The 144,179-nt window shown below is 40.5% G+C and overlaps 5 protein-coding genes across 10 annotated transcripts in view; 3 read left to right on the forward strand and 2 right to left on the reverse strand.

The window, feature by feature from the left end:
* Positions 1 to 799: 799 nt before the first annotated feature.
* lpar1 (lysophosphatidic acid receptor 1) lies at positions 800 to 44,910 on the forward strand. 2 transcript variants are annotated; one of them, XM_080476928.1, is made up of 3 exons: positions 800 to 1,179; positions 21,592 to 22,359; positions 40,424 to 44,910. In XM_080476928.1, the coding sequence occupies exons 2-3, from the start codon at positions 21,609 to 21,611 to the stop codon at positions 40,744 to 40,746; spliced, it is 1,074 nt and encodes a 357-aa protein (XP_080333054.1). In that variant the 5' UTR covers positions 800 to 1,179; positions 21,592 to 21,608; the 3' UTR covers positions 40,747 to 44,910. The 2 variants fall into 2 exon arrangements, with proteins under 2 accessions (XP_080333054.1, XP_080333053.1); XM_080476927.1 differs by having other exon boundaries at positions 857 to 1,183.
* A 4,368-nt stretch (positions 44,911 to 49,278) lies between these two features.
* On the reverse strand, positions 49,279 to 85,709 carry musk (muscle, skeletal, receptor tyrosine kinase). Its single transcript, XM_080476387.1, has 17 exons — positions 85,534 to 85,709; positions 77,118 to 77,244; positions 76,200 to 76,351; positions 75,937 to 76,064; positions 75,695 to 75,836; positions 75,437 to 75,561; positions 71,413 to 71,572; positions 70,955 to 70,961; positions 66,471 to 66,734; positions 66,177 to 66,370; positions 65,044 to 65,067; positions 64,857 to 64,945; positions 60,090 to 60,264; positions 59,810 to 59,996; positions 59,531 to 59,722; positions 56,520 to 56,668; positions 49,279 to 51,063 (listed from the first exon to the last, which is right to left on the reverse strand). The coding sequence occupies exons 1-17, from the start codon at positions 85,601 to 85,603 to the stop codon at positions 50,363 to 50,365; spliced, it is 2,886 nt and encodes a 961-aa protein (XP_080332513.1). The 5' UTR covers positions 85,604 to 85,709; the 3' UTR covers positions 49,279 to 50,362.
* Positions 85,710 to 90,151: 4,442 nt separating this feature from the next.
* rassf6 (Ras association domain family member 6) lies at positions 90,152 to 98,390 on the forward strand. 4 transcript variants are annotated; one of them, XM_080477246.1, is made up of 11 exons: positions 90,152 to 90,454; positions 93,017 to 93,088; positions 93,206 to 93,284; positions 94,398 to 94,558; positions 95,370 to 95,464; positions 95,598 to 95,797; positions 95,881 to 95,982; positions 96,070 to 96,127; positions 96,361 to 96,479; positions 97,191 to 97,288; positions 97,990 to 98,390. In XM_080477246.1, the coding sequence occupies exons 2-11, from the start codon at positions 93,030 to 93,032 to the stop codon at positions 98,063 to 98,065; spliced, it is 1,047 nt and encodes a 348-aa protein (XP_080333372.1). In that variant the 5' UTR covers positions 90,152 to 90,454; positions 93,017 to 93,029; the 3' UTR covers positions 98,066 to 98,390. The 4 variants fall into 4 exon arrangements, with proteins under 4 accessions (XP_080333372.1, XP_080333373.1, XP_080333374.1 ...); XM_080477247.1 differs by having other exon boundaries at positions 90,155 to 90,454; positions 96,070 to 96,121; XM_080477248.1 differs by lacking the exon at positions 90,152 to 90,454 and adding an exon at positions 92,617 to 92,842 and having other exon boundaries at positions 96,070 to 96,121.
* Positions 98,391 to 101,170: 2,780 nt separating this feature from the next.
* On the reverse strand, positions 101,171 to 105,744 carry LOC308117993 (cystatin-C). Its single transcript, XM_080477154.1, has 5 exons — positions 105,620 to 105,744; positions 105,330 to 105,453; positions 102,892 to 103,043; positions 102,696 to 102,797; positions 101,171 to 101,327 (listed from the first exon to the last, which is right to left on the reverse strand). Exons 2-5 carry the CDS (start codon positions 105,415 to 105,417, stop codon positions 101,232 to 101,234), a joined length of 438 nt encoding a protein of 145 aa, XP_080333280.1. The 5' UTR covers positions 105,418 to 105,453; positions 105,620 to 105,744; the 3' UTR covers positions 101,171 to 101,231.
* Positions 105,745 to 114,987: 9,243 nt separating this feature from the next.
* The window catches only part of il11ra (interleukin 11 receptor subunit alpha), a 46,519-nt gene continuing 17,327 nt past the window's right edge, over positions 114,988 to 144,179 (forward strand). The window contains exon 1 of one of the 2 annotated variants that reach the window (XM_080476859.1): positions 114,988 to 115,143. The gene's annotated coding sequence lies outside the window, so the exon portion shown is untranslated. The remainder of the gene's footprint in view (positions 115,144 to 144,179) is intronic. The other variant, XM_080476860.1, reaches the window with a different exon arrangement.

Raw genomic sequence — 144,179 nt, forward strand, 5'->3', positions numbered from 1 at the left:
GCTGGACGGCTTCACTGCAAACACCTCAGTAAGTGTTTGCAGATGGTGTGAAGCCGACAGACCTGGAGCGTCCCATCCAAACACTTTCTCACAACCCAAGGAGCTTCACAGGAGGAGGAGGTTCCAGCTCCACTTGGACTCCAGCGCAGGCAGACAGGAGGAAATAGTTCTAATATATTATGTGGAGGGTTAATTGGAAAGGAATACAATATGTCTTTGAGTCCTTCAGTGTCAGTCCCACTCTCCCCCCCCCCCCCCCCCCCCCCTCCCTGCTTCACTCCACCCCTCTCTCCCTTCCCCTCTCTCTCTCTCTCTTAGCAAGTTGCAGAAGAGAAAAAAAACGTGTTTCCAATTAGGCTCCGAGGAAGAAAGAACAACTCTCAATGCCAAGCACTACCAGAAATTTCACAAGAAATCCATTGTCATTCTCCGTCATCTTATCTTACCGCTTAGAGAAAATAATTTGGGGTGGGGGGCAATTAATGCACTTGTTACAGATAATAGTTAAAAAAAAAACCTTTTTTGTCCCACCTCCTGCAAACACGTTCTTACCAGTAATATAACGCATTAAGATTAAAATGAGGCAATTCTGGCGTGCGCGCGCACGGGACGTCGTGATTAGACAAAGGTCCCGTCCCGTGCAGCGTGTGAGTGGAGAGAGAGAGAGAGAGAGAGAGAGAGAGAGAGAGAGAGAGAGAGAGAGAGAGAGAGAGAGAGAGAGAGAGAGAGAGAGAGAGAGAGGAGAGAGAGAGAGAGAGAGAGAGAGAGAGAGAGAGAGAGAGAGAGAGAGAGAGAGAGAGAGAGAGAGAGAGAGAGAGAGCCGAGCCAGCACAGAGAGGCACGGAGACAGAGCGGAGCAGCATCAGGGCTTCAACATCTGGGGAAGAAATTAAAAGCATTTCACCAAACATAGAGCGAGAATAGGAAAAAGACATTGCTGGTGGTGGGATTGTTGCTTTTTTTTTCACACGGACATAAAATGAAAGGGTTACCTGACTGTACTCTGGATTTGGACTCACCGCTGCGACTTTGACACGAGAGTTGCGCAGAGTCTCTATGAGTTTTCTGTCGGGGGACATTCACGCACATCAAAATCAAACTCCGAGCGGGACATCCAGGCACCAGTCTGGGACTAAGCTAAACCACCTACACACCGCTCTCCCTGGAAAGTAATACAACGTGAGTATGTACGATTCTGCTCTTTTTTTCACCTTTTCTAACCGGTTCATTTCTCTCAAACTCCCACTTGATCCATTGGGAAAGAGGGAGATGAATTATTCATATATTTCCAACTACTAAGTCCTTTTTACGCACGCATCATCTGGGCATCTTTTACATAATCCAAAGTGTACCTGCCACGTAGACGTGGCGTGTATAGAGGTTTCGGTCCAGATAAAGGCTTTGATGGCTGAAGCAGATGCGTAAAAGACTGTGCGCGCCGTTGTTTCAGCGTGAGACGCGCAGTTGTGCGTATTCACAGGGTGAGAACAGGGATGAAGGGACTTGTTGCGCCAGAGCTGGCTCCTTATCAAACTCAGGGGCTTGTAGGAGGGAGTGGACTGGAAAAATAGAATGGGCGTTGGGTGTTGGAGTAAAAAGAATAATAAAAAAAACAAATAACAAACTTGACATCTGTCTTGATTCTCCACGCTGATTTGCACTTGCAGAATGTGGGTTGGAGCTTTCCTCCTTTGAATCTAATTCTATCTGTCTCCCAAATGTTTCCCCACTCCAAATGCTCTTTACAACAACTTGTCAGCCATCAATTATCACACTTGAGTTGTCAGCTCTAGCAACTGCTCAAACCCGAGGAGCAACACTGCTGGATGGTCCTCAGACATTACTTGTGGTGTTGGAATCTACCCAAAGTAAAAGCCTTGATGATGTGTACTGCTGGCAGGAGTTAATCTGCAGCTCCGGACCGGGTCCTTCAACTAACTTCTTACTAAAGTCTGTGAGATATTCGACACTGGAAAAACTGATGATGTAGTTAAAGATATGAAGAGTTGCTGATGGATGACTTCAACTCACCTGAAACCTCGAGGAAGAATAATGGCTGGAAACTGTGAAATTGGACAAGATGGTTCATCTTGAAATACTGTATAATGTTAGGACATGATGGCTATTTGCACCTAAACATGGATGGGTCTTCATCCAGATTAGAGATGTGTGGGCTGAGGATGAGGACAGGATACACAATGGACAGGTCAACAGTTCATCACAGGGTAAATACACACACATATATTCACACCTGAGGGTCATTGAAGTTACCGATTAATCGAGAACACATGTTTTTTTCTGAATCTGAATGACAAACAAGTTGCTTTAACTCAGCATATTGTTGGATCTGTTTGTGTTTTAAAGGAACCAGCTGTTTATTATCTCAAAACAGTTCTAATGGTTTATTTGAGGGGCATTTCACAAAAGTTCTCTTTTCGTTTTTGTGGGCCGTTGACATATTTGACAGTTACTTTGCTGCTGTCAAACTATCTCAGGGGACAATTTCTAGCCTCCCTTGAGACCTCTAACATTTCACTTAACTCTCAGACTAAATATCCATTTGAACATAAACCATCTCACATCTCCAGAGGAGAGATGGCAATTCAGGTTGACATACTTCTCTGTAGAGACCAAGGGATGGATTTATGTCACTTTAGGGACGGCCATAGGCTTTCTGGCTTGCTGCATTAAGGTTTTTTACTGATTCATTTGGGTGCACACAAAACAAAGCTTAATGCTGAATCATTTTGTACAGAAGACAGTTTTCTTAACTCTTTTATTAAAGATTCCATAAAATCCAGCCTATTGTATTGTCTAATATTATAGCTTTTCTATTTACTTAAACCCCCAGATACATGATAGCACAGGGGTTGTGCTCCGCCAAAGTGGTTCTTAACTGATTCCAAGGGTCCGCAGTAAAAGCAACCATATGCTTGCTACATGCTGTCATTGCTCTTTTGATGTTGGCCTAATTAACACTCATCTGGGTCTCAAATGGTTTGTGTGTGTGTGTGTGTGTGTGTGTGTGTGTGTGTGTGTGTGTGTGTGTGTGTGTGTGTGTGTGTGTGTGTGTGTGTGTGTGTGTGTGTGTGCGTGTGTGCGTGCGTGCGTGCGTGCGTGTGTGTGTAGGCTGAGGGAGAATGATGTTTACCTACCACCTACTGCCACAGACCTCGGGGGCTCTTTGATGCTATAGAGGGAGTATGGGGACATTTTACACCCCTGCTGATAGAATAGGTCAATAGTGGCTTTAAGCAGTGTGTTTTTTGTTTAATTAAGCAGTTGACAGACTCAAAATAAGGATTTCTGTTTTTGATTTCTTCCCAACCAAATTTTAAGATCTTTTAATGAGTCACATTTGTTGACTGTTGTCTGCAGCTCACATTGTTTTTTCCAGGCTGTTTGATGTACTGCAGACTCACATGGGTATTACTTGAAATGAGATGAAAACAAGAGATTAGCAGATATAAAACATCTTCACATCCTGATAATATAACCTTGGAGACTCTAATGTCCACACGTTCAAAATGTCCAAGGTTTCCATATATGTCGTTGCAGATTAAAGAATAAATAAATAAATAAATGAATAAATAGGTGCTTGGGCAACACACGACATCTTCGAAACTACTGTATTTACTGTATGCTTGGATCAGTGGTTTATTTGGTAAATACCTAGTATTAGATTCACCCATCCGCCATATTCAGAGTGGTACATCAGCTTTTTTGAGTCAGCAGTTATGATGTGTGACAATGGATAGTACAAACTCAATATGTCCAATTAACCTGTTTTCAGTTTTAATGCATGGGGATTATCTGAAATCTGTAATTCAAATGCAAAATGTCTCAAACACAGTGTTGTCTCGACCTGTTGTTAAAGTTAAGTTAAGTTAAGTTAAATCACCAATATGTGACCAAAAACGAGAAAGAAATACTGTCTTAATGGTGGAAAATCCATATCCGAGTATTTGTTTTTGTTACTGTTGGGTGTTTTGCATAGAGGAAAGCCGAATAATTGGACATGACAAGAACAGACTGCTCTTCTGTCTGGAAGAGATGGTAAACGACTTGAGACCCTTTTCAAATGCCTTGCATGCAAAGCAAGAGATAAGCTGATAAATATTAACGTCCCTCTTGAGCCGTGTTTGACTTCAAGTACTGAAAGGACTCCTCCAAACAATGTCACAACTGATTTGTAAGTCTCCGGTCTTCAGAATCTGTCTGAGTTTTCTCTGTGGTTTCTCGGTCATAAAATCGTATTATGTCACCATGGCTATGAGGCCTCAACAGTCCGTGGACAGGGGCTCACAGGGGCTCTTGGTTTCTCCAGCAACCATGGAGGCAGTGCAGGCTATTAGTTTTTTTTAAAGTTCCCACTGACAGGCTGCAAAAACACCCTCGGATGAAAGTTATTCCACAACTTGAGGGATGCTGAAGAGCCGCAACACGGTTTGAGGGGCGAAGTTGACACTTCTGACTTCTGACCTTCTTGATCAAACTAAACAGAACTCCCACTGCAAAGACTTAGTGTCTCCCCCGAAGATGGCTGTTTTATGTTTCCCCACATGAGCTCGGACATCCGTCAAGAGAAAGGGTCCTTGAAACATCTGTGTTGTGATTACTGAAAGCATGATCTCTCCTCCCCCTTGTCTAAGAACCCACATTCCACCCATTCTTATGCCAAAGTTTCAAGATTGCTTCCACATTCAGGCAGGTAAAAAATGTATTCAATGACTATGTGGGCATTATTGTAGCTAAACTATTTGTCAGTGCATATAGAGAATTGTCTGTATTTCTGCCCTGTCTCATAATTTGTCTGTCTGTAATTAAGTTTTTAAATGTGTAAGAAATCGCTCATCTGCATTAGAATTTATTTGTACATGTATTAAGATTTGTCAATGCATACAAATATATTTGTAGTTGAGAAGGCTGTTTTCACTTAGATGTGGAGTTGCGATTTTTCACCCAGACTGTTAAACAAGCCGGGTCCTCTCAGGACAGACACGATTATTCTCTATCTTATCTTGTGGGTTTTTTAGTTTTTTTCTAAATATGCTTTTTTGTTGTAGTTCCTCTTTCAGTTTACTGTAGGTTATTGGTAAAAACCACTTCCTGTTTTTCAACTACTTATCTTTAACATCAGATTAGAAGGTCACATTTCTGGGTTTTTTGGTGAGACACCTTGTTCAGTCACACATAGAAGTCATTTAATTCTTCCAAAAATGCAGCGGTTAGAGAAACCTAGTTTACTCTTCCGTGAGTAAACAAGTACGTCAACAATCTGCAGTGTTGCATGATGGTAAAGGTGCGCACAACTAAGAATGTAATGGCATAGTTTGTTTTGAAAGGTGGATGGTGGAGTTTCAGCATAATGCAATAAAAACACATTCAAAAACCAATGTATCATTCTGATTGTATTGACATCAGCAAAGTATTCACTGAAAAAGTATTCCTTTTTAAAAAAAACAACAGATGCAAACCTTTACTTGAGATGATCTGTAGACGTCCGTGTTGGAGAACTAACAAGAACAAGTCACATTATATTGTTATCCAGGGGAGTCAAACACAGTTTAGTTCAGCGGCCACATACAGCCCAATTTCATCTTGAGTGAGCTGAAGTGGTAAAATAGTAGCATAAGAGCCTTTACATTTTTAATTTGAAGCTTTTCTGTGTTGCGCCACAGTTTGTACATGATGAAAATGTTGATATTTCTGCAAAACCAAATAATTACTACTGAAAATGACTACAGTCGTAATCCATTGGTTTCCATGGCGACAAATGTGGCGTTGGCGAAGCTATGTGCTTTACTGAGTGCCTGTCCTGGTTAATTTAATTTAATTTTTCCGATTTCCAAGCCGTTATAAGACCTCAAAAAAGTCTGGTATGTTAGCTAAAAAGAGAAAAGAAGTGTCCAAGCATGGATGGATGGACGGATAGGTTAGGCAGAGGTGCGGAAACTCAACCAATCATGTGACATAATGAACATGTTTATTTTCCCGCTTGTGACTAGAATATAGCTGTCACTTTTACTCTTCACTATTCAATTAGATGTAATGATGAGATGGAACTTTCCTGAAGATACAAACTTCAATATCTTGTTTCGAGGATGAGTGGAAATCATTTTTGATTGATATTGACATTGCCCAAGTTTGATGGCAACTTTTTTACTTTCTTTTTCTTCAACCAGAAATAGTTTTGTTTTTTTTGGGGGGAGGGGGCTCATAGAACTTGTTAGAGAGAGCCCAGGTGATGCCACTCAAGTTAAATAATGTCCATCTCTTTCTCAGACCATCCTGCTTGCCAGCTTGCGAAGACAAGGGCCGAAATATAAGTGAAAAGCTCTGTTGTCTTTGAAATTCCCCGCAGGAACCACATGTCACATCCTTGCAGTGTATTTAAGGTATCCAGATGGCTCAGAGAAGTGCAGACAGACTCTAAGAAAATAGAGACGATAATGAGAAAGAAGCACATCAGAGAGACAGGAAGACTGGAAAAAGCCCAGATATGCAGACAGATCCAGATGTACATAAGTTTGGCATTTGGATACTTGGTATACCTTTATTCTGCAGACTGTGACCGATCACTTACAGTTACCCGTGTGTAGATCTGACCGGCCTTCAAGGAGTCAGTGAGAAATTGTGACTGGAATGAAAAGCATTTTTCATGTTGCATGCGATACAACTGAAGTTTTTCCAAAGTTGCTTCGTGGTGTAAATTTACCCATCATGACTTTATTAAAACAATTACAATTTGAATCATTGCTAGCAGAGATACAAGAACTTTACTGAAGCAGAAATAGGACAATGGCCTATCAATGCTATGTAACTTTACAAAGAGAGGTATATTCAGGTTCAGAAGAACTGAAATACACATTTGGTTTGACCTTTCACTGTAGTCTTAGATTCTAATGTGGCACCCCACTGATCTCGGAACTGTCTGTCTTCTGACTTATTTGTGAACAATGACAGATTATAATATTCATACTCCACATCACTGCAGTTGTCTGGTATGAGCTTACAACTTTTTAAGTCTTGCTTTAGGCATTTTTTCAGTCCGCTTTCATTTTAAGCATTTAATCAGTGTCGACGCAGTACCGCAGGTGGAATCATTACAAAAGTTACTCATTGTGAAGATTACACACCAGATTTCAATGCAGAAAACTTAATCTACTGAGATAAAATTGCATCACGGCTATACGGGGTGGAATTTTGTCAGATTCCAAGAACAAATCAGAGTTGACAGCAGCGGTGCATTTGCTCTATAAAATTGTGTCGAGTCATTCTTGAGAGGCTGCCGAAGAAACATCAAGAGAGCAGAGAAATGTTGGTCAGAGTGACCAGAAGCTCTAATCAGGTGCTGGTCACACAGGCCACGAGTCAGGCATCAGGGCGACTGCCCGGCCACAGTCTGGCCACATTGGAGCAGAATCAGTCTCGTGCTGGCTGACACAGGACCGCTGGGCTAAGAAAAAAAACAAAACCATGCACATTACAGCGATATAGTTTAAAATGATCTGGACTGACTTCCTAAGTCCCAAAATAGAAAGAGGAACCAAAATCTGCAAGAATATGGAAATCATTTTGAAAGTAAAATCCATTGCTGAGTACTGTATATTAATATGCTTTGATTGCCTTTTTAAATTGAGGTGAAGTGGCACCAATGAGATTCGGGGGTTTAAGTTGATGACATGCACGAATCGTACAAATATGGTCAAATGCCACACGAGTGCAATCGAAATTGTATTAATTATTGATTCAGTTACTAATTTTCTGACCTGATTATTGTTAAAACCCAACGAGTCGACATGTTTCTACAAGAGTAAGCAGCCGTCAGACTCTCTGTTGAACATTGTGGCTGCACACATTCTGGTCAAATGCTTCTCAAAAGGTTCTGATTGTGCGCAGCAGAGACGTTTCACCTTTCAATGTGGCACATACCTGGTGCATAGAGTCACGACAAAGCCTGAATGCTTCATGTTTTGGCCCAGCCTGGGCTGGTTCTTGAACCACTGAGGAGCCTTTGTGGGGAAACCCTCAGGAGGCAGCTCACAGTGAACTGCGTTCGAGTGAATTTTAAAAGGATCTTTCGAAGCTTAGAGACTCTTCTAAAGCTTAAGGCAGCAAATGTTGAGCATGGGGCTTCTGAAAAGTACCGAAAAAAAAAAAGAAATCCTTGTGTAATCCTGATGTAAGTTCTTATTGTTAATACCTTATTGGAACTTAAAATGCTTTTTTACTTTGGTAGAAAAGAAGTAAAACAGCACAACCTAGAATACTTTCACTCGTCAGAAACTATCTTCTAATGCTCCCGTTTTTTTTTTTTTCTCTCTTCTAAAGCACTTGGTTTCTGCTGTTTAAATGCAAAATAAATAAAAATGGTCCTGCTTTCCGCACTAAAGCAGTGAAGAGTGAAACAAGCTCAGTTGGACTGAGGTCAAACTCCTCAACTACATTCCTCTGCCTGGTCGTAAAAGCTCCCCGGTTGTCTCGTCTGTGCCAAAAAAGTACTGTCCCTCTGGATTGTTCTAATATTGAGATGAGGGGGCTCTGTGGAAAGAAATGGGACACCAAGTCGTGATATACTGGTTACACAATATTGACTTCAAAGCTGCGAAATAACTGGAGAAAACAGAAAATGTCTTAAATAAGGATTTAGGAATGCTTAAGTGTAGCACTGTTCTTTTGTTGATTGTAATTTCAGTGTAGCTTATGCTCACATGCAACCACTTGTTTCTCTTCATTTCGCAGTATTAGTAATAGTGACAGGCCCCGGCATTAAAATGATGAATTTGAAGAACTCTTTTGAGTGGAGATCTGAAACTTCTGCGGGGCCGCGCTGACGCAATGCTCATATTGCAGCGCTCCTATTGCAACGGGGCTCTCTGGTGATGCAATCTGTGGAATCTGTCTCTAATAAGAGTGATTTCATGAGAGGACGGCCAAACACACCCCAAAAAATGAGCTGCTGACAAAGCTGACACACATGGTGGAAACTGTTCGTCTGGAGCCAGTCGTTGTTAATTAGTGGGAGAAGTTTGGTTAACCTCATCAAGCCACTTCTTTCAATAGTTACTACACAAGTTTGAGTGCAGTCGAAGCCCCCCTCCTGAAACTTAAGCTTTTCATCGCGTTAACATTTCCACATGGTGCTTTTCATGAGGTAAAAGACATGTTGCAGGTACATATTTATATGCGTGGTCCTGCATGGATCGGAGGTGATTCAAATATGATATATGGTTTTAGTTGGTAGAGAAAATCACACGTTCAAGGTAAAGAACATCCAATGTAGTGAGGCTGAAAGCTCCTGTTACGTTATGGCACGTTTCCAATATTCTAAAGAGCAGTGCCTGAAGTTTATTATCATTCTGATCCTTCAATCTGGTAAACAGGTGGCGTTGCTTAAAAGTATTGGAGGGAAACACTTCAGTAAAATACTTTTGGGTCTTTACTCTACGGTAATTCTCAAAAGAAAAACTCTTAAAGGGGTCATATAATGCAAAATTCACTTTCTAATGGTTTTCCAACAGTAACATGCCTGGGAATGATGCCCCAGAATCTCTTTTTTAAAAAGTGTCTTGCTCCAATGAGCCAATCAGAAATCAAACACTTTATACCGTCATTGGGGGCTTAGCCAATCCCAATGAATATAGGTCCTCCCTTTGACCCTCCCACAATTAGGCAGCTCTGCTCTGGCACATGGCACCACGAGAGGAAGTACTTCCTCCTCTTCCCAAGATGGGCATGTGTGGGCGGAGCCAGTCCAGCTCACACAGACACAGCAGATTCTGAATGCAGCTCCTATGATCCAGTATTTAAATGGAGGACAATCAAGGAAAAGCTGGATTTGGGGTCATAAACTTTGGATACAACGTTTTTAGACCAATGAGACCCATGATAAATTGTTGAAAAACTGTATAATATGACCCCTTTAACAAACTTTTACATTTTGTGAATCCCCCCAACTGTATATGTATATGCATATATATATTTTGCTGTTGTTGGGCAAATTTTTAAGAAGCATGAACTTGCCCAAGTGCTTTTTCTCAGTTCTTTTGGTTTAAGGTTTTCTTTCTTTATAGACTGTTTGCAGCATGTATGAAGGCAAGACATATAAACTCCAAGTAGTGCCTGCTACCAGACACGCCTACTTGTTAGAGTTGTTATCTCTCTGCAGCTATCAAAGGATTTAATGAGTAAACACACACACACACACACACACACACACACTCACACACACACACACACACACACACACACACACACACACACACACACACACACACACACACACACACACACACACACACACACATACACACACACACGCACACACACGGTGCAATGTCCACATGGATTTTTGATTCACAAGTATGCAGCTGCTTTCTAAACAACCACTGTGAATATTCAGTGACAAAATTTTGAAACTTTTGTCACTGTTATAAGAATCTGCTCTCATGATAACACCACATAACAGCTCTGCCTTCATCACATTTTGCATTTGTGTGTTATGTGCTTGAATAATATTTCTTTTCTCTAAACACACAAGTGCTTCTGTTTTTTTTTTGTTTTTTTTCAATCAACTGATATCAGGTTCCTTCTGAGCCGCCTGTTCACTCCCATACACCTGATTCAAATGAATAGGCTGTTAGCGGGCCTCTGCAGGGCTTCGTGACCCTCTCATATGAATCAGGTGCGTGGGAGCAAAGAGATGGCTCAGACCTCCAAATACTGGGTAGGATTAGGAAACTATTTTGCCCTTAAGTTTTTGAAATGCAATGGCGAAAAGACAGTTTTGTACTGGATTGCAGGTCACCTTCTGAAAACATGTACATCAGTCACAACGTGACTCCCTGTGAGCTTTTCTCAGGCTCACTGTATGTGGGTCCATGTCGCCCCAAGTGGTAGTAAATCTCACGATGCAAATAAAAGTGGGAAGGCTGTCGTGAAACCACTGCTTTGTGCCTCTGATAGCTGTCGGAAACTGCACAAATGCCACGAAGGTTAACATTTCTAAAGGCCTTCTTGAGGATTAATTTCAGGGTTACGCTTTCTTTTTCTCGGCTTTACCCGGCTTTACCTAAACATGTGGAACAGATCACAGCAGAAAGAATGGAAAGCTTATTAGTAGTACGTTCAGCAAATGAAAGGGTGCATTATGTGCCGCATCGGAGATAACAAGCTGGTTTTCAGTTGTCATTCAGCTTTCAAATCTAAAGAGTAAACATATTAAATGGCTTTAACATGTTTGTTTTGGTTTTGATATGGTGATCTACTCTTCAGCAATATATTCACCGTATTTAACACCTTTCTCTTTCTGGGCTGTCACGGTGCGGTGCCCGGGGGGGCTGTTGGGGGTCAAGGGTCATGCTCAGGGATTCATGATTTCTCTAACCCCAAGGCCACCACGGCACTGTTTATCATGCTGTTCATCACTGAGTAATAACATTTGTTTCAGGGACTTTTTAACGAAACAGAAGCAGCTGAAGCAGTCTCTGTGTAATTTGGCAGCAGTGAGTTAACTCCTTCTCCCCGGGGGGGTAATGCATTATTTAGTCCTCCAAGAGCAGTTGCTGTCAAAGTGCTTCTGTCCATCATGTGAGGATTTGCTTTTGCTTAAATGCTCTGCACTGTGCTTTCTAAATATTTCTGCAGTCAACATCTGACTTTTTAGTTCATAATCACTTCAGTGTTCTCAGATATTCTCAAAGAATCTACAGCATTCCCTAAATACCTCATTTTATTCCACTCTGTTCAAATACTGTCCTTTTTTTATTGTTAAGGCTGTGCTCTCTATATTCACGGTGACCGATGGATTTGATGATATTTGAGGTTTTTGTGTGCTGGGATGGAAGTCCTGAAGTGGTTTCAAGGGTATCACCCACTGACGAGCTGTGAATCAGCCCGACACGGCTGCAGTCACACATGAGTCAACGCCAACTCTCAATCCAGGCCTTGTCCCCGCCACTCGGTCGGTACGCAGCAACTGTTTGAGAGTATGTGCGAGTGTGAGGGTGTGTGTGTTTGGTGGTGGTGGTGGTGGTGGTGGGATGGGGTTTGTGTGCACTCGTCTGTGATGTTGGAGAGAAAGTGAAGAGAATGAGAGTCTATGTGTATGAGTGTTTGCGTGCACTCTGGATCGCAGAAGTCCTGTTTCTCTGCTTTCTAGGGTGGGAGTCTGGGAACAATGGGCACATTGTGCGGGGAGTTGGCAAAGTCAGGGGGGCGGGAGGTAGCAGTGGTGGACGAGAAGCAGCAGCAGGAGGAGGAGGTGGAGGAGGAGGCAGCAGGGGAGAGCTGAGGGGAAGAGGGATGACTGAAGATGAGTGCACAGGAGAAAAAACAGAGTTTAAGTGATGCTGGAAAGAAGATGCGGAAAGGAATGGAGTCGTAGAGGATTAAGTGAATAAAGCATTGCAATCTAGGCAAAAAGATTTCTTTATGGTCATTTGTTGAATATAGGTACAAAATAAACTAAATGGTGGATCAAGAAACACAAAGAAAACCCCAGTGCAGGATAGGTTCAATAAAAGATTGCTTGCCAGTCTCGGGTCGTATGTCAGGATTTGTCAGGATTTGTCAGGAGGTGTTTTCTAACTGGCTGTAATATTGTCTGTTGGAGTGGGAGGGTCACCGTTTCTTTGTAAAGAAGCAAAGAACATTTGTCATATTTTTGATATCCACAATAATAAGTCACCAAAAAATTACATTTCCTACTTTACCTGTTCTCCACTACTCAGTCTGTAGGTCATATGTTTGTATATGACACAGTCTGACGCCCTCCAAGCAAATCAGTGGCCATGATCCAGGACTCTGAAGATCTTGAGAGGCCTTTCAAAAAGCTTGGCGATTTCAAGCACTTGATAGTTGTTAGTGCAATAATATGTATTTATTTTTATTCACAAAACAAGCAAAAACAACTGTGAGAATCTTCCCTGTGGGGACAGTCTGCAAGATTTTAGTTGAATGTTTCCCTTAAGCCCTCTACTTTTAGTTTGTGGTGTGGTTCATTGTTACAACGCCTCAGCCATTGTTTTATGTACCGTTGCATCTGTCGGGGAATTTGCTAATCTAAAACTGAATCGCTCACCAGACCATCTGTTGGTGCAAAGTGGTATTACAGGACTAGAAGCCCTGATTAAGTGGGTTTAGCTTCACTTCATTAAATGTTCCTGCAATCCTACCCATACTTCTAACCTCTCTACCGTATCTACCTAAATGTTTAACTTTGGTCACTGGAGCAAATCCCAGCTGTCAACAGGTAAAGGCAGGGATCATTTAGGATGAATCACATAGACTTAAATTCACACATAACGGCCATTTCGAAAGTCCCCCATTAGCCTCAGACATGTGTTTTAAGGAAGAAACATGTGTAACACAAGAAAACATGTGCACGCATAAGGAGATTTTTTTTTTTTTAAACTATGAAAAGAAAAGCCCAAAGCCTGGACTTGAACCGGGGATCTTCTAACCATTAGGGCGCTAATTTGCAACCCAATATGCAACCGTTTTCGTTGACATTTGTTTTTGTTTTTCGCCTCAGTTTGTTGACTATTTTTACAAGTTTCATCTGAACAAAAGAAAAAAACCTGTCTGAACAAAGTTGAATGGTTTTATTGCTCAAATTGTTGCCCAAGTTTTATTGGAAGGTGTTCAACAGTGGAGGTTGAGCACCTTGTATGGCAGCTGCTGGTGTGGATCCGTGCTCTTGAATGGGTAAAAAGAACGACAAGAAATGTGCTTTGAGACTGCTGAAGCATTGAAAAATGTGAGTCCATATATCATATCTTGATAGCAGATACTGTTAACCTCAGGTATGAGAAACTCATAATTGCTCATCAATTCTTTAGAGAGTAACTAATATAAACACCAGACTACTGTGAAACAAAACAAAAAAAAACAGCTGCAGCACAATTTGCAAGCATTCAGAGAAGCAACTTTCTATCACTTCCACATGTTCCCTCTGTCTCTCATAACTCCTGCACATCAAAGGCCGCCTTGAAAAATGCCCCATTTTAATGCTGCAATTCATTTGAAAAACCAGGAACAGTTTCACATTTTTAGAAAGCAGATGTTGACTCTGCTGCATATTAAGACAATCCTTTTCTCCCCCCAGTAATGTATGCATTACTGAAATTACTCTCACCTGCTTTATTTAAAAAAAAAGAAAAAAAAGAAGCAATTTTATAATTCTTTCAATGTTCAAAAACCTCAAACTCAGAGTTTACACGGAGTTATCCATGCTGATGAATTGTGGTGACCATTATTTGAGCAATAAAACGTCAGCATTTTTGAGTGAGCTGCAGATGAACTATTAAGTTCTTAAAAGAGAAACTTCATTGTAACTCCCTGTAAAAATGTGCATCGGTCTTGACCTCACTTAGAAGATAATGGCTTTGCAGACATAAGTCATACATCTATACAGACTATTAGGAACAAATGAGCTGTAGATCAGATTGCAACAGATGGAATATGACGGGAAGATTGTGCAGGCTGGAGTAAATTGTCCATCTCCACCTTTACAGCTCAGCATAGAATCTCAGCTCGACTGAATTTAACTCTGTGGAAAGATAATATGCCATTTAGTGCGGTGATTCAAATAAAACTTCACTCCTTTCAGGACTGTTTTAAAAATGGCACCCATTGAGCTCTATGGGGTGATAAATTGTTGGGAGTCAAGGAAGAGGCTTAAGGTTACTCACTATGGAGTTTAGCCAGTCGAAACTGGCTCTGCTCGGAGTGGATAAATCTCACTGGATGCAAGAACAGATTTAGGAACTGATATAAAGACATGCTTCTGTTACAAGGGGGAAAATATACAGTATGTACAGTATATACTGAAAGAGAGGTATCTCTACTTCGCTGAAGGAGGCCAACAAGAAACTAACTTTAACAGACATTTGGTTTTCATCTTCACCACTTTACTGGTTGTGATGAAATATATATGTGTTCTTCAAGAAATTACACAAGAAAATCTGATTTTTCTTTTCAGATTTGTTCTTTTATTTATGGTCATTTTTATTTGGTCGTGGTGTTATATTATACCAATCTAGAGTAAAATTGTATTTGTTTTAAAATTGTTACAAATCTACTTTTCAATTGGATTACACTGTCATAGAAGCAGAATTACATTTGGCCAAAAATATGACTATGATTAATATTAAAGTGCTATAAGGCTGGAGTAGTGGTTACTATAATTGAAGCCCACAACAAGAATATACAGCATTCATGTCAAGGCTTGAGGGTCTTCCTGTGCAGAGTTTGCACGTTTGCAATATTTGTGAATGTGTTTTTTTTTTTTTTCTCTCAGTCCAAAATAAAAAATTTAAGGTGAAGTAGTGACTCTATATTATATATACATTTGAATGTGACTGGATGGTTTCTTGTCCCGTTTTGTTTGCCTTTGATGATTGGTAACCTGTCCACGGTGTATCCTGAGCTACATTATTTATGTCCCTCTTCTTGAATACAGATCATGGAAAAAGCATCACATCAGAATATATATATCTTCACTGGGGGCAATAATCATTCAGTGTCAGGGTCAGGGTCACTGTAGTAACTTTTATTTGTATAACCCCACTTAAAAAACATTGCCCTCTGGTAACAATTGAAACAAGGCTATTGTTCTCCTCTTATGAGATGTTTTGAAAGCCCCTCAATTCACCCTGACCTGCTGGGAAAATGGTCATTTCCTCATTTGCCTCTGTCAGGATACTGCTCCCACAAAGCGTGTCATTGAAGGCTCTTGCATTTCATTTGGGCATCCAGTCTTCCAAGTTTTTCAAACAGCTCCCATTAATTTCATGAAATATGTTGATGGACTGCAGTGATGTGAAACCTTTATCTGTGCTGTGGCTCACAGTTGGTCAAGTGCTTGTTTTATCCCCCGTCTTGCACTATTCATGGCTTATTGTCGTGTAAACGGGGCCTTAAAGTATCCACGGGAAAGACCAAAGCCCAACTTGCTCCCAATGGTATGTAAACACAATGCCCTGCAGCCATCATTACGTATGTGTTAGAGTAAGTAGATGAGTGAATGCAACACTCAACACAAGCCAGTCCTTGCATATTCATTGATACCTCGAGGTGTTTGCTCAGGTGAACAGAGGTGTGTAAGAGTCAAAATCTGTGGGAGTGTGAGAGTGAACAGTTGTAGTGTGACTAAGAGTGAATTAGACACATGAATGCATGGACGCCGTCTTGCTGCTGACGCTTGACTTACAACTTCACATTTCACATGTATGGATTCCAGGGTGGTCCTTTTCATAGCCTGTCAGAAACTTGCACCTACCCTAACACACACACACACACACACACACACACACACACACACACGGTCACTCTTGGTCTATAAACACAGTAAGACTTTCTCATTCTCTGCTAACAACCAAGAAGAGAGTGTGTCGACACACACACTTATGCCTCACTCGGTTGTATACTTCATATAAACACACACACTCCCCCACATTCCTCTCCCACTCCTGCACACAAGTTATTTTAAATAAAGATTTCAAATTTGCCATTAAAATGTGCAGCATTAATATACATATCCAGGTGCAGGGCAGAGACAGGGGAAGGGAAAATCCCCTCTTTCGGAGTCATCTCTGTCACTCAATGTTTAACTTCTACAAGACCCAGCCACACACACGCACACACACGCACACACACGCACACACACACACACACACACACACACACACACACACACACACACACACACACACACACACACACACACACACACACACACACACACACACACACACATACGATCTCAGTCTTTGAGGGGTCCGAGGAAAGTGTTGGGAATGTGCACAGAGAGGCCACTGACACTTCCTGCACTTTCTAGTGCTGACGACTGGCCTCAGGCATCTAATGCCCCGCTGACTGCTCCCAGCAGACGTTTAATGGCCAGAAACCGCAGATGACAATCCGAATAGATGGAGCTTTCATCTGCTGTGGTGCTTGTCATCGGAGCTCCGTCGCTCCGGGTTTATCCTGTATTAGTGCCGCGGCTGTCTTTCAGCTGTCTGGTGTGATGCTCCTAATGGATGAGACGTTGCTTTATTGGTAACAAAAGCTTATAAGAGGAAATTATGAAAGCTACAATTTTAAAGTAATTTCACCACAGACACCAGGGGTAGAGCTAAAACTGGTCATTTATGAGACGATGAGGTTTTCTGTCCATCATCTTACTTAATGTTGATTTTTGATAAGAATGCAATTATCGCAATGGGACTTTTTGCAGATGCGGTGCATTTGCTTGTCGAGTGATATCACAGGATGCAAAATTACATAACTTCCTTAAATGACATAAATCTTTTCTACTTTTTTCTCATATCTACTCAAATTGCCTACTGAATGATCCACTACAACTGCAGCAGATGCGAGCTTCCCACATAGTTAAGATGATAAATGTTACAGTGTTGAACCGGGAGGGAGTGAGAGCACTCAAACTAAAATAAAAACCCAAATAATTGTGAAAAGCAATATCTCACTTCTGTTTTATATGTTATACATCAGTGATTCCAGGCCTGTTTATGGCTTCACGCCCCGCTCCATTAAACACCATGCCAGCTCACTATGAAACAGTTATTGGCATGATATTATTTAACCTGGTTGAGTCGTGCTGGTGTGTCGACGATACTGAAGGTTGTATGAGTGGATGGTGTAATATGCAGCAAAAGACTGGGGAGATAAAATCCTGTGCAGTGGACTTAGAGCGACTCCACCAACAGATCATACAATAATTATCTGAAGACTGCAGTAAAGCATGGCTGCCACCTCTCACACATATAATATAATGTAATTTATCTCATGATGAGTTGTAATTTGTTTATCTGAATGTTAGACTACCACTATCGTCACAATGAATTAATCATATCAACTTGACATTCTGCTCTTATTAAAATGTATAAACTATAGTCTTTCCCTTTTTTATCATGATTTCTTTCCAAAAGCGACAACAGGCGAGTCCACGGCATGCTGGGAAAATGCCCATCCTGAATGGATAGAAAATCTGGAATGTATTTTTTTGTGAACCCTGTCATGGATTGATGACCTGTCCAGGCGGCCTCTGGGCTTTGGTCCAGTGTTGGCTGAGAGGCTCCAGCAGGTGGAGATCAACTTCATTCCAATAGATATCCAATAGGCCGCATGGTGACGCAGTGATTAGCGCTCTCACCATAAATGGCCTTAAATTGTGTCAATGTGTGAGTGTGTGTGGTTGTCTGTGTCTCTGTGTTTGCTCAGTGATGGACTGGCAACCTGTCCAGAGTGTATCCTGAGTATAGAAGATGGATGGATGCATGGATGCATGGATGCATGGATGCATGGATGGACTGGTCATTAATCAGATGCAAACACAGCGAATCGTGCAGTGAAAGAAAATGTTGCTCTCACATTTGTTTTTCAATATGTCCTTGTAAAAGCAAATGTGCAAAAATTGAGCAGAATCATCCAGCTTGTTGGTCTGCTGCAATAATTTAATACAGCTAATAGAGTGTATGGTGCTTTTTTATCGAATGAAATAACATTTAACCGCCACTCCCAAGCAAATATTGCCACAGACGGAGGTCCTTATCAGTCCGCCTAAGGTAATTAGAGGTATAAACTAAATCCAGAAGACCGTTTATTTAATTGATTAGGACTTCCTCCATACTGCCATGGGTGTTCTGCCACGCGTAATATGTGCCTGTTCTGGATCAAGAAGTCGCCAATATTTTGAAGTGGTCCAGTGTGTTCTTGATGCTTGGGTTACGAGAAATCAAAAAAATGCTCCAAATGTAGATCTTATAGTACTATGAAGCACAAATGCATTGACAGGATTTTCTTTTATTTCACCACCTGCACAGCGATTCCCCAGCATTATCAGCATTATGTAACTTATTTTCGATATTACAGCCTCAAGCCAGTTTATGACCAATGAGACGTGTAACCGAGGTGCAGTGGTTTAAATGTATTTTGGAAAACTTAAGCTTTCATAGCTTTCAACACTGCCTCATTACCCCGGAGTATCCCATACTTCTCCTGTGAGTGTTGGAGAGGTGAAGGCTGGGGTAGGTTTTCTAACATTTCAAATTAGTCCATTAATGGAAAAGAGGAAAAAAAAAAGCTTTCATCATGGGGTGGATTTTTATTTTTTTTGCGGCATCAGTGCAGAGAGAAAAGAAGGTTTGGGGGATTTAGATGATCGCTGGAGAAGGGAAATTAACAGAAGTGGATTTCCACAAGAACTCTGACCTTTGACCCGGAACTTCTAATACTTACTCTCCTGCTCTAGTTGCTTCTTTCCCTCTTCTCTTTTCCCCTGTCTCACGCACGCACGCACATACACACACATCCACGTACGCACACTACTCGAGCCCTGAGGTCCTGTTTCCGGTCTGGGGTGCATGAAAGAGACTAACCAGCATCTGTGTGGGACGAGCGCTTATTGCACAAGGACACACATGTTTCTGTGAGCATTGTGTGTGTGTGTGTGTGTGTGTGTGTGTGTGTGTGTGTGTGTGTGTGTGTGTGTGTGTGTGTGTGTGTGTGTGTGTGTGTGTGTGTGTGTGTGTGTGTGTGTGTGTGTGTGTGTGTGTGTGTGTGAGCTTTTCCTCAGCATAATGCTGCTGCTGTTTCTGCTTCGTTTTCTCAACAAAAAAAAAAAATTATAAATTGCAAGTGAATAAACACTCTGTAAACGTTGACCAGATGGAAACAAATGTACTTTTTTTAGTGTCATATCACACTAAAGTTTATTCACACAGGTACACAACCACACACACACGTCAAACACGCCTGCATACAAAGAAACACACAGCACCCTTGTCCAGTTTTGCTCGAATCGACGACTTGGAGACAGAGCAAATCACGTTTCTAACAATCCAATTTAACTTTTTTCTGATTTTCCAAAGCTCCTGTGCCTGACGTAACAATGGTTTTCTTTTCCACGTATATGAAACTCTGCTGGCGCACACACACACACACATGCGCACATAAATCACTACCGGTTAGGTTGAGACTCATTCCAATGGAGGCAGGGATTTTAAGGTCTTTCCATGTTTCAGGAGCTGGCTCCAGTCGATGCATTTCCCTAAAGCTCTTCTTTGTATTGAATGTTATGAAAGAGGAATATAAGCATTTTCCTGAAGCAGAGATTAACTCATTCTCGACTGAAAGGCTGAAAAGAGCTCAGGAAACTGAACACAGAGGCCATTCTGTTTAGTACAGGCTGATTTTGTTTGGGTAATTCCATGTAAACGGATAGTAGGAAATACAATAAAGACCACTTTGACAAAGATTACTAATTCTGAATGAATGTGATCACATACACAAAGCAGCTCTACAATTACGTATCATTTTATTCAATAATAAATAAGTCAGCCCAGATCCTTTCATCAGGACAATATCTGTACTAGAAGATGTTTTTCCTTATATTGGAGATAGTTGATAGTGTTTATATACATTTCCTAAAGAAAACGGCTTTATTTACAGAGCTAAGCAAAATATTTGTGTCCATCAGATACTTAAAAAGGTATAAGTATAGAGTTATTCCATGAAAGACTTATAGTAACTTTCATACTGTTATAAGCTTGCAGTGTTTACACATTATTGTACAGTTGCTTAGTTGAAGAGCACAATAAAGTCCCAACAGCTATAATCTGAGGATGAAATATAGTGCATTTTATGTCTGTATGTTTTGAGGTCTCTTTCAGAACAGTACTTTATTGTTTTCCTAAATGTAAACTGGGACATGAAAATGAGGGTTGTCCGTGCTTTTTTCAGCCCATGAGCCATTTCTGCCTCGGTGAAAATAATCTACCTACGTTCACATTCGTTTCATTCTGAGACTATGTGTATATTTGACCATTGTGTTGAGTTGATTTCTGGCTATATTGTTTTGTTTTGTCTGTACAAGTGAAAAAGGTGTCGTTTTTGTGTTCGTGTGGTGGGGGGGGGGGGGGGGGTACAGAAAGGTTTACGTTTGCATGCCAACATTTTGAAAAGATGTCTGTATACATGGAAATGGCAAAAAAAATGGCAAAACCAACGTAGTTTTCTTGTGGAGCAACTACTGGCTGCTGTTGTTTTGTTTTTGTAATGAAACCACAGACACGTTATGCTATAAACATACAAAATGGCGAGTACACCGACATTCGTATGGACAGATGATGAAGTTGGATCGCTATTACGGACGACTCGGCTATAAAAAAGTCCCAGGAGAATCCGGAGTGGAAATCGTGCCGCTCTGGATGCTGCTATTGTTGTTATTGTCCATCTTCAATAACAAATCTAGTTTTTATTGTATTGGTGGTATGTTTTTCTTTTCTTACAGCCTTTTTGTCAAAGCGCTTTGGAGCTCCAGACATATGAAGAGAGTGGATAAAGTTTAGGCAGCAAAACTACTGAGATCACACAAAAAATGCTTCTTTACAGCACACAATTAGCTTTCACTGAGACTCAAACATTCTGTAGCATCCATCTCATCTCACTCTGCCACTATTCAGAAAAACAAATGGTTGACATTTAACAAACATTGTCATGGGGTGAGAGCGTCTCCATGTTTATACAAACAGACCACTGATAGTGTTTTCTCTTTTCTCTTTGCAGTGAGCAACACTACCACCATGGACGAACACTGGACAAGCGAACAGTGTTACTACAATGAGACCATTGCCTTTTTCTACAACCGCAGTGGCAAGAACCTTGCTACTGACTGGAACACTGTCAGCAGGCTAGTGATGGGCCTGGGCATCACCGTGTGCATCTTCATCATGCTCGCCAACCTCTTGGTGATGATCGCCATCTACGTCAACAGGAGGTTCCACTTCCCTATCTACTACCTGATGGCTAACCTGGCAGCTGCTGATTTTTTCGCTGGACTGGCTTATTTCTACTTGATGTTCAACACGGGGCCGAACACGAGGCGCCTGACCGTCTCCACGTGGCTGCTGCGTCAGGGCCTGATCGACACCAGCCTGACAGCATCTGTGGCCAACCTCCTCGCCATCGCCATTGAGCGCCACATCACCGTGTTTCGCATGCAGCTGCACACACGCATGAGCAACCGGCGTGTGGTGGTGGTGATCGTCATAATCTGGACCATGTCCATAGTGATGGGGGCCATCCCAAGTGTGGGCTGGAACTGTATCTGTAGTATCGCGTCTTGCTCCAACATGGCACCACTTTACAGCAACTCCTACCTAGTGTTCTGGGCGGTGTTTAACCTGGTGACGTTTGTCGTCATGGTGACGCTGTACGCCCACATCTTTGTCTATGTGCGGCAGAGGACCATGAGGATGTCGCGGCACAGCTCAGGACCACGTCGCAATCGAGATACGATGATGTCTCTGCTGAAGACCGTGGTGATAGTGCTCGGTAAGAATCATTCCTCCCTGACGCTAACGAGATCTCCAGCATTACACAACATTCAACTCTTGCACTTAAAACATGGAAGTGTCCTTTTTGTGGGCTTCAACATGTCATTACACGTAAACAACAAACACAGCTTCATACAATGCTTGCCATCTTAGTTTAAAGAATAACCATATCTAATACATTCAGTTTCACCAGAATTAGGCAAGGAAAAAGAACATTTGTTTTTTGGAAAAGATTTAGATTTCATGTCATCAAGAGTAATTACAGTCCCTAAAACAATTAATTTAATCTCTGTGTCAGTCTTTCTTCTCTTGACTGATAGTTCAACCACAGTTGGACGGACTTTGATGAAGGGCCCACATGGCGAGAAATTAATCTTGATATTCTCTCTCACTGGAGACGCCACCACGTCACAGTATAGGCCACAGTGAAAGTAAGCTGTTTTAGTTTTTCTCTGGCCTCTGTGTCCTGTCATAAATTTTCCATTAGCAGTGTTTACGTAGCAGCTCGGCCTGATGAGTCTTTTTATCTGCCAGTGTAGCAACGAGAAGCTTCTGAAGTCATCAGCAGAACAATAAACCTGTTGATCCAGGGTCAATCTGCGAGCAGTCAGTCCAGACACAGCGCATGCTCTGCACCACTGAAAGCAATATATACAGCACATTGAAAAACTATGTCATTACGCAGTGTTTGCGCATGAGCGTATGCGTTCGTATGAACTATATGACGACTGTGAACGTGGCAGTCACTGTTTGTCAAGTTAATCTAAAGTTTGCAGTGCTGAATCAGCACATATGAGACGAGTGTGTCGTGGCTGCAGCCACATCACTTACACAATAGAGTCAGCAAACCACAAAATAAGCATTAGACCTAGATTATACTATAGGGTAGCTGTGCTGGGGCTGATACTGCCAGCCTTGTCTATCAACAATGACATTTCCTTTAAAAAATGATCATTGCATGTCTATGCTAATTTATCATAAAAATGAGAAAAAATGAGATGCTACTGAAGAAAAACAAACAAAAAAAATTACCTACACACAAATATATCCAATTAAGTGTTATGGCGGGTGAGGGCTGATCCCCACTTTTTAAAAAAAGGCGGGAAACCACCTGGACAGGTCGCCAATACGTCATAGAATAGACACCGACGGCCACATACACACTCTCTCTAACTTTACCTATCATGCACGTGTTTGGACTGTTGCTGGAAACGAGAGTATCGGGAGAAAAGCTGCGCAGAAAAACCATGCAAACTCCATACAGAGAGGCCTTGATTTGAACCTGGATATTTTCCCTGTGAAGCCAGACTGCTAACCACTACAGCTTTTGGCTTTATTGTTCAGAAAAACACAGAAACTATGGCGGCTGTATCAGTTACGTAATCGTGCCTGCATGATGTTAACCGTCCAACAGCCTGTCAGCAGTTTTTCCCACACGGCATTTTGCAGAGACTAAAGTGTGTTTATAAAAAAAAATTAAATAAACTCAACATCGAAATCCAAGATGAGGCTCTGAGGAACAACGCTTAACACGCTCGTTTTGAGCAGGTTGTGTGACTGCTGCTTGAAATCTGAGGCGCACGGCGATGCACACACACGCTGTTCCAGGGGCTGAAGGAAAGCGATTGATGCATGCACTGGAAAGGTTTCAAACTGTTTGGCTTCACACTACATCATATATTAATCACACTAAAATGTGCTCACGAAGTCTTTCTAAAATCTTAGAGCTCATCTTTGACTATGGCTCAGCCATCATAATATTGTCCTAACGTTATGTCATTAGACAGAACATGTGCTGAAGTATTTAAGTGTTACGAAATACTCTCAATAATCCAGTTATTTTTGATGAAACTCCAGATTATCATTTGTACTCACAGATGTGTGAGTTATGATTTTGTACCATGACATAATGGAAGATAACTCTCTCATCAGATAAACTAGACTCCACTCCAGCTTTCAGAAATATAATTACAGAATTGCTTTAAAACCAAATCATTGTGAGCTTCAGTTGTTTTTGCACTTGTACCTGAACTGCAGTGACTGAATGAAATGATCTGTTTAAGAGATAAGTTGTGCAGAGTGTGCAGTCCGACAGTTTTATGTCTGAGCGAGTACGCAGGCCTCTTCACTGTGAAATAAACACAGGTCTTGTTTTTTTTTTTTTTTTAGACGGTAGCACCAGGTCAAACTACGTTGTAGCATGAATTGTGGGAAAAAGGTTCCTTGGTGCCTGGAAGCAGGATGTGCCGGTCCTAGACAAAACATACCGAAGGATTCCATGTGATTTGTCTCCTATGTGCTGTGTTATCTCATCCTGCTGCAGTTGTTGTCTTTATTCCACACTTAATTCAAAGCAGTAGACAACAGAATGTGCTCCACAGCCCGGTAGTACGCTTAAGAAAGGGCCAGCATACAGTTTCTGCTCCTCGGAGATGCTTTGTTTATTTCTGCTTATTTAACCTGAGGGGGAAGCGGTACTGAGGTTTATCTGCAGGCTTAGAGCTGTAGGGTGGAGCTGATATACAATACAGTGAATTAACAGCCGTGTGAGTGGATTAGTCACCGTTACGCCAACTGAAGTCCAGTTCAAGAGGAAGCTGGGAAAAGAAATGTTTTTATTCCGGCGCTGTCACTACAGCAGGTTTCTGTGATCATGACTCTGAAACAACTAAGTGATAGTCCCAGGGGAACGTTGGCTGAGAGTCATGTCACTCTGGAGGCCGCCATTGTTGTTATTGTTCATCTGAATGTTTGCAAGAAGTTCCACTGTGGGAGCCGTTCTCAAAAAACTTGCAGTGGGTCTGGCGCCGCGACACTCAAAACACAACGGACGTTTTGCACTTTCACTTGAAAACATTGTTTCGTAAATGGGGCCTGAGGCTTAGGGGGTCTTTCTTTGTGGCGTTTACATGTTCTCTCTGTGCATATGTGGCTTTTTGTCCAGGTACTTCGGTTTTAATCCTACAGTCCAAGGACGTACGTTTCAGATTAAGAGGTGACTCTAAACGACCTGTTGGATAAATGTTGGCGGAGATGTGCAACCGTTGGCTTTGGAGCCACAGGTTGCTCTTTAGCTCCCTGAAGATTCAAGAAAAAAAGTTTTTTGCAGAACAGTGTTTTTCAATAGTACTTTTAGCTCTTGGCTGAGGCTAAAAAGGGTAACATGGTTCACAAAGTGTGTTCAAATCACTAAAATGGCTAAAACTCCAAGAAACAAAGGGAAATAAGTTAGAACGTTAATAGTGCGAAAACAATGAAAACGACTGAAATGAATAAAATAGCCCAAATCACTGAAAACACCTAAAGATGCACAGAGAAAAAAAGCAACCAAATTTTTTTTTAAATATTTAAATTGGCTGAACGCAGTTCATAAAATAGCTTAAACTTTTATATGAGGTTAAAAACACAAACCAAAAAAAAACCCAGGCAAAATCGTTAAAATTAAATGAGATATGAAACTCGCAAGTACACAAAAACTGAATTTATGAACTTTATGATGTTCATTTATAAGGTTAAACATGTTTTGTGGCTCCTGATGAATTTCATTCAATTGCAAAATCTGCTCTGTTCGTCAAAAAAGTTTGCAGACTCCTGGACCACGGGTCCCTGCCTTTGCCTGAAGCCAGTAGGGATCGACCCGAGCACAACAATTATATTATCGGGGTAATTCTCAGAACATATGCAATTGAGTTTATATTAAATGTGAAACAAAAACTACTCTGTGGTGTGAAAGAGAAATGAAAATGCTGAGAAATAAATCTACTGCTGCTTTTTGCCTCCATTCCCACACAATAAGCTGACGTAGAGTCCGTACAAAGATAACGAATGGACAACTCTTCCGTACGCTCAGCAATCACTGTAACAAATGTTCCCACATTGCTGTAATGTAAGCACTTTGTAACATACTACATTTTGGAGCCCCTGTTGTTTCAAACTTCTGAACAAATTGCATTTGTTGAGATTTGCTGAAGTCAAAACGTCAGTGGGAAAGTGAGTCCTGCGAGCCGGGGTGTTATGTGTTTTGGTTCCGTCTGGAATCCACTGCAGTTTCTGAGTGAGGTCATTTTCAAGCACTGCGGAGGATATTAAATACTACGCCCCTCCCAGGGTCACTCCCTTCAATCACTTGCCTCTTTCACCTCCATATACAAGCACTCATTCACATCTCTTGGACACTTCTGCGTTCTCGACCCCCCCCCCCCCCCCAAATCCCCCTTTGCTTGTTTTCGAACACTCAAGCACAAATCAAACAAACAGGGTCAGAAGTTCTGCGCTCTCTGGTGGGGTGACCACTCGATTCTGGGTTTTGATTATGTGCGTCTATGGGAAGGGCTGAAATGAGTTCAGCTTGACCAGAATGTGATTCTCACAACAATTCCCAGTCCAGCTTTTTTTTTTTCCTCCATTTTTTCTTTGGGCAGATGAAAATAACTGCTCCCATGCCGCCCGCCATCCCCCTCCACTTGTCCCCTTCAGAATACTGTGAATCAGAAACTGCAGCCTTTCCTGTAGCGAGATGGGGAAAACAGGCAGTGTCGGTCGCACATGTGCTCACGTGTAAACACAGGCGGATGTACACACACACACACACACACACACACACACACACACACACACACACACACACACAGCCTCTCACAGTCACACAAGCCTTTGGGTTTAATCGAGAACATTAGGATCCACGCTGGCTCCATTCACATAAACTCTAATGTACGATGGGAACACAAAACCGGAATCTGACTTCTTGCCTTCCCCTCGCAATGATACAGATAAGCGTGTACACACATCTGGAGACAGTAAAACTCACAAACAAGTAGATATTTAAATTTGTCCTTTCAGATACTCTGGAGGGTTTTTGGCAGCTCGGCAGCTGTCACTGTGTGAGTCTCATTTCTGGAGTTTCCCCACCTCTAATTGCTCCCAGCTGTCCTTCATTGTCTCTCCAAGTATAAGACTAAGTGCTTTACCTGCTTTTGTCTTACACAAAGATCCCTGTTTGGTCTGTTGTACAGAGGAAAGGCGATATACTCCGGTGTTGTGCAGGTCTGAGTCTGAAGGGAGCAGTAATATCAATCAATCAATTAATCAATCAAACTGTACTGTTGTATATAAATACAGGTTGGTACAATGTATGATACTTTATGATACGATTTATGGACATGATAACAAAAAACTGACAAGGGTGGATAAAAAAGGCATTTTTAAAAGGTGAACTAGTCGTGATTATTACAATTGAGAGAAAGCCAAGTGAATTAAAATGTCTTTAGCAAGACAAATAAGGAAAAAAAACTCTATAAAACTAAATTTAGACAGTAAGAAGGAAGTTTAATCTGACAAAAGGAAAGAAAATAAAACTGAAAATAAACTACTTAAAAATGATAATGAAATATACAAATGAAAGCAGTAAAGATTATGTTTTGGACGAGCAGGGGAAGAAAAAGAAATGTGGTTACTTCCTGTTGTATGTTTTTAAATAGGCCCCATTCAAGCATTTGCTTTGTTTGGATCATTATATTGTCACTCTGCAAATAAATTAAAGGCATTATTTCTTTAAAACACAATAATAGTATAGTAGAGTGTATATGATGAAACTTTCCAAATTGTCTGTGGATCATGTCTGTTCCTAATGGTGAGAAGTGATCTGTATGCATCACTGATCAGCCACAAAGGAAAGAAAGAATGAATTTAATAAATAAAAAATATCATTTTGCTCTTTTATCCTCCATGTAAATAAAATAAAGCACATGGTCAAACCACATTTTTTTCCATCAGGACTTTCTGCAATGATCAACAATTCATCAGGTTAGATCTTATAAACCGATGACGACCTCCGCTTCATTAAATGACCAATACAGGCCGACTTAGCAAATCATATCAGATCTTTATTGGTGTTTGTATATTTCGACCACATTGGCTTTTCAGTGAAGGGCAAAAAAATGTTTGAATGACCTGAACAAAGATTTTTTTCTTTTTTTTTTTGCTTCATTACTCTTCATTGAGCCAACCGGACGGTCAAATGAGACCATGATCTCCGTTCAATGTGTGGGTGTCAGTGTGTGTCAAGTGTTGGCTCATGTCTGTGAATGATTTGATTATCTTCAACCTCTCGGTGTTGCCTGAGGTCACATTGTTAGACAGTGAGGGGCGCCAAGCCATACCATCCCCAAAGCACATGCAAACAGATGCTGTGTCACTGACTTACACTTCAAGATCGTATTGTACAGCCACCCAGAGGAAGAAAGAGTCACTGATATACACGCACACATGCATACACAGGCTTTTGTCATTTTGCCACAACGCTCCAATTCCATGTCAGCATGAAAACATCCCCAGCATGCGGCTTCATATGTCACCTGTTTTCTATGAGTGTGGGTGTGTGTCTGTGAAGTACCAAATGCAACAAATTAGGATCCACAGTGCAGCTTTTCTAATCACTCACTGTTGCAGCGTCTCTTCTTACAAATCCAGCATATCTTTTTGCTCCCTACCAAACTACACCTACACAAATTCAACAACTTTTAGTAAATTACACTTATTGGATTTTTTTGGTTTGTTTTTTTTATGTGTCTGGGTTTTGTAAAGCTGCATTAATAATATACATATGTCAAAGATAAATATACTCCAAGAGTGGACAAAAGAAAATGCACGGTCATTTAAAAAAGAGCAATCAACAATTTTGTGCTTGAATACATGTGACTTCATTAAAAATTGCCATCCCACTGAAGTGAACCGAAAACACTGTAAAGTCTAGTCCTCCAAAGCCACTTTGCTGTGGTTTGATTGAAGTATAAAAGCAAGGACAAAACAGACCAAACACAGCCTGGAACTGGCTTTAGAGGTGATGAATCCTTGCAGCTGATCATTGTTTATGTCGTAGTGCACAGTGGAAGAATTTATACCACTGTTGTGACTGAATTTCACATTTTCTAGACTGTTGGTTGACTTCTCAGCTGGTGGAAATCCCGCATGAGTAACCCTTAGTGGGTCGCATTGCATTTCGCTCAGCACACAGCCTTATTGTGGCAGAATTTACATCATAACAGTTCACATTTTTGTTGAAATCTCCGGTTAAAAGGGGCATGATGAGCACAAAGTGAATCAGGCAGATTTAGTGTAATGATACCATAAGGGGAAACATGTTGGGGGGTGATGAATATAGAAAAACAATCCCAGAGAAACTCCTGTCATATGTCATGACCACTTCTGAATCTCTGGCCCTGTTTTCAAGTGAAAACAGAACATTTTTGTTGCGTGTTGAGCGTTTGTTTACATGACAATGGTGCTCAGAGACACTGAAAACTGAACTTTTTAAAAACGACTCCCACGCCGAAAATTTCCACAAAAGCTCTGACTCGGTGTCCGTGGGAAACGGGGAAACACAACTTCTCTGAAACGTTAGTTTTATAGTTGAGAGTCGCTTTAATAGTCGTCAGTCCATAGGAGTGTTTGCGGACTCGCCATTGGCAAAGTTTATAGTGTATTCTGCCAACTCATGGCCTTGCATGAAAACATTGTTCTCAGTGTTTCTGCCGTTTCCATGTAAATGACCATCATTTTCAAAACGTTGCCATTGAAAGGCAAAACTTTTCTGAAACAAAAGGCAAAAATTATGAGTTTTCACTTAAATGGTTTCTGTGTAACATCACTATTATTTATGAAAACACTGATGAATCAATAAAAAGCAGGATCATCTTCAGGCAACTAGACTGTGAATTTAGAGAAAACTCTATGGGCTGTTACCAATCTAAAGAAACCTATGTTTACACCATGTCATTACATTTGCTGATGATGTGAGCCTTTTTGTTTCACAACAATGAAGAAAAGAAACAAAAGTCAGGTTGGAAATATTTTTCGTCTCAGCAATCTAACAAGTGAGTCACTCTGCAGATTCATTTTGGGGTTTTTGTGCTTGCAGGGCAGGAAAAAAGAAGTCCATTACGGTCTCTGAAAAGAAGCCACTGTATTTCCAGTCAAAAGCTTGTTTTTGTAACCATTAGATCACCGTGACACCACCAGTGAACTCCATCACTGTGCGCACCACAAGCCTCTTTATCAATAACTGTAAACACTCGGCTACTGAATGTGAACTTTTATCTAATCTCCAGTGTGTATGTGGAGGTTCTGATGTGGGAAAGAAGAAAAAGAAATCTTTTCAGAGGAGGGAAGCCAGAAAGCCATTTCAGTAAAATCAAAACCATGGTCAAGGCCACAGAGGATGGTTGGTTTCGAAGTACGATAGAAATAAAAAGACTGTAAGTCATCGAGGGGTGGAGGGTTGAAAGAAGGACATGTTGCAGTCGAAAAGGATGAGAGAACAAGAAGATGGTTCAGAATACGAATTAAATCAAATTATAAGGAAAAGACAGTAAGTCGGGGAAAGCTAAAAGAATACATGTAAAAGAGGAAGAGTGGCTGGAAAGGACAGGAAATGAGCAAAGAAAAGAGGCAGAGTGCTTCAAATAAAGATTAATGATAAGAGAGGGGGTGCAAATGACAGCAGTAATTTAATCTGGTGTGTTTCTTCATTTTAAGCGCCGGGGAGAATTCACATTAGTGGAAATCTAAGCCACTATGATGACATATGAGAAAAGAAATAGTAAAGCTTGAAGATCTGAGACAATAGAATGTGAAGCTCTCTGATGAGTTATGTTACAACATGTGGAATAATTTAGCAGAGTGTTTTGAGACCCTCAGAAGTGTGAATTAAGGCTCATAGGGATCAAACATTGAAAGGTTTTATAGGAATTTATGTTAGTTTTTTTCTTCATACAGAGAAATATTGACATTACTGCAGATCTTCTGTGTGTTTTTCCACTGATATCAGACCCGCCAGTCGGGACACCTGTGGGGTAGTTGTTTGCATGTTTCGCCACATAGCCAGAAGGTTGTAGCTTGGAAGTTAGGTCCCTGTGTATTTGTGGTTTTTTTCTTCAGGTACTTACAGTATGTATCTGCTCAAACTCCAAAAAGTTGCGTCCAAAGTTAAACGGTGACCCTAAATTAAGATGATGGTATATCCTGTCATCTCTCATTGTTAAATGGCATAGACTCCAGTGATGCTCATCAGGCAAGCAATATGTCTGCATTGTATGTATTTTCATTATGAATGCTTTATATTTTCTAGTTTTACGGAACAAACAATCATTACTTCACAAAATTGCCTGCGAATAGTAAAATAAAGATAGTGTCGTAGAAGCTTGACTTACAAGACATGGTGATATAGTCACTTGTTTACTGAAGTGAAAAGGTCAAGAAATGTTTGTTGAGTTGTTGTTTTTTTTAAATGAGTTTATTGCTTTTGAATGCGCCATTGCCAGACAACAGCTTTAATAATGCAGAGTTAGTAAAAAGAAAATACATCCAAAACATGTGACATACTGCTTTTAATAGTTATGTACAGTAACTTTTTAGTAAAATAGTAGATATATGGAGTAACATGTTATCAACGATGGTTTCTTTAACTGTGGCTATATTGTTTGTTCTGCCCATCAACCAACTATGTCATGTAAGTAATTGGCTGGAGTGGCCAAAGGCAAATCTCATTGGACCACGCCATGACATATTGTGGTAACTTTGGCCTTTTTTTAAGGTATTTGTTGTTTACTTTGTACATCTTCAATAATTCACAGCTTATTCCCTGACAGATGTGCAGTAAAGGAACATTAGCACTCAGTACGTCACGATGGAGAACAACAAATTCACCATTTTGATGTCACAGCTTAGTCCCTGACATCATTTTGTACTTGGCAAAGACGTGTGCATGCTTTAAGATTAAAACTACTGCGATGTAATAATTCACTTTACATTGAATAATCAGGATCTACACGACTGAATAACATTGAATGCCACACCAGTCACACGGCCCTCTCTGTCTCTCCCCTCACTGTATTTATTTATTATTATTTACTTTCTTTCTTTATATTTTTGGATCTTTATTTCGAACATACAAATGTGAAAAAAAGAAAGAAAAGATACATTTAGATGAAAAATAAAATCCACTTAGTCTACATTTGCATCAACAAAAAAAAGGAGTAGGGAGTAGGAACGTCGTTTTCCTTTAATAAAGAGAAAGTTAAATTTGGGCTGAAAGTTTCCTCAAAGAGATCAAACTGAGCAACGCGGTGTAAACTGGTAAGAATCTGTATTTCCTATTCTTGGCTAAAAAAACAGAATTTTCGAAATATGTTATGTTCATTTTGAAGATGCAGTTTTGTTTATTATTTATTGTTCAGCTATAGCCCAGTGGATGCTCAATATAGTTATTTTGATGTAAAAATCGATATATGCAGTGTTATCTTCACTTTTATGTCAGAAGTGCTTTGTGGCGCCCAGCGAGTTGTTTTCTGTGGGAAATGGCTCTTTGAGTGTTGAGGGTTGCCGACCCCTCCTGTAGACTCATCTATAATTACCATTCAGTTGATGGAGGCAATGTGAAAGATGTGTAGGTGTAATGTCTCGCAGATGCAGTCATGGTGGGACTAAATGTACCAAATTACCAATGCACATGTGCTGAAGTTTACAAAATCCTATCTATCAACTGTCCTGGCCTTACAGCTCAGGGTCACATGACTGTAAATGGCCTTTTTAGGCTGAGGACTTTAGATTTCATCTTACTTTGAAATTCACGTGGCAATATCAGGAAGTCATTCTTAACAAGAAGTGAATCTCATTATCAGACAAAACATACTGTAGTAAATATTTGATAAGAATTCACTCTCAAGTATCGGGAGTCAACATGTTTTTATGCAAAAGTAGCACTACTAATGTAACCCTGAGTAACGTATCCTGATGGGATCACGGCATTGACTATGAAACTCCAAGAGCTACATTGACACGAGTATTATCTTCCTGGTAATTTGACCTCCTCGGAGTATGAGCTGGAAAGCTAAGGATTAGATGAAGAGTGATCCCCTGACTCTCCATGTTGGGCTTTTCGGCGATGGACTAATAACCTGCATCCATTAAAAACCTTCTTAATACAGAAACAGAATCTAGCAATGCCACTGTGACCACAGGAATCGTAAGCTCTCTAAGAGGACCTATGTCCCATGAGGAAAGAAGTGTATTAAGGAAGTATGTGAGTAACTCTTACAAAGCAAAAATAAATGACATCATGAGCTCTGTTTGCTGTTTGGAGCATGCTGCAGGAAATTTACTAATGCAAGTTGTTTTGAAGCGTCGCCAAGTCACTGGAAACCAACAGCGGCCCAACTCTGGGCAATCAACAAAACATGTCATTTCTAATTAAAGGGCTAAACATGCATAACCACCAACATAATCCTTTAAGACATTTGATTTAACATTTACGCAAATCTGTGGCCATGTGCAGCAATGTGACTCAGAGCAACCCAAACAAGCGCCTGTCAGTGAAGAGGAGAGGCCACATGTCAGTGACGGAGGAACGACTTGATGATGACAAATGGAAGAAATACGGCACGAGAAGCATTAGAGCAGAGCCTCATGTGGACGGATACAAAGTCGGATTGGCCAAGAGATCAGCGTTTCCTCTCGTGGATGGGGAGTTTGTGTACAGGGACAGAAAGTGACCCCAGAAAAACTCCTCTGGTAATGATGATTACCACATTGATTAGAAGGCAAAGGATGCAGGGTGGGAATGGGGAGTTTCTGTGAGGACTTTCTCAACATCATCCAGTTGTCCTTCCATCTGTCTTTGTGCCATGTGTAATTATGTAAGGGAGTGTTTGCGTGTGTTTGTGTCTGCACATCTGCGTCTATCCTCAGTTTTTTACACGTGGATGTTGTGTGTGTGCGTGTTTGTGGAGGTGCAGGGTTCACTGCCATAATCTGGTCCCCATTATTCCATTATTTTTGTTCCCATAGGCCTCTGGTCCCTTTTCCAAGGAAGCCCAGTTCCAGAAAGAAATAAAATGAGTGAAGTTAGAGCTGTGATTGAAAGAAATGATTCAGCATTGAGATACAACAAAAGAATTTTAAGTTTGAAGTTAATTATTTGATCATATTTTAAGACATAATGACCAAAACATCTTCTTTTGAATTACATATTTCAGATTGGATGTTACATTTATGATGTACTTAAAGATCCCAGCCCCAGACATTCCATGTAAACAATGCTGTGTGTGTGTGTGTGTGTGTGTGTGTGTGTGTGTGTGTGTGTGTGTGTGTGTGTGTGTGTGTGTGTGTGTGTGTGTGTGTGTGTGTGTGTGTGTGTGTGTTTTGTCATTATAAAGCATTTAGGGGCTGTTAAATCAGTGGAAAAACATTATGACTGAACTCCATTTACCACTTTACCATTTACTTTTAGTGCTTGACAAACAGTGTAATGCAGAAGCATCAATTGTTTTAATAACACGCCATGTATGTACTGTTATAGTCTTAGTTTGTTAAGACAAAACCTTATTAAGTTTGAGACCAAACTGAATTCTAGATTAAAAATCTATTTAGAGTTGCTATTTGTACTATTGTGTCAGCCAGGGGTCCACGGGAGGCTCCAATCCAGCCAGTCAAACCACCAAGAAAATATAGAAGATTTCAAAGACAACATAGATTTAAAAAATATAAAAATGAGCGGAATGTGTTAAGACTAGCAGGTGAGCTTGAGGTATCAGTGATGCTGCCATGAAAGCTTGCAAACTAACATTAACCTCAAAGCCATGTTGTCAGGGTGACTTTATAAAAACATGCATAATGCAACAGCAACAGGTATTTTGCACCAAAAGGTCTAATTAAAATGATTGAATTAATCAATTATTAGTAAAATATAGACTTTTTCATCACGTATAGTCTGCGACACAACAAAGAAAAACCTCAAAGTTGACATTTAAAGGTTATTATGGTACTATTTTACTGGTCCAGCCTGACACCCCCCACTGTATATTGTCATTGGAATTGGTATGAAAAGCATCCAACGGTGTCCACATCTTGACCATGGTAAAGAAAATAACCGGAGCCGAATGTGATTGATTCTGTAGATAGATACTAATATATTATTCTATCTCACAAGAAGTTGTGAGTATTTCAAAGTCAATTGAGAGTTTGAGGGACCGTAGTAGGGCCATACTACATCATTTCAACAAATGTCATATTTGTGTGTGCAGATTCTCTGACAGACAAAAACCAGCCACATTTAGCAAACAACATTTATAATCACCACATAACTGGGGGGGGAAGAAAACGGTTATGTGATGGTGTGGATAAATGAGACACGACAGCATCCACTCACATGTCTCTATCCCCTGTGTGATTCCTAATTCATTCAAGACATGGAAAGTGTCAAAGTGCTTTTTCATGCGTTTCCAAACGTTCCAGGCCTGTTTCAGAGCTGTTGTTTATTTACCTTTCGGCAGTGACTTTCCATTGCTCTGGTCTCATTTCCCTTCCATATGGCATTTTCAAGTCGTGGCACCGGCAACACTAAGAATTAGCTACCAAAACGGAATTTCTCTCGCTTCCATAAACTCTAGTTTACCCTGCAGGAAACCTGGTGTGGCAGTGATGCAGCATGACGTGGCTGTAGTGGAAGAGAAACATCTCATTGGCTGGGGGTGGCCAATGTAAAGAGTTTTGGGTGCGTGTGCATGTGTGTGTGTGTGAGACAATATGCCCCTGGATTGGTAGAGGAAATGAAAGAATCTGAGGGCGAAAACTCTCTGTCATAGCTTCACACAGACGGTTTCCTTCCTCATTTTGAGGGACAGCCAGAAAAAACATCCTATTTATATTTATTATGAAAATACACATTTTACACTCAGTTTTAACTCTACTAAATTACTCTTTTAGCAGATCCTCATTTTTCATGAAATTAACAAAAAAAATCAAGATATTGCTATATGACATAACACTTTTGATGCTCATACCAATATACCATACTGTCCAGCCTAAAAGTCACTATTTTTGATTCATTTGGCTGGTCATGCAGCTTATATTCAGAAGTTTGATTGATTGCATTGAGTGCAATTGCGACTTATAGTCCAGAATATATGGTTGGATCAACACTGTAATATTTTTAATTCAAACCTAAAAAATAACCTGAAATGAGGAACAGACTCATCTCCAAGCTGTCTATTATTACTCCAGGAATACTCCAGGAATATCTACTGCAGTTACGATCCCAACATCCTAGCCCTAACCTGACCAAGTCTCATAATGTCACTTTACATAAAAAGACGTGTTGTATTGGGTGTAGTGAATCACCCTCGTGTCTAATTCAGAGGTGTCAAACACATTTGAGTTCAGAGGCCACATTCACACCAAATTCACCTTGAGTGGGCCGGACTGGTAAAATTGTGCTATAATAACCTTTATATTTAAACTTAAGCAGAGTATACTTGAAGAAAATGTTGATGTTTTGGGGAAAAAAAATAAAAAATGACTTCCAAAAAATGACTACAATCTCAACATGAAGTCAATTTTATTGATACCTTCCACCACAAAATACAGTCGCGTGTCCACAAATCTACTATTGCATGTTTTTTACAAACTCACCCTGACAGCACGGCTTTGAGGCTCGTTTGCATTAAGGGAGCATCACTGATATCTCAGCTCGGGTCTCAGGTTTGTGTTGTGTCCGCTACTTTTAAAAAAATGTGTTAAAAAAAACCCCAATGTTTTCTTTAAAATGATTACAATTTGCATGGTGGTTTGGCGGTGCCGGATTTGAGCCTCTTGCCGGCCGGTTTTGGTCCACGGGCCTGATGTTTCACACCCCTGGTCTAGTCTGTCCAACAAGGAGAGGAAGTGGCATCAGGTGCTGATAGATGAATCTGTCATCCAACAAAGGTTGACGATCCTGGCAACTGCATAATAGCAACAAACTGCCCAAACTGAGAGAGACACAACGATTGGACGTTATCGTGACTCAATTTTTGATTCATACAAAATGCACTTTTAACATAAATTTCACAACTATTATATGTTCCCATGACTCCTAACAGAAAATGATGTGGTGTTGCTGACAGCAGGGAAACTTTATTTTTCTCTGACTTGAAGTTGTGACTGTTTCCTTTGGGTGTTTTTTCTTTTTTTTTTTGTGCTGAGTCTTGTTCTGTCCTGCTTCACTGAGAGACAAATAGTTCAGATAGTTTCTCTGCCGGGCTGTGAACCGTGTAAGAAATTCATCCAGCTCCGGAGGTTCAGCTTGCATAGCTAGGAAGTGAGGTCAAGCCTCTTGCAGCAGCTGCCGCCTGCAAAACGCTAACAGATAACAGACCTGCCTGTCAATACCGCCCCTTCCGTCTCTCTCATCTCCGTTCGCCTAATGCCTCATCCAGACCTTTTGTTTTACTGTCTCAAGAGTGTAATGTCCTCCAGTTGTCTTTCAGTTTGGACAAATGGCATCTGTTGATAGAATTTGGAACACTTGAACCTGACAGTCGTGAGTAATCCATCTGTGACCCCGTCCACTTTGTTAACATACTTTGTTTAAAGAAGAAGAAATGATGCACCGTGGCCTCCTACATGCCCTTAGAAGACAGCTTGACGGATTGCCAACATTATGGTTGAGAAATGGAGTCTGTTGCCTAGTTTGATTTCTCGAGAAATCTGGTATCCCATCTTGATTTACTGGCAATTGTTGCAACACTTCTAGGACTTTTTGGAATGCCTTGTTTTCCCCTCCTATTAAAAAGACTCAGACGTGACAAATTCCTCATAAATGGGCCAGCAGGAAGTTACATAATGAAATGAATGGTGTGATTTAGGGTTATTTTATGGTTAAGGGTACACACTTCTTTCAGAACTAAATCCATATAATGAAGAACAGTAATGGCATCACCTCTTTGTCTCTGTGTTGTACAAAGTGTTTCGGGAATGGAACAAACAGCTGGCAGCTGCAACAGTAAACACATTGATGGATGAATGATCAAGTGGTCATTTCCAAAAACAGGGAACCTCTATAATCACACTGAGGACAAACTGAATATGATAGAGATCCCACACAACCACCAACATGTGCACAACTGGAACACAATTTCATTAGTATTGTATCTTTGACTGATTTTTAAAATACTTCATTTGCCTTTTGCAATAACAACGACCTGCAGGAACTCTGTTGTGAGTGGCGGTCAAAGATTGTGGCGTCCAACTGGGTGGTTACATTTTGTGAATAGCTCAAGAAAACTTTGACGTGTTTCCTCGTCCAACCATCCAACCATCCACTCATCTATTCCTCGTTATCCCAGCTGACCATTGGCAAACTGTGCGAAAACAACTACTTGTCCAAAATCAATTTTGGCAAAGTTTTCATCTGAAAACAGGAAACTTTCATCACGTTATTGGGGTCCATTTACATGACGGAGCCACTGAAAATGCGACTTTCTGAAAACGGCTCCCGAGGTGTAACTTTTTGAAAACGTTTGAAACACTGGACTGCGGATTGGAATCACGTGTACCCAGAGGAAACCCATGCCTGCTCCGGGATAACATTACTGTGAGGCACACGTGCCAACCACAACACCAACATATGGCTTATATACATGCTTACATTTTGATATTATGTTTGACTGAACTCCACGGATACCCTGTCACATTGTCAGCATCACTGTGACTTGATGTTTAGTCCTTGTAGTTCACATTAAACAGACACTATTATAAAGTGCCTCTTCGATCTGTTGCTTCAGAGCCGCCCCCTATAATGCACCCTCAGTTCAAAACAAAGCAATGCAATAAAAGCACTCGGCAGCAGAAGGTCTGTTAACTCACAATATATCAATGAAATGTGGTTATAAAGTGAGCCGAATGTTTTGTTTTGTCCAGAGATCATCGTGTGGTTCTTAAGTGACGGTGCTGTGGTCGTAGATTGATGCTTGTTTGTTTCAACTGCATTTTATGATCAGAAATTCAGATTATGTGTGCGATCCCTGTGGTTCCGTTGAAAGACAGGAAAAACAAAAGTCCCAGGATCTCCAAGTGATTGCCAGTGAAAGTCGAGAAAGGGGCAGGGTGCATTCCAAGTACAAACGCATGAATCAAGCATTTAGTTTGGAGATTGCACCGGACAGAGCCAGTTGTAGGTCATCGGTAGTTTGAAACTTTTGAAACCAAGTGACTCATTGTTACTCATGTGTGATTCGGCGAAAGACGAAACTGAGTAATGAGTTTCCAAATTCAAATTGTGAGTCACACCAATCGAAGTGACTCGAATGAAGAAGAAGCCAAGACCTAATACGGCGACGCACCGCAAAACTATTGAAAAACACAAAGTAGAAAAACACATGGCCTGCTGATTTGGCAAAAGACAAGATGTCAACTGGGTGAAATTCAAGAAAGTCAGCCTCCGATCACGTTCCCGTCGTAGTAGCCACACACTCAGTCCGAGGTTTCAGCCTCATTAAATGGAAGAGAAAAGTAGGAGTCAGAGCTTTGGTAACTCATTTCTGTCGACAGGTACAAAAAACAAAAGCTAAATGAAAGCAGTCTTGCTATAAATGATCAAGTTTCTTTCCACAAACGTGTGCAGTTTTTATTCATGTGTCTCACAAATGTTCTAATTTGCTTCAAATGCCGGCTTTATTTGTATCATGTACATAATATGGGCAAACAATTAAAAGAGACATTCATCTGTAGATTGCTGGATTCTGGACAATAATTGGGTTTTTGTTTTTGAAGAAAATAGAAGAAAATTATACTTTTTTTTTTATGTTGGATGTAAAAACAAAAAATCAAACACAGCAGGAGTGTCAATTTACTACGCCATCATCTGGATTATATGTGGGGACACAATTTATTTCTTCTTCAAACTACCAATACTGCCTGGGCCAAGAAGACAAAGAGAGACAGTTTGAAGGTGGTTTTAATCCAAAAACAGCACCTACTAGTGTCCCAACATGAGAACTGCATAGCTTACAGCGTTTCTGTTGTTTCTTTTACATCATATCCAGAACACTGCTGTCTCAACGTGAAACTTTTCTGAAAGGGAAACGCAAAAACAATGTGTTTTCACTTGACATGTTATGTTACTGGGGCCTAAACTGCCTTTGAGTGTGAATGAGTGTCTCTGCCTCGAGATGAAATGGAGATTGGAGACCTTGAAAGAAAATCTTTTTTTCTAAAGTAATATATTTATTCCCTGCTTTGTGCCACCTCAGGGGCCTTCATCATCTGCTGGACCCCCGGCCTGGTCATCCTCCTCCTCGATGTTTTCTGCGCCAAGTGCAACGTCCTCTCCTACGAAAAGTTCTTCCTGCTCCTCGCCGAGTTCAACTCGGCCATGAACCCCATCATCTACTCCTACCGCGACAAAGAGATGAGCGCCACCTTCAGGCAGATCCTGTGCTGCCAGCGGCAGGAGAACGTCAACGGGACGGTGGCGGAGGGGTCGGACCGGTCCGCGTCTTCCATCAATCACACGGTGCTGAGCGGCAGCGGCATGCACCATCACCACCACAACAATGAACACTCGGTGGTATAAAGCAAAGATAGAAAGGTCTCGGAGGTTGATCCATCTGCTTGAAGGGGAATTTCTCTCAAACTGAAAGAAGGCAAAGCGAAGTATTTTAATGTCAGGAAGGACTCCAAACGTAATACGGACTAAATTTGACAGTGAGGACCAGTTGGAGTTGATGAGGAGCTGCGTGGTGATTGTGATGAAGAGGAAGATGGCGGTGAACGAGAGAAAGGATGAGGGGTGTGATCTTCATGAACTCTGAGGATGGGTGGGCTGTTAGAATTTTTGTTTCGCTGTTTATTATTTGATGTGTTTTCAGTGTTGTTACAGGCAAAGATGATATGAACTATTTAAAAGTAATCTGTGAAATGAAGATAATGCCAGTATAACCCATCGTCTTTTTACCGTCTTCTCTAACACGAATATTACTCGTCAAGTTCCCCAAACGCATGATTATTAACGCCATTCCCACACATTACTGCTACATACGAGCAACATGACATTACCACTGCAATTTGATTCACATGCTTTTAATAACTCATTTATGGTAGAGGAATTTGGGTCTGATCCTATCTTTGGAACAATATTTCTTTTCTCTCCCAGACACGTTTCATCGTAGCGACTGTAAATCTGTTCATACACAAGGACCCTTGCTTTAATCTTAAGTACCTTCTAAAGGTTTAAGGCGAGTTTCTTGACAGGTTTTACTATCGAGGTGTCATCCAGTGTGAAAAGTAGGCAGTTATCCTGAAAATACTTCAAAATGAATACTGTATATCTTTCACTGTTTACTCAGCAGCACACCAGAAAAACAACTTCAGAGACTTGCTGTGTGTTTAGACAGCCAGTCATTATCCTTCACTGCAACGGAGGCATCGTTCATATTATGATGACAAGTGACCTTACAGCCTAAATACTTTAGTGGCAGACCCTCCTCTTTTATTAAATCGCTTTCGTTATTCCATCACAGGAGTTTCCCACTTTCATCCAACTCAAATACACAAGGGATCCAAGATTTACAAGTAGTCCCAGGACGGTCACTACGCGCCCAGGAATTAAAGATAAGTCGTTCGAGGGATCTTGACTAAAAGAGGAGTAGGGGGAGGCTCCGCACCACAGTGTTATGTAAAAACAAGGTGCAAGATGAAGGTCAGGTCTAGTGAGTGCTCACAGAGTCAGACTGATGCATGGTGTGCATCAAGGTAGCTGCTGTGTCGCTTTGTCCACCAGATTTACCCTGAAAAAGGAGGTGATATGGAGGAGAGTAAAAACAGTGTTAACTCGTTTGAGGTGTAGTGACTTGAAATTAAAATTATATGTAGTGTGATTCTAAATATATGTTTTTATTAACTCTATTGAGAATAAAAATAGATGTTGATCAGTGTTTTGTGGAGGTTTTCAAGGGTAAAACGGTATTTCCCCCCCCAAAAAAGTCCACCATCAAACCGAAAGGATTATTGTGTGAACCGTCGTCTGTTGAATGTTGATGCTTCGCTTTAATTTTTCTCAGGAGCCCTTTAGATTTAAAAAAAAAAAAAAGGCAGTTGACCACCTCTTCAATCTATTATTTGCTAAAACCTAACATTTGGGAATGACGCGTCTATGACACAAGGTAAATTCAAACCTTGTAGAAAGAGTCTAAAAGTCAAAGAAAAAGCTAAGAAAACTTGAACTTTTTGTAATAATGCAAACAAACAACACGGCCAAGATTTTACAGGCAAAGAAATTATTTCATTTGTTTTAATCTGTTTGGTTTCTCTCTGTAAAAAGCACCTATAAATGACTGTGTTGTATTAGGTGCTATGTAAATAAAGCTGAATTGAAAATTGAAATGATTAATGAATCAATAAAGTCGCGACAAAACAGCTTGGGTCACCAAATCTACACGGTTAGTTTTTATAAAACATAACAACAAAACAATCATTTCATCAGTTTGATTTGGCAGAACGGTGCACCATTAGTTTCCTAATTTGATCCATCCAGTTGCCCCCCCAAAATCCTTTATTACTCTCATTTATTTTCATGGTTTTTTCCCCCATTGTTGTTGTCATAATTACTACAGCCACAAGAGGGCCTCTTGTGTCCTTTACAACATGATTAACGTGCTCATGGTTTCACGTATACATGCTAATATCTGTGCTCTTGGAAACAGGACTCGCTGAAAGCTTGGTCGTATCGTTTAGAGACATAGTTGTGGTTACGTTACGATACCACACGGCTAAAAACAAAAGCTCCAGTCTTTCACAAACCTTTCGATTTGAAATGTATCCCTTTGCATTCTACACCTTGACCCGTTTTAAATTGATCATTGGAGGGGAAATGTTTTTAAGGCGAAGCAAATTTCGCTTTATAAAGCACTCCAGGTTCGTTTGCTTTTTTTTTTTCTGATCGTAACAGTGTTATCGGTTATATGAAGTAATACTGACGTCCATTCAAAATGTGTAGTTTCTTTTTTCCCATGACCACATGAGATAGTTGAGGATTGGGGGTCAGTTCCTACCAAACAGTAATATTGACAACACGTATATATTACAGGTTATGATGGGGTTTTTTTTTTGTTTTTTTTTTTTTCCATAATGAGCTGACTTATCGAGTAGAGGATGAACCCAAAGCAGTATTAAAAAGATAAATATTATTTCCACAAGTGCACCCTCTCATTTCTGCCAATTGCTTGTGCCAGGGCGGTAATGCCGTGACGTCCGCCGTTAAAACTTACCAGCTGAATGTTCTGTCACGATCTAAATCCAAACACTTTTTGGCCAAAGCACATAGACAGGGCAGCTGACAGCAACGTGAGAGTCCTCGCCAAAAACTGCAAAGAAACCTTTCCAGGAAACAAGATGTTTGTTGTGAATCTGGTATTTTCTCCGTTTTGAAGTCGCCCAAAAAGTTGGCCTGTTTATCAGGCAAACGCATGCTGTTTGATCCCGATAAAGTTCAGCTTCTCTTTTCTCACCATCAGTTTGTTGTTTTCCTGCTGCACATGTGAGATGAAACACTGCGGTCCAGGGCAGCTTATTGACCACTGTCGAAGCAGGGAGATCACTTCTTATTGTCCTTCTTCATCCAGAACAGTACAAATAAACTGTTTAAGAACTCTTTATCTCTTGCTGTGCTTCTACACTGAAAAAAAAAAAAAAAAAGAAGAAGAAAAGCAGAGAATCCAAATTTTCAAAGGATACTGCTTCAAAAAGATATAGCTTTGTATGCTCTGGTTCCAGTTTCATGATTCACATCCACTGTAATTCGTCTATCACTTTGTATACCATTGTAAGTATATGTGTACAGTATGTATATATAAAATATATTACTCAAAGTTAATCAACCAAAGGGAAAAATGTTTGTGTCTGTAAATTTAACTGTTACACTCTGTCCAGATGTACTGTAGGATTGTGTATTTTTAATTTTAAATTTTTTTGCCATTTGTATTGTGACTCCAATTAATGGATTTTCTGTAGACAATATAGCAGTTATTAACTTGTGTGCAAACCCAAAATGAAATATCTGTGAGTGCAGTGCCTTTCAGCTTCAATTCTCGGTGGAAAGAGTCGCCTAATATCTGTTTGAAAAGTCGTGTTTTACCATTTCCTGCCATTGAAGCCTGCAATTGAAATTCCAATGAGAAATAAAATGACGTTTTCAGCTGGTGTTAAGTTACTTTTTCGGATGGAATCTTTCTAACATGGTTGTCTTACAGTTGATCAAATGCAGTAGTTGTGGTGAGACATCACTCCCACAACAAAATATGGTTTTCTGTGAAAAGTCACTGTCCCACATTCTGTGTTCTCTTCCCCCTGGAAGAGCAAAACCTAACTGCTTCTTACGATGTCTAAAAACTGTATCCATTGTTTACCCCGGCCTCCAGCTCATGTTTCTTGACGCAGTTTTAAAATCTCTGTTTTAGTGTGCAAAGACGGTATTAACCTTGCATCCAAAAAGTTACAGATGGAAGTACACCATCCTGGATTAACAACGGATCTTCCGACCTGTGGATCTCAAACATTTATTGTCCAAATTAAAACATTTCAAATGTCACTGAAAGCTGCCAAGGTTCAGATTTGATCAAGTGTGTACTACTGGCTTCCAGAAAGTCATTCATGGAGACATAAATGTGATTTCCACACTGTAGATACTGTGTAGGCTTTTGTCATTGTCAAGAATTTTCAGCCAGAGTTGAAGTGTTGATATTCCAGCAACAATAAAAAAAATAAAATAAAAAAAATCCCAAACTTCGAATTCATGTATTAGTGTGTTTCTTTCGTGTGAGCATTGCTGATCCAGTGAACTGACTGTTTAGTCCTGTTGTGGATGTTTGTCTGTTATCTACCAGTGTTTCTGCTTCTGTGATATCAAAAACATCAGGACAGGGTCACAGGCCGACGCGTTGGTTTTTTTGTTTTGATGTTCTTCAGACCCAATAATCCTTGGACTTGAGGCGGTTCACACAATCTGGGTCCTTGGTGTTCAGCTGAGTGTGAGTGAGAAAAGCGATCCACTGTCCTGTTTATGTACAGCTGTGCAGGTTCAGAGGTGAGAAATGTGAGATGAAGGCCCAACAACAAGTATCAACAATAGTTATCATCACTGATAATGTCCTTTCATAATAAGGGATGGGTTTTGTCATATTCACATACCTTGAGGGACTCATTTTCTCTGTTTTGCAGTTTAAACTTGAAGGAGTGATTCTTTGAGAAGCAATATGTCCATTTTAGAGACAACCCACCCTACCAACTAAACCACATTGGACATTGATGAAATTGAGTCCTTTCACGTACAGATGTCGACATTTTATTGATGGTTATTCCCAAATAGCCTAGACCCAGGAAAAAAAAAAGTGTGAGGGAATGGCATCTAGTTAAATATCCCTGTATGTTGTGCAGCAGTGATTTCTACTCAAGTCTTCAAGCAGCAAATCCGTATCAGTTTTTATCAAAACAGGATGTTTTCGGTTCTCATGGTGCAAACTGATAAAGTAGTCAATCCCAGGGTGCTCTGGTCGACAAGACAACAATCAACTGGAACCTACATCAGAAATGTTTTGAAAATGATCCGCATATGCACTGAAACTCCCGTGATGCTGAAAGCTCAAAAACATCTCTACCAACTGCCTGAAAGACTTTAGGCTTCCTCTCAAGGTGCTCAGAAACTTATACACCCGCACCGCTGAGAGTGTTTTGACTGGGAGTATTATTACCTGGATAAGCAACAGCACCCAGCAGGGCGTCTTGGCCCTGAGGAGGGTGGTCCACTCAGCGGAGGACACCATCAGAATCACCCTCCCCAACACGGAGGACATTTACAACAAGCTACGCAGATTAAAGGCCTGGAAGACTGTGAGGGATCCCGCCGTCCCCAGTACCCACATTGTTTCTTCTGCTGCCGTCAAGGCGGCATTACCACTGCCTGAAGGCAAACATAGAGAGAATGAGGACGAGTTTTTGTTTTTTTCCTGAGGCTGTATGCCTGATGAACCTGTAACAACAGACTTAATAGACTGTGGGTTTTATCTTCATTCTTATTATGATTATAGTTGCTTAGCTCCTGAACAGGTACTAAACGCATTTCACCGCATATTATACACGTATGTACATTAGTGCTGTAGTTTGTATGCATGCGCATATTGACATTGTGCTCAGTATGTGAAAAATGTTTCTCTATATGTGATCCAGATGATGGTTATAGTGCTGCGCTGTTAATTTGAAGTGCAAAATGTGCATGTAATGCTGCATGCTGCAGATGCTATATGACTAAGCATGTACGTGCGTGGTTTGTAGGTTTAATTGCTACTGTAAGAGTGACGTAGATTCACTTTACATGTCATATGTGATATGAATTAACTCTTGAAACAGAGTGCAAATGTTTTCATTGAAAGGAATGTTCTCCCTTTCCCTGTGTGTGTGTGTGTGTGTGTGTGTGTGTGTGTGTGTGTGTGTGTGTGTGTGTGTGTGTGTGTGTGTGTGTGTGTGTGTGTGTGTGTGTGTGTGTACACTGCTGTGTTTATTGTTCCAGAGCTTTGGAGTGCTCGCCTCCAGTTGACTGATATATGTCTCCTTGCTTCCTGTTGCTCTCCAAACAGGCCAATCGGCGTCAGTGCAGCCACACGGGAAGTTCTCCTACGCAGTCGCTGAGTGAGGTGGATGTCACATCGCCGTCACAGTGTCAATACAGGCGCTTTCCGTGCTTTCCATCGTTGTTCGCTGACTGACAAATACGTCCCCTCGGTCAAATGTCCCACTGCTTTTGAGGCTGATGGATTAAAGCTTGCGTTGGATGGAGCCCAGCGTCTTGTTGCCAGCAACATTCATGAGAGATGCAAAAGTCAACACACTGACACCGTTGCAAATCTCCGCGCACAAATGTACTGACCCACATCATTGTGTCAAAACAAGAGGCAAAGAGACGCGGCTGCCAAACATTCGGAGCTGCTGTTGCATGTTGGCAGGAAGGTTAGGGAGTCCATTCAGATAAAACTCTTGTTTGGAGAAAGGACGGCTGGCGAATTCACTGTGAATGAGTTCTACTTCCCAGTATTCGCAGCTGGCTTTGAGCTGAAACATTTGGGAGACGGTTGAAGGAGCTGACTACAGCTACTACAGATAAGAAAAGGAAACTGTGGTGATGGAAAGAGGGCAGATGGACGTGGAACAATAAGTGCATGGAGAGGAGAAGTGTCAAGACACAAATTGGGGAATGACTCAAGACAACAGTGAAAGGCAAAAGTAATAAATTGGTAAATATTGGTAAATAGGAACACGTTTCTTGCGACTATAACGTTCCAAAACGTTTTATTCCAGTGACAAATACACACCACTTATTTTTAGCAGCGTTCATAAACACAGTTTGGTCCTCAAAGATAAACTGATGCAATATGTTAACCACAATGAAGCTATAAATGCACGAAACACGATTTAATGATCGTTACATTACAGTTGGGGCATAAACATATTGTTAAGTGTTAGAAAAATTGTCAGGGTTCGGTGGGTTCGGTGGGTTCGGTGGGTTCGGTGGGTTCGGTGGGTCCGGTCCTGGCAGTTTTGTGTTCTGTCTGTTTTGGTGGGTGTGGTCTTTCTGTTCTGTGTGCAGTGTTCCTTCCTCCCCCTCGCATGAGTGTGAGAGGATAACTCGTTTCACCTGTGGCTCATCAGCCGCTCCGCCCTTAAAAGCCTGGAGCTGCCAGTGGTTGTCGCCAGTCCGTACTCCTGTGAGGGTAGTCGTTTGTGCCAGTTCTCGCTTGAGAGTTTTCCCCCCTGGTGATGATCTCCTGAGCTCGCAACAGTTCCTGTTTCCCTGCGGACTCCAGGTCCTTGCCATCCTCTCCCATCCTGCACCGTGGAGAAGCTTCTCAGCGGTGGTTGTCTGGGATCTGAAGAATCCCCCAATAAACTTTTGAGTTTTTTCACTGCCCCCCCCCCCTGGAATCATGACAAAAATACAGTATTTCTGGGTTGAAATGAAGTGACTACACCAGTCTGATCTAAACTCCATACTCCTCACTCTAAACTGTTTACAACAGGCATCCCCCAAAACACACATACACAGTCCCACACAGTCCCCAGGAACTCGTGCACACAAACACACATTCTTGTGCTCGAGGATTCGAACGGAGGCTGTGGGACAAAGCTATATAGACTAACCTCAATAAAAGTGGACGTATCTTTTTTCAGTAATGTACAGCAGAGTTTTCTGCACCATTTAATCCCCTCCGGTCCCTCCTGTGGTGAGAAACAACACTACAGCATCCATATGGTGGAAGACTTGCTGCACTTAATTAAATAAACAGAAAGAGGCACTGAAACAAGAGCGAGATGAGACAAATCAAATCAATATCTTAGGCCCTGTTTAGATGACGACATTTCATATGAAAGCACATTGTTTTTGAGTCTTTGTTTGAGAAAAGTTTCGCGTTTACACTGCAATTTTCTTTGAAAATGATGTCCGTTTACACTGAAATGGCAGAAACGCTGAAAATGATGTGCTTTTCATGTTGGGCCACAAGTTAGGGATGTGGGTTATTTTTTGTAAAGAAACCACACACATATACAGAGAACAATGGGGAGTACCTGGACGTTCGTATGGACAGCCGAAGGATTGCTATTACAGGTGACTCTCAAAAATAAAACCAAGTCCCGGGAGAATATGGACTGGGAGTCATGACACTCTGGAGCTGGCATTGTTGCTGTTGTCCATCTACTTGCACATGTGCAGAAGAACTATTTACTATGGCCATGGTGCGCATGCGCAGTAGCAGCGTGTCAGAAAAAATGTTGTTTTTCCCCCCATTTCTAAGGAGACAAGGTCAAAGCATTTTCGAAAAGTTGTACCTTGAGAGCTGTTTTTAAAAATGTCGGTTTTCAGTGCCTCTGAACACCAAAAACGCAACGAGTTTTTCATTTTCACTTCTAAATATTGCCGTGGTAAACAGAGCCTAAAGGTATCTGTGACTGATCAAGCTTCAACTTTGCAGTTGAAACAGGGTCGATGGATGGATGGATGGATGGATGGATGGATGGATGGATGGATGGTTTTACTCCATCAAAATGATTCTTAGTCAAATCTGTAATGCAGCGTTGAATAATTTTATTTCCAAGCAGTACAAAGAAATATCATACTTTGTAGGAAGTAACTGTTTCACCACTTGTGTAATGTAACAATAAGCAAAACCTGAACATCACACCACATTTTGAGAGAAATAAAGCCTCAATTATGAAAATTCTAATATCAGTTTACAGTAACATATTTTTTTAATACTTTAAATACAGTATGTAGTTGGTGTAATGTTTTATTGGAGAAAACCCAGTTTCCACATCTAACTTTCCACAGTTGAGAAGAGAAAAAAAGAAAAAAAAAAGAACACATACTTATATAACGTTCTGTAAGAGTTCGCTGTGTAGGTCATCTCTCATAGTGTGAATGTTTGCACATTTTTCACTCTTTGAAGAAAAGCACATGAATGGATACCTGTAGAAAGGTACCGCATAGTCCCAAATATGAGACTTTCAGACAACGAGTCAGAAATGTTTTATGAACATGTGTTAAACTTATGACCGCTGTCAAGCACGGATCAACAACAGCTACAACAAAGAATGTAAAGAAAAGGAGATAAAACAAGAATGCCCAAAAATGGAATAGCAACTTATCCATAAAATAATCACCAGTCTTGGTATAAAGTGATTGTGTGCCACAGTGGAATTTACTAGAGGTCCTGAAAAATATTGTATCTGTACAATGTTGCACTCATCAGACAGTTCCTCTGACACGTTCAATGGAAAAACTTACCCAATACTACTATTCCGCTATACTTATTCACTAAAGCTAATAGAACAAAGTAAAAAAAAACAACACACACACACGTTTGAAGCACAAGGTTTAGCTTGTTGAAATCAGGAAGGCCCTTCCAAACAATTGAAATTGGGTTAAGCTTTAAGGGTCTGGGGTCAGTCATGGAGTTTTATTCATACATTTAGTGTAATCTAAACTGAAAGAGAGTCCAGGTTGGGCAATACACCAGGTTACCTCGACTGAAAACAATCTCGGACAAATGTCAGTACTAATTTAAAGTCGGTCTTCGGGCAGATCAGAAGATAACTTCGAGGATGGGTTTGGGTTTTTTTTATCACTGGGGCAAACGTTTTAAGGTTAGCTAGCCCTCGGTCTCTGGTTCAGCATTCACGCTCAGTCTGTTTTCGTGCATACGCTCCAGTATCCGATGTATGCTGCTGAAGCTCGGCCTGTCTGACGGGTGCGTGCTCCAGCAGAGCCTCATCAGGTTGTACAGCTCCAGAGGACAGTTCTCGGGGCTGGAAAGAATGTGACCGTCCCTCACATAGTAAATAACCTCTTCGTGACCCATGCCATAATAGGGCTGCATCCCATGGGAGAAAATCTCCCACAACACCACGCCGTAGGCCCACACATCTGATTCAGTCGTGTAGCGGTTGTAGAAAATGGACTCCGGCGGCATCCAGCGGATGGGGATGGCATCATTTTCATTGGCTTTGTAGTAATCAGCTGAGTAGATGTTTCTTGAGAGGCCGAAGTCGGCGATCTTCACCACCATCTCCTCTCCGACCAGGCAATTGCGCGTGGCGAGGTCACGGTGGACGAACTTGCGCTCTGACAGGTAAGCCATCCCTGCGGCGATCTGCTTGGATACGGACACCTGCTCGTCACAGGAGAGGGCGCCCGCCTCCATCTCGGAGGAGAAGCTGCGTCCGGAGAGGCTGGCTCTGCTGAGGGTGCGCACCGACTGGCTCGGGGATCTGCGACGCAGGAACTCGTTGAGGTCGCCATGGGCCATGTACTCAAACATCAGGCACATCGGTTTACCCACTGCACACACACCTGCAATGCCAGGAAATATAGAGGTTTATTTCTGTTATTGGCCCAGAGAAGACTTTACCTATATCTAGGCATGCCACTTTCGTTTTAACAGTAAAACCGGTCAGGTTGTATTCTTGAGGTTATTATATTAGACATCTGACTCATCTCTAACAGTTACAACAACAATAAGCAGCGACCCTTCAGTTGCTATAAGGTTCAAGAGCTGTTCGGAGAACTGTTGCCCACATGCTCCTCTTCCAACTTCTTAAAGATGTGTTACAGATACCAAAACAGAGACTTGGACCTGCATTTTCCCAGGGGGTTTGAGGGGCCGAACATAAATATCAATTCACATAAACACATTGGTGACATCATTAAAATGTACTACGTAAACAGTATTCTTCTTCTACAGTGACACATAATGAGCTCATTCACTGTAAAAGGTAAATAAATATCAGGCTCGGAGATAAACACAGATGAAACCAGTGGTTTTGTGCACACACTCACAAATAAATCCTGGCGACACAGTCTTACGCTAGTAGCAGTGTGACGTAAACTGTGTATTTCTTATGTTTTCTGAGCCTGTCTGTGCTGCTGTGTCATACAAACACAAAGACTGAGAGTCATACAGCTGAGGCTGCACTTACTGTAGATCCTGTCTGATTAACACAACTTTGCAAAGCCCATAATTTACTTTTGACTTGAATATTAATGTTGGAAATGCAATATTTGTTCTAGCAGACCAGGAGGAATAAACATGCCATAAAATGTTGAGTAACCAAAATGAAATGTTTGGGTGAACCAGCATGTTGGCAAAAGTTCACCAAAATTTATTTTAGCTCATTCCCTACTTATTTGCCTTTCTAAAAGCGTGGCTGTGTGCTTGTTTATGCATGCATTCCTTTAAATGGCTTTTTGGACATGTGAATTAGAGCACACACTGTGGAAGCTGTTGCAGAGTCTCGGTCGCTCGGCATAACTTGTGGATGGCCCATTCATATCACCTGGCATCCACACATGAGGATTTCTTACACTTTAGAGGAATAAAACTTTACCAAATCAATACGTTTTAAAAGACAGTAACACTAGTACCTTACTGAGGAATGTCAATGATGGACCTGCTTTAAAGGGCAGAAAGTCATCACACAGTCACCTCTTGGACAAAACCTCCCACGGTCCTCTAGGGACTTGTGCTGCAAATCGCGTAAGAAACTATAATAATCTTAACTCCACAGAATGCACTGTGCTGGGCTGTTCCTTGTCCCTGTGGAAGAAGTGGGTGAGAATATGTTTAGAAAACAAGACATCCATCGTTTGAAACCGCTCTCATCGCCTGCACGAGACAGTGGGAGCTCTGAGCAGATCATTCAGGCACAGACCACTATAACCCAAAGGTACAAAGTCTGTTGTTCCAGTGGCGGTCAGGCTCAGTCTGTCTTTTCCAATGTGTGTATGTATGGATATGGTGTACATGTATATATGTCTGCGTATGATATACCGGTACACGTATTATACATATATTTATAGTATGTGTAAATGCATGCTGATCATTGTTGTCATCTTATCTTTGTTATCTATACATTATTTCATCTTTACTTTGTGTTAGACTTCTTAATTACTTTCTCCATTAGGAGTCATCTCATCTCATCTCATCTCATCTCATCTCATCTCATCTCATCTCATCTCTGAAGCTCAGACTGTCCCAGTTGTGCCTGAACTGAAAACTCAGTGTGCCTTATGACATCGTGTTGTCAAGACTGATACTTGTAATACCATTGTTTTTGCCTTTTTTTTTAAAAATAAGGAATCTGCATCTGGCAGACGTATAAAACGTATGAGATGCATCTCTACTGATAAGACTCAGTCGTCTCCACTCGCTGGGAAAAGTCCTCACTTTAAAATTGTGGCAGGTCAGAAGGACAACCAAGAGCCTGCTCTTTGTTTCCATTGTTAGACACGGGATTGTGTAGCATGAATTTTCCAGCATAAGTATGAGTCCTATTGTTGCGAGGCATGTGAACAACAACATCAGGCATAAATCACCTGCTGCAACTGGGTGCTCCATCATGATAACACGCGAATGTAGCTCCCTTATGCCATGGCAAGTATGATTAATATGATTCTGGAGACTTAAATCACTTAGTTTCTCTTTGTTTCAAAGCTATGTCGGGAAGCAATGTAATGAATATTGACATTTTACAGTTTTCACTTATTAGAATCACTCAGAATTGTAATCTCATGCAAAGCAGACATTTTTCAGCTCAATGCTGAAATTCCTGATTCACATTAATCAAATGGTTTCAGATATTATTGGAAATCCCAAAGCATGATAGTCAATGTTGAGTGGAGGCTAATCGAACTGTCACTATTCAATATGTATAGAGATCCATTACAATATATTTTATTTGAAATGACATACAGAACTACCCTCCCTTTATAACTCATTTTTAAAACCTTAAATTAGGCCGAAGAAGGCATGGCAGGAAATACTGGTCTGATTCTTCAATCGATGTCTCCTTTCTAACCATCTAATCATCTTTCTTTTTTAAGTAACTGGTACACGCCTCAGGCATTTACATTTGATGTCCATGAGTTAGCACTGGTAACAACATGAGCTAATCTGGATTATAGATTACCCCTAAACAAGAATAAAAGGCAAAGCCAGTCACAATGTTTGACATGATGAGTAACTGCAGAGCCCCAGACTGATCTCATACCCACACCAGCTTGCACTGGGGTAAAATCCGCCAGTTTTGTATAGAAATGTTGCAGATATGTATTAGCAAATGGTTACATAGTGTCATGAGGTACAAACTTGTTTTGGCCACTGCCCTTTCTGATTGAATCTCTTCATATGATGCAATATATAAGGTTAAGTATTCATATCAAGGCCAAGCAAAAAGTCTAAAAAGAGATCATACAGGTGGATTTCAGAATTGAGGCGCAAGCAGCAAAAATACTTTGATGATATCTCACCCAAGGCTAGAAAAGTGTAGTTACAGGCTGCTTTACACAGAAGACAACCGGTGAATGTTAAATTGAAGAGCAGGCGTGGAGGTCACGCTCAGTTAGTTCATGTCCTGTGGGTCACTGAGTGGGACAGCTCCCTAGAGAACTGGCTCTGATTACCGCTCCCGCTACCGTGTGTGTGTGTGCGTGCGTGCGTGCGTGCGTGCGTGCGTGCGTGCGTGCGTGTGCATAGAAACAACTCATGTAGCAACCTTGGCTGAGGTCAGAAGCTGGATTAAAATGTTTCTCTCCATCGCTAAATATACAAAAGACAGAGGCCTCATCCTGCGCACGCACGCACGCGCGCACACACACACACACACACACACACACGCACACACACACACGCACACACAGAAACAAAGTAAAGACATATGGCATCTCTAAATTTGACACATAATGTAATGCAGGATGCATATATTTTCCACCATGATTTGCAGTGTATTATTAGTCTTGAGGGTAATTCGAGGTTAAGGAAGTAATTTAATCAACTCTGGTTTCATGTGCTTCACAGTTTGCTGTGAGTGTGTCTCTCTTTGGATGACCCACATCAAACATCTCTGAGGTAATAATACTTTTTTCTCAAGTAAATGTTTCTCAACCTCTGAGCTGCAAATGTCTATTTCTTTCATCACAGCCAGTGACTGATGGCTTTGTTTACTCTCTGGCAACGTCAAAAAAGAGCCTGTTTGTGTCTCTTAATGTCTTCCAGGAAGTATATTTGGATGTGAGCTGTTTGGTCCAGATTAGACGTGCTGCATAAGTGGGGATAGACTTTAATAGCGGATATTTGTTTTACTAAGGCTGATAAAGGCACATTAGTTATCAAGCAGCACTTGTTTCAGACAAATAGAGGACTCTGGATGTGTTGTGGGTTTATAGTGCTTAAGGGAAAATAGATCTTTAAATAAATAAAAAAGGTATCAAAACTGGTACTGTGGGCAAGACCACCTAACCTGAGACCAAGTCAAGACAAATTTGGTCTCGAGAACAAGACCGATCTCAAATCCTCCAACATTAAGGGGTTTGATTATGTCACTCTTTCTAACATTTAAGTTGCTCATTTTTACCCCCGTAATTTTTTTTCTCTGTTTTTAATTTTCCTTATTTATTTGTGAAACCGTGAGGTAAACAAAGAATGACTTTTTTGTTACGAGTAACTGAGAAGTAGGACGTTCCAGAAATACACCCAGAAGGTCATATGGTCTTCATGGGAAAACAGCATGTCTTCATGATGTACTCACAATAAACACATTTTATCACAGTTCAGTAGTGTTTTCATACGTGTAGAAGCAACATCTATCAATAATCCTGACGTTTAAAGCATTATGTCATCCATTTGTTGATTTATGTGGGTGATGACATTATTTTTATTCATCTGGAGATTTTCATGACGCAAACTGTTTCTCTGTAAAATGTGAAACACTCATAACGGTAATGGGACTTTCCTAAAACTCTACAATTATTCAGCTGCATGAGCCCGCCATAATAAGTCTTCATAAAAAGCTACACACCGACACAAATAAGGCTGAACATGTGTACGTGTGTATCTAACATCATATTTTTGAACTTTTTTCTATGGGAAGTCACTTATTTGAAACAAATAAGTGAAGTGGGTAAAATGGTTTCACTCAGATCACCTATAAAGACAACCTACTGGCTTTTACAATACATTTCAACAACATAAAAACTATTAAAATCCGACATGCTCATATTAAACATCCACAGGTTCTAAAGTCAAACTCTGAAAAAGCTCAGACTAAAAGAGTGACAACAATCTTACAAAGTTTTTGAAAAACAATTTTGGCCATTATGAACAAGTCTTCACAGGTCCCAAACAGGTGGTTTTAACACTGAACAAAAACTGGGGATTTAGTTTATTTAATATATTTTTCTTGTAAATTAACCTGCCATGAACTCTGATGCAGAAAGGAGCAACCGCACAGCTAAACTTCTCCAGTTTGTTGTTTCTGTTTGGGCCTTCATAAAGGCATTTAATTCAGCAAACTTAATTCAATTTAAGATCATATAGATTAAAAGCTGTATACTTCCCTTATTGTCATTTCAATCTTTCCCACAGACTGCTTGCTGTTCTGAACAAGGATCGTGGGAAACTACTCAAGTGAAAAGCAGTGCATGGAAAATATTCCCGAAGCCAAAAAGGATAGTTAACCACTGTGTGCACCTTGTGATTTGGACTGAGCATCACTTTTCAAAGCCCAATAGATTTTAAGAGAAGATTTAGGATGGACAAATAATGTTTTGATGGATCTCTGACTGTTTATGTCCATTGCTCATGTACTACCTGCCCTTTCTGTGTCTCTTCAGCGCCTCCTTGTCTCTTTTTCTTTGTGTTCCAATATCTGTTTTTGCGCTCTCCTTCTCCCTTGAGCGAATGCTGAGTTCCAGCACTTATCTGATGTGAAATCCAGCTGTGATTACACAGCCCTTTTTGGAAACAAACCAACCTAGGAGTCGGACGATGTTGGGATGGTCGAATTCGGCCATGAGCGCCGCCTCTCGCTGGAAGTCGTTCTGCATGTCCGCTGAGGCTTCTTCCTTCAGCATCTTCACTGCCACCATGGTGAAAGACTCCAGGGGCAGCAGGGCTGGCGCTCTGTGGCAGACATCCACACACAACCACTCAAAACAATACAATACAATATGTGCATTACACTATTAAATTATTGCACAATCTCCTGCGAAGCAAAAAACCACATTTCGCCAAGCTTTTAAATGCTCCCCCGAGTCCCAAACAAGGAGCCCAGCAAAACTGTAAAAGTGGACCGTAAATGTCAGTCACTGGGAGGAAACGTACATGCAACACATAAAAATGCACACTTCCTGTTTTGCCTTAAATGATGGGCAAACTTAAGTCAATGGGCTGTTTCTCAATGAAGATTCATATACAGTTTGGACACACAAAACAACATGACATACACACTCACGACATATGGAAACACTCGGCCACTTAGAGACAAATCCACTCACATACAAGCCAGAAAACTAAAGGCTTAAAGCAAATCTGTCAGATAAGAGGTCATGTCCATTTCTGTTCAAGTGTGTGTCAGCATGTGTGCCTACGTGCTACCAGAGCTCGTGTGATTCTTTATCTGACGGGTTATTGTTTCAGGAAGCGGCTTGTATTCACAAACAGCTTTGAGGTTTGTGTGCTCTCCTGCACGTCTTGGTAAAGAAGACCAATAAAAGTGTTCGAGTTTCAGAGAAAGGATGTGGTTTTGAATGTGACGACATTTCGGTCAGTCTCTCATTTCCAAAAAAGAGGCATTAAATTGCCAAGACATTTAGTTTGAGGGTTAAGTGTTAAGTAATTGGTGTTTTAGGTTTACGGAGTTTTATTAAACCCTTTCACACAGTGAGATTTTAGAGAGGAATGTTGGGCCGGAGTTTGGAAGACGTCCAAAAAAACGTTTAGAGAAGACTACATTGTGACATTTGTCACTTCCAAACATATTTGAACAAGTTTTTTTTTATTGTTTTATCATGTTTTTCACCGTAACTTTGTACTTTCCAGTGCTTTAGATCACTGGAAAAACATTGGAATCTTACTTGTACATGCATTTAATTTATAAGTACTGTTGTCAAGAAGCACCTCAAGGAAGACATTGAACTTAATGTCCTGGCATGTTTAATAATACAAAAATATGTGTATGTGTGTGTGTGTTGAATTCCCAGGGGTGTCCGTATACTGCACCATTCTAATTTTCACTCAGGGATTACCGGCAAGCCTCAAGGACATCAAATCTGATCTCTCAGATTTGATTAGCCATACAACGTAGGTGCTACTGTTAAAATGCCACAAACCATTATAGCACTGTGAGCAAGCTATCATCTGTTGTGCTCTACTTATTGATGTCAGATCTGCGTGGTGTTCGTGTTACATGACGGACGGATGACGGATAATGCAACGGCAATGGATTGCTGTTTACGACTCACGAGCAATGGGCACATTCCTGTTAAAATAAATGGATGTCATCATGTTAACCCTCTCAAAAACGGAAAAATACCCTTTTAAGTTTTGAGGGTCAAATACAGACAAGCAATCAGGGACATTAGGAGAGTGAGAGGGACTCGTGTGGGGGAGTAAAATATAAAAAAATACAGTCTGACAATGTTATAAAAATATCTACATCCAGTCAGTTCGACTGCTGTGAGTGCACACAGTGTTTAAGTAGCTGCAAAAACAAAGATGCTGTTGACTGATAAGTGATATTCTAGCAACAAGTCCAGTGTTAAGTTTGATCAAAGAGATTAGTGACACCTGTGACACCTCAGCTTGTGACTTTGTGAATGACGCAGCGCTTCTCTGAATGCCCCGGTCGAGGAATGCTGTCCTCCTTTCTGTCTCCGTCCCGTCTCATTCCTTCACCTCTTCCTCAGCCATCATGTCAGGCCATCACGTCAATGATGATGCTTCATTGTTAAATATCAATTCAAGTAAGGCCTGTTAACCTCTGGTCTTCTCATTTTTCTCATTTTGTTTTCAAGTGTGGTGGCAGGCCTCCCTCTGAGGGGGAAATGGAGAGCTTCAGTGGGGCAGCAGGGATACCCCCGACACATTGTTTAGAACTGATGAGCAATGAAAGTGATTAATTGAGCTTCGGCGCTCCTCCGTGTCTTTATGTACAGTTTGCAACAAGACTTTGCAATAAGTCTGCAACCTTTGTGACTGAAAGAGACATTTTTGTTTGACACTTGCCACCAAATAAAACTTGTGTGGAGCCAAAAAACATGTTTACCCTTTCAAAAATAAATAAATAAATGAATAAATAAATTCTAGCAATGATTCTGCTATTTCTGCAAGAACTGCATTTCAGGTTGAATTTATTTAGGTTTTGTTATGACAAATTTACCTTTTTACCGCATTCTACTTAATTAAGCTTTTTTTTTTTTTTTGGGCCATTTTACTTTTCCTAATTCAAGCGTCTTCTTTTTAGCCTATTGTGGCTGTTACAGGCAGTTTAGACAGTTTTGATTCTTGTAGATCATCTTGGCAATTATTTTCTTTAACTTTATTTTCTTTCTTTTATTACCTAGTTGTTTTAGGAATTTTAGTTTCAAGGGTTTCACTTTCTAAAGCTTTTATCAGATATTGTATCCATTTTTAGCTATTTTATCTTTATTTTTTTAGCCGTTTAGAGCCAGAACACAGGATTTTATAGAAGCTTCAGGGAGTTACTACAGAGGGGTTGAAGAGCCACATGCGGCTTCAGAGCCACTGGTTGCAGAGTCCTGGCTCATGCTATATGTAAAAAAACAGAAAGTCCAGCATTGAACTGAAAATAACTCCATGGCGTGGGATGAGGCATGTGTGGCGTGAGAGTTGGGGGTTAGCGAGGCACAATTCCCGATTCAGCTCTGTGAAGGGGTGGGGGTGGGGGTGGGGGAGGAATCGTCCTCCCACACTTTGAAAGTCCCCGCTCTACCTCCTACAGTTCCTCTCTCCCCATGCGCTCACCTGGCTTGGAAAACCCTTCCAAAGGCTCCCTCCCCAATATCTCGCACATATTGGATGTTGTTGCGGGGATACTCCAGGGCCAGCAGCTTGGAGTTCAGCAGCAGGGGGACGCGCTGATACATGGGGTTGGGATGGAGTCGATCCAGCAGGAGCTCAGATGGAAGAGTGCTCAGCGTTGGGGTCTCCATCGCTCTTTCGGTGGGGAAAATCAGAGCAGGTGGTGAAATGAAGTAGAAAGCAATAGACGAGCAATAGTCATAGCGTTGCACCATCCGTCACCTCTTTCGATTCCTCCACTGTTTTCTCTGTCTGCGGCAGGCGAGGATGATGATGGTCAGGAAGACGGAGGTGGCGAGCGCGGTCAGGACAATCACGATGACGGACATGGAGTAAGCTGGAGACGACACGGTGGTTGTGGGAGGGAGACGGGGAGTCTGACGAGGGCCCGCTGACTCCGGCTTTACGACTGACAGAAACAGATGCGGCAACATCACACAGTGAGCCGGTAAAGTTTACACAACGCTGGCGTCGGCGAGTTCGCTGTTCCAGAAGCCAATACCTGATGCTGTGAATGTTTCCCCACACAGTGGCACTACACAGTACTCCCAGCGAATGTTTGGGTTTGTGGTGTAACACCACGGCTTGTCGCTGATTCCTCCCGGGTTCCTGCAGTAGTTTTCAGAGTTCCTCAACTCTGGAATGACATCTACAGAGAGGCGGTGCTGGTGGGGAATCTGAAATAGACAGGGTAAATAGGAAGAAGTGAGCGTTTTCTTGAAGTTTCCCTCAACCAAGTAACCGGAAAACTTTCCAAAACACGGCAGAAAAACCAGCTATGATAAGATGGGGAAAGATGTCTTCATTTTGGAAAAGAAAAACAAAATACAGTTGAGATCTGCTCTGGAGAAGATTCAGACTTGACTTGTGGAATCAGAAAACTGAAAAGTTAGAATCATGATAAATAACTCGAATTATATGTCGTCAGTTACTGCTTTGTTTTGCGTTACATTTTGTGTGTGTATTAAATGCTCCCAACCAATATGAAATAATGTTAAACGATGGCCTCATGCAGAATACCTGCAAAAGCAGCCACATCACTGAAGGGACAATTCTATATTCTGCTGCAGGAAAACATACTCCTTGTCAGAGTGCATGTTGTCTATCTCGTCTGTTTCCTGTGCTATTTTCAAGTCTCATGTTGTCTCTTCCTTAAGGCTCCTCGACTTCCCCTCTCCTTGTCTGATTGCTGCTCCCTGCCCTGATGTGTTTCGCCTGTGGGTGTGTGATTGTCTTCACTGGGTGATAGCGTCACATACTGGGCCTCTATAGTGTGGCTGCCGCGTTTGTCGGGGTGAGACAGCTGATAAAGCATATTGTGAAATAACTGGTGGTGCTCCGTAGCAAAAAACATTACTGCTCAGTTTCGTACTCATGGATTCACCCTGTTCAGAATATTGCCTGGTCATCACCGAAGATACCACAATGTTCACTTCATTTTGTCTTCTTTGTCAGCTGGATATTGGTTATTGCAATGGAGGTTTGGAAAATCCCTATAACGTTTCTGCCTCAAGGATAAACATAAACCCACAATGTCCAGTTAAATTAACAGACTCGTTCAAAAAAGGCTTCAGAACCGTCTGACTCAAATAAATATTGAAACGAAGAAAAACCTTTCAAATCACTTAAAACATTTTTTTAAGGCTTCGTGTTGGGCCCACCATGGGGGTTACACATTATTAGTCAGAGGCCATAAAACGTTCTTCTATGGGACATTAAGGATTTTTGCTTTTGCTTCTGCAGGCTAGATTGCCAACTTAAATATTGAACATGTGCTGTATTTTACTGCCTCGAGCTGTAATCATCAAAAGACCAATGGTCGAATGTATCCCGAGAGACACTGGGGATACGACTCGAAAAGTCCGCCTTCAACACGTGTTGCTGATGCTTATTGCGTCAAGACAGCTGCTCACAGGGATGATTTGTAAATAGTGCTAGGAATGTTAAAAACAACAAGTCTCCATACTGGAAAGACTAATTTAGTGACGTTACACTGCCTCCTGAAGTAATCCAACACCTTTTGTACTCAAATCTATCCATTCATGAGCGATCAACATTATTTGTTGTTTATGCGTAAACGACTGATGCTGTTGCTTTTCCATTACATTGTAGGAGATAAATGACCTTAGAAGGTAACAATATCTTCCCTCATTAGGAGGATTTAGGAATTCCTTGGTAGGTCGACGATCAAATGAGTCGCGTTGTAGTCATCGCAGTTTATATAACTTAATGTCAATTCCTAATTAAAAGTGACAGTCTTTCACAGACTTCTTGAATGCAGCAGTTGTATGCCTGAATCACTGAACATGCCAGGAGGGTGACAAAGCCAATTTAGAGTAGCTTCGGCGTATTAGTAATGTTTTCAACATTTCTGCAGTGAGACTGAATCAAAGTCGGACGTCTATGACTCAGCACTGAAATGTGACAGACCTCACTCCACTCGCGTAACATGTGCTTGGACAGGATGCGTGTGTGCAGCAATGTGATCGTTACATATGGCGTGTGGGAGCCTGCGCTCATTTCCGGCACGGCTGCTGAATATTTTACATCTATTATGAGCACATTAAATCAATAACATCTTGGGTCCGATGTGCAGAAAATGAAGGACGACTCAATTCTGAAGCCCAGATAAGATATTCTGAGCTGTAGGTTTTGTGAATCCAGACAAAGCAGAGAAAATATAAGCAGCTTCTCCTCATATGTTCTAAAGTAACATCCAGCTGCTTTGAATGAGTTGGGGTTGTATGAAGTATGGGTGGCACATTTTGGTTCAATAAACTGCAGCTAATTTGAACATTTATTAAAGACTTTATTTTTTTACTGGATTTACGACTTTTCACTGTCACTGATTTTAACTTTATTTTTTTTAAACAGAAACCCTGGAGGGTCTTAATCATCCCCCGAGATACTACACGTCCTAAAAGGGGTTAAAATTCCTCCCCTGAAAGTGATTAAACCTTCAAAAACTCATCATTGCACAAATGTTGCACATTACTTCTATTCCAGGAAAATATATCTCCTCATGCTTTCAAGTGGCTCATGTGCAACACGATGCGGGTCATTAGACACAGATCTCAGTGAAAATGGAAATTGTCTTCCGTCGTATCCACACACACAATTGCTTTTGCCTCTTCTCTTCGGATACACAAACCTCGGCTTGTTTGGCGGTCCGTACTCGACACTAACTATGTCAAACTCATTTTAGTTCAGCATACAAGCCTGTTAAATCTCTTGAACTTTGTTTTGCAAAACATTTCATAAACATTATCACATTCATTAAAATCTTATGTGCCACGGTGTTTCTCTCTGGATCAACGTGGACAAACGCTTGTCACTTTTATTTTCTGCATTATTCCTGCAGCATTCAGCGAGCATATGTCAACATAGAAGCCACAACAACTAGCCTGGTGTGGTTTTTTATGCTGTTGCTCATGCTTTCAATGCTGCATTACTTGCTATCATTGTTGCATCACAATACACCATGTCTAAAAAATGTGTGATGCCCCTTCAGGGAAAATCTGGAATAGCATTTTTTTTCTCTTAATCATTATTTTCTTTGCAGGTTTTTTTTCTTGCTTCAGATTGCATCACTTGTGAGTTGGATTTTGGTCCATGGGTCTTTTGTTTGACATTTTTGCATTACATCAGTGATTCCCAACCGGGGCGACGACTCCGATGTGTTTCACCTGTGCCTAAGTGCGTGATTGTTTTCACCTGATGGCTGTGGTATATATTGGGCGTCTGCTGTGTGTTTTTGGTTTAGTTTGTCTGTATTTTCCAAGTGCACAATATCAGAAAACACATTTCACTGTGTTTGTACTGAGCAGATTTCAGAACCAAAACATTCACATGCAAACTGCAAACGGTGTCGCCACCCTCATTTATAGACACGGCAAATTAATTTAACAAAGATCTGGAGAAGAGCAGATTAAACATTGAGTTGTATACCGTGACTGCAAAGATGCATTGCGAACACCGACACACTAACCAGTGTACAACCCACTTAAAAGAAACAGTGAACATGTTTTTAAGAAGGAACACAATGAAGCTGAAAATAAGTGACCCACTGTGTGAGAACTCCTGCAGAGTGAGAGCCTGTTAAAATTCAGGATTTATGCTTTCATGCAATTTGTGATCTAATACACACATGGTTTTGGGCGTGTGTGAAAAATTACTAGGACAAAAAAAAAACTAAAAAAAAAACACACCAAACAATTCATTCGTGAGCTGTAAGTGTTAGCCAACATCGTGCGGAGAGAAAAGGAGCGAGAACGAGCTAACGTTTGTGAATGGCATTAGGTCGAACGCAATTATGAGGATGTATGTGTGGCGTGAGCAAATGATCTTACAGTGTGTGTGTATGTGTGTGTGTGGTATTGCAGTCTGTGGAGTATGTGCGTGTGAAAGCTAATTGCTTCCAGAGGCAGGATGTGACATTATCAGCCCCTCCCTCTCTGCTGACCTGGCACACACACACACACACACACACACACACACACACACACACGCACTGCACAGGAGAGTAGTAATAGCTCACCCAAACAGACCCTCTCACAGAGCAAAGCCGTAAAAACAAAGGATCTTTTGGGCCACAGGTGTGTGTGTGTGTGTGTGTGTGTGTGTGTGTGTGTGTGTGTGTGTGTGTGTGCGTGCGTGCGTGCGTGCGTGCGTGCGTGCGTGCGTGCGTGCGTGCGTGCGTGCGTGCGTGCGTGCGTGCGTGCATTTCTCTCAGTGAAGTTTAAAAAATCTCTAATAATTTCATTCCAATTCAGAAATAAATGATGGTAAAATTATGCAATCTTAAGTATTTGTACGTTATAATTCATAAAATAAAATAATAATAAAAATTTCCAAAAAAACAATTGGGCTCCGTTCATTTTTAGTTTAATCACTAAACTTTCAAAATATTTTATGGACATTGGAGTGATAATTTGTAAGCTATTCAAGTTATAAATTGAGTCGTTCTTCAAAGATGAAATTGAGGTGAATGTACTTAAATTACGTAGTTCTGCATTCATACACAGACACACACACATGGTTTCCATTCAAGGTGCAAACACAAACAATTGGGATACACTTGGCTGGTTCAGTTTTGTCTATAAAGTATTTGAATACATGGGTTGTGTAAGTATTCAGTTTTTTTAAACGCCAACTCCTGAGTCAGACTTCAAATTGCACAGTTCTGGGTTTTCTACATGTGTAAAAGCTGTTTTTGTTTGTGCTGGATTACAATGTGACACACATCCAAACATCCCGGAGTCTACAATACCTGCTGGTCCCATGGTTGACACTGTATCTCAGACCTGGTCACATTCACCATTCCTTGGTAGAATCGACCTCGGCCATTGTAACATGTTGCTGTTGACAACACACAGAACAGAGTCACCGGTGGATTACCATTCTATTTCTAACAAGTAGTTATTTACTGCTGCATGACACAGTGTGATGACTCTTACTTGTGATTTGATCTTTCTTGATGTCTGAAATTTAGGGGAAAAAAGAAAAGAACAAGAGTCAATCATTGGAGGAAATAATGGGACCTGTTAAGTTATTTGGACTAAACAACAATCAAGAGTACTGAGGTCAGTTCAGTACACTTAGGATTTTATTACACACACACACACACACACACACACACACACACACACACACACACACACACACACACACACACACACACACACACACACACCTGTGGTTGTATATTTTGGCTGAGCTCAGCTCAATGACCTCATCAGTATCAGTGACCTGCAGAGTAGCGGGCCAGGCTTTATTTGGCCTCCAGCACACACACGAGTTTCTGCACCGAGCCAAATCCTGCTTTTCGTTTACATACAGTACGCTCCATTTACCGCCTCAGAACTGCTTTTTTTTCTTTCAACATTGCAGCGTGTGGAGCCGCTCCTTAAGTCATGAAACAGGAATCTACACAAGAGACCAAAGTACCTTGACGTATTAGTTTCTCTCCCAGAAAGACAAGATATGTTTTCTGCCAATTCACCAAGAATTGTACCCAAAGGTTTTGTTTAGGTTTATCGTGCACTGAGGTGGAAAGTAAAACTGTGGAATTTAAAAAGAAAAACCCAATAAGCTCAAAACATGACGCCACTATCACAACGTTTACATTGAAGTAAGTTTTTATTGTTGTATTGAATGCTCGTTCATCTAAAAAACCAGGAAGTTTCCCTCAGCGCAATAATAATTTAAATTCATACCTTTGTTCTCAATGAAGACCATTTTTAACCATCTTAACTGAGACTATTCAAATGATTTGTTCATGCACTGCATTGACACTTGTATTGTGTTTGAATGGCATCAATATGTTCTTTCACTTTTACCTCATTATTTTGACTGAATATTTTATAAATGAGAACTTGCATGTTCTCCCTGTGCATGCGTGGGTTTTTCTCCGGGTATTTGTGTTTCATCCCACATTCAAAACACATGAGGCTTAAGTGGCCTATTTAAATGTCCTGGGATCATGATTTGTGGTTCTCAGCATGATGAGGCAACCTTATAAACTGTGAATCTCATTACTACACCTTTGGGAAGTACCAGTCCAGACTGTCTTCCTCAGCGCCAATCTTACCTACAAAAGGAACGTAAGTACAAGCATCCGGATCTGTGCGAAGGCTCGGTAAGGCCTGACAGTTGGGCAGCAGGGACTTGGAGGTGTGGGATCCAGTTATGGGGCTGAAGAAACCAGGCTGGATGGAGGTGCTGCCCTCCAGAAGCAGCCACTCCTTGTGACAGTACAGCTCCTTCACTGCTAAGCAGTGCTCCCTGTTTCATAGAACAACAAAACAAAAAACAAAAAAGGAGATAACGTAAGTCTACACTTCAATAATTCCAAGTCAAGAAAGATGGCGAGGAACTTCATGACCTGCAGACAGGTTTAGGTGCAGGTCCCAACCCTGAGGGGTTACAGTCTGGGAAGGATGAGTGGCACAGCAGAGAGCGCACCGCAGGTCTACACAGCCCGCTGAGTCCGTCCAGCTCCGCCCACCAGCTCTGGACCAGGTACTCCTGCATGTCCTCGGGGTCCGAGTGGGAAGAGTTGAAGAACACCAGGGAGTCGTCACGCAGAACTGTGCGGCAAACATCTCCACGATACGCGCTGCAGTAACCCGCCACGCCCTTGTAGAGTCTGGTGAAAAAAGCAGTCACATACGTCCCAAACTGGTTTGAGTGTTTCACCCAATGATGAATACATGAAACACTTTGATTTATTGATTCAGATTTTATTAAATCAATTTGTTAGATCAAGAGAGAAGACACTATTGCTCAGACAAGAAATTACTAAAAGAGACGTATTGAGCAATCACCAGAAACCTTTAAATTGTCAAGTATATTACATGGCAAATACAAAATGTAATGTATATTTACAGTCATGTAAGTCAGCGAGTGCAAGTCATTGACCAGAAAGCCAAGAAAAATGTGGTTTATATCTTTAAAGAAATAATCAAATTGGAAATCTGTACACATGATAATAAATTGTTCATTAAGAAAAATGTCATTGAAATACAATTTGAAACCCAACTATACACCACTGGACTTCACAGCTGGAAAAGGTCAGTTTTGGGTTTTCTTCATACAGAAATACATGCAAGTGATGAACATATCAAGTGAGTCAGTTTCCAGGCTGAAAAAACTGCACTGATACCCAATTAGTAGAGGTGAAATGTGATTCTAAATATCCAGGCTCCAACAGTTTTGATAGTTTGCTGTTGGTCAATAGTTGTGAAGTGATCCGGAAAAAGTTGAGTTACTCTTCCATCTATAAATGTTGGCACCTGAGGTAGATTTTTTTTAATCTATTTTCTTTGATTTTTGCTCTAGAAATATAGCAGGGGTGTCAGATTCATTTTAGTTCAAATTAAAAAAACAAAACAAAAAAAAGTGTTATAATTTTTTAATAATGTCCACAAAAATGTCTTCTGGACATTAATATTTTCAATTTAGCTTAATGTGAGCAAAAGTCTATCAATACTACTATAATATTTACTCTGCTGCAACACTCATTTATTGAGTCAATGTTGTTAGGGACCGAGCCCGAAAGGCCCAGACCCTATTGTATTTGTGTTTGTTAGTTAAGATATCCCTTTATTTATCTCGCATGTGGAGAAATTTGCAGTGGTACAACAGGATAGTAAAGAGAAAGAAGCACACATAGCAGGAACTAGTTGGTTAGTTTATTGCTAATGCTTTCAATGCTTTTTAATGCTTTTTAATGCTAATGCAAGGCTTGTTATGTTAGCAGATAAGCATGTGCGATAAGACCAGATTCCGGGCCAGGGACACCTGGGGAGTAAACTGTGCGTAGGTAGAAAACAGGTACTAGCCTAGCATGCTATTTAGCATGCTAACAGGGTTTGTTCAATTGAGCTGATATTTAGGGGATGGCCTAATAGGGGGGCTAGGGTTATGGCTCACTAGCTAATTATAAAATAAAAGTCCTTTTTTGTTAAAACCTTAAACATTTATATTTGATCAATATCTATAGGGGCCAGAGGCCATGATTGGGCCACAGGCCATGATTGGGCCAACCCCGAGGGGCCAGAGTCGAGAGTGCAAGGTCCCGATCAATGCTGATTGCAGCGTTCACTTTATGTTGAATTCTCGTGTTGGACACAACTGCCACAGAGTGACTCACAACACTTATCCTGTACTACAAAATGCATTTGCCAGTTTCTAATTTTTACTTCCTTTTGTTTGGCTTTGTTCGTTTCTTCTGTGTAACATTACCTGTTTTTCTTCTGAAATACAAAGAAATAAAAAACGCAGAGAGTACTTCCTGGCCTCAAGCGTTTTCTCAGTTTCGGCTGATGGTTGGTGAATATGTGGGATTTGTGATGTGATCTTACACTTGAAATATCTCTTCTAACCCCGTCCAGATGTTGACGGTGGAACAGGTTGTGGAAAGCGTATGTGAAATGACATCCTCTCCGTTTGGCTTCCCTGCTGGCTCTGGAACTGATTGAACAGCTCAGTCATACGTACTAAAGCTGCCCATCTCTGCTCCAGATTCCCTCTGTTCTGCTGCCTAACGTCCGGCTCTTATCTGCATTATCCATGCCCGAGTAAAAAAAAAAGAAAACGACAAAAAAACCAAGCTTCTCTCTCTGATCATCTCGCTGGTTTTCCTAACTGACGATATTACAGTTTTCATTCCAGTCTTCCTGCCGCCTTTACATCGCAACACTTATAAAGTCCAGATGTTGCCTCTTGGGGCGGTTCGAGTCAAATAGTCAAACTTAAAAGCAAACCTGTAAATCCACCATTCCCACCTTGTCTTCATTTTCTCTTCTACTTCTCAGTGTGATTGTCCAGATGTGGTCACGAGTTGACAAGTTGTGCTGAAATCTACCTATTAAAGGTACCAATTGGACAAACTAGGTGCTCGTTGTCTTCACTGGAGGGCAGTGTTGAGTCATTGTAGCAATGAAACAATTATCATAATTTTAGTTTTCACTCAGCCAATACTTGGAAATCAGTCATATTTTCTCTTTAGTTTATCAGTCGGAATTTGCTACTTTTTTCTTGAACACTCTAATAACAGCACCACTTTGTGGTAAACAAGTGGTATTACATGCCTGTTGCTATTCAACCATGCCATGCAGATCCTATACATGTTTGTTCAGGCCTAAAGTTGCTTCCTGGGACTCGAAGGAAACATGTTTGATTTCTCTTTTTGGGTGCTTTTATTTATATTGATGATCCAACAACTCTGTTTAAAACATGACATCTATGTACCCTTTAATATACAAGAAGTATAGGTAGACTGGGCCAAGAAGTAAAAAGCTATGGCTGCTAAACCTTTACATTGATTCTCAACTGGTGGATTGTGACCCAAAAGTGCAACACCAATCTGTTTTAGCAGGTCAGAGACCTTGTCTGGCAAGAAAGAAAAATGTTGAGACAAAAATCAATGTAGTCTTTTGTTGTCTATTCACACTCCTTAACAGTAGGTGGTGATAATATCTTGCAATGAGCCAACAAGATCTACACAGTTTGTTTACTCATGCTGAATGTGTATTGCGAAACACAGGGACAATGCAGAATATGAGATGATTTCATTATATTCATGTGAGAGGAGGGAAATAATGTGGATGACAGGATAAATTTATCATAACTGAAGTGGAATGTTTGAGCTACTCCATTGAGCAATTGTTTTCCTTATTTGTGCCTGAAAACACAGTTGATTCAGTGACTAGATTTCAATTTAAATGCAGTTAATTAAGCATAAAGGGAACATTACCATTACATGTTGTTGTTTATAAATAAACTTTAGCTTATAATCAACTTTCAGGTTCACTTTATTTTGTCCTTTCACTTTGAAAAGTTTAATATTTGTCTTGGTTTGGGTCATGCTTTGGCAATAAGGGCTGATGGGGAGTCCCGAAGTTAGACCACTTGAAGGGTATGTAGGGGGTCCGGACATTTGTCTGACAGTGAACGTGCCTCTTGTGCAAGACCAGGATTGGGGTCCTGTCTGTTTTCTCTGTGCATGTGTGGGTTTTTTTCTTTTCTTCTTTCCACCCACAGTCAAAAACATGCATTTGAGGTAAACCGATGGCTCTAAGGAAACGTGTGAGTGATTGTCTGTTTTGGCCCCGCGATGCACAGCTGACCTGTTCAGTGTCTAACCTGCCATCGGCTCCGGCTCCCTCTGACCCCGAGCTGGATGAAGCAGTGTAGAAGATGAATGGATGAATGGTCCCATCATGATGTTCAAAACATAGACTCCTTCCCAGTGTGCAGTTAGAACTGCTTTCCAAATGTATAAATCACATGTCCCATATTTTGTGTTGTCTCTGGTGATTGACATCCAAACTGCTGTCTTTCATCAATTTTGTATGTTTGCACAAAAAAAAAAAGTTACATACTGTACCTTTGTACTTGACCTGAAAACAATTTATGTTTCATCGCATGAATCAATGCCAGTTTTTCCCTAAATGCTCTTCATCTTTCATCTCCTTTTTCTGTTTCCCTTCCTTATACATCTAACGTCCCCTACTCCGTCCTTCGCTCACACTGCAGTTACATTGTCCAGATGTAGTGAGAGCAGTGTGTTGTGGTTCAGAAAGGTTCAAATTCAACTCGCACTATATGTGTGATTGAGAGAGCGGCTCCCTCTTGTCACGGTGACATTTATTGGCATAGCCAGACTGCGTGTTCCACCGAGCAGCTGCTGCTTGGTGGTTATGGTGCCCAAGTAAATATATTAGTGGCGGGCAATGTTCGGTGAAATTATAGTGATTTAAAGAGTGTGAAACGGGTTTAAAACAAGCTGTCATAATTCCAGTGCAGTCGTTAAAATACAATATGCATAAAAACACTGAATGAAGAAATGAATGCTTTTCTTACCTCCATTCTATAGGGAAGTGGCAGTATCCAGAAGAGGCCGGTCGACAGAGTACAAGAAGAACAAGAGGAGACAAGAAGGGCAACAGATAATTAAAAGAGAGTAAAAATATGAAAGGAAGTTTAAGTATGAAAGGGAAAACTATCATATTGCTTCTCTCTGCAATTCATAGCTAACTGTGAGGTGGAAGGAGAGCATGCTGTGTGGTCGGCGAGCGGCATGTCTGAGGTGACCGTGGTGAGGGTGTGGGTGGGTGGGAGGCTCGGCCAAATGGAGGCAGACATCTCACAGCTGAAACCACACCGGAGCAACTCATATAACTGACAGCTAGCACAACACGACACACGGGAGGCAGCCACCGAAACACGGACCAAAGCCGCTTTAGATTCCCACTGTTGGCCCGTTGACAGTGTTTTGCTTTCATTCTGGCGTGTAATTCAAATCAAAAAACCGCCACTACCTGCGATGGTGACTTTCGCAGTGGCTTTGACCGTGTTGGCTCCGGCGTTGTGTCTGTTGGAGGCCAGGCAGGTATACAGCGCCGGCTTAGTCACCATCACTTTAAGGATGGACAAAACCACCTCGTCCACCAGGGTCTCCTCCACTGAAGCTCCTGAAATCTGAGGGAGGGAGTACAGACGGAAAACCAGCAAAGAAGCTGTAACATGTAAAACAAGACCATGATCGTTGTTAAGACGTGTTTCTTTATATTCAGGAGCTTTATCTGTTTAATCTTTCAGTTTTCAATTCAGAATGACTAATATTAATACTAATACTACTAATAAATGCTAATCAATATCACATGGGTGCTTTTGACGCTAAGCACGTCACCATTCATGTAAATATTCTACGTCTTCAGTGCTTGTAATTTGACACTAGCCTCATGGAGGAAAATAATTGGCTCCAACTTCAAAAGTACTTTTCCATGTCTTGCAAATTTCATAAACAGGTCTTTACAGTGATAATCCATCTTTGAGGATAGAATGAGATTTAAAAACCAATCTGAAAATGCATCGGGAGACTGAATATTGTATGTAAATGGATTTTCACAAATAGATTTTTAACAGCACTGGTTTATTGAATAAATATGCACTGGTCTGAACAATAACATGTGAGGGTTCTTCTAAACTCCAAAGCAAAGCATTGCAAAATATTTTGTCAACAGAACCAGATCTTAACAATGTATTGACATACAGTCATGATAAATACTGACTTAATTATTGATCACGTATGTCTAAGTCGGGGTTTGTCAAACACATTTTAGTTCAGGGGCCACATAAATTTAAACTTTAAAGTTTTTCTTTCTATATTTTTTATTTAGCCTTTATTTATCCTAATTAATTTATCTTTGTAGAGTATACATGATGAAAATGTTGATATTTTCGCAAAACCAAACAAATACAAACAAAAAGGACTACAATCTCAACATAAAGCCAATTTGAATGAAACCATCTGGTGAAAAATACACAGAAACTGCTCTGATGTTTGTATAAACTTACCATGGCAGCATGGCTTTGACTCTAATTTGAGAGCAACGGGGTTGTTTGCGTTCATGGCAGCATCACCGATATCTCAGCTCGGGTCTCAGTGTTTTGCTGTGTCGGCTACTCTTAAGAAATCCGTTTAAAAAGACTAACACTAATATTTTTCCAATTTGCTTGGTGGGTTGGCGGCCAGATCGGAGCCTCCTCCAGGCCGACTTTGGCCCATGGGCCTTGCGTTTGACATGATGCGTTTGGTCTAAGGGATCAAAAGTGTGCCTCATTTAGAACCATGGAGAACCCAAGTATTGCCGTGTCAATGATGTTTCAACTGAGAAAGAGTAGATTATCTCAAATTTGTACACAGAATATATTTGTAGAAGTGACTGCCAGTTGGTTCTCCACCATGAACTTAGTCACTGACAATAATGAAGTCATCATGTGCGATTGATAAAATTGGCTGCATAGCTATACAAATAAAGTCTCTGGCATGACTTCAACCATTAATCATTCAGGATATTCAAAACTTCTCCGCTATTTACACAATGTAAATGTGGCCTGATAACATTTCAGTGTTGTTTTTAGTCTCAATTCACACTTGCGTATATATAAATGATGTATGTGCGGCTTTGCAGTTGGTGACCGTGAGCCCGTCAAGGTGCTGACATGTGACTTCATCTACATTTGAAGGATGTGTGACACTTCCTGTTTTAGGACATCCAGCTCCGCCATAACTAATGACCTCAACAAGCTGCCAGAAAATCGGCTCGCACAGTCATTTTAATAACTTTTACAAGCATCGTGGGCCTGTAATCACATTGTAGCCGGCATCCAAGATGATTAAATACTCAGACGCTATGTGGTGTAGTGTGTCGACCGCTGAAGCATGCGTAAGACATGTGGGCCGTCTCGGAGAATTAAAATTGTCATTAAACATGTTACCTTTTTTTTAGTACCTCGTATTTAAGGTATCTGGGGTTCCGGTAACTATTCAGAACCCTTAACACTTAAGAATGTGAGCTTAACAAGGTGTTCTTGTCCCAAACGTCCCTCTAACACTCTCACCAGGACAGCTTAAGCTGATAACAATGAGTACACTCAGTTAACTGCAGTGTAATCTCTTCAATCCTCTGTCGCCATAATGAGAATTCCTCTTCTGTTTATACCACTGATCCCGCTAACAATCTTTTGTTTGTGTGTGTGTCTGACAGACATAGACGGGGATAAGCAGGTCATTTCTCATAAATGTACCACGATGTACTGGAATTGTGTTCCTAATTAGTGCTCACGTCTCTATTTTTGACTTTTGCTGATGCTCATTTGGGTTCATGACTCATTGTTGGCAGCACGATGCCACATGGAGAGCATGGCCACGTACTTTGACAATAGTGTGAAAAAGAGCAACGTCACCACGACAAATTCCCCCAAGAAGAAAACATGATGCAACATCGGCGGTGTGTAGCAGCACTGGCAACATGTCTGACTGTCACCAAACAAGGAGTGTGCTGAGGTTGTACCAACAAGTCCTGCAAAGATCGAGGAATGGATCTGTTTTCAAGGGTGCTCCACTTGCAAAATTATTGAGCTTATTTTAAGCCTATTCAAGCTACTGTTTGTCAGTCAACTGGACTCAAGGACAGATTGTGTGTTTACTGTGAACTTCTGTTATCTGATATATAATTGAAGTATAGTTAGTCAATTGCGTTTTTAGCATACAAGTCTCTTTCTGATTGTGGAAAGACATAATATCCTGATAAACATTTGGGGTTCTGGGAGTTTTTTTATTTATTTTCAAACTACTTTAGTGAAGCTTCATTATTTGCTTTAATGTATTTCTTTCATTTCTTTGTAAAGCTTTCCTGGATTTCTTTAATTTCTTTTTAAAGCACCGTGAATTGCCCTGTGTTTGAATTGTCCTCTATACATAAATTTGCCTTGACTTGCCTTACTTTAACTTTTTTTTTTTTTTTAAACCCCTACTAGGCTAAGCAAAGCAAACTTTCCTAATGAAACTGCACACCTATGGTCTGAGCTATACAAAGGTTGCACAAATAGAGATCCAATAGTGTAATAGAAATACAAAATAACCCACACTATTAATGTAGAACATTTGCCTTCATGTCTATTAAATATTGGACATGAGCTCCAGATATACTGGGAGGAGTTTATACTAATTGTATATATAATGTGATTTACCGTATCTGAAAACGTTTGCATTGTTTATGATTGCATGTGTCATTGTAGTGTGAGACAGATATTTTCTATTTTGTCAAAATCTGACTTAACAACGTCTCTCATATTACCTTTCATGTTGCATTTCTTTTTTTTTCTGCCAAATTCAGGCAAAAGACACTCTGATATGTCTGAATGTCTGATAACATCCTCCTCCAAAGGTGTAATGCATGCAAACCTTAATCTGAATACTCCTGTATGTGCATGATGTCACTTTTATTCTCAGTAAATCAGGCCCATAGAGCACAACGATACGAAATCAGCATATTTTTCTAAACTGTCATTTACCTAAGGAGTGAAATCAACAGAATGAATCCAATATAGTAAATATTTGATTATAGTAAAGCCATGTGTAATTTCACATTTTTACTTTTGTGCAGTTCACGATCTGATGTTTTGTACTAAAATGTAATATTTTAACTAAGTCAATGGATTCTAAAGGATTCATTTCCCCCCTCAGTCCCATTAATTCTGCCACGCAGAATTCCATGTTGGCTTTCTCTATCACAGTCCCTGCTTTAAGATTGCAGCCGACAATGTGTCACAATTTGAGCCACGTGCTAAAATGCATTTTGTGCTGGCAGTGTTGACTCACATTAGAGCCAAGAATTCTTGAGACAAGAATATGCACAATGAGATCACAAGTATTAGAAGGAGGGAACTGGGACCAGGTACATGCAATAAGTCACTATATATATGTGGGATACAATCAACTCAGAAACTGTCATCATTGGCAAAACGTGCATGTACACGCTTGACAAGAGCACTCACTGTATTCCCGTTTTCCAGCCAAGTGATGGTCGGGATTGGATTTCCTGTGGCGTTACACTCCAGGGAAACCTGGCTCCCATACGCGACTCTCTTCTCTTTTGGAACCCGCAGGATTCGTGCCGGAGCTGTGCTCACGTACAAAACACACACAGACACAATGGGGCGCAGAGTACTGACCACACCTACTTACCGTAAAACCCACATCTCTCACTTTCAAATAACAACTTTTGAAAATTGAAAGTGCATGAAATGACATACCCTGTACCTCTATGGTGACAGGTTTTGAAAAGGCCAAACCGAAGCTATTCCTGGCCACACAGCGATAGTGTCCTGCGTCCTCCTTCTGGATGTTGTGGATTTTTAATGCGCCATAGTCCAGAATGGTAACACGGTCGCTGATCTGAAAGAGATGCAACTTCTTTTTAGAGATGGGGTTCATCTCTTGCGGGGAAAATTTCCTCCTTGCGCTAGTTTTGTTACTGTTTGTTCGAAAAGCGTACCTTAATGAGCTCGTCATCTTTGAGCCATGTGACTTCGGGTTTAGGGTTTCCCAGGGTAACACATGGCAACACTGCTTTGGACTCGATCAGAAGGGTCACGTTGGTCGGATGCCGTTTGATCTGTGGCTCTGACGGACAGAAAGACGAGACATTACGGGGTGTCTTATGGCAAAGTATTGCTGAGATAGTTTTCATTCACTTGGATTAAAGATCTGAGCGAATTTCAACTCCAGCCATCCATTTATATAGGAATGCACACATACTCATCTTCAGCTGAAGAGCTCCGCAGCTCTTCGCAGGCTCTCCGATGCCGTTATTGGCGATGCAGCAGTATTCTCCATTGTCAGACTCTCGAACGTGAGGGATGATGAGCATCTGACCATGTTCTCTTGTAAGATACCGGGAGTCGTAGTACCTGGTGGGACGATGAAGATACAAAGCAAAAAATATCCCATATGATGAGCATTAATGTCCCGGAATATTCCGTTTGTAAATTAACATTTTGACGGCTATAACTTGCAACGCAACAGATAACTTGAGTATTTCAACCTTACAACACTTTTGTGAGTGAAAAGGCAGGCTATTGATAGCTTGTTATTTCATCCTTCTGAACTGACTGCATAGAGGTCATACAATTGCTGTACAATTGTATGACACTTGTCCTGCAAGACCAGCTACTTAATGTTTTCATGTAATTTTATACTTCTGGGCTGATGAATGAATACTTTTCAATGTTTACCTTTGCCAATCAAAGTTAGGGCGCCAGATGACTATGGAAGAATTTCTAAATACAAGTGTAAGAAATATTAGATTACATGACTTTATTGTTAAGAGAAAGTAGTTTAACTCATTTTCTGCTTTGTGATATTTGAGTTTGAATTATTTTAATCATGCAGTGGCCACTGTGTTGTCATTGTTGTTATTGTCCATCTACTCGTACATGTGCAGAAGAACTATTCACTACGGCCGTGATGTGCCTGCACTTCAGAAACGTTCTGTTTCCCCCCGTTAACACGGAGACGGAGTGTTTTCAATAAATTCCACCTTGGGTGATGTTTTCAACAAGTTGCATTTTCAGTGGCTCCGAGCGCCATTGTTGTGTCAACAGACTCCCAAAACGCAACTGAAGTTATCCGTTTGTGCACATGACGGCACATGGCGGATTTGTAATACAAACTCACATAATTTGGTGGTTATTCTTGGTCCAGGTGATATCAGCGGGAGGTCTTGACTCCACCTCACAGATGAAGGTGGTGTTGTGATCCAGTAGGACGTCCACGGTCTCTAACAGGGTGATGATACGAGGTGCTGGGCAACAAAAGACAGGAGAGAGAAGAACATTTAATGAGATTGCGGTGTTCAAGTAACTACCTCAGTTTAGGTTCTTTACCACACAAAACATGGAATCTCTACTTTTTTTTCTTCAGGCTTTGGCACTTGAATAGACTTTGAACTGAGTCACTGTTGTCCAGATGTGCTTCCAGAACAAAGCATGAGCTAAGTTTTACAAGCAGGCAAAACAAAACACACTTCTTTATAACATGACCTAATACCACTGAGGGAACTGTAAGCTGCTTTTTTTGCACAATTATTTGACACTCCTGGTATTATTGTTTGAGACCGAGTCATCTGTTTCTGCAAGACTGGATCTGCTCTGGACCCCCGATGACAGGATGGATCCAGAGTTTGTATATGAGGAACATCGAGGTGATAAGACATATTGTGAGACTTATGACCATATAGGCACATTGGACAGCACAATACTGCATGTTCTTGTGTGTATATCCATACCTTAGTTTTAGTAGTTTAGTCAGATCAGATTGGGATGGTACAAGCATTCAACCTTCTGGTTCACAGGTCAACAATGTAAAGGTAGTTTGTTCATCTTAAAACATGTAAAAACAAATCTATCTCGTAGAATGTGTAAGACTTTGCAGCCTTAAGACATTCATGTTCCAATTCGCACCTATGGGAAATACTGTTACTCTTACTGTACATATAGAGGGAATCCCAAAACATTTAAGATCATGAAAACTCCACAAAGACAGTGCTCAGCATCGCACTACCACATGGACTTGATATAAAAGTCATGGCACAAAAACATTTGAATCGAAAATCTCTCTCAGTATGCGTATACTTATCATTTCAAACTTATCAATGGCCCAACGCAAGACCAAATGTTCAAATGTGAGGACATGTTGGCGTTTAATCTCACGTCTTTTTGAGTTGTCAGTTTAAAATACTTAACATATTCTGAGCATGATGCTGTATTGCTTGGGCAAGTTTGTAAGATTGAAAGAGGAAAGGAGGACGATATAAGGAAAAACAGGTCAAAGCTAAACTTCAGCCAGAGTTTCAGGAACATCTAGTTCCATCTTTGTCATTTATTCAAACTGAAGTTAAAACAAGAACTCCATCTCAATTTAAAGTTCACGGACAGCCTCTCTCTTTCTTTTCCATAGTGAATACACTGTTCTTCATTGTCTCCTCTGAAACAGATGGCCTCTGTTAGAAACCAGCTCTGTGCACACTGAGGGTGGAAATGATTAGAAGCACCAGGTCTTTGGAAAGCATAAAACAAACCAGAGTAAAGATTTGATAAACATTAACTTCACCTTTACAGTTAATCGTTGGAGCTGTTGGAAAAACTGAGATGAGGGATTGTCAGTATGCTCAGTATTACAGTATGTTGAGGAGTACAATATGGACGAAGGTAAAAAACAAGGTTGGAACAGACCATTGATGGATGAAAATAGCGGTAGCACGGGAGTGAGGCTGCAACTGTTTACATATGGATTCACATCAGAGACACAAGGGTTTCTTTAAACTTTGTGTGAACCTAGGAGACGAGGAGGAAAAACAGAAACCAAGGTAGGGAATAAAATGAGATAACAGAGGAACAAAGCGGGAAGAGAGGAGAGGGATAAAGACTGTCCTTGTTTTGTCTCTTGTGAAAAACAAGATGTCACAACAAAAATAAATGGCTTAGAGACACAGCCTCATCAGCTTTGGTCACTGCTGCTGTTTGACTTTGTGAATGGCCGAGCTGCACATTACTTATGGAACCCCAAGCATGCATTTTTAACCCGGGCTTTAAACCTGGGAATATAACTTAAACCAAGGTCACAGTTAGGACAATGTGAGCTGAAAATATCTCCTTTGAAACTGTGCTGATGTGTGCTGTCTTATTTTGGTCCCACTATTGTAAGGTTTCCTGTGTACCCATGCACCATTGATCAGTGGTCAAAGGTCGTCAAAAGAAACAAGTGAAAATAATTATTTATTGTATCCAAACACTTATTTTTCCCACTGAATCAAGTGTCAGTGTGATAGTGATGCATTGAAATGATGAAATAGCCTTTACTCCAAAACCATCTGTGCAACAGCTGCGCATAAAACCTGACCAAAATGTTTTGAACTACTAACATCTAACTATCTAATGAGCACAAGGAGAACTTTGTGAGCGATGTCTTGTGCTTGGTGTGAGACGAAGCGTGTGCAGCTTGATGGCTCAATACACATACGGTGTGTGTGTGTGTGTATGTGTGTGTGTGTGTGTGTGTGTGGGGGGGGGGGGGGGGGGGGTTACACACACGCACACACACAGGGAGAACATGCAAACTCCACACAGAAAGGCCCCCGGGCTGCATTTCAACCCACAATCTTCTCAGTATGAGGCAAGAGCACTGACCAGTGACCACTGCTCCACTGTGCAGTGATACTGCTGAACTATTCCAGGTAATTTATAGGTACTATTTACAGTAATTGTTACTGTTATTATAACACGTATTCTCATCTCTCTTCCAGTAACTCGATGATAGAGCTATTGACTGTTTGAACTTACTGAGGATGCAGAGGACAGTCGGCACACTCAAAATGAAATGAACAATTTTAAACGTATCGTCTTCAGTTCTTTTTATATTTTTACAGTGTTTTACCCAATAAGCTAACATGTTTGGAGAGTGCGTTTCTTTCTGCAGTAATTTCCTACTGTGAATATTATGTCTGAACAGATGGGTCACATGTGAAGACTGAAGCCATACTGTATGACTCATTGTTTAAAGCAAAGTTTTTGTTTCTAAGGGAGAAAAAAAGATTTTGTTTGAACACAGATATGATATAACACTGTTAAGGAGGTCACTTTATGCTTCTTTTACAGCATCACACAAACATACTTGATCCAAATCAAACACAGTTTCATTATCCCTCCCAACTCTGCCTTAATGTGCTCTGTAATAACTAACCAGCTGCTGCTGCAGTGTGTGTGTGTGTGTGCGTGCGTGTGTGTGCGTGCGTGTGTGTGCGTGTGTGTGCGTGTGTGTGCGTGTGTGTGTGTGTGTGTGCGTGTGTGTGTCAATATAAATATTAGATGGAGCACATCGACACTAACTGTAGCTCTATAAATGCCTGTTTCGAGAAAGTCCTCCGATGCTATCACCAGTAAATGAATACTTGTGGCCAAGTGAAGGAAATTCCTTTTACCTATCACAGCACAGTGTACTTAGCTGTTCGCGCTGCCAGATTTTGCTCATTTGAGACCATATTTAGTATCTATTAGCATCAATAATGAAAATAAAAAAAGACAAAGTTATCATCGTAATGTAATAATAACAGATTTCCACTGAATCCCTGAGAAAAAAAGAGCCTCTTTTTCTTTTTTCTTCATGTAATGATGAATAATGTGACTTTTCTAATGGAAACCAAAAATGTCTATTTCAGTTTCTGGGGCCAACTGCAGTAATAATGATTATATATTGCAGGGTTATTTAAAGACGAAAATGCCGATATTAAATGTTAGAAGTGTCTATCCTATAGCATTTGGTTAAAAATTAGAACAATGGGGTAGTAATGCTACCTAAAATCAAGGCCCATTTACAGAAATATTCCTATGCACCAACATGAAATGACCCTGAAGAGGAGTATGGAGATGAGTGATTTTTATGTTACTGCTTCCAATATGGAAATCCTAAAAGAAGAGCTGGTGTCCCGCAAGCTCCAAATGTTATGTCATGATGGGTTACCGCAAATAACCAACAGGAATAACAGAATAAATCAGGAAAATATGGCAAGAACCTAAAAACTACAACAAAAGAGAGTATGATAACATTTCGGCAAATAAAACTGCTGGGGTCCCAGCACAATAACAGAAGTCATCTGCTCCAGGCCGTGCTTATTTGCACCCTTCTTTTCACTGAAATCCCATTTTGGGATGTAAATTGATATGTTAGAATGTAATCCTCTCAGTATTTTATGCGGTCTGGGAGAAACACACAATTTTGCATATTCCTACAAGCAAATGAATTGACTATATAGTGTGTGGTATTTCAGTTTCCACATGTTTGTGCCAAATATCATGTTTAGACACATTTTTTTATGCATAAACTCTACGTCAGGTGGGTATACGAACATAAGGCCTGTGGGCCAAAACCGGCCACAAGAGGCTCCAAGAGACTCCAATACGGCCTGCCATGCAAATGTAGATTTTCTTTGACATTTTCTTTTGCACCAGAAGGTTTCATGAAAAAAACAATGGCTCCATGTTGACTTTTTAGTCAGTTTCTGTAATAATTGTTTGGTTTTGTGAAAATACAGACATTCTCATCACGTTTAATTTGCATCACAACAAGCAAATAAATGTTAAAGTATAAATTTGAAGGTAATTATGACACTATTTCACCGGTTCTATCCACTCAGGGTAAAATTCAGTAGTACAGTATGTGGTCCATGAACTAAAATTAGTTTGAATCCGCAGCTCTAAGTGAATCAGGCCCTCCTAAACATCGCAAACTTACTTCAAATTAATAGTTACCAATGTTGTTTTGACCACTGCCAACGAGGAAGAGTTCAGTGAAAGTAAGCACCCAGTTAACACAAGTTAGTGGCGAGCTAGGCATAATGAACAGGAACAAGTGTAGCCGCCTTTACCCCAGGGGGGTTGGTGGGGTTCCAAAAGGACTTGATCCGACTTGATAAGAGCTCAAACCTTTTCATCCAACCACTTCATAATCCTTCAAACGCAAGCATTTTTTTCTTTCATATTTACCATTGTTACATTACTCAACCCGCATTATCAGCCTTCATCTTTGTTTTTCAAAATCTCCATGACTTTTTCATTCGCGTTCCGAGCCTGGAACCTATAACCTTTGATTTAATGTTTATCCCCCAGCTTTTTTCCATACGGAGACTCAAATTGCAAACAGTATTCTCTCTCCGCCTCACAAACAGACTCGGGCCTGCCGTCATGCTATCACGCAGACCAGACGCAGGGTTTCTTGGCTTTAGACTTTCATTATGGTCAGGAAGAGAACAGATACTGAAATGGTATTGTTCTGGTGTCAGAGGAAGCAGCTGTCTGCAGGAGGCTGCTCTGTTGTTTATCATGGATCACTTCACAAAGACATGCCAACGTCTAATGAACAACCTTTTCACTCCGTCTTCAAATACACAGTTGATCCTTCGTCTCATATTTGACTAATTCACAAGTTGCACTGGGCGATCTCATCCATTTGACATTAATGGTCAGTATACGTTTTATTTGTTTGTATTCATCCGCTTTGAATCAAACACAACCCAGCTTATTAAAATGTGTGCTCCCGGGAAGAAGACATGAAAGTCAAACTTTTAGTGGCATCTGTCTCAGCTTTGCACACTTGACCCACGCCTCGAAACCGCCACAAAGAGCTGGCACAATAAAAAATACACGATATGCATATATATAACAACACGCTTTTGCAACACTTAGCCCAGGGTTGCTCAATATTCAATGACAATAGGAGCTTATTAAACTGTGGTTGAGTCACTCCACTCAAAGAGGATTAAACTTGAGGAGGAAAGTGGTGCCGTTGGAGGCTGTTAAATACACTCGCAAAACCATTGACCACCAATCTATGTAGTGAATTTTTTCCTCCATTAAATGTCATAGTAAAGGTTACAGCTACTTAAACTTCACTCTTACGGTTTTCAGTTAGCTGGCAGCACTTGAGAAGTAGGTTACTTTAAAAACGGTTTAACTGGCTGCTCTATTGTGGTGAAATGTCTTATTCTTTTTATTATTATGTTCATTAATGTTTTTTTCCTAACAATTTCAAAGAAAAAGCAAAATCAATAAAAGCCCACACTCAACCAACTCACTAAATGGGGAAAATACAAACACACGATGTAAATAAACTATAATTAATCATAATGTAATACACTGAACACACAAACATATGAGAATAGATCAAGATAGCAAACTAGTCTGATCGACATCAAAACACAAATACCAATAATTTTAGCAAGAGTTTTCCTCACGTAGTTCTTACTTTGTGAAACAACTTCACAGGAAGTTGTTGTGCAACAAAATAATCATGAGTTGCTTGTCAATCACTGTTCAGGAAGTTACTGTTGTATCTTAACAGTGAAGAAGCCACAGTTACCATGTATGAAGTTTAATTTTCATGCTGCTTATTGCAGAACCAATTTTTGGTTGTACAGAGATTGATATGAGAGTGACATTCAGAATCATTAATTCATCCATTGTTTAGCCAAACTGGCGATAGGAGAGTATACGATTCAACCGAGAGCAGAAAGCAATTAAAATAATACAAACTTGATCTTGATTTAAAACTGTTCATGGTGCGATTTGTCTGGGCCTGAGAGAGATCTATCTCTCGACATATTAAAAACTAAACATTTCCAAAGACAAACTACAAAAAGCGCATTGCTAACACTTTGCCCTGTGCCTCGAACCGCTGATATAACCTCAAATATCACAAAGATTGAATTGAAATCAAAGGAAAAGAAGCGACCGGGTGAATAAATAACCAATCAAACTGAAATTAGGCGGCACAAAAAGTTTACTTTACTGTGTTCGTCCATCCATAACATTCATAGTTGGGATCTGGGTTTTAGACTATTTAAACACAATCTGCTTTGAGTCATCTTGAGTTTTCCCTGAACGCTCGGATGAGCGGGTCCCTTTAAATGTTGCTGCAAGGAATTGTGGGGCAGCATGATCTGGTCTCCTTTGGTAAAGGCTGCATCAGTGTTTCCGAGGCTAAAGGAGGTTTTTTCCTTAGCTTATTGAGAATTCAAATGTTCTTTATCATGGCCGCCATTAATAAAAACGTCCGGGATTAAGGAAAAAATAGACAGGAAAGGAGATAGGAGGGACTATTCAGATGTACCCGTGGATTGGAGGATGACGGCTGATTGGCTCAGCTCCGCCCACCAGTTGATGCCATTTAACAGCTCCAGCAGACTCTCCATGGTGGCTGATGTGGGAGGTGTCCACCAAGTCTGCCTCGAGAGACATTCGTGTGTGTTTGAACTTGATCTATTGAACTCGGCTCCACTCTTATCTTTGAGTGTTTGAATTTTGGTGAACCGTTAGTCAACTTGACCCTTCGTCAAGCAGTTTGGTGAAGGTACCAACTGCTTGTTTTGAGTTAATTGGGCGTTTTTGGTTGTTTCAGTGGGTTTAGATCATTTGTGTTGGTTGAAACTTTAGTTAATGGGCTACCAATTAAACCCCTCACTTCACCCTAACCACACCAGGTGGTTGTTTCTTCCCACACACCTTCTCCTAGCAGAGCCGGGTCATTACAGGGGTGAATAAAATCTACCCTGCAGCCCTCATTACAATATGTTTTTATTAAATTGACATTGTTCAGTGGTAAAAATAGGCTTTTAAATCAAATGAATACATAAAAAAAGATGTGTACCTGCATTCGAGCCTTGTGATTACTCGTACATCATGCAAAGGAGAAAGGCTTCCTGGTGAGTCCAGCCCCGTTTGTCCAACATCCTGCAGCTAACCTTGTTACAATACCCACACACCACAAGAAGCTCCATCTTCTGGACCACCTGCTTCTGCAGGCCCATCTGCAGCATGCATAGCCGCATGTGTGCATGCTTATTTAATGTGTATGTCTGTAGTTCGCTATGCAGGCCCATGCCTCTGTCTGTAAAAGTGGTGCCAGAATCTGATATGATCCCCATCTCACGTGTCCTGATACCGAAGCCACAGCTGAACCTGCCGGGTTCAACAGCGCGTCCCGATCATGTTTGCTGCCCAGTAGCTCCGCCACGGAGTGGTCCAAATCATAATGAGACGTGGCATATTAGAGGAATACAGCTGAGGGAATAAGATGCTTCCCAACCACCTTTCGCACCTTTGCTGCCGAAAGGATATACTGTCAGTGTAGGAAGGATATAGATTTAGTCAGATTTACACTGCGTTGGCCTATAAACACCTTCTCTTTTTCCCAGCAGGATGTGCGATTGAAAACAGGTGATTGCGGTATGTGGGAAATAGTTAAGCTGTGTGCTCTTTAGAAAGGTACAATGTGAAATACACTAAAATAGAAAGATGCTCCTCTGATAATTCTCTGATCTTTGTCCGACTAGTCACCAATTTATCGTATCATGAGGTGAGGATTAGTCTTCTCCTGTTTATTATATTCAAAATGAGAGAGCTTTTTAAACTCAATAGTGGGAGAGTATTGTTTGAAAAAATAAAAAATAAATAAAAGCTGATACTGTTTTCCCAAGTAGGACTTCTGTGTGCTGCAGAAGAAGCTCTGACACGATCCCTTGTGTAAGAGAGTCACTACTCACCTCTCTGAATGCCGTAACTCGAGGTGGCCAAAACCAGCAGAAAGACCAGAATACGTCCCACAATCTTCATCCTGACTCTGAACAAATCTCTTGTACTGGTTGTAGAGCAAGCTGATGGTTAGATTCCCATGGCAGGGTGAGGAGATGTTGTCGGTGGACTTGTTTCTTCACTGTGTGTGAGTCTGCGTGTGCCACAGTCAGCGTCAGCCATGAGCTCTGTGTGTGTGTGTGTGTGTGTGTGTGTGTGTGTGTGTGTGTGTGTGTGTGTGTGTGTGTGTGTGTGTGTGTGTGTGTGTGTGTGTGTGTGTGTGTGTGTGTGTGTGTGTGTGTGTGTGTGTGTGTGTGTGTGTGTGTGTGTTTTCACTCTGTGATGGACAGCGGCAGCTGCTTGCTGTCCTCATGTACAGTCTCTGAGATTTTCTAGCTGTGCTCTAGAGCTCTGGTGGCTCCAGGGTTCGCCGTGTTCGAGACAACACTGATAATCCAGCGCTGCATTCAAAATCCACCTCTACCACATTCGTCTTTATGCTGTTTTACTAAAGATGGATCCAAACTATGACACACAGTAGACGATGGACATTTTCATTAAAGTTAAGATAAAACTTCTCAACTCATATCCATAAAAACTAAAAGCAAGAAAGGATATCAGGACATGTTACCAACCATAACCACCACATCTAATATCCAGCAGCACAAGATGCTCATTTGAAGATCATTTGTATTCCCAGTGTAGATAAACAGGATCTAACACATACCACGCCTTTCCACATTTTTACAAACGGGCATATTTCATCTCACTACTTAACATTTTGACAAACACACACCCCAAAATACACTCAGTCCAGGGGGCTGCCTTTGTTTCCACCTGTTGCCTGCCGGCCTGTATGTCCAGTTTTATTTTAGGAAAGGAATGGCATTTCTGCCGGTTTGCTGTTTGTCCATTCTGCTGCGGATGGTCTCCACCATTGTGCTCCATCGAAAGTGAAGCTCTGGGACTGTCGCCTGGATCTGGAAGGTTAAAGATTCAGTTTGACTACATAAACATAAAAGGAATTTTTGGGCTACCTTATGTTATGGAATTATATTTCAACAATGCCGTCACACGTGGCTGCTTTTCCTTGGACGCCAAGAGAGTTTTGCTTGGATATGTTTTGGAAGCAACTTTTCGAAAATGTTCAGAAACGAGGGAAAACACAACTTTTATGAAACGCTGCTACTATGTATTCTCACCATAGTAAATAGTTCACGGCCTTTTGAGTGGCGTGACTCCCAAGTCCATATTCTTCTGGTAGTTTTCCCATTGAGAGTGACCCGTAACAGTCTGTCCACACAAATGTACACGTGCGCCATTGTTAATGTTAATAGTGTAATTGTTCTTTAGGCTTGTGTGTGTGGTTTCATTACAAAGAAGAAACTCGTGACTCTAGATGAAAAACATGTCAACATTTCTGCCATTTGCGTTGTAAGCGGGTATCGTTTTCAAAACGTTGGCCGTGTCATTGCCAAATATTTCTGAAACATAAACACACAATGAAAAGTGTTTTCACTCGAATTTTTGTGTAAACGGAGCCTGAGTGAAACATGACAAACAAAGTTCATCCAGTGTAAACCTGAAGATAATAGACAAAAACATTGTTATTACCCATGTAAACAAACAAAAGGGCAGAAAGAAAGCCATTATTTATTGATAAACATTAATTCTATGCATGTGGAAATACTTCTGTTTTTAATGCTATCTATCATCTTGTCTTGAGTGACGTACCAAGTATTTTCCCACTGCCAATAGGAGAATTTGTAGTTTATTTATCCACTTTTTGGAGTCCTTTAATACAAGAATCTCTGAGCCTTTCTCAACCCAAGACTTATGTATCTGAACGAAACGGCTTATATGTGAACAGATTGTGCTCAAACATGATGTTATTTCTAGGTTCCAGGACTCATTCCTGTGGCCCCTCACCGTGTCTCATCCAAGCAGCAGCGCATGACTTTCCACTATTAGGTTCACACCACTAGATGATGCTGTTGGCCAGACAATGAGTCAGCTTCTTCCTTTTTTTTTTTTTTTTTTTTGCCTTCCCTATTTCTAACAAGCAAATACAGATGAAACACAGCCAAAGTCGCTCAGCCACACTAAATGAAATAGTATCAGACCTGTGGAACAATGAGAGCATGAAATCAGTCCGCCACCCCTCTGCCAGGAAGCTGTGACTCAGCGGCAACTGAGTGATTCAGGACAACCTGACACTCTGACTCCATCTGCTGACAGGATCCACACAACAGCTTCAACACAGCAGCACCAGAAAGGTTAAAGTAGCACCAAATATTGTGTGAATATGGCCTTTGAGTATGAGCTTTAGGGAAAAAATTCGACATGAGTTGGTGGGCTGTGGAGGAACCACCAATCCAAGCCTGCTATAGGTTTCCATATACGGATTGACCCTTTGCCCCCCGCCTTTGTGATTCTCGCCATGTACAAACGCTTTTTCACCCTCAGGTCAGATGATCAGCTGCTCCTGGTGGAGCCAAAAATCAGGCTCAAGCTTTTTTCAGTGGCAGCTCCTAAATCAAAGGTGTCAAACACATTTCAGTTCTGGGACCGAAGCCCGATTTCATCTAAAGTAAGCCAGACAAGTAAAATATTTGTCCCATAATAAGCTTTAAAAGATTTATACAGTATAAGTAAAAAAATATTTTTTATCTTTTTGCAGAAAAGCTAACAATTACAACCAGAAACTAATTACAACAATCTCAACATAAAGACAATTTTAATGATATCTTCTGGTGCAAAATAATGTAAAATGTCAAAAAAAAAACTCTTTTAACTGTTGCATTATTCATGTTTTTACAAACTCACCACAGCAGTATGGCTTTGAAGCTCATTTGATAGTAATGACGTTGTCTATATATAGTTTTATGTCTTAAATCTGCATTTAAAGTGCTGATATTTCTGTGATTTCTACTTGTTTTTATATTATTTCTAATGCATATATTTTTATTGGTCTTAAAGGTGTTTCAGTAGCATTGCTTTCTTTTTTGTGCATAACATTTTGGCTCCCTGCAGTTCTGTTACAGTGCTTTATAAAAAAAAAAGATGAATTGGGTTGGTTTGGATTAGATTGGATAATTGCTTAGTGGTTCCCAACCTGTGGTTCTGGACCAAACTGAGGTGAGGCACTAGAGATCCCAGGCAGCTGAGAGATTGTGATAATTAGTTTTGCACGTGTCAAAGAAAAGCATGTTGAAACAATTTCTGGAATCAAGAGCAAACCGGGGATCACTTTCATTGTTGAGGCTTCTAGGCTTCTGTATGTTGGTTAAAGTGGATGCGTCTACCAGCATTTGGAAAAATCAAAGAAATATTTCTTTTAATATTTTCCGACTCTGGAGGGGTTTGTAATAGCTGATAGTAAAATATATGTATTGGGCAACCATGGTCAATAGCAGAGACACTTTGATTTTCTATAGACTCTTAATCTATAACTTTATATACGATTACAGATCATCTGAGGGCCTCACAGACTGTTCAATCTTTAAAAAAAGGGACCTTTATGTTTCACAATTCTGTTAGCTATAGCTCTAGTTTTATTGTTGTTGTAACTGTTTTATATTATTGGCTTTTGCTTTATATTGTTGCTTGCAGCACTTTGATTCACAAATGTAAATTGCACGACAAATAAAATACATTTTTAATATTATTGTACTCTTGTTTAAAAGTCTTTTTAAGATTGTGAAAACGTTCCTTAATTTTCAGACGGTAACAGGGAGGTCTGTTTGTGACAGAGACTCTTTTAGTGTTTATTAGGATCAACATAATGTTAACTATATTGAGGTGTGTGTGATGGAGCATACCATGCGTTAATTGATCCTCCCTCACTCTTTATAGAATTCTAAGTGAGCATTTGCTGCACATGAATGGGGACGTGTGTAAGACTCATCTTGATCATTTGAATACGATTTTCTTCTCAATGGATTTCATATGTGTTGTGTTGGTTTTGATGGTAAGATGTCAGAAAGATTGTGACGATAGATCCAGAGGGGAGTGGCTGATCATATAAAAGCCTGTGGTCTCCATGTCTCTCTGTGTGAGTGAGACTGAGGGTGGCAAATCAGAGACACAACCCGACAAGGACTGGAGCCTTGCCATGTATCGCTGTATTGATTTATTAGTTCTGTTGTTACTCTGAACACTCGACCGCTTTGATTTTTCCAGTTTCGTAAATAGAAGCACATCAACGGTTTGCCACTTAAGCCATCTATACGTTGTCTTTTAAACCTTCTGTTTGTGAAAGAGACTCTTTCTGTGTTTATTAGGATCAACATAAAGTGAAACAACAGACTATTGCTTAGTTACTGACTGATCATTGACGAGAGCTTTGACATCTTTTAAAAACTGACGGCAAGGTGCTAACCCACTGTTATGTGTGGCCTCTTCTGTCCCTGTGCACGCAGGCAGGCGCACACGCACGCACACACACACACACACACACACACACACACACACACACACACACACACACACACACACACGAACAAACGAAAGAGAAGTCATATCTGGTGTCAGTCAGCCACTCCCTCCCAACTCTGCCTCAACGTGTTCTGTAATAACTAACCAGCTGCTGCTGCGGTGTGTGTGTGTGTGTGTGTGTGTGTGTGTGTGTGTGTGTGTGTGTGTGTGTGTGTGTGTGTGTGTGTGTGTGTGTGTGTGTGTGTGTGTGTGTGTGTGTGTGTGTGTGTGTGTGTGTGTGTGTGTGTGTGTGTGTGTGTGTGTGTGTGTGTGTGTGTGTGTGTGTGTGTACTCCTCAGGTTCCCCTCCCACCATACACACTGTACTCTGGACCTCTGAACACCAACAACACACGCAGACGCACACACAAGACCTCACGCATGGAGCGCTGCAGTTAATAGAGGATTTGCACTTCAGGTAGGAACTCATGTAATGTTAGTCATCTTCACTTTGTGTGCTGTAGATGTTCATGTTTCAGTGAATTGTGCTCTTGGAAACTCGGTGAAATCACTGGTGCTCCTCATTTTTAAACTCAAGGATCTAAGAGTAGTCTTAATGATTGAATACTTTCAGCAAGTTGTTCCTTTGTTTACCACGTGTGTTGACACTAAATTTCCAATCAAAGTTGCGCACTGATGACGATGTGTAGGCTCAGATACTATTTCATAACTTATAGCTGATCAACATTTGTAAACCCAGCAGTAATTGCCTTGATTCACACTGGAAAAGTCAACTGGGGATACGGACCTACACGATCTGGAGCTTGAGAAAGAGAAAGTACCACATACAGAGGGCAGACTGACAGTCAGAAAGGAGTGGAGGCTCAGTGGGGGTGGTTTGTAGACAGCCAGCCGAAAGGGGAGGAGCAGGGTGTGTCAGTGTGTACCTTGGCTTTTTTCCCTCTGGCCAACTTTTTCATGATGACAGCTGACAATGAGGGAAAAGAGAAGCATGGATTTTGCTGTACGACATCGGAGCAGCTTCTGTTCACGCTCCAGACAGAATTACAAACACCTGACATGGGATGAGGTGGAAATGTTTCAGTGGTTAAAGGGGAAGTCGCTGTGATTCACAGTTATATAAGAGTTGTTCAACTATTCCTAAAGAGAAGAAAAATAAGGCCATCTGGAATAGTGGCTGGAAATCTCATCACTGACATGCTTGTTCTGTCCATGCAAACTCTGTGAGGGACTCGTGGAAGGTATACCTCACATTTTAACCAAAGCTGTACAACAGGATAGTCAATTATGATGTAAATGAGGTCCGGGTGGAAAGATAAAGTCCTGCAGCATCGTTATGATCTCTAAATCACAAGTGATTTCTATTTATTGAAGCTGCATTGTCATTGAATCAACATCTGCGATGTTTAAAATCGATAACTCAGATTAAACATCTAAATTAAAAAAACAAAAACAAAACAATGCCTCATTCAGGATATGTAAAATATTATAGATTACTTTTTCACATATGTGATACATTATGTGAAGTAGTTTAATTACTAGTGTGAGCAGTTTAATTAGGTTAATATTGTTCCCTTTACAATATGAAGAGATGCAGACGTTTTTAAATATAGTCACTTGACTAATGAAGGGGTGTTTTCAACACACACGCACGCACACACACACACACACACACAGACACACACACACACACACACACACACACACACACACACACACACACACACGCACACACACACACACACCCAAACAGATTGGCTCTGGGGGATATCTTAAAATCTTCAAGTCAAGACTTGAAAGACACGTTTGGTGTTCTGGCACGACAACACTACAAAGATGTGAAAAGTTAAGACATGAAATAGTTTCAATGAAAAAACAACTCATAGCCTTTGTACGTTCCAAGTAATACTGCAAAACTACAGACACATGCACATTTTGAATGGGTCCATGAATTCAATCTGTATCCAGTAGACTGACTTGTCTTGAATAAAATAAAAGCTTTTAAATCACTGATCTCTGTGACAATTAAAAGTTCTATTGTATTCATGATCATGCATTTTCCATTGTATAGTATCTGTATTCACAGCAGATTTTTCTGATGAAATAAAGTAGACTATATATAAAATAAATATTTTTTTTTTCCTTTAAAACAGATGGAGAAAAGAAAGTCGTCAAATGGTGGTGTATTCAGTAGCAGCCAATCATTTAAAAACTACATATTTAATTAAAATGAGCTCGCACTAAGATAAATTAACAAAAGAGGCTTTTCAGAATTACAACTTTATTTATTTATTCATTTTGACATAAAATAAGTAAATCAATTGTGTTTTAATGCTGCCTGATGCACAAAAGTGACCTGTCCCTCCCACAATGCTGAATACTTTACATTTTTCACTTATTCACTGCGAGCTTCAACAAGCTCAGTGAAACACATTATGACAGTCAATCACAGAAACACCAAAAGAGGAAAGAAAAACAAGAGAAAGAACCGGCGTGGACCGTCCAGCTGAGCCTGTAGATGCAGTCCCACTGCCTCAGTGTCTCTCGGTGAATAAACAAACTCTCGGGTCTACGCTGTCATCACTGGTTTCTGGGTGGAGCACTGTTATTAAATCTCTTAGAGACAAAAATTGGAAAGTGAAAGAGTGCCAGCATGACCAGAGGGACAAAGAGAGGGAGCGAGGGAGAGATAAATATAACACAAAACCTTCAGAGAGAGCGCGCGAGAGAGAGAGACAGAGAGAGAGAGAGAGAGACAGAGACGCTGGAAAGAGATATTTAAAGCACAGAAAGAAGAAAGAGCCAGAGACAAAGAGGAGAGCTTGGATTTGCAATGTTAAAGGAGGTAGGACTAATTATTTGGTTATTTTTGGGAGGCCTGGCACCATGTGATTTGCATTTTCCGTGTCACAACTTTGGCTTCTATTGGAGAGCCACAGCGACGGTGGCACGTAGACTGAGCTATAATTCAACAAGTCAGCAACCGTGAAGAAGTTTGTTTTTCTTGTTGTCTTTGTAGTAGCTGTCAGGAGATGAATGAATCGGCTCTGCTTCCTGTGATCCAGGCTGGGGATGGGAGGGCTCTGTCCAGGTGAGTTTCTCTATAAGGAAGCTCAAACTTTGCTGCCATATGTGTTACAAGCAGTGTTTTATTTTATATTTTTATTTTCAAAAAACGTTTTTTCTCTCTCTTTTCGTTTGATTTCAGAGCTGAGTTTCTCTCACTGTTCAGTACCTACAATTGCTTTCTAAAGGACCAGACTCAGCTGCACCTCAGTTATACACAGGTATGGTTTCACGAAAAATCCTTTTACATGAGTAGTTTGAACGCTCTTACTCCTATTAAATGACTGTAGTTGGCTTTTGTGGTCATGCACCTTATGCACTGATGCTGGTGTGTACAAGTTTTGTTTCTGAAGCTATATGGCCCAGCTGAAGTGGCTCCTCTCGCCTTTCACAAAGTCATGTTCATTATGCCTATCTTTCAAATATATGTGAAATTTACAAAGGACTCTCATCTCATAGTTCGAGGTGACAGACTTTGAAGCCAGATAGAGAATAGAATAGAATAGAATAGAATAGAATAGAATGTTACATTCCATAAATGTATATGTAGTGTATATGCTTAAAAGAATAAATATATAAGTTCATGTGTTTTCTCTATTTTGAAGGGGGCTTTCTTTTGTGGCTCCATATTAATAGCTATTTCGACTACACAGGTTTTGAACTGCTATTCTAATGGGATGCCATTGGTGCCCTCTAGTGGGTGTGGGAAGTATGACAAGAGCAATGTAAAAAGAAAATCAAAGGTGAACGTAAACAGATAGAAGGCGTTCCATGTTATGGAACGAAGAACTGTACATAGACCGGAGTTGAAATCCTTTTTATTGTGGTTATTATGACACAGACAATATAGAGAGAAAGCTGGAAAAAAGGTATGTTTTTGATTGAAGCATGGATTAATTTGTCAAGCAACATATTTATGGGATTTCTGAAACATGTTGGAGTTATATCATCTTGTATTTGACCTATAACCAAAACTGTGAGGGCCCCAGTGTTGACACTGATTTCATTCATAAAATGAGACGATTCTTATTTCATCTCTAATTTTTTATATGTATACTAAATATATTTGAACTGGATATCCAACAAACATCCAATACACCTATCTTCCCAATGTATGATACCACAGATTTTCAAATAGTTTTTATTACGTGAATAATTTGTACTCTCTTCCAGTCACCCTTTTAAGATACTTGCTGACTTTGAGTATTAATGGTGATCAATCTCCTATTCATTAGCTTTTTTTCCTGGTTAAAAATGAATTTAGTTTCTTTGACAGTGTCGTTACTGCAATTATACACCGTGCAGGTGTGTGTGGGGGTGTGTCTCTGTAACAGGGGGCAGATGGAGAGGTGGTGGTGGAGGGTTTCCTCAACATCTCCTGGGGAGTGCGGAGGCCCATCAGGCTGAAAATACAGGACGACCACCAGATCCTTCCCTTTGTTCCTCCAATCTCACCCGACCCCATCAGCCCAGTCGGTCTCATGGGAAACAAAAGGTTGGTTTTTTTCTTATGTCTGAACGAGTGACGCTTCTCAGCGGTGAGGTCGGAGGGACTTTTCTCACGAGTTTGTTCATCCTCCCTGAGCTTGTGTCTCTGAATTTTATTACAAACTTCTAAATGGCCTCATCTACCAAGCTCGAGACCAGTGGAGGAAGTTCTGCTGGTCATCTAAAGCTCCTATTTGGCAGTAGGGAGTACCATTAAAGTTCCAACACTTATTCCAAACGCATTTTGGTGAATCACATCTTGAGATGTTTGTCACAACCGGCAATGGAATAATGGCCAATAGCGTAATAACTTTATAATAACGTAATAAAATAGTAGCCTTTTTTTTTAATAACCATGATAGAAAGATAGTTGCACAGTATGTCTCCTCCAATAAAGAATATTATGATTATCCAATCATCTATGTCTATTTTTGATAAGCAACCTGCACAATAACTGTGACCCCCCCCCCCCCCCCCCAAAAAAAAAACAACACAGCCCTGTTTATATATCATTACACGATTGGCTTCAGTTATCACATTTTGAACTCACTGGTCCTTAAGTAATGCTTGCATAATTGTTATTATTACACTATTAAAGTTATAAATAGTGTAATATACTAAAGTTATTATGTTTTTGGCCATTAGGTCACCCAGTGTGAACTGAACTCAGACTGTGTATAACTAAGAAATAGCAGATATAGCAGATAAATGGCTGAACTCCACCACGAATAGGGATTTTTTTTTTGCTGGATGGTGGCTGAGAATTTTGTCCTAAAAATGCCAGATCTGCTGACTTTGCTGTGGCTTTGTTTGCGCAGGGGGATGTCACGATGGGGAGAATGCGTTGACCTGCACCAGATAGATGAGATGGCTGAGACGGCAGCAGAAATTCCAGCCAAGCACACTTTACCAGGTTGATTTTAATATCCTACAATATCTCTCGCATGATAGATGAATTGAATGTGAGGGTTTCTTTTTGTTTTTCTGTTGCACAAATCTAAAGTTGAATACGAGACATTTGTTCTGTGTCCTTCCACCATCCAAAGCCTCACCTGTGTATGAGACTGCCACCCTGCGACCAATGAGGAGTAAAAACCTCGATCTCGAGCTGGAGTCCAACCTCTTCCGCTGTATGAGCGACGCCTCCCTGGTCAAGAGGAGGAGAGGCAGAGGGAAGTCGGCAGCTCAGAGGGAGAAAGAGAGGCAGCATCGCTTCTCCATCAACGGGCACTTCTATAACTACAAAGCAAGTTTCAGCACAATCTTCAACCAGTACACTTCGCTCAGTCATCCCGCTGTGGGTCATTGACCTCCTGTTCTCTTCTACAGACTTCTATTTTCACACCGTCGTTCGGTACTCCGACCAAAGTTCGTACCTCCAGCAGAATGACCACAAACCAAGTCATCGAGCAGCTGCTACACAAGTTCAAGGTGAGCTGGAGAGCGACAAATTGAACACCATCATCTCAAAAGCCCCCGACTGAAAAACGTGTAACAGGAGATATTTGCATCCCACAGATAGAGAACGATCCTCAGGAGTTTGCTCTGTACTGTGTTCACCAGAGTGGAGGTAGAGGTCGGCCTGTTGAACAGGAAGAATAGTAATGAAGTGAAAAGTCTTCATCACTGACGTGTGTGTGTGTGTGTGTGTGTGTGTGTGTGTGTGTGTGTGTGTGTGTGTGTGTGTGTGTGTGTGTGTGTGTGTGTGTGTGTGTGTGTGTGTGTGTGTGTGTGTGTGTGTGTGTGTGTGTGTGTGTGTGTGTGTGTGTGTGTGTGTGTGTGTGTGTGTGTGAACATGTTTCTGTCCAGAAAAGAGGAAGCTGAGTGACAGGGACCAACCGCTGTGGGAACGCATCCTTCAGGGACCATCGGATGACATCATGAAGATCTTTTTGATGGACATGGATGAGGAGGAAGTCAGCAACGACGTGAGCGTTTGAACACGTTTTCCTGATCTAGATTGTGCCTCGAGTGGGAGAGTGGAATGTCTTCTAATCTGAATCTTGGCGGTCCAGGCCCCCATCTCACTCTGTCCATAAGTCAAACAAGACACACAACTCCCAAATTGTTTTTAATCACAGTTGCATGGCTGCTATATGGTGAACTGCTCGAGACTTGGAGACCGAAGCACTGAAAACACGCCACATATCAGTTATTTCACATTTTTTTCTTTAGTACATGGTCCCATACGTGTTCATCCACAGTTTTGATGCTTTCAGTGAGAATCTACAATGTGAATAGCCAAGAAAATAATATAATGTTAAAACTTTGAATGAGAAGGTGTGTCCAAACTTTTGACGAGTAGTGTATATCTTGACAGGTTATAAGTGGACGCAAAGGCCTGTTTACTTGCATTTCATCTGTAATTAGAATAATCATCAAGATAAAAAATTATGTATAATTATACAGATTCCTAGTTTCATTTCCTTAATAAACAGTGGTGCAGCGGGGGGAAATACAACATATTAAACTAACTGAAAACTTATTAAACCCTTATTTTTATTCAGATTGTTCATCAACGTGTCATAACAGGAAGATTTACATGACTTCACGCCAAATACGTTAAAAAAAAAGTAATTTGTTACCTCTTGCTCATCTAATGTCTTTATCCGTTTCTTTTCCCCCGCTCCCTCTTTCAGGTAGCTCAGTATCTGAACCTGGAGCTTCCCATCCTGGAACAGGTTCTACTGAAACTGACAGAGGAGGAGAACTTGGAGATACAAAGGGTCATTAGCAAGTAAGTGCACCATCTTTTTCTTTCTGGATACCAGTCATGTAATTGCATTTATCTGAAAGCGAAGCAGTCGCTGCAGCCTGAATAGGAAATGTTTAATGTTTATGTACAGAGAAAACACTGCGATAGCATAGACGTGAGTTCTGATGCTACAAACTTGTTGAAATCAATAGAAATGTAATATCTATGTCATATATTCCTTTAATCAATTATTTGTCATTTTATTTTGTGATAAATGACACAAAGGAGTTTTTTGCACGTTTTGTTTTTATCATATTTCTTCTCAACCTTTTTTTCCATGTCCATTGCATAAATATCTTTAGTGTTTTGTTACTGAATGAGAGTAAACATTTGTTAGTCTGATGTCTCTCAATCAGATTATTCTGTAAGGACTACCTCCTGAATAAAGTTTATCAACTATAATAAATCAATTTCCACACATTTTACTCCCTACATTGTCATGAGAGTTAAGTCACTTTAATTCAGTCTTTTAAAGGCTACATTTATCTATTGAAATACTTTAATATACTCTTTTTCACACAGATATATCTCCTTTTGTAAGTGATTTGGTCACGTCTCACGTCAAAACAAAACAATGCAGTAACACTTTTAGGCCACAAGATGGTGCCAAAGATTTCAAAAACCTTTAGTGGATTTTCTGCTTCGCCGTTGTGACCTCATAAAATAATTTCTTGTGTGTTCAGGTACCAGCAGCAGCACAAAGTCCTGTCCAGGAAGCTGAACTGTAAGATCTCCCCTCACATTGAGACCAGTGTCTGACGAAAGTTCACCGGGACATCGAAGCTTTAACAATGCACAATTATCACTCAAGAACTCTGTAGAGTTTGATTATTCCTTAATTCTTCTTTCTAAGCATAACTTCTCCACCTGCCTTATACAACTCATCCATCTGGTGGACATTGGTACCTATGAGCCTGGACATCATTACTGCATGAAATCCAACCAAAACTGTACTTCTACTTCTTGAAATAGTCTTACCAACTTTGTTTTTCCGCTGTATGACATTTTAGTTCTATTTTTTTACAATTGTGAGACAATGTTATCACTTTCTGTCTTTCTGAATAAATGCTGGGTCCACTCTCACAAGAAGTTCCTTTACTCTTTCCAGTGTGAGATTTAAAAAAAACACAAAAAGGGGGGGGGGGGGGGGGGGGATAGGAAAAAGACAAAGAACAAGAAAAACATTGGGAATCTAATTTAGTGAGAAAACACTCCCAGCCCAGATCTGAACAAAAGACTCCCTGTTTGGGACATTAAACACGAAGCTTACATGCTGCTGAGGCTTGGATTTTGTTCATACTTGTGGGAATGGTCTGATTAAATCAAACAATAGCTCAAGCTTAACCACACAGTCCTACCTACTGTTGTTGAGTGAATGCTGCTGTCCTTAGCCCTCGATCACACCAGAGAAGTGAATTGGAAAACGTATGCCTGAACACAGCGGAGACCTAAGAAGGTGTCAGAATGTCTGCGTCATTGCAACAGATTGTAACTGATGAGCACAGTGAACGAAACCCCTGCTGCTTTTGTCCCATTTGTCCAATTCTTGGCTGTATGAATACCGACACAATCATTACTCGTGTACTGATGTGCCTTAATTTATCTTATAAAGCAACATGGTTAGTTGGATTAAGTTACATTTGATTGATTGCCTTGGGAAATAATTAATTTGCCTTTAACCCACCTTCAATAATTTAACCTTAACCAGGCCTCACTCATTCATCCACAGTGGTAACCAGTCACCAGGCGGATCCAAACCTTTGAACTGCTAATTGTTCTGGTTGGTGGAGATTAACACGCGTAGATTATGAGTTCTGTTTGCACCAACGCTGTCCAATCCTGGTTCTGGTCCTGCATGCTTTACCTCCACCTGCTTCAGAACCCTTAAATGTTTGCAGAATCAAGAAACTCTTCAGGAAGCTACTCATTTCAGTCAAGTATGTGGAAACCAAGATTATTATTCTGAGAAGTGCGTTAAGTCGCAATCCACTCCACAAAGAAAAATCAAACATGTATCAACTGAGTGTGAAAGAGTCTTGTTTCATTTCACTGAGCAAAGCACAAGGACGAGGTGTGGCAGACATTATGACTGTCATCACAATGTTTTTCAACTGTTAGTTTAAATCTTTGATCCTTTCAACTCAGTTTACAGCACTTATACAACAGTCCTAGAGTTATTTATTTATTTTTTTTTATTTTTTTTTATTTTTTAGAAATTACATAGTGAATGTAGCCATGGTGTGTATACAGTCTAAATCATTCTGTGTAAATTTGGAGATATATAATAACCCACGTTTTACAGAGTAAGCAGAATAAAAATATTTATTCTCCCCATGTTCGTTAGAGGTTGGATGGGTGTATGTGAGAGAGAGAGAGAGAGAGAGAGAGAAACAGGAAAGTGCTTACAAGTGGAAAACGCTGCAATCCAGTTAAATAATGATGCAGTGTGGAGTGAGTAGAGCTGTTAAGTGGCACAGATTTCATAGTGGCTTGCCAGGCCACCAGACGGCCTCATATTACCAGGGAATGAGTCTAATTTTCCCCTCTGACGTGACGAGTGACTAATTGTGAATAAACGGTATCAGGCTGCTTTATTGTGAAGGATGGAGTTTCCATGCGACGCCCAGCAAGCATCCAAAACTGACAGTCCTCTCCGGAGGGGGAAAAAAAAACGTCTGGACCTCAGTGGCACCGCATTGCTCCTGTATTATGAAAGAGATCCACAGATGGTGGGTGGATGATTCCTAACTTTAAGAGGAGAGTTAAGATCCGTGCCAGCGTACAGACAAACACTTCCACAAGCCATTTCTTCCCGTCAACTGAGCTTTAGAATAAATAAAAAAGTTTCATGTTTGATTGAAGATCTGTTGAATGAAATGGAGTTGGTTTTTAATCATCTAGTTGTAGCTCATGCTGACTTCAGATGTACATTTAGTAGTTTACAGGGCAATGGAGTGGAATGTTTAAAGATGTTTTATAATACATTGAAAATTACCTAAAAAATTATTAAAATGATTGAAACTATCTATTTAAGGTACGCTTAAAATGAGCTGTTTTGATATAGAAACATAATGAGTGGGTAAAGAATTAAAGATACCTATTCATTTTCTTAGGATTATATCTGAAATAGTCTTAATCAACTGATATAGCATCTATTTTGGCTGTTGCATTTTTACAGAGCCTGCCTTGGCAGGTTTTTGCAACTTGCTCCATATATGAGTTTTCAGACGCCTTTCCTGCTGCGACCGGGGTTCAAACACGCTGAACATCAAAACTTAGCCTGATGCAACGGGGAATTCAACATGAAACCTGAAACAATCGATGCAGTGTGACAAATATATTGTGACTGAATGAATTGTGCAGTAGAAACACATTTTGGAATGATTAATTACATGTTGTTTGTACTTGTCTTGTAGTTCCAGTATGTAATACAGGATATTGCAGTGCATCAGTGTAGCGACCAGCTGAAATCTGAAACACGCTACAGTGATGCTTTTGTACCTTTCAAGAAATAAGGATATAACTTACATCCAAGATGTTGAGTTAAGATCATAAATCATTCGGTGGTAGTCAAGCAATCAGCTGGTTTGCTCAATAGTTAAGTCACACTAATTGATGATTGATTTTTTTTAAACCTGTATTCACATATATAGATTGTAACATCAAGACAACACCACTTCAAAACCACAATAACCCCAAAAAACACGATGTTACCGAACGTCTCTTCTTGTGTTTTTTTCTGATTTTATTGCAATTATTTTATTTGCTCCAATCCAAAGCATATATATCCATCATGTGCAACATATTTAAATCATTTGTGAAACATAAAAAAAGTATGTAAAAAAAAAATAAAAAAAGTGAGGGGGGTAATCAAAGCTACAAAGCTATAAAAACATCAAACTTTTTTTTTTTTTTTTTTTTAAATTTAAGCCTCCTCAACCTGTTTCTTGCACTTGTGTTTCTCCACCTCATGTTTGTTGGTGCGTGGGTCGAAAGCCACTCTGAAGTGGCACTTCATGTGCTGCGAAAAGAGGGAGAAAACATCAACAGTCAAATATCAAAGTAGAGAGAAAAAGGTCATTTCAGTTCAGATTTATGAAACTATAGATGCTAACTGCTTATTCTTCTGTTTTTTTATCCATACATATGGTTTGTTAAGGCCATATGATCATAGTTTTGATCGTAATTTAGGGTTATAATAAATGCTAAGCTCATCCTCAGCGTTATCACATTAAATCCATATAACTAGTATAACATTATCCAGATTAGGTGCAAATGAGTAGAACCTGTTAGAGTTAAAGGTGGAACTCCTTACATTGAAATCTTTGACATTCACCCTTTTCTTTTGAAGGGTGTGATGACGTTGCACCAGAATATAAAAGCTCTCCAAACCCCTGAAGCTCTAATAACTGTTGGTGTCAGTGCCTGCATTTCCCATGTAGAAAGAAATTACACTAATTTTAATTGTGTGTTGCACTTTGCTGTCAAATAAAGGGATTTTATCAATGATTACTTGGACAGATATTAGACTAAGTTATGGCAAGAGAAGTCTTGTCTACGTTTACCCTCCTCATATTTAAACCGCTGTCTTAGTGATTCAGTATTATCTGGTTCGGAAAAACAAAGTAAACCTGTTGTCATGCAAAATCCTTTGATACAGTTAGAACATTGGCAGAGAATTTGATAGAAATGAAAAGAATAGCGGAGCAAATGTCCCTGTTGGCTGCAATACTTCAGCGTTGTATTTCTGTGTAAAAAGAAAGCTGAATAAATTAATAGTGTTTCTATGAATATCTACTAACATCTAACAGCTATCAAAAGGGGACGAAAAATGGGGAGAAAGTATTATTATTATTATTATTATTATTATTATTATTATTATTATTATTATTATTATTATTATTATTATTATTATTATTATTATTATTATTATTACTAATAATAAATAATATATATTATTATATATAACATAATACAAAATTAAGGGAAAATAAATGAATACAAGTGGAAAAATAAACTCAAAACAATACATACATGTTTTGAGGAAAATGAAGTCACAAACAAGGCGATAGTCCAACCCGGTAAAGATATTGCATATTACATTTTTTAGTAGTATTGAAACTATTGAAGTCCACTTGAAGAAAAGGGGGGTATTTTTGAAATACATAACTTTTGTTGATGTTTAACATATGTTCAAATATATGTCAATAAAAGCTCAAAAGCATTATAATGGTAATAATTAAAAAAAATTATCTGATATTAGTAAGTTATAATATTTGATTTATGACATTAAAATAGATGGTAAGACAGCCTGTTACAGCAGCGAATAGATAATCTTGAACTGCTTATCAATATCATGCTATGAGTTGAAAATGAGGAAGAGATGTACCCTTTTCTTGAGACTGCAGCTGTTCAAGTCGTGGTTTTCAGATTTCAGACACTTGGTTTTAACCAAGACTGCATCAAACTTAAAGTTGATCTTGTTGGTCACCTGAAGAGAAGACCAGATCCGACAGTTAGAAGTGGCGCCGTACTGACAGGGGAAGCTCCACGTGTTTGTTTTCATTGTGAGGCGGGATTCTAACCTGCGTCTTTGTGTTTTCGACGGACGCCAGCTTGAACATCCTTTTGCTCTTGGAGTGTGTGTTGTACGTCTTCACTGCAAACTGAACTGCCTCTTGAACATCCTTGGCGTAGGGATCCGTCTCCATCCAGTTCCCCAGGTGTTGCACTTTTTCTGTGAGGAAATAAGACGCACAGGCAAAGACGTACAAGTTCAGGCCTGCATATCTGACGGTGGAAAAATAGCAATTAATTGACCTGCACCGTCAGTACTGCACTAACAGAAGTTCAGCATTGTATTAGTAAATCGCAATATAATAACCCTGACGTGTAATCCAATGTTAAGTGAATGGCAGAACTAAATGGTTCAGGCCTACAGCGTACAGACTCCACCCGGTCACTTTCATGCTTCACATCAGGGCATTACCCAAACAAGGCAGGCTGTAACACCACAACCCGGATCGGGCCGCTCTCTGCCAAACCAAGCACTGATCATCCGTCCATGGTTGCCCAAGTAAACAGAAGCAAAGTTTAAGCATCCAGTTCCAGCTTTTGTACCTCAGTGGCCCAGCCCCACAGAAGAACAATGCCATTTTATTTTGTGTGCATGCATATTGGCATTTGGTATAGAGCTACAACTTTACACGCATGGGGGGGAAAAAAATCCACTATTGTTGAAAAGAGTGTTGGAAAAATTGACTACATATGTACATGGCTATGCATGAAGATGTCTTCATTTGTTTAAATCTAATGTGTGGGACCTGAAAAAATGTTGTGGAAGGAAGTTACAAATCACTCTGTATTTATACAAGCATATTTACATGCTAACTGGGAAATGTGATGGCGGAATATTATGCATGGAATTCCATGGCATTGAAATTCACCAGTCAAGTCAAACAAAAAGCAGAGAAAATCACCCAGACACCAATGAGGAAGATCGGCCATTTTCATCGCGAGGACATTCTGAGTTTCTGGCTTTGTTTGGTCAAAACATTTTTGCCGCTCATCAAGGAGTCTCAGTTTGAGTTTCAATGAGGAGCTGATTGAGACTGTCGGTTTGTTGAAAATTGCTCAATCACCAAGAATAACCATTAAGCTCATTCAGCTTCCTGATGCGAATTTTTTGTTGATTTTTTTTTCAATATGATTCACGAAACACTGATGCCTCTGTGTCTTGTATTGTCACAAGCACTTTCGGGCAAATGGCTTATGTTGGGGGAAACTATGCGCGCTGAAAATCCAGTTTGTACTCAGACAGACATTTTTCCTTGTAGTTGAGTAGGTTTGGCAAGAATCTGACAGGTTTCGCCACATCTGAGATGAGGAAAAGGATTTGCCCTTTCCCTTCACATGCGGCATGCATAATGAGTTTTGGTACTTAATGACACAAAATGTATTATTCTTGTATTCCTAAAAAGTTTGCTCTGCCAGATGAAATAGGACTTGGGGAAGGATGACTGTGACTGACTTCTGGCCAAGAGGTCTGACTCACTCTACCCAACCAACCTGCTGTAGGCAGGCACTGTGTCGAGTCTGAAAACACAAACAAAGAACTTACAAAGACACTTCTAATACAATGGTTCCTTTCAAGCAAGAGAAATGAACTACTAACTCTATTAGCCTCCAACTGTGATATAAACACGCCACAAAAAGTAATGAAAAGGGTTATTTCTTGGATCTGAAATTGCTTCTTGGCAATATATCTGTTTATTCCCCTTTTAATGGCGCCACATTTTTATGAATTTGTAGGTTGAGGAAATAATTCACCAAATCCAGACATTGTGATTTAAAATTTTCCCAGTCATCAAAGTTAATTACGATGATCTCAACAGCTATTAGAGTCCGTGATGTTGTCCGTTGTGTGGCTCCAGCATGCAGTGACTCGCTGTGCTGCAGCAGCAGTGGAAAGTAGGAACAAAACATGGCTTGACAAATGGAAAGACGGACTATGCAGAGAACAGAGAACGCACAGCCGTGCAACAAAAGCTGTAACATTTACATACAGTATGTGTCACAGGCATGGCCGGCCACCTAGAAACTCCTGCCGATTTTCCTTTGTGCATTTTTTTGGCACTGCTTTATGTACAGTAAGATTAAATAGTAAAACAGCACAGGAAAGCAGTTATACAAAGATATTTAAAGATGGATTTAGAAAAAAATAATCTGTTTTAATGTTGTATCTAATGTTTGTTTTTTCAGATTTTTATCCTGAAAAAATGTTCGTCAGTAAATAATTGTGGAACCAGGTTTAGAGTTTAAACACTTAAACCCTTATAATATATTACTGAAAGAAATAAATACATTTTGAAAAAAATAAGCTTTCAATATTGATCTCCTTTAAAATGTCAAGTTTTCTGAATTGGTCCACAAGTATGTTGGGGTAAAAATGGGTTATATCTTTTAATAAACTCCTGTCAAATAACTTTTTTCTTTTTTTTTCTTCCAGTATGTCAGTACTTACTGGCCGTGACGGCTTCCTCCACAGGCTGATCTCCCATACCCAGATGGACAACTGACAGACATATCAGTAATGACACCGGGAGAGACATCTTCCTTTCCTTAACCACTGTCGAACTTCTCAAAAGCTGCTTTCCAAATGGAAGATAAGCAGAAGTGTCCCAATCCAAAAAGACAAAGAAAGGGAGAGACATTGAAGGTAGTTTAAAAAAAACCAAAAAAAAAAAAACAACAACAGGATATATATTCACAGATACAAATTTAAGTAAAAGGAAAGGAAGCATATATATTTACCGTTCTGTTGCTCTGAGTGGAGAAGCACCGCTCCAGGGAATGCTGATGTGAGTCACACTGAGACCGACTGTGTATAGTCAGGGAGGGAACAGCTTCAACTGTTCAGCTTTTAAAGCTCCGGTATGTTCAACAAGAGGGTGAAGACCACACCCACCCACTGCCAGCCGCTGACATCATGCATGTGAAGAGCCATGGTGTGTGAGTGTGTGTGTGTGGGTAACAGGGGGTTGGTATAGCAGTGAGTCACTGTCACTCTGCAAATTGTAACACACGGGAGAGCCCTGTTGGCTGCGAGTGCATCGGAATCATGTCCAAAGCATCAGATGTCACTTCATTCTTCTAGAAATGTCAGCGCTGCTTCGTCGCCTCTCTCTCTGATATATTACAGGCACACTTTCAACCATGTGCATATGCTCAACGTCTGGAGCGTGGTTCACAGAACTTATCTTGTTAAATATCCACAGGCTGTATTGCACCACATTCTTGTTCCTTGATGATAGTATGCGTGCAAACACATTGTGGAATTGTTGTTGTAGTGTAAATATGCACTAACAGCAGTGAACGTGACTGCCAGAGCATGTCAGCCAGTGTTTCGCCAAGTGTTTCATCATGAGGAGACGCTTCAGCTCCGTTTACATGACAACGTTTCACGCCGCTTTTGGGTTCTGGAAATGTTTCGGGTTTACACGGAAACGTTTTGAACAAGGAAACGGCAGAAATGCTGAAAACTGTCCTTTTTATGTCGGTCCACTAGTGGATGCTGTTGTTTTTTTGTAATGAGACACACACACACACACACACACACACACACACACACACACACACACACACACACACACACACACACACACACACACACACACACACACACACACACACACACACACACACACACACACACACACACACACACACACACAGAGAGAGAGAACAATATGTAATAAATATTAACAATGAAGAGTACACAGACATTCGTAAGGATAGACGAGGAAGTTGGATTATTATTCCAGGTCAACAACTCTCAACAATAAAACTACCAAGTCCCAGGAGAATATGAACTGGGAGTCATGACACTCTGAAGGCAAACTTTTTTGTTATTGTCCATCGACTCACACATGTGCAGAAGAACTCTTCAATATGGTGAAGTTGAGTTACTCCCATTTCCACGGCAATTCAAAAAGTTCCACCTCGAGAGACTTTTTCAGACGTGTGAAAGACGTGCTTTCCTCCTTGCACATGTGCAGAAGAAACATTTCCTATGGCAGTGGGGCACATGCGAATCGACAGCATTTTCAAAAAGTCGTGTTTTCCCCCGTTCCCACAGCGACAGAGTCGTAGCGTTTCTTTTTTGTTTCAAAAAGTTGCGTTTTAAGTGGCTCTGAAGTCCGATCACCATTGTCATGTGAAAAGACACTCAAAATACAATGGCAATTTTCCATTTTCATTTGAACATCCACCGCACACTGTCATGTAGATCTTATATTCTATTGTTAGACACACAGAACAGACCTCAGATCTTAACGAGAAACAGCCACTGATGGTTCCATCCAACCAATCCTATACACATATTCACCAGAAAAGGAAATCCAGTGGCTGCGATGAAGGAGGAGAGAAAAGATTAAAGTGGAGCGCCTGCATGTGCGATCAGCCTTAACTTGAGGAGCCAAAGTTTATTTAAAGTGCCATTTATACACCTTGATCTTGTAAAAGCTTCCAGGAGAGATAACAGAGCGGTCAGGCGCCACAGTGACATTCAGGCTTTTACACAAAATGTGAAGCTGCTGTAGCTTTTTTTTTTTTTTTTTTTTTTTTTTAAGGATTAATACCAAATTAGGTTCAATTTGACTTTGTTGTCTTTTCTGTAGTTTTCACCAAATTCGTGGCAAACAATTGAAGATGGTCATATCAGTTTCTTTAATTGAGTACATTGACATAATCGAATTTATAATTAAAAAAAAAAAAATAGTTAGGGTAATGGGTCGATGGAATGGATGGTATGATAATCTGTGGAGGTTAACAAACTGATTATAGAAGATATCAATCAACACCATATTTTATAGGCTAAAGTTAATATTACTTTCAATCCAGTTATATCGTTAACTAAAGATGTTTTAAGAAAATCAATATCTCAACCGCTCTCAACTATTTTATGGTATTTATTGTACAGCGTTTTTCAGGTAGTTTTGAAGCATCGTGACATAAAATGTTGCATCATTATTTCTCTTTCAGATTAGAGGATTAATTTCCCTGAACTGATCAAGACCTGGTCAAGAGCGTGCTCCATCAAATAACTCCACATGGTCACTTCAGTTTGGTGAAACTTAATTCTGGCAAGTTTGAACGCAACAAAATAGGAAAGTCCTCACTGAGGTTTCATAAGACTGCTCTCACAGAAGACAGCAGCTGATAACAAATGAACCGCTTCCGCCTGACAGTGAACATCCCGTCCTTACGTCAAAAGTTAATGAAAACTGACGTTATCGCGACCAAAACGACACACTGCGTCACTTTAGAGATATACACTGACCCTGCTACATCTATTTGTTAAATTGTGAAGGGAAAAAACAAAAAACCCACAACTTTGGCTATTTAGTAAAGTCAAATAGATTATTACCCAGGTTGTAAATTCTTGTGCGTAGACAAGAGGCAAAAGACTGAAGTGTTGAACATCTACACAAAGCAGCTTGGGCTTCGGAAAGGAAAACACAACTGTGTCAATCAGGAATGAGACACTAGGACAGTGTGCAAAGGTTATCATTAATATCTGTATTTCATCTTTCCCAAAATGTCAATATCATCACCTTTACGTGTATTTCTAGTGTATAATATGTGCATAATGGATAATTATGAGCTGTGTTCCATGTTTTTACCCAAAATTCTTAAAGCACTAAAACACTACTGTTAAATTTCCTGTAGTTTTGACCAAACCAAATTCATGGCAAACTATGGAAGATGGTCATTTCCGTTTCTTTAAGTGAATATTCTGACATAAGTGAAGTTCAAAATAAAATTTGAAAAACAAACAAGCAAAAAAAAAAAAGAAGTAAGGGGGATAGTTTAATGTTGATTGGTGCATGGAACGAGAAACATACTGATGAGAGAAGATATCCATCAAAATCATATTCGGTTGGCCAAAGGTAATATTATTTTCAATACAGTTATATTTTTCACTAATTGTTTTTAAGAGAATCTGTATCCCAACCACTCCTCCACCCTTCTACCATCATTCTACATCATTTGTTTCCTGCCAGACATTTTTTCACACATTACATAGCTCTTATCCACACTATATCTGTCATATGAGGTGGATCTTCTTCTTCTTCTTCTTCTTCTTCTTCTTCTTCTTCTTCTTCTTCTTCTTCTTCTTCTGCTTTTTTTTTTTTTTTTACTAAATTGTCATTAAGTTCAGTATCTGAGTTCTGTCTGTACAACTTGTAAGATGACAGAGTGGGTGTCAGTGGGTGTCTGATGTGTCCCATTATGTGTGAAGGCTTTGGTGTTTCAGTGCTTGTGGGTTTGCACTTATGGGTGCAATGTGGGTGTGCTTTTTTTTTTTTTTTTTGGAATGTGTCTGTGTGAATGCTTACACTTCCATTTTGTCCTTTTTTTTTTTGTTGTTTTACAGGAGCCAACGTGCTGCTTTTGTGAGGATCTGAGTCAAACTTGGCCGGCGACGTGTTTGCAGGCAGTGAGTCAGGGGGGGAAAACTATCGCACACAGCAAAACACCCCCATCAGGCTCTGGATGCATTAGCATTGCATCCAGAACATCTGCTATGGCCCGGTAAACTATTGTGATTGCAGTGAATGGATGAATAAATGTCAGCGACTGGAACTGAGTGGAAAACAGTTACTGGAAAACAGTTATTTTATTAGACGGTTTGGTTTTTTTGAGAGTCATGATATATGTTCCGGTTTAAAACGCGATTTGTACGCATTGGACTTTTAAAAGTGCTTATTCCATCAGCCTCACATCAATCACATCAATGAGAAATGAACACCCTGTATTAAAACTCCAGTACTCGTAAAATAAAGAGAACCAACGTCACTTTTAACAGCATTTCTGTGGTGACTTTACTGGATGGTAACCACCCTCCATCCCTCCTAATGTCACGCTATCACCATACAGACAGATTTTGAAAACAACACTTTTCTACTTCTTGGGGTCAAATATTCATGTTGTTTATTGTATTAATACAACTACAACAAGAAAAGTCCAAAACTGTATTTCTTCTCCTATTAATCGTCTCACATAAACCAGAGGAGCCATCAGATGGACCACCTCAGCAGTTTGAAATTCCAGGAGTAGTTTCCCAACTTTTTAAAAGTGTCAAATTTCACAAATTAAATAATAAAACTGGAAGCCTTGCAGTAGTGTAGTGGATTGCGTTCCTCACATCACAGCAGGACTATCACTGGTTCAAGTTCAGTTGGGCGGAGCTTGCATGTTCCCCCTGAGAAAGATCAATGGACATCTGCAACGATCAGATAGATTCTAATAACATCTGGTTAGGATTCCTGTGGACCGTGTGGTATTTTCTTTCTGGCAACTCCTCTGGTAGTATTTTAGGAGCTATAGCTTGAAATGTATTGAAGAAGACCACACCGAACCATGTGTTTCACCAGAAATATCTACATCCACTCTTAACCAGGACCCTGCATGCGAGGATCCCTCTCTAAACTTGTGTTAAAACTTAGTAAATACACCACGTTTGTTCTACCGCCCGTGTACAGTAAATTAAATCCACACAGGGTATGGATGTCACAAGCTACCTCAAACTTAACAAGTGATAGATTATTTCCCTGAACCATCCAAAGATTTAAAATATCCACTCATTTGTAGCAGGTCAAACTTATTCAAGGTGTAATTGACACAATCCTCAGTTCAGACGTCTGTGTACACCAGGCACATTATTCCAAATGACGCTGGTGGCATTGCTAAGTTGTGGCCTTTTATACACTGTTTGAGGGCTGGTTTTCACACGTGGCAATAGACCGCACCACAGCCTCATGAGTAAGAGACCTTTTATTGACACACCTCAAACTCAAACAAGCTAAAGGTGCTCTTGGCCGTAAAGTTTTATAAGATGCATAAAGTTCTGTGTTACACTCTCACTGATGTTTTTTTTGTTTTTGTTCACCCTTGTCCTGTGATGTCACGTAGGTATTGCTGGGATTCGGTGCGTGTTCATGTCTGTCTGCGTCGAGTGTTCAATGCGACCTACTATAAAATCTGAATTCATTACAGTACTAAACTGTGAGAAAAAAAACAAAACATAAACCATTGATGCATTCCACACTTGAGCCTTGTAGTTGAATTAAAACAAGTGTTTGGAAATGATAAACGCTATACTCCTGTCATACGTGTTTGTAATTAGTCCAATTGGCCAGCAGAGGGAGGCAACATCTTGTCTACAATGCAACAGGTGGCTGATAAAGCTTTTTTTTTTCCATCTGGTTCAATAGATTTTAAATACATTTTTATTGTCCTTTCTGGCAGGTTTGCAAAAATACAAAGCACAGTATGAAAAGTCAATTTCAAATTTTTTTTAAATTGAAGATCAAGTTAATTCAGTAACCACGGTTTACACTAGTTTTATTTGCAACACAATTTGGGGAAAAATGCTCATTTAATTTGTTGATTTGAGTGAAACCTTCAGGTTCAAAATCATCCAATTACACATGCTATGTTATCATACATCGCAAAACAGATTGATGATAACTAAAGTGATTATTAAAGACTAAATTTGTTTCCTTCCTGTTTAAATTTCACAATTCCAAACACTGGAATGTTGCCTTACCTGCTTGTTAGTCACACAGAATCATGACACACAATAACACATTCATATGCTGACGAAATGGGTGTGGCACAAATTAGAAGAAATGTATCTAAATAAAGATAGCTGAATGATGAATGGTAAATATGAGAGCTCCGACAGTGGAAAAGTAGATCAAGACTAATGAGACTTGGGTTAATGGGAACGCACTAAGGCAGATGCGCAGGCAGATAAATCAAATGATGGACTGACAGACTAACCGTTCAGATGGTTTAGAGATTAGTCAACAAGAAGCAGGTGCAGCCGGTTGGACAGCAACACAAACTGTGCCTCAAATTTTATGAAACATTTCAGTGACGGCTGTTCAGATGCAGCAAATCAGAAAAAAGCCAGATAAAATAACAACATGCTAAGTTTCAGGGAAACTGTTGGTTACACATTTGCATCAAAAATATGAAAAACTTAACATACAGGTGGTTGCTGATTATTACTCAACAGCGCCCAATGAGACATGTAACTCATCCAAGCTGCAACAAATAGGTCAGGGTCAGTGAGGGGAAGGCTGGGCCTGATGGAAACGGATGGAACCCCCCCAACGCCCCACCCCCTTTTTTGTTTCTGGTGGACTAATGGATGTCAACCTTCATATTCAGATGAGGTGACTGGATTCTATCCCACTGCTTTATTGGGTTCCTTTGGTCACCATTGGTGGTGCACTGGGTTAAATCTTCACGTTGAATGTGGGGGACAAATGAGATGTATAAAATCACATATTTGCTCAATGAAGTACATTCTAATATGGGAAAGACCAGAGACCATGAAACATTATTTATTCAACATAATCAGCAGATGTTTGTCTTTTCAACATTGAGTTCTCAGCACTGACTTAGTGTTTGACATCGATGAACACATGTTTACTTCTTCCAACGTTCACACAGCAAATGCGTTTTTAATGATGTTTTGTTCATTCAAAAAGACAAACATTCAATGTTGGTCTCAATAATGTCCTCATAACCCATCTATCACGTTGACTCAACTGAAGCCTTATGAAGCTGATTAGATTTTGATCGCTGTTACTGAAACACAAGCAATTTGCACAGAAATCCCAGCAAATCATTGGGTTCAGTACCACAATTTAACACTGCTGGGTTTTTAATAATTAATGGTTGTTTTATGTCCCTTCTTGGTCGTTTAAGTCATGCACCTTAAATGAAGGAATCTAACACTAATGAAATTAATCCTCACTCTGAAAAGGGAATTCTTTAACATGCCCATGTAGTGTGGGGCAGAGTACTTCATCATACTGCGTCACGTTAACAGATGTGTTTTTCCACTTCCATTTACACCCATGATAGGGAGGTGAAAGGCCAGTGCTTCCAGTAATGAGGTGTTACCGTCATCCGTTTTATTGTCTGATAAAGCACGTAGCACTGGAGATATAAATGGGTTTAATGTGTTGATGTGCTCATCACATAACAGATAAAGCAAGTCAATAAGCACATCAGTCATAGTTGTGTCTTTCTACGAAGGATAGGACTTGTGCTGGATATTTCTCACGTCCACGTCTGATGGGTTTGGCATTTCACTTAGCGTTTAACTGTTGTAAAAGATGAAAGTTATACTTTATTACTCATTTACACTGCACCAAAAATAGAAAAGCGCCACTGAATAATACCTTATTTTTTGCCTGTAAACCCTCATCATAATAATTATCATCATGTTAAAGCAGCATTACTAATTTAAATGATTACATTTGAATTTGTGCGACTCATCAATGATAAGAATCCAAAGGGATAGAAAAGTAGAAAACTTTTCAGAGTTTTTATTATTTTTCAATGTTTTCAGGAAGAGGGGGAGAAACAAGAAACAATTTTTTCTTGCTACTAAAAGAAAAAACTATTATGTTTTTCCATATTTTCAGCCATATATATATATATATATACTTGTATAGGCATTTACAATAAATATGTTTGACTCACTCATTGCAGGGGATGGAACAGGTTTCAGACTGGTGTGAGCACCAAGTTGCGAACCTGGGACCGTATTAGCTGCACAAAGGAAGCTTCCTTAAATTTGGCAAATCTGTAGAAATTGCGTTTGCAGCTGTAATTACAGTTGCATAGTGCTGTAAATAATCCCTGGGAAACGATGCTGCAGGGAAACAGTGCCAGATGATGCTGAGATTGGAAGATAATGGCTGGTTCAGAGAAATAATCATTGAAGCCCAACTTAATAATGGCAGCAGGTGTAACCTGTAGTCCTCACCTTCCCATCACTACCAAAGAAATGTTATTCCTGGCTTTTTTTTTTGGGGGGGGGGGGGGGGGGGGGGTCATTTTCCAGCATGATAGAGTACTTCTTAAAAGTCTGTGAATTTGTGTAAAAGTATTTTCAAGAAAAATAATCTGGAAATGTTTGCAGATAAGAGGGACACCATAAGAGGGCTATATAAGATTGACTACAATCACTTCTCAAAATCTGAATAAACAATTAATCACACAAGAAAGAATGCTGTTGCACTGAGTATAAACATGGCTGTAACTGAGTCAGAGAAGGTATTTATAGATGTGCTAATGCTCAGTGCAACAGCAAATCCTCGATAGTATTATTTATACAACTGCTACACTAATGCTATTTAATGAATGACGGCAATTGGTGGTCTGCCAACTTGAACCATGTCACTCAAACTTTGTATTTGTTTTCTTTTTAACTGATTTCAAATTCTACATTACAGTAATGTCCACTTCTGCCAAAGGATTGACTTCAAAATGATACTCCTGGTCTATATAGCTTTGAATGAGAAGAATATGAGTCAGAATCTTTCCCCAGGCTTTCCAATAAACAATACATTTTACATATTTAACCACCTATTTCTTAAAAGAGTCTTTACTTGCTTTATTCTCTATTGCATGCCTTTCTAAATCACGTTCTTGTAATGTATCTTATCATCAAAGTTGTTCTGATTACTATTCTTAATCACCTTGTTTGATAGTATTTCCTATATTTTCTTGTAAAGCACTGTGAATTGCCTTGTGTCAGAATGGTCCTTGAGAAATAAATGTGTCTTTGGTGCCTTGCCTTGCCTTGCCTTCCAATCAGGTATTATTGGCAAATTTCTATAATGCTCTCAATCAGAGGGAAACTCAACCAAAACAAGCAAAGCAAATTAAATAAACGAAACAAAACACAACCCCACGTGTGGCAGAGTGACACATACTGTAAAGTGTCCCTGCAGGGACAAGTGGATATATTTTGTGCCAAATGTAATAGAGGCCCTCACAAAATAAAAATACACGAGTGAAAATTATATTGCAAAAGCTCATTTTTGTTTAAATTTGCTGAACTCCACATTCACAGCAAACAACCCCCCAACCCCGCCACAGAAATAGATGCGAACACTTGAAGTAAAGCGCTGCTGTTTTTCCACGCCACATTCCTTGTACTTCAGTCCTGCGCTGATAGCTCAGCCTCCGTAATCCCTTTACAGTTAGGCCCCGCCCACTCATTCCTGACGATTGACAGTTCTCTCGTCCAATCACGCGGCGGCCTCCACTGTCTGGGCCACGTTGCTCCTCCCCCGCCCCCGCCCTCTCCCGCTTGTCCGACTTTGTTGCTCTCCTGCCCCGCTAGTCTCGTCCGTCTACTCCGGTCTCTTCGCTGGAGCTGAGGAACAACTCGTGGAGGTCCCCAGCCATGGAAGACGACAACATAATAATGCCAGTTTGACTCTTGCGGGAGATTTTTCAAGGTGAGTTGTTTTCTTTAAAGCCGGGAAAGAGGAGGGAGGAATTAACGGCGAGGTGGCTGCGGGTGGAGGAGGGGGAGGAGGAGGAGGGGGGGAGAAGTTCATCCGCCTCACTACACGGGACAGGAGGGGTGAGAGACACAGTTACTCCAATGTTGTTCACTCTGGGGATGTGTCATACCACTAGCTGCCCTGCGTCTGCCTCTTGTGCTAAAATTGCACCTGGAAAACGAGAATATTTCAAAATGTGCTGTGAAAGATGTTAAAATGAAGTCAATAACTCTGATGGTCATTTTATTGTTGTAAATATGGTTTGATGGCTTGTGTGCTGAATGGAACGTGTGTGGTAAAATTGGTGTGTTTGCTGCAAGTTTATGTGTTTGCAAAAGTCTGCTGATGTTTTCATAGGTGTAGTACCACACAGGACTCAAACGCCATTTCACTGCACTCACTTGTCTTCAGGAGTGGAAAGAGGTTTTTACTCATTTACATTCACTGTCATGTTGAAGGAAATAGACTTTGTTGTCACTAAAAGTAATTTAAACAATACATCACTATTCTGCATCCCTTCCACAGAGGTCGCCACTGCAAGCCACTGCTGTCACTTGCACCTTAAGCCGGTTACACACTGTACAATTTTAACAATCTTACATGTTCACAGCCGGCTCCACTGTACGACATGAATCTGATCAACTTTGCGCACGACTTGGAGGTTTTCTGTGTGCAAATTGCAAGATGAAAACGATGTGTGTGCGTCAGTGTTATTGCATAAGGATAAAACTCCATTCACCAAAAGAAACTTAACGTTTACATTTTTCGAAAGAAATCCCCCCCCCCCCCCCCCCCCCACAAAGTTTTTCTTTACATCCCACATACTTTTTCTGCGCGTTTGGCCATTGCAGCCGCAAAGCATCAGCTCAGTACGTCATTTCATACAGCATTTCTATTGGTCAGTCAGGTGACGGATGTGGTAGCAGCAGTCACAATCACTCAGGATTTCTGACACTGTCACTATCGCTGGTTGTTGGTCGCAGGACCATGACAACGCCGTCCTTGAACCTGTCTGACGGTGCAATGTTAGGACCAGCGATTCAGAGCCAAGACCAAAGATTTCGCCGCGATTCTCTCACTATTGTCATCTTTCGTCTTGGATGGCAGGAAATCACACAGTGTGTATCGGCCTTAAGACGGATAGTTTTTACATCTGATGCCCTTCTTTGTAATTAATATGCTTTTTTTTTTTAAATACTAAACCTACACCCCTGCAAGGGCTCCTATGGTTACCAAACAACATGGCAAAATTCAATTGTACTGTGTTGATCTGGCTAAAACCACAATATACATGCCTGTAAGTATTTGTTTCAGTGAAATTGAACAACAATTTTATTCATTCATTGGCAGTTGATCACTGTACAACAAAAGGTTTCAGCAGTGCCTGAAAGGTTGAATCATTCAATCAAACTGAGTAATTAAAAAGTATATATGAGCATTTACTGAAACACAACATGATTACGTGATTTGATATTTTGTATAAATGGATGAGATCAATTTGGTCTAACTTGTCAATTCTGGAAATTAAGTGTGACATGTGACATGTGTTGTGATCTCTGCGTGTGTGTGTGTGTGTGTGTGTGTGTGTGTGTGTGTGTGTGTGTGTGTGTGTGTGCGTGCGTGGGTTAAATAGAAAAACAAACAACAGCACCCACTGGTCCCCCTACATGAGAGCTACATCATTTTCAGAATCTGCAGTTTCCATGTAAAAGGACATTGTTTTCAAAACATTGTGTGTAAACATGAGACTTTCCAAAACAAAAACAATGCGTTTTCTTCTGAAGGTCTGTCATGTGAGCGGGGCCTGAGTAAACATGTAAAAATAAAGTTTGTGACGCTGGGTCAGACTTCAAAATTATGCAAAGTATTAGTTATTCTAAAGCAATAATTGATTGCATTGTCATGACCTGGCATTGGATTCATACATTTGAGTTACACTGTGTTTAACTATGAGTAACATTACATACTTGGAAAATAATTAATGTCAGTATTTGTAATTTGTGGGCTTTCACTCCTGGGACTTTTGTTTGTAGCTTCAAAAAAACGCAAGCGCCGAGCTTCCCTTGGCAAACACACACTTGTTGCTGCGATAAACATCCCCCGTCTTTCCCCTTGTATATTTATGTTATGCTGTGATTGTAATTTTGGGGCAGTAGTAAAAGCTACCTCACCGATTAAAAATAAAATGGTTGCGCACACGAGCGGACGGAGTCCAGGGCAGACACAGACAGTGGGACGTGGGTCCCGCTGCAGATGTGCATTGTAACCGGCGGAGTGATGGAGCCTTTAAATAGAGCTCAGCAGGAATGCAAACAGACGGCGCAGAAAGATGAAGCCTGAGGGCGTCTCAGGAGTGGAGAGGGAAGGGAGGTGGTAAAAGGGATCAGAGAAGCCAAACATCGAGCTCTTTCGCTTCAGAGTAACCCACTTTGTTTCCGATTTCCTAAATGACTCTTTATTGAAAAGAGAAAAGTGGGTCAAGGTTCACCACTCTCCTACACCTATGAGGCGAGTCGAAATACTTTGTAGAAAGGTTTCAACACAGTGCGCATCAAACGTCACTTTGTGTTTGTTGTAAAAGTTGGACTTTATCCTTTCGGGTTACATCACTGTGCCTGTGCGTCTATCCCAGGCTGGCCTGTGACACAATCAAGTCTTAAAACACTGAAAAGCAGAATCGCTGTCTGATTTATTGGCCTGTGCTTATTCAAATAATTGGTCTTTGACTCTTCTTCCTTGTGGCTCTGGAGCTCTGAATGTTCTCACACCGGATAGCTAAACTTAGATAATGAGAGAGGACAAATAAAGATGTGAATTGAGGGCATGAGAGGTGTGTTAGTAGTCATTATTATGACCTCACACTAGGATGACCCTGCTTGATTTTCGATGAGGAGTCTGCATGTCCGTCTTGTCGGATTTCTCATGGTACTTTGGCTTCCACTCACAGTCCATGGATGGATGGATTGATGGATGGACTTTTACCTGTTGAATATGTTTGTTTACTTTAGCGAGCTTGCGAGTGGAAGGTCGGAGTTTGAATCCCACTGCGGGCTGTGTGAGGAAAGGCATAAAACCTGGAATCGCATCACCGCTGTGTGAAGATGGTCTCAAAGTGTGTTTGCATACTTAAATGCTCAGATGCTCCAGCGTGTCCATACTGTGTGCTGAACGTTACAACTTTTTCCTCTATTTCGAGGTCTGACTCAGTGGTAGCTTGCCATATAGTAGAGCTTACACTCAAAGTGTATTTGGGTGCCTCTCAGTGGACCAACAGAAGCCCGTTTTCCTACTACAATCTCTATGCGGCAGCGAAACCGAATAGCAGAATCGCTCAAACTAACCATGTGATGTTTATATGTCCACAGTTTTCAGTGGTTTTCAGTTTGATTGCTGTTTATTTTCTTTAAAAAAAAAAGTATATTCTCCGCGGAGAGATTGACTAATTGTTGCTTCCTTTACCCAGAGTCGGCGTGCTCTCCGTTCTGAGAAGAAGCAAACACTTGGCCACTCCCTGGCAGCATCGGTGTCGATTACAGCGGCGTTTAGTGTTTCTGGATTTCTTAGAGTCTGCTTAGTCCACTCGGGGTGACGTTTATTAGTTTGGACATCAGCGCAGAACATCACCTCTTGTGCTTTCTCGACCACATCACCACTATGAAACTAAATGTACCGACTCGGGGCACCTGGCTGTTTACCTCTGGGAACTCGGCCTACCCACAGATTAAAGGCTTCTGTCTCTATAAAAGGACAACTCCAGGGTATTTTTGGTTTACTGGCTGAGTAAAACTTTGAACAAAAGTGCTTTTTGGACGTGTGGATGTTGTGTGCATATCAAAAAAAAGGAACTCCACCAGCTCGGCTTTCAGATGAGTGAAACACCTCAGCTTAAGCACTGCTGACAGTTGGGCTATGTGTTTTGGCTGAAGCGTTTGTCTGGGTGTCAAATTAATTTCATAGCATGGACTTGACATGAAAATGTAAATGAGTATTCTGAGAACATTTTTCATTTAGCGGCCGAGCTTTAAGGTCCAGTTCAACGGCAGCCTTTACAGGATCTAAATGTTAGGATTTATTTTACATTAGAGATGTTTTTGGGGATTGGACAAAACATGAAAAACTTGTGTCAGAGTGAAATGGCAGAATTTATGGAAAGGTCTTTATATGGGGGTCTCGCTAGGTTGCACCAGTGTACCTAATGGAGTTGCTGGTCTGCGAGTCTTCAAAGGTAAAATATGATAGACTCAGATGATGCTAATTTTGCCGTGAGCAGTTGCAAGGTGTTGCGGCCTTTCTCATCTTGGCAACTTAATTATAGGACATACTGTAATAGAGGCTCCAGTTGCCCTCTACACCAGAGATGGGCAAATTATTTTTCAGCCTGGTTATCAGTTGAATATGTGCTGGTTGTCATTTAATCTGTCAAGTTGAACTACGCCTTGCTCATGGGATATGTGTAACTTGGTTGCCTTGAGAAGTTCTGTTGACTGTAGAAGTTCAGTCAGCTTTTTTTGTTTGTTTGCACCTTAGATATTAGGTGTTGATCTTAGTCGTCATTTTCTGATGTTGCAACTTTGAGTTTGTGCAACTCGACCAAATGTCAAAGGGATGGACGCTTTTTGTTTTGACTGTGGTTTCCTCCGTTTCCATTGATTATTATGCTTAAGTAATCTTTTGTGTCTTTTGTGTTTACGGATATGGCACGTGGTTACAATTAAAGTAACTTTTTAAAACCTCTTCGCTGGCACATATCTATTAGAAGTTTTAATCCATTTTTGAATAATCGCAGGGAAGAGACAGGAATAAGTTATCAAAACCAAGGATCTGCTCCATTGTAATGAAATAGCCTCTTTTGTAAGTGTTAAGTCTCCTGGACAGACCTGCAACTGTACAGTCTCCCTTGCAGTTCATTTTCTGTTCAGTTAAGTCAAACTCAGCTCCAAACACCTCGTTCTCGACCGAGAGAGGTGCTGCTATTCAGCTCGACTTTTTGCTTTCGCTCGATTCCCTGCAGACGGTTCTGGCTGGCAGCTCAAATCGACATCGGCCCTCGCCAAAAATCACACACGCACACGCTGGCTCCACACAGGCCTCGACACAGATCCACGCACGCACCTTTACATGTATAGACGGCTAACTCCAGACCATCCGAAGCCGCTGCATGTGCACACGCACGCATCTAAACTCGAGCCAAGGCTCCATACTCCTTCTCCACACTCATATTTCACTAGTCACACACAAGAGGGCCCACAGCAATCAACTTTAAATTAGAGAGAAAGCTGCTCCAAGAACTGGTAGTGCTGGCTGCCAGGTCTGAGGCCATGTCGTTCCTCAAGTGCGTTTGTGAGACAGAAAGAGTCAGATCTTGATATTAACCCAACTTTCAGGGGCTCCGATTAGGGTATTTCTCCTCCTCTGGGCTGCTGTTCGTGCACTCTGTCCCCTACTAAGAGCTCTGCTCACTTTTCCATTTCAAGAGTTCGAAAGAAAGAAAACAAAAAGCTTATTATGAAAGAGCTGCAAGATGTTCGCCTTCAACCGAGGCTCTTTCTTTTTTCTGTTCATATTGCAATAATTGTCTGCATTCAACACGGTTCCCTCCAGCTTTAAACCACGAGGTGACTTGGACCTGTGGTGCTGGTAGTGAGAGTGGAGATGTCGATGTTTTTTTTTTTTTTTTATAGACGTTATGGACTTTTTAGTTTCACAATAACGGAGCTGAATCTGTGGCTCTGAAAAAGAACTTGATACTTGATGCTCAGTAAGTGGGACCTGATGTACACAAACTTTCTGCGCATCTGTTTTAGATATAAGGCCACTTTATGGCAGTTTCTGGATCCCTTTGTAAACATTATTCAGCCTGTTCCAGAATGTAAAATTATGAACATAAGAGCTGCCTTGAAATTAAAGACGCGTGTGGATAGAGCCAACTCAAAGGACTGAGGTAGAGGTTTTTAAATGAAAAGGAGCAAACTATATCCAATCACAAACACAGGCTATAGTGACGTTTGTTCAACAGAAAGCAGCTAAATATGGCTATACGACTTGAGAGCTTATCTTTTATATCACTCTTTCAAGTAACCTTGTGTCCAGGATGTTGCATTTTAAAGCCTGTTACGGCATTTTATTTGTTAGTGATTAGCCTGGCGTTGATTATCGTAGCTGTAGGAGTGTGATGTGTAAAAAAAAAAGAAAATATTTGGGTTTTGTGGTTCTAACCACATTTTGTGTTGAGTTAACCTCTAGTGGAATCACAGAAGTAGCATATCGGACTGCATCAAGGTTTTGAGTTTCAGATTAGATCAGAAGTACAGGGTAGTAGGTTCTAACTTTATCCTGCGGTAAGTGGAATGCTTTCATTTAGATTTTGTGAACCCAATTCCATTATCGAATCCATGACGGTATATTTTCTGTACTGCTTTATCCAATTCAAACACACAGAATACACAGAGGGAATGTACAAACTCCTCACATAAAGGCGCCCAAGCCCAACCTGGCAACATTTCTCCTTGTAAGAGGCAAGAGTACTACGAACTACTGTGTGGCCCCTGCTCGTTGCTTATTTCATCCCTCTCGGTCCGTGTGTCTCAGATCATTTCCTTCCATGGAAAGGTAGCATTGTTTTTCAGAAGTGTGGCAGCACCAGTGCAGGATAAATGTGTCCTTTCCATGCAAATTTGCTCTCCAATGTTTCCTCTCAGGAAACCCTGCTTTGTTTGTGATTGTCACAGCCTGTGATCGGCTTCATGTTACGTAATTATAATGAACACCAGTGTGTAAAAATGGTGCAGGTCACTCTTTGACATCTTCATGCAGTTCTGCCAGTGAAAGCGCCATATTACTGGGTCTAGTTTATAAACTGAAACGATCCTGTCCAGCGTGGTGTTGACTTTGAAAACAGAGCTAACCGTGGAGATTATTAGAGCTTGGCAGCTCGTTGGGTCTGCACTGGAAAAACGCTCTATTGATTGCTTTGGTAGAAAAATTCATACGTCCAAATCATGGACGGTCGCTTGCCAAACCAGCGCGGAGAGCACAGTGGATTGATTTACAAGCTGGTGTGGCAGAAATACACACCGGGATTCTGGCGGGTCGGTATTGACTCCCACCCTGCAGGTGCTGGTATTTACCGTCATTGAAAAAAAAAAAAAAAAGAGAAAATCTTTCTATTTGTGAATGGCTTGTAATTACAGTGGCTCTTCAGCTGAGCACATAAATCCACCTTTTTTGTTATTTCAAGAGGTTCATTAATACGCACTCTCTGGGTGAACTCTCTCTGGGTATATTTGATCGTCTGGAAGATGAAACTTAGTTTTTCTATTTGTTCTGTTCAAGTAGTTGCGTTACGCTCTGGTTACAAATACAAACTTTGTGTGTACAAAGTCTTCAATTTTTTTTTTCTTTCTTTGGCCACATTTGCTCATGAAACAGTGACATGACTTAGAGGAATACTTTATTGTCAGAGGATTAAGGTGTGTGTGGTAGGTGCCATCAGCCGTTGTCTAAATTCCAACCTGTGGCTGAAGTTGTTGAAAAAGGATATTTCTGGGTGTGAATAATGCATGTGTGTCTAGTGTGTTTAGTCAACTACAACAACCCATGCATGGGCCTCAGCTTGCATATACAAATTAAGTAAAAACAAAGAAACTTTGTCCCACATGTGCGGCCGAGCAGGGAAGTGTGTTTTGAGTGTTCATGCATTTGAAGACCGCACAGTTTATTTATTTGTATTGGTATTTGCATGAAATGGAAATCAGTGGTGGTATCTTTTGGAGAAAGAAGCTTGTTCTGTTATGTGTTCCTACTGGAACTGACATCAGCAGGGTGAGCGTCGGGTAGATCAACAGCTTGTCGTTTCACAGCATTTTCATAAACAAATAGTACATCTTTAATCATTCCAGCATCAGTTTTCAGCTGATTGAAGTCTTTTTTTCAGGCAGAGATGACATGCTTAATCACACTGTCATCATCAGCTCTAAATGAAGCTGTTTTAATCACTTATTCTTGTTGTTTTGGAATCTTAAACCACAATCCAACATATATTTGTTGTCAACAGTTTATTTCCCTTTTATGCATCTTACCTATTACATAGAGACGGCATCAGCCTCAACAGTTTGCCAATGTTACTTCTCCTTCATCCCATACAAGAAGAAATTGGGCTGAACTTAAAAGAAGATCCCAGAAGAGAGGAGCTTAGATGGTTTTCGGAATAACAAACAAACGAAACAAAAAAAAAACCCACACCCTTAAATCATTGTTTGACATTGTCTTGCCATAGAGCAACAGTAGGTGGTCCAGGCTTTAAAGCGTACTTAAAAGACGTACTACTCATCGCGTTGGGTAATTGCCTCAGCTTAGTGCCTTAAGTGTGAGATGTGTCTGAGACAGAGGACTGTGTGTTTGACCACAGCGTCTTTATCTGTCGACTATTTTTACTCTTCTGCCCGTCCATAATTGATAGACTTGTCGTTTTAAATTATGTGACAGTCAGGATTTAACAGCAAGGTGTGTGTGTGTGTGTGTGTGTGTGTGTGTGTGTGTGTGTGTGTGTGTGTGTGTGTGTGTGTGTGTGTGTGTGTGTGTGTGTTTTCTTCTTCTATCCTTTCAGTTTTGTTTCTGTATCACTGTTTCACTCCCTGTTTATCTTTTGTTCCGTCTCCTTTTTATGTTTTTATGTACTTCCTGTGTCTTTCTACCTGTGTGTTTCCTTTCCTTTGCCTCCCTCCCTGCTTCCCAGCTTGTGTTTGTTGTCTTTATGGAGTGTTAGCAGTCTTAAAGGAGGTTGAATGGGCGCTATCGAGCATGTCGGTCAAATCTGATTTGGCACGCAGGTGACAGAGACAAATGAGGCTACACTAGCAGTATTTCTCCGACGTTCCCACCGCAGCTTAAGACTTCTATTTCAATGCGTGTGTACTGCCACAGGTGATGAAGCGTGTTGTTTGTGTATTATGAATGTGAAAAAAATAACGATGTGTCACCTGTTTAGTGAGATGAACCCTGATGTCAGAATACGTTTAAATTGTGAAAAAAAAGATGACGTATTTTGGATTTAGTTGTGAGAGATTGGCTCATGCGTGAGAGTTTGAACTGGTTTGACTTTCTCTGATGAGCTGCAGACTCACTTGAGGGTCAGCTGCGCTGCTCAGAGAGTTATCCTTTGGCCTTCTTAGCGTGTGTCCTGAGTTCCTGAGTAACAAGACTGGAACTGAAGCTTCCTGGAGTCACTGATTTTGCCACGTCATGGTAAGAGTGTGTTTTGCCCCCAAGGGACGGCGCAGTTGGTCATGTGGTCCATGTGTTTTGACGTTTTAGCAGCGGGGGGGGGCTAAAGGCCTTGCTCAGAGAACCACTGTTGTGACCCAGCATGGTGACGGAATACTCAATACAGTGGTGTCTGCTTTTACATGAGTGACATTGATTTCTGCTAACAAACCCTTGTGATGCAAATTAACTTAGAAAGATTTTGAGTTGCTTTGAGGAGACCTGTTGATGCTCCGTGTCTCTCAATGGGAGATTTGTTAGGTATATATAATTGGGGCAATATGATTGGATGTTTACGCAATGTATGTGCTACAGTTGCATTGATGGGTTTGTATTGCTTTTAATAAAGTTTTATAAATACCAACATATATATATATATTTTTTTTATTTTAAATTAAATGGATATTACTTACTTATTACTTAGTGTTATTCACCATTTACCGTTGTGCCTCTTTTTTTGTTGTCTGTATGTGCAGACGAGTTTGTGGATATGTATGCCTTTTACGTATTGTATCTATCTGACAGTATTTTGAGCTACATTTCATTGTCTGAAATGTGCTATTTAAAAACACAACATTGGAAAATAAAAGATTGTCTGATTGATTGTTTGGCATTTTATTCTATATCTTCAATCTAATGTATGTATTGTTGGCTTTGAACATATCTTTTTATAAAGAGATGGTGCTGCAATATACAGGGATTTTTATGATTTTATCGAAATAGATTGAATTTGTGGTCTTAAGTATTAAAAATTTATTACAGACGACAAAAGGAACACAGTACTGACATGATCTTGTGAGGCTTTGATCATAAATTTTTACTTCAAGAAAGTCTGTAAGTGAGGAATTGCTAAATCAGTCTCAGCAAGTATGAAATGACTAAAACATTTTTTCTTTTTCCCATAAAGAATAATAAAAATAAAAAAAATGCTTTGATGTTCAGTTTCTCATTGATGGGTAGATGAAGTGCCTGACATTTGTAGTTAATTATCGAAGGTCTGAATCACGTCTTGCTTTACTGTTTGTAAATGCTCTGTCTATCTCAGTTGGATAAATATGGCAGCGTTGGGCACAGTCTTTAGTTTCTTGGAATTTTTCAACCAAACAAAAAGCTGTTTTGAAGACAGTTTTATGGCCTGTGTTAGGGTTGGTTGCAATGAGTCAAGCTGGCACCGCTGACATCATTGCATTTCAGAAACGCTCTGCAGAGCTTCAATTAAAGTTATTAAATGGACTTCACTTTAAAATAGATATGTAGGCTAAGCCTTTGTTTCATTTTGCGTGGCATGAAACCATTCCGGTTGTCTATAGATGACAGTCAAGTGAGAGTTCTGAATTGAAGTATTGTATTCATCCCACTGTGGGCGACTGCAGTTTTTTTTCTTCGAGTCAACAGACAATGTCAATAATTTGTCAACAAACAAATATCATTTGATATCATGTGTCCAAGACTGCAAGCATGTCTGGATTGGATTGGATGAGATGCCGGGGTAACAGAGACCGGTGAGGAGAAACGTGCCTCTCTACTTTGTGTTCGGTAACCATAATGGGTGACCATATGGACTCTGTTTGTGTAAATGATTTTCAAATGGAGCCTTTCTGTTAGGTCAACATGGCTAATGTGTTTGAAAACACTGCAGTGGAAGGAAGTAACCGCATGAGGAGAGGTGTCTCTCACTTCATTGCCTCTGGAGATTCCGTTCACCTGTGGGATCTCAACAAGAGGGACCTGTTTGAAATCTGTTAAGTACGTTATGAGATTCGTTTCTGAAAGTATTCTTTGAGTGGATCACATGAGCCTATTGTTGTCACTTACTGAAGCTACATTAGCTCACACCTTTCAATTTTCTTCTTAAGGCGTATGTGAATAATAACACTGATTGTCTCGGGCCCTGTGGGCATTTTCAAGTGAAAACGGCAAACTTTTGCAAGCGGCTGCCAAGGTGGAACTTTTCCAAAGCACCCTGTCTCTATCTGAACAGGGGGAAAGGAAAACTTTTCTGAAAAGATGCTACTGCGCATGTTAATTTGTCAGTTTTTCTTGAGAGGCATGTGTGTGTGGTTTCATGACCAAAACAAACAACAACACCCACCAGTGGCCCTCGATGAAAACGACATTGTTTCGGCCGTTTCCGTGTAAATGGACATCGTTTTCAAAACATTGCCGTGTAAATGCGATTTTGAAACGAAAGTGATGCGTTTTCAATTGAAAGATAGTTGTGTAAACTATCTTTCGGGGGCTCAATAGTCGCTATTTTTCCTCGGCAATGTGACAAACTCACTTCTCAACTTTATAAGAACTTTTGTGTTTGATTTTGCTCTGACAGTTCAAAGCTACATCTGTTTGCTAAACTGGTCAAGTAGTAAACATGTAATTACACATACATTCTGAATTGTGTTGTATTTTGAAACTGATGCTTAACATGTATCATCAGATTTGAACCCTGAGCCCCCCCCCCCCACACACACACACACACACCCTCCCCTCCGCTGCCTTTGATCCTAAACATGCTTCATAATCTGCTCTCTGAATCAAGCAGGAGGCACACACACACACACACACACACACACACACACACACACACACACACACACACACACACACACACACACACACACACACACACACACACAGAAGACACGTACACAAACGTAGAGTGGCTCAAAATCAACAAACTTTGAAACCAAATCATGGCGGTGGACTGTAAATCAGCCCGCTATCTCGCTATACTATCTCAAGCAAACCGGTTGGATGGTCTGCTGTTTGCGAGGCAGGTTGGTGCTGCAGAGCCAGGCAGTCTGATGAGGGCATTTTCTTACTTTGTCACTCGATTATTCCGAAAGAAACATTGTTATGGTTTGCTTTGAATCCTGCTTGCAGCAATCACAGAGTGATTAGCTTGTTGATGTCTTATTTTTCTCTCTCTGTCAATTAAAGTCTAATCTACTTTGCTGAGATAAGCTGCCATGAAACGGCTTTGCCCTTTTGTGTAGTTCGGCCTGAATAACCTCGTCATTGCTCATGATGAGTTTTCACTTGAGCCTGGCATATATACGGTATGTTTGCTCCAGCATCTGCTTTGACTGAATAGCTGTACTGTACATCTTCCAGTGTACACTGACGCTGTGTGTGTGTGTGTGTGTGTGTGTGTGTGTGTGTGTGTGTGTGTGTGTGTGTGTGTGTGTGTGTGTGTGTGTGTGTGTGTGTGTGTGTGTGTGTGTGTGTGTGTGTGTGTGTGTGTGTTAGGCCTCGGTGTGGTGTGCAGTGTGTGAGAGCTACTTGTTTACCTCTGTGATCTTTTCACCCGGTGCAGTCTTAGTAAGTTTGACTCAATTTGTAAATACAAACCAAGCCACAAAAAATATGTTTTTTAATGTTTTAATGGAGGTTTTGCTACTAATGTGAGGTAGCCCACCAGTGCAATCCTGCCTAATATCGTTCACATGTGGAAAGGTCGACATCTGAGCTGTTGAGAGCAACATGACAAGGTGTGACAGATGTTGAAGAAACAGACCCATCCAGCTGGTAATTGAGTTAATCCAGCTGTGTCCTTCATCGTTCTGTCTGTATTATTATTTTTGAACCCAATTACTTGATAATAAAAGACTCAGAGGTTTCACTCATTCTTTCCACTTGTTAATTTATTTTTTTTTTTTTACGTCAGGTGCCCTTATCACCGTCTGTTTATGCGGTTAAGAAGAATGCTGTTGCCTCCCCCTTTTTGTGCTTTTCACTTTTCTCCATTCTCGCTCCAGCTCTCCCTCCCTCTCTTTCGATCTTAATTCCACCACATTCCAACCTGCAACGAATTAAACATAAGCAATCCCAGTAGAATACTTTTTAGAAAGGCAAATCACTTGGATGAAACTTCTCCCCTGTGGCAAAATGATCTTAGTTCATCACTCTCACGATTTACTTTTTATTTTTACGTGTTTGCAAAGTGAAAACATGTGAAATACTTTAACAGAATTAAATGTACCAAATGGAAAAGTGTCATGTTTATTTGCTATTTTTTTAATAGATTTTTCCATTCTTTTTTGTGTTACTTTACATGCTCATCAGTTGGACTTTGCTTGAGCATTTTGTTGGTGTAAACACTTTTTTTTCCGGTGGTTGTCCAAAATAATTGCCCAAATGTGACGTTTGTTTCTTGTCATATTATGAAGGCTTCAAGTCTCATAGTAAAGAATGGTTTTGGCACTGTCGACGTGTCGATAACTGGATTAATAGTACTACTACCATCTCAACATGCGAATCTCAATTGAAACAAGTGTACAAAAACTCTTGAGATTGTTTTGGCTCTGTGAGAACATGACAAAAATATTGTTTTGTCTTCTATATTGTCTGCAGTAGAATATGTTTCAATGTGTAATCATGTTTGTGCATGTCAACATATTTGGCCAATGAGACAGATGCCCACAACTGGTGTAAATTAGAATAACACTTACACGGACGTTGAAATCTCAAAGCACAAAGACATTAACATCATCTTACCTAAGTGTGTGTTTTGTTTTTTACACATCGCATGTTGACCTGATATGGTGCAGCACTAGGGCAAGTACTCAATAAAGAAAGAGCAATGTCATATTTATTTTTTTTTTTTGTCAAATAAACAACATTTACACGAGTAAAGCAGACTCCAGATCATATATTTGTCTCGTGCTCATTAGCAATTTGATTACTCGTTTGCATAAATAACAGTTTTTTGTTTTGGGTTTTTTCCCCCCTTCGCAATGCTCACACCAGTTATGGCAAATGGACACTAACGAAACCAAGACATGTTTCCGACGTGTCAGGAAATGAATGTCATTGAATGAAAATCAAAGCCATATACAATAATAACAATAAATGTTAAATTGAACTTGTTAAATCCAAACTAATCTAAGATGATGCTGATTTTATTTGTGGTTCTCACAAGAAAGTTGTTGACATGTACAGCTCAGTACTTTTTCAGCACTGACAGCCCACATTACAGCAATAACTGTAGATATTTTGGTGAAGAAAATGAAAATTGTGTAGTTTTGTCGTGAGGTGAAGTTAGCTTTAGTAGTGAGCTCTGTGAAGTACTGTTTGTGGTGTTTTCAAACTTTTAATGAAGGTTTATTTATATAAAAGCCGTATTACAAGAGGACACACACTCTGCTGTGTTTGTGTATGTTCAAGTGAGATACCAGACACATACAACTCATCACTTCCTGTTTACAGTACTGTGAGTACATGAAAGCTTCACCGAACTTTGTGTTTAATTATGAACTTTTCCTTACATACATTCGATTAGTGTTCTGTTCAGTGGAGTTTGTGAGTAGCAGGACAGGCATTGACTGTTCCAAATGTGGTTTACATTAGCATTGCACTGTACCTCACTCCTCCTCCTCTTCTTTTTCTTCTACTTTGTCTCCTTTCCAAGCAGAATTTTTGCAAAGACAGTCAGACAGTAGTAATAAAAAAAGACATGAGTTTCTCATATGTGCCTCCTGGTTTATGATGTGCTGTTCCTGGATGTTATACTCACTGCTTTATTCTGCTTTTGTGTGCAGTTGCAAGACCGCTGAGATTTGACACATGATGATTTCAATGTCTCATTCGTTCTGACACCTACTGATCACATCGTCGCTCAATTATTAACTGTTTTCTCTCTGTTTTTAATGCATGTACTTGTATGTATCTCTCTCTCTCTCTCTCTCTCTCTCTCTCTCTCTCTCTCTCTCTCTCTCTCTCTCTCTCTCTCTCTCTCTCTCTCTCTCTCTACCTGTCTCTATCTGCATGTTGGGGCAGTCAGTCAGCCAGTCTGTTGTAATGGGGAAAGCATGGAGTTCCCAGCAGAGTGACTCATTGCTCCAGCGAACAGGGGTCGTGTGGGTGTATGTGTGTGTGTGTGTGTGTGTGTGTGGAGTGCTGTGTGGGTGGTTGTGGGCGGGATTTCCATGTCTGTGCGTGTCAGTAAGTGTACATACATGTATGTCCCGCCATGTTTTCTGCAGTTGGGATGTACAGTATATCTTTCCTGTGCCTTTCCTTCCCGCTGAACACATGTTGAAGTTGCTCTGAAGGGCTGCTTAAAGGTCCTCCCAAACACATAAACGTCACCACATTCGCCATGAGGAAAAAATCTTCTTTACTTCCTCCTACATGGTATTCCTACTCTGGGTGAAAAGTCTCCCATTGGAATCTATCCTTAAGTGTTTTTGGCCAAAAGCCTGTTATTAACATTTCATGAGAACACCCAGAACTGCAATAGCTGTTGAGAAAAATGACACAATATGCCATCTCTAAGTATACAATAGTTATAGGTTATAGTCAGGATTTTACTGATGTTAAACTTACCTATGCTCTTTTTTCTTCTTCAATCTCACTCAGTCATACTTGACAACAAAAGTAGATTTATGTTACATTCAGATTGCCAGTTAGTTTGCTGAAAAGGGTGTAAGCCTTTATCATTTAAAAATAAAGATAAGTGAATTAATGTTAGTCTAGGCTTGTTTAATTATTAGCTGTATTGTTATATTTGCCCTCAGTTGTATTCCTTGATCTTGTGTCTCTCCAGCCGCCATCTGCTTTGTTGTCCACTGACCTGTTTGAGTTTTAGTTTGTAAAGGACTTGACACAGAGGGCAGGGTCAACCAAAAAGTTCAAACCTACATTATAACATTACAATAACTGTATTGTTAACGCCTGCTGATATCTGATATTCTGTATGAATATTTACTGTTCGAAACTTAAAGGTGTAGGGCGGGGCAGCCTCCTCCCACCTCCAAGTGTTTGGAATTGTGCCAGAATGGCAGTAAATGCAAGTGAATTTATGACCCCCCTTAGGTTACATTTCTTCAGTGAAAGCTCTGACATAAGAGGGTTAATAGATGTGGAGACAATAGAGAGGGGGGGCTTCACACATCACATTTTACCACCCGTCCAAATTGGAAAGGAGCCAGTGTAAATGAATCATGGTTGCATCAGCAGATTTGTATCTGTCGCACAAACAGTTAATTTTTGCATTTGTGTTGGGCAATTTAGAATTGAAAGAAGTGCACCCTATGCATTGCTCTGCTTCGCTACTAGAATCCAGGTCTGTGATTATCGGCAGACAGAGACACTATAATTATAATCAATTTTAATAGCGTTCACCTTTTCCTGTCAGACAAGAATACACATAAAAACATCTAATTATTTTGTTAGTGTAAAGTTGTGAATGAATATCTTCTCATGCACAGCCATTCCGGTTGATTCGCGTGAACTTTTGACTTAGTAGTGACATCAATGTGACATTATTCCACTGGGGGAATGCGTCTTTCCTGCTCTGTTCCAGTGCGCCACAGCAGATAATCTAATCAACATGTCTGATCTGACACAAGTTTTTTTTTTTTTTTGCAGGATGTCCCGCCAGTCACAACCTGATTGATTTGGGTTGTGAGGTTCTTGTTCAGTCAGGCAAGGCAGTAATGGGATTTGCTCTTGCAAACCTCTAGTTATGAGCCAATATAATCTATTACTTGTGTAACAGAGAAACGGTCACATTCACACATTCACACCCATGAGCAATTTTAAAGTCACCGATTGGCCACAAACCCATGTTTTTGGACTGTGGAAATGCACAGGGAGAAAATGCAAACACTGCAGGAAACGCCCCCAAGCCCAGACTCGGTGCCTTTCCACACAAGAACGCCGTTTCACGTTAACACATTGTTTTCCCTGTGATCATCCACACGGCGCGGCATTTAGGAGTCCGGAAACTGTTCCAGAGTGGGGAAATTCTAAAACGTCGGCTCGGCTTTGAGGTGTGGACGGGCAAAGATGCACATTTGCGGAAAACAATGATGTCATTGACCCCCTCTCCTCCACTGCTGCATTTGGCGAGTCACAGTGCCCCCTAAAGGCCTGGCATATATACTACGTTGTGTTGGGTTGTGTTCATAGTGACGTGTGGATGGAATTATTATTTTTTTTTTTAACAACGCTGGGGAGAAATAAGATTGTTTTGGCTCATGTGGACAGGAACTTAAACTAGTCATTTTCTCACTATTGGGTCAAAGGGCTGACCACTGATTCACCACGTGGCCCGTGTGTTGTATTTATTTTTAACAATAACCCTTTTGCCGTCGAATGAAAAGAAAACGACACACTATGTGTTGCTATTTTTGTCACTCTGCCCCATTCCATCAAATGCCGTTAAACAGCGGTAAGGCTCTTCACATCCAATGGTGTTTAACACTTATGTAAGTTCAAAGTTCTATGCTGTGGTGTAACAAGCAGCCAGTGTTTTAAACCTTAGCCTCGGTTCTCCAGAAGTCTGGGCCCAAGCTGTGCAGTTCAGTCCCACTACTATTACACAAGAAAGCAATAAGCAAACCAGATAGCAACATACAACACTTTGGGACAGGACAGGAGTCACATTTTCTCTAAGTTTGGTTATAGACAAGGTTTCTACTTTTAATGCAAGTTAAGCTTTGAACTACTTCTCTCACCGCCATTTCCATTGTAATGACATGCTATCAATGGAGACAAATGACAACGTTTTTAACATGCAGACATTCCAGCTAGCCATATTTTTGTGTGTGTATATTTATGCCCCTGTGTGTTTCTCAGCGTTCCATAAAACAGCAATCTTCAGCTATCTGCTTCATGTCTTTATAATTGCTCCCAGCAGTAGAATGGCGCCAGTCAAATATACATGGACGCGCACTGAAACGCCCGCACGTGCACACACACTGAAATACATATACTCGCAGCAGCTCATCAGAGGAGTGTGGCAAAGCCGAACTGCGCAGCGTTTGTTGGCTGGTTAACCTGCAAGCTTATTGACTTGGACTCCGTCTGATGCAGCTATCATCGGCAACACACGAGCCAAAGTTGAGTCCCTACATGCATTTGACAAAGTAATTATTCAAGGCATCAAAAGACTCACGACTAATCTATTTATTGTGGTCAGAATTGATACATTTTGTTTTGCGCAAAATGCAGCCTTTCATTATTTGCCTCAAAACTTAGAGAAATTTATATTTGAAGTGTTTGCCTGTCAGTTCTTTACTCTCCGTTGGGCTTTGTCATTTCTTGTAATATTTATGTATATTGGCTTTGCAGGACTAGTAATTGATCACACAAGCAGACTTGTGTATGTGTGTCCCTGTACGCCTGTGGCTGTGTCTGCCTGTATGCGAGGCTTTGTTGGATAACAGAGAGCAGATGTGGGAGGGGAGGTGGGTGTATGTTTAAAGAGCTTGTCATTGGCTCATACAGAGCAGATGTTTGTTGGGCCATCATCTTCCTGCTGCTGCTACTACGACTCAAAATGTTCTGCTGCACTTCAGAGAGCGAAGCGAGCAGCACAAAGCGGGCGCGAGACTCACAAATACACTCCGTTCGGACGTGCGATTGGACACAGCACACTGCTCGATGCATTGACAAAGGTTTAGGTCAGTGTGCAGACGACTGGGAACTTCAAGTGGGACACTATTGCTGTGGAATTTTCCAAACCACAGTTATAAAATGCTGTGGTTTACGGTAATATTCTGGTGCTGCCAGCTGACTCCAGTTGAACGTAGTCCAAACAGTTAAGGGTAGTTAAACACAGCCAAACACGTTGAGTGGTGAGATCACATCTATGGTCGGCTTTGTTTGTGGAAATATTTCTTTTGTCACTTTCTGAGTGTTCGCTTCATTTCGTTTCTCACTGTGCATTTACAAGAAAAGCAAGGCTTATAAACAAATGTCATCAGCAATTTTTCGTTGCTGGTTTAGTCGGCATTGTTGCTTAAATAGTCCTTACCTCATACCGAATGAACATGGACGAGGTGATTATTGCTTAACTTTAAGAGAGGGCTGAAATTATTCAAAGAAGACCCAAGGCTTTGCGAATAGCAACACATGAGCAAAATTGCATTATGTACTCAAGTTAAACCTTCCGAATTAACAAAATCAATCGTGGGAAAATGTAAAGAATGAATTTATATGATCCTAAAGAAGCTTCACATATTAGTCCTTAGGCTTCTTGGCAGGCAAAAGAGGTGTCATGCTTTTCTGAACCCTGATACTTTAGTGTTTTTGCCACTGATAGGATTTGGCATGTGTACATCTCTCCTAGACTGTTTATGATCACTCGAAAATACACTTTAGTCACGTTGTTATGCACAAGGACCTCCATTTTTGACTATTGTACAGCCATAAAATCTAAATAATACATATGAGCATTGCATGATATGAGTTCATACTGTAGTATATATTCCACGCAAATGCCCCAAAGCAGATTACTTCACTTCCAAGAGTACAATGTATTTTAGTGTAACCCACAGACATTTGATCAGAGTACCTCATTGAAAATTAAGAAAAGTACCGACATCGTCATTTTTGTTCATTCAGCTTAATATAGTCTTTTATTATTTCAGTTTTATTATCATCTTATATACAAAGAAATTAAATCCAGAATGTTATGGCTTGTCGGCAGGTCGCGTAAAGCCCAGTAGACCGATTATCGCTTCGCTTTAGGATTATCAAGACTTAAAGAAAAAAAACCACAGCCATACTGTGCAGTGTACGGAGTGCTGATTTGTAGCAGATCTTGACAGAAAACTGTGGCATTTAGTGAACAATGAGTTCTGTGTGTACTGTTAGACCCCTGAATGAAGACTTCCATGGCTGCTGTTGGCAGCAGATGTGGTTCCACTGGACAGCATCTGTTTGGCCACTCTGTTTGTGGTCTTTCGCTTCTCTTGCAGGAGTGCTTGTAAGCTGGAACTAAATGTCTTGGCTCTCTTCGGTGATTTCATACACAAACTTTATGGAGCTGGTTACCAAGAAAAAAGCAATTGGACATATTCAGTCATTGGCATTAAGACAATGAGCTCTAAATTACATGATTTATAATCCTCACTTCTAATGACTCTGTGTTCATGAATGTTTTTAAGTTTACCAAGACCAAGACTTGTCTTCAGTTCTCGAGTATTGATGAGAATGATCTGATTCACGAGTTTCTTTCGATGCCAATTTGTAGCTCCACCGTGACTTTGCATACAGAAAACTGAAGGTTGAATCTCTCACTGTGGTTAGCTTTTGCACATGGTGGTGTTTACTGTGGCACTGACTGCCGGGACAGTTTTTTTTTTTTTTTTTTTTTTTTCATTTATTTTTTTCTCATCCCTCTTAAGCAGAGCAATATAAACACCTCACACCTTACCACATGCAGGAGATTGATGGTTGCCTGTGGCCGGGGTTGAAGCAGCTGTCATTTAATACAGCTTGGTTTCACTCTTCCCTCTCCATCATCACCAGCCCTCCAGTGAGAAAGAACTGTGTAAAATTGAATAAGTCACCAGATGTTTGCATATTGCCAACTGCGGGAAGAGCGAGAGAAATTCAATGGATGCACTGTCAACAGGTGTAGATGAGAACGTCAGACGTCTGCTCAACTTTCACTGGTCATCAATTATTTATCAGCAGTTGGATTTTCATCCATCCTTGTTTCCTGCAGTCAAACATGAGACACGTTTAATTAGGAATCAGTTTTTTTGTTACTTCAAGATTGAAAAGTGAGAGTATGAAAAGAGATCACTAATATTTCAGATTTCTTCCCTCCACTTTGTGGTTAAGTAAATGACTATAGACAGCCTGCTTCCATCTTTTTATATTCAACCAATAAAGTATTACATTTTTCTGTATCAGTTATTCAATTTTTTGGTCTTTACATGTCAGGAACATGTCAAATGAAATGAGTTGACAAAACCAGAAATGCAGCTAGAAATGTCTTGGTTAACTGTTCACAACTCAGTGCCATTTAAAATATGCTCACCAAGGACATAAAGAACTAAACAATTTTCATTTATGTGGACAAGAAATTAGAGAATTTGGGCTTTTTATAATTGAAAAGCCGACTTTGAAGTCAGTTTTTAAAATGATCACTTTTAGTTTCATGTCATTTTGCTGTTCCATTAACTGACAATTTGACTATAGTTAAGTGCTGTTAAGTTGTTTGTTTATTTTCAAACTGAATCATGTTTGTAAAACTGCGATGAGAAAGGCTGAAATCACGTGTTTACTGGTTGAAGGTGTGTGAAATAATCCTTCAGTTGCTTGTCACATTCTTGATCAACATTGAATTGCACCCTCCAACACGCATGCACGCCAGACCGTGGCACATGTGTGTGAATCCGGGTGTTTAGTTCAGGGTTCACCTCATTATGCATTTCAGCCTGTGTTTGTTTATACATAAGGTTGGAGGTTCTGTGTTACAGACCAGTACGTTTGCTGGATTGTATGTGTGTGTGTGTGTGTGTGTGCATTTGAATAACTGGCATATGGTAGCCATCTTGCCCTGGCGGCCGAGCTGAAGGAAATTCCAGCGTTATGGAGTTAAGGCCAAGATACTGCAGCACCACACACACATGCGCACACGAAACAGCACAGGTTTGTGTTTCTTGTGCCAAACTCCCGCACACAGTCATTTTTTTTTTTTTCACTTTTGAAGAGACTAACAACTTGATGGAAAATGTTCTTTTCACTAACAAGCCAAAAGCTGTTTTGCATTTAATATTCCCTCTCTTTTTCTCCAAAGCACTCATCCTGCCCTATTTCGTCTCACTCTCTCTCTCTCACACACTTACACACACACACACACACACACACTCAGGCCTTGGTCTGTGGGTTGGCTTGGTGCTATCTCTGTACACACATGGCAGCCATTACTTTTTGTGTGTTTAGGCCTGGGCAAGAAATTGGACACAAGCCCAGCCGTTTGATTGCTGGATAGCGCAAGCATGCATTAGTATCTGTAGTGGGCTTTACTCTGGTTTTCAATATCCACCATGGCTTCATATATTTATGCCAACTTATCTTTTGTCCATTTGTCATCCTGCGTGTGGTTGAAGGAGCATCGATCAAGTCCAACTATGTGTTCAGCCATATTAGCAGCCTCTGCCATCATGGCCTCCATGATGCTCCTATTTCATTATATAAGCCAAAAACACTCCCACAGTTTAAACATATTATAATTATGACAAAGCACTGATTGTATAGCAGCCATGAAACTATTGCCAGACCTGAGATGATGGCTGATTGATCAGTAGAGGATTTCACCACCCGCCCGGCTTCTCCTTCCTTGGTAACAGATGTCCTCTTCTTATCCTGTACTTGTTCCTCAGGAACACGGCCTCTCATTTTTCCACTTCAGCGGCGTCCTTATCTCTTGTGCACTTAAGACCTATCACCACGGGGTGGTTTTGATTTTGACGACTGGCTGAACTTTTTTCTGGACAGTAACACCACTTATCGTTCTCTCGCTGCGTCTTTGCGACGGTTTCCCCCGTCTTTGATTTATTCCCTTGTTAGCTGCTTCTATCTCTCTCGGATCAACCCGTTATGGCCCTTCTATCCTTCTTATCCTTTCACCTTTCCAATGAGATAATAAGTGTGTGGCCAAGGCACTTAGGTCCGGTGCTGCCAAGTAAAATATACGAGTGAGGCAGAAAGAGGGAACAAGACAAAGGATGAACGGACAAACACTGCAGCTGAAAAAGCAAAATGTAATTGGTCAGATGGGCATCGGTGCTTAGTGTTGTTGAGGAGGTAGAAACATGACGGAGAGAGATGGTTTTATGTAAATTCCATTTTCAGTGATTTTGGCAAGTGCAGAAAAAGGTCGACAAGAAAGTTCAGGCTTGAGTTGGGGGAGACAAGTGCCAGGGCTGATGTGTGACAGATGAAGCAAGATTTACAATAAAGCGTGTGAAAATCAGAGACAACATTGTTGAATGTGATAATCAAAATTGAACCAGCTGCATAAAGAGTGTGTCAGACGTTCGCTGCATTGTTAAATGTCCTTTTCTTGCATCGAACCTGGACGAACCAAAATTGCAAAGCTGGACACCTCTTTCATTGTGGCCTAGCGTGTGGAGCACATTTCCAGGTGCAGCATGAGCAGGGTGTGCTTCAACTATATGTTTACACAGAAGGCGATGAAGCATAGTGTTGAACAGACTGTTGTCAGGTATGCATGTAAAATAGACAGAAATAGACTGGATGGTGAAAATGATGCTTAAAGTTGTGGTTGAAGCCCTCATAAAGAACAGGAAGTCAGTGCTTTTGGCTAAATATAGAGCAGAGTACTACTGTGAGTGAGATGTTTTTAATTGATCTATACAGAATGTTTATTTTTTTGCTACTGAGTTGCTAATGTATTTATTTTTCACACGATATGAAAAACACAGAATGATGAATATTTTTAGGAAAATAACCTTGATGAATAACGTCTCTATAGATGCAAATAAACTCATTTAGATGCAAGTTAATAATAATAATAACAATTATAAAAGATTAATTATTAATTTGTCGATTTCAAGTGAATGTTTACGAATGAAAGAAAAACAAGCTGAGACTCGGAGGCCTGAGCTCCGTATCAATGCTGCACAAGGAGCAAACGGCAATTTTGTGTCTTATCTTTTGTTGTCACGTGTTGTAACACACACACACACACACACACACACACACACACACACACACACACACACACACACACACACACACACACACACACACACACACACACACACACACACACACACACACACACACACACACACACACACACACACACACACACAAACGTGTGCGAGAGCAGCGTTGTTGTCGCCTTGAAAGGTCAGACAAACAGGGTGTGCAGCAGAAATTGCCATGGTGACCAGTGCAAACACCACAGCCTTTGTAATCCTTTCTCCTCCGTGCTGGCCGGCCGTGCCTGTGTGGTTGATTCAGTGTGCGCACACGCGTTACCCCTGTGTGCTCTTTCCCTCCCTCTCAAACACACGTATGGATGCTCAGGTTAGATAACCCCTCAATAAGTGTTGACCTGTCCTGAAACACACACATGAAGAGACTAATGACCATCAGGTGGCTAAATTACACATCAATCTTTCCTAATCATTAATTAATGACTTGGGGCCTAACAGCCCATCCTCATGAACAGGACATCCTGTAATAATTTGTTTTGTCGCCACACTGCAAAACAGTGTGTGTGTGTGCATGTCTGTGTGGGGATAGAAAATTAGGTTAAGAAGACTGCTGTACTGAAAAGACTTTAATCCAACTACTGACATGTTTGTGAATTGTTAAATGCCAGTCTTTCATCCTGTGTTGTTAATTTTCGCCCAGTCCCTTTGGCTCTTCCTGCCTTCCCCCCTCCCCCCCACCTCCCCCACTCTGTCTCGTTTTCTGTCTTGTAAAGCTGAGTGAATGTGCAGTGGCATGCCAGAGTTTTGGTGAATCACCATGTTGGATCTCACTGCCACAGAGAAGGCCGGCTAATAGAGACCCGTTTTGGATTGGATTACTCATTGTCAGTGTGCACACACATCATTTTACTATGTCCTTTTTTTGTCATCAAATCCAAAAGAGAGGGAAAAAAAAATCTGCCTGCTTTGCACACTCCTGCTTCTAATTGCAGTATTTCCTTTCTCAGTCCCTCACCAGTGTACCTAGACTTTGACCTCTTTGTCCTTCATGATGAAATATTTTTTTTCCTTTTGAGATTTTTTTTTTTACTTTTACTTTCTGTATGGTTCTATTGTGGATTTGTGAAGTGGTCCAAAACAGGAGTCATTTTATATTTTCAGGAGAAAATAGTGGGTTTGTTGGGACTTGGAACATCTGTTGTTTTGCATCTTCTGACTTTTTGTCCCTGTGGGAATTCTTGCTTCACGGGTGCATCCTAGTGACAATAACCATGGCTACATTCCCCCTGTCTGTTCCTGCTCCTGCTGAAAGAGTTACTCTAGAAAGGTGACTGGTGAGGGTGAGTCAGAGAATCGGCTCGTGAGAACAAGCACACACCACCATCGAAAGAAAGAAACTGGAGAACCTTGCTGTAGGTCTACTCTTGGTTATCGCTTGGTAGCTTTTATTCATGTGAATCATTTTTCATAGTAGGATGAATAAGAGCCACACTGCAGGTACCTCCAGGGTATTGCAGCACGCATCGAAACATGTGGGCTTTTCATATTTAAGCTTCAGAAAGACCCCCTCCGGGTGCTGAAGGAAAGTGGTTTGTAGTAATATCAGGTTTGTATAGATTCCAGTAGTTATTCTCCTTTCATTTGAGTTTTGGTCTCACATTGGTAGGCTTTATGTCTACTTTCTCCAACTTTCCACTGCACTGTTTTAAAAACGGTGGCGACAATCATTTAATCAATCGATAAATCATTTAAGCGCCTAAATGTACAGATCCCATATTAGAACTAAGGATAACAAACTGAAACGGTGTTTCAAGTCACTGGAAATCGTGGTTATTCTTTTGCAGCTGTGCAGACATGCTGCAGTCATAACAATAATAATTAACCTACGAAATTATTGGCTTGTTATAAAACCTTCATTATTCTTTCAGCGGGCCTGACTCTTAGTCATAACTGTTGAATAAAAACGTATGCCTGCATACCCCGGGCACATGCTGGGAGTATCTTTTAACACTGCAGTCAAGCTGCCAAAAACAGCTGCTCTGCCCAAACAGATCTGTGCATATCATATTTTATCATCATTACATCTGTGTATATAGATTTAATTTTCAAAGCAACCATTCTGTAAGCAGAGGAGTGCCACTCATGCTGCTTCTCATGTCTGATGAGAAAGTCCATCCGGTAATGAATTGATAAATAACCTGCTGTTTTTTAGAAGGGAACAGATTTAACATTTAGCTCTAAGGAGGCAGGATTGTTTTCAAGCACTTTACGGCTCTGCGTGCACGTGTTTACCGGACCTTGTACTGACTGGTATTAGAGGCGGCATATAAACAGGAAAAAGATGAGCGCAGATGGAAAAAAATAGACCTCTCAAGGTTGTCAAGGGAAGTTGGTGATAAGAGTCTTTAAAGGGAAATCGATAGACTTGAAAGAATGGAATGGAAGTAGAGGATAGCTGCAAAACAGGTATGAGAAGAGGCAGCTTGCACTCAGGAATCTCTGGCTGATCTGGAGGAGACGGTGCAAAATAAAGCAGTGATTTGTTATAAACCATGACATGGTTGTATTTATTGAACCTTGAAGGATTTGGCATTTGAGGGATGGAAAAGCCAAGGACTCACTGCTGAGTGGGGAAGAAAAAAAAAACACAGTTTCAAGGACTTGTAAAGTAAAGCAACAGGTTGAATTTGGTGGACAGTACTGCCATAAGGCCAAGCTTTTATTCCTCAACAAATATTTACAGCTTTTTTTTTTGTGCAATTCAGAAGTTCACCAGTGTGCCCTTTGGATTGCAAGAACAGAATGTACTGCGAGAAAGAAAGCATAAGAAAGCACGGAGAGAGGGAAGGCAAGAGGAATGTAAGCAAGTGGAGGAGCGAGCAGTCTGTGAGTTTCAAATTTGCTGAGTGTGCTGTGTGAAGTTACAGTGGCGAATGTAACACTGCTGTGCTACATCATAAGACACCAGTGGAAATGCGAGTCCCTCGCGTCTCCTTCACAGGGTTTTCCAAGAACTTTTTATTTTTTGGGAGATGTGACTTTAGGAGCCACAGCTGCATAGTCTTTCTATTCAGGATTTTGGCAGATACACTCGCACTTCACTGAAAAAGAGCGATGACATAACTCTCTCTTTTATTTAATACATGTATAGTTTTACTTTTGAAATCCCATATGTGTATTTTTTTATTTTTTTTGCAGTGGGGTCAACATAGTTCATACTTAACTGAGCTTGAGTTGTAAAGAAAGTAATAAAACAAAAAGATATTACATAATTGTTTTGTGTCCTTGGTCTTGCACCTCCATTTTAAAAAGTAGCATGTAGTAGTCAACATGACTTGGATGTTTGTGAGACGTTTGGCTTCTTGAATGACTTGACTGGGTCCTCTTTCAGTTTTTCACGAGTGACAGTTTTGTCTGAAATACTGAACGGTCTTGGATCGAGGCTGATTTTGGTTTATCACCACAATTCAAAATCCACAACAGTATTGAGTAAAAGCCCACAAGAACAAGTGCAGAAGCCATCACAGAGCTGTTTCAATGAATGCTTTTCATTGATGTTTGTGGTTTTTGTCTTCGTGGTGCAACTTTTGCAGTTGTGTAGTTGCTTTTGCTCAGGCTGATGTCCCTCATTATTTCACCCGACACATTGTTAATAGGCTTCTAAATCTTAACAAACACATCGTCAGCATTGCTCAGATGTTGACAGACTCGGAGCACTTGTGCTAGCCAAACATGAAAAGATGATTGTGTTTCTTTTATGGTTTAAACAAACAGATAATCTCTTTGGCAAAGATACCAACAGGCAGAGGCTGCAGGTTTATTTTCAGTCAGCTGCAGTGTATGTTTTAAAGGGCTTTCTTGAAAACCTCTAAAGGCCAGTTTGTTTATGAAGCCCGTGTCACACAGAGCATTCACGGTACTGCTGCACTGGGTACGGCTTGCGTGGACAAGCCTACAGTTTCATCCAGTCTTTTGAATTGTTGACGTGTGAATCTAACCGACTCAATGCTTCATTTATTTATTTGGTACCCACTTGGGCCCATTTAAATTCTCAAGGCTAAAGAGGAAAACCCGCCTACAGTTTGCAGTGGGAATGAATAATCAAGCACTAATTTGTTTACCTACGGGCCGACACCTGTTTTTAACCTCCAGTACTAAATGAATGCAAACGAACAAGAAGCGCTCCTGTGCTGATCGGCCTCCTAACTCGCCGCTCTCTCTGCTTTCTGTGAACGACATCGGAGAAAATCCTGTTTGCATGGCACAAATGAACAAGGAGCTCTCGCTGCTTTGTGCTGACTTCATCCAACCATTAGTCAGCCCACAGAAGATGTCTCATTCGCTTTGTGCAGAAATGTGACATTGAACAGTCTCCGAAGTGAAGTATATGGAAGAATAGCCTCATTGAAAGGCACGATTCTTGAAGTATTTTGACCCCTCTTTTCTTTGACGCGCTACATCATCGCCGCCGGCGGAATATCTGATACCTTTCAGTTTCGGCATGTGCGGCTCCAGCATTACCACGGCAAACAGTGTAATTTTTTTTTACCAAACAATAGACTCATTCTGTGCTCATTGATGCTTCACAGGATGCTTTACAGCAGTTGTTGCGTCACTTATAATGCACTCTTTCTTTCCTGACTGTACAAGGTCGAACAGACGCACCAGCAAGTTTAGTCTGTTTGTTTGTGTAGCCATTGCACTTTAAATTGTTCAGCATTTTAAATCCTGTTTTACTGCACAACTTGTGGAGCTTGTTTTCGTGTGATGTGAATTTTCTTTTCTCATTTGCACAAAGTTGTTAGAGGCATGCATAACATTTGGCTCTCCCTCTTTTGAGAAGGCTTAAAGCCTCATTGGACACGACTTCAGTGAGTCCGGAAATCAGGGACGTGTTGGACGTGTAATCGCTTAGTAGAGTAGTTGTGTCTCAAGCAGATTCAGGTGGAAGTTTCGATTGCTTTATGCAATATTTCAAAAGGTATGGCCTCACACATGCTGCTAATGTTCACTTGTTGTTTCCACGACTACGTATCAAGTTTTACTGTTTTTGTTTCAGAAAAGTTTTGGTCCACTTCAGTATCGGTCATTAGGTAAGAAATAAATCGTGTCTCCACAAGTGATCCAGATGATGTAAATGTACTTATATTAGAGAAGCTTTGCTAAATTCAAGAGTGCATTTGTTGTTATCACTTAATACTTTTGTGCATGCGTACAACAATGTACCAGGACCGTTCTGTTTTTGCCGTTTCCACCGAGTCGGAGCATTTTAAAAAATGTCCACTTTGGCAGCCGACA

This window comes from Lipophrys pholis (assembly GCF_963383615.2).
Source record: "Lipophrys pholis genome assembly, chromosome: 12".
Taxonomy (NCBI): domain Eukaryota; kingdom Metazoa; phylum Chordata; class Actinopteri; order Blenniiformes; family Blenniidae; genus Lipophrys; species Lipophrys pholis.

Coding starts and splice junctions, on each gene's coding strand:
- lpar1 (XM_080476927.1), top strand. Junction 22,360..40,423: donor GACCGTGGTGATAGTGCTCG/GTAAGAATCATT, acceptor GTGCCACCTCAG/GGGCCTTCATCATCTGCTGG.
- musk (XM_080476387.1), bottom strand. CDS start 85,603: ATGAAGATTGTGGGACGTATTCTGGTCTTTCTGCTGGTTTTGGCCACC. Junction 65,068..66,176: donor TACTTACGTTCCTTTTGTAG/GTAAGATTGGCG, acceptor CCTAAATTTCAG/ACATCAAGAAAGATCAAATC. Junction 56,669..59,530: donor GGAAGGGTTTTCCAAGCCAG/GTGAGCGCATGG, acceptor TGTCTGCCACAG/AGCGCCAGCCCTGCTGCCCC.
- LOC308117993 (XM_080477154.1), bottom strand. CDS start 105,417: ATGTCTCTCCCGGTGTCATTACTGATATGTCTGTCAGTTGTCCATCTG. Junction 103,044..105,329: donor GGAGGAAGCCGTCACGGCCA/GTAAGTACTGAC, acceptor ATTTCCTCACAG/AAAAAGTGCAACACCTGGGG. Junction 101,328..102,695: donor GCTGCAGTCTCAAGAAAAGG/GTACATCTCTTC, acceptor CTCTTTTCGCAG/CACATGAAGTGCCACTTCAG.
- rassf6 (XM_080477246.1), top strand. CDS start 93,030: ATGAATGAATCGGCTCTGCTTCCTGTGATCCAGGCTGGGGATGGGAGG. Junction 93,089..93,205: donor GATGGGAGGGCTCTGTCCAG/GTGAGTTTCTCT, acceptor GTTTGATTTCAG/AGCTGAGTTTCTCTCACTGT. Junction 96,480..97,190: donor AGGAGGAAGTCAGCAACGAC/GTGAGCGTTTGA, acceptor TCCCTCTTTCAG/GTAGCTCAGTATCTGAACCT.